General features: G+C 47.8%; 5 protein-coding genes across 5 annotated transcripts; 2 read left to right on the forward strand and 3 right to left on the reverse strand.

Moving 5' to 3' along the window:
- Positions 1-21,073: 21,073 nt before the first annotated feature.
- On the reverse strand, positions 21,074-32,473 carry TOB2 (transducer of ERBB2, 2). The gene is made up of 2 exons (XM_074941692.1): positions 32,319-32,473; positions 21,074-25,913 (listed from the first exon to the last, which is right to left on the reverse strand). Exon 2 carries the CDS (start codon positions 25,832-25,834, stop codon positions 24,818-24,820), a length of 1,017 nt encoding a protein of 338 aa, XP_074797793.1. The 5' UTR covers positions 25,835-25,913; positions 32,319-32,473; the 3' UTR covers positions 21,074-24,817.
- A 6,756-nt stretch (positions 32,474-39,229) lies between these two features.
- PHF5A (PHD finger protein 5A) lies at positions 39,230-46,625 on the reverse strand. The gene is made up of 4 exons (XM_074941693.1): positions 46,490-46,625; positions 44,330-44,353; positions 42,655-42,821; positions 39,230-40,033 (listed from the first exon to the last, which is right to left on the reverse strand). The coding sequence occupies exons 1-4, from the start codon at positions 46,539-46,541 to the stop codon at positions 39,944-39,946; spliced, it is 333 nt and encodes a 110-aa protein (XP_074797794.1). The 5' UTR covers positions 46,542-46,625; the 3' UTR covers positions 39,230-39,943.
- Positions 46,626-46,929: 304 nt separating this feature from the next.
- Positions 46,930-77,997, forward strand: ACO2 (aconitase 2). Its single transcript, XM_074941695.1, has 18 exons — positions 46,930-47,013; positions 55,270-55,412; positions 56,756-57,014; positions 59,247-59,339; positions 61,617-61,775; positions 62,238-62,388; positions 63,726-63,830; positions 64,401-64,492; positions 65,134-65,239; positions 66,356-66,513; positions 67,702-67,775; positions 68,611-68,722; positions 69,375-69,497; positions 69,836-69,991; positions 71,595-71,786; positions 73,259-73,391; positions 76,483-76,604; positions 77,535-77,997. Exons 1-18 carry the CDS (start codon positions 46,978-46,980, stop codon positions 77,670-77,672), a joined length of 2,352 nt encoding a protein of 783 aa, XP_074797796.1. The 5' UTR covers positions 46,930-46,977; the 3' UTR covers positions 77,673-77,997.
- Positions 77,998-79,359: 1,362 nt separating this feature from the next.
- On the reverse strand, positions 79,360-90,893 carry POLR3H (RNA polymerase III subunit H). Its single transcript, XM_074941705.1, has 7 exons — positions 90,575-90,893; positions 88,233-88,364; positions 86,352-86,448; positions 84,006-84,092; positions 82,796-82,859; positions 81,933-82,140; positions 79,360-81,227 (listed from the first exon to the last, which is right to left on the reverse strand). Exons 2-7 carry the CDS (start codon positions 88,341-88,343, stop codon positions 81,174-81,176), a joined length of 621 nt encoding a protein of 206 aa, XP_074797806.1. The 5' UTR covers positions 88,344-88,364; positions 90,575-90,893; the 3' UTR covers positions 79,360-81,173.
- A 24,644-nt stretch (positions 90,894-115,537) lies between these two features.
- CSDC2 (cold shock domain containing C2) lies at positions 115,538-134,323 on the forward strand. Its single transcript, XM_074941706.1, has 4 exons — positions 115,538-115,662; positions 129,566-129,831; positions 131,543-131,665; positions 132,575-134,323. Exons 1-4 carry the CDS (start codon positions 115,645-115,647, stop codon positions 132,735-132,737), a joined length of 570 nt encoding a protein of 189 aa, XP_074797807.1. The 5' UTR covers positions 115,538-115,644; the 3' UTR covers positions 132,738-134,323.
- The last annotated feature ends 5,278 nt before the right edge of the window (positions 134,324-139,601 follow it).

The following is a 139,601-nucleotide window of genomic DNA, read 5'->3' on the forward strand; positions in this document are numbered from 1 at the left end:
ACACAGTGCAGTTCAGTCCAGTCTCAAATGGTGCTAGCGTTCCCTGCTCACACACACCAGCCAAGCCTCCTGGAGTATTACCTTGTTGTGGTTTACCAACTAAGCAGGGCTGGAGCCAGTTGGGAGCAGCTGGTTTTCTTTGCCCTGGTCACACTCACTGTGCTGCGGTGATGGGGTGAGGGGTGGTGTGACGCCACTGGGCTGGCTCAGTGCTACCTGGGGATCCCATGTCTGCTGGAGTGGGGTTCAGGAGCTGGCCTCAGACATCAGCACTGCTGCCAGTTTGGGCTTTCTAGGAAAATTCATGCCGAGTTTGTAAACAGCTTTGAAATCTCCTAATTATTCTCAGCAGTTTTCCTTTCAAACTGACCTCCCAGAGCAGTGAGTAAGTCCCAGGCCTGTGCACTCCCTGGTTTGGCAGCACTCGGTAGGGCTGGCTTTAGTGGCCTCTATTCCATGAATGATCACAGGCTAGGAAGTTAATTCTGTGGCTGCAGAGCTAAGCACTTTACATTAGCACCAGCAATAAACAGGATTGCTCAATCTCTGGGTCAGCCCAAGAACTCCCAAGGGCTTGAGTCAGAGGAGATCACAAAACCCTCTGCGGTTGGCCTTAGCACACTCCCTCCTTCCCTACCTCATGCCCTGCCCTGGAGAAGGTCAGTACTTCCCCAGGAAGTGGCCTGAGCATTCACACTTGCTGAGAGCCAGAGGAAATCACAGCATCCACTGAAGTCAACCTGAGGGCCTCTGTGAGACTGGGCAATCTAGGGCAGTAAGAAAGAGGAGGTGGAACTGAGCGGTGGATACAAGTTTTATTATAAAAGAAGGAGCAGTGTGTAGAACAGAGGATGAAGGATGATCCTTTGCAGATAAACTAGGGTAGGCAGAAACCTTTTCGTCTAGATTTCCTAAGGAAGGACTTGCTACCCAGGAGCAGCCTCACAGCAGGGGAAATGTCCACTGATGGGGGGAGTTCTCCAGCTCAGGGAGGCCATGAACACAGGATCAGTCACTCTTACTATCTGTACGCAGGGTTGCCAACTTTCTGATGGAACAAAACCGAACACCCTTGCCCCACCCCTTCTCCAAGGCCCTGCCCCACTCACTCCATTCCCCCCCTTCTGTCGCTCGTTCTCCCCCACCCTCACTCACTCGCTCATTTTCACTGGGTGGGGGGGGAGGGTCCCTTTTTGACCAGGTGTTCGGTTGAAAACTGGACACCTGGCAACTCTATCTGTAGGGCCTCAGCTGCCACAGCTGAGGCTCTGGCCATGAGTTTCCACCCAGTGGTTCTCACTGCCAAAGAGAGAGAGATGGCACCAGCAGCACTCAAATGGCTCACAGGCCTTCCCAAAGAGCTGGGCCCCAGATGACTACTTGAGTACAAGGCCTGCTCTGCATACGTACCGGACACTGTAAGGATCTTCTTCAGGGAGCTCCGATCCCTCCCCAGACTCGCAGGAGGGAAGCAGGTGGTGTGGAGTTATGTCCCTCCTGAAATATCATTGCCTCATTTGATTATAAATAGTCACAAAGGTGTCAGGGATGTTATTAGCGCAATTGCTCATGACACATTTACAGGAAGAGCCAAGTGTTTGCCAAGAAGTGATGACAGTGGCAGGAGAGAGCCAGACCATGCTAAGGGAGATGTTCTTCTGGCCCCATCTTTAGCTCTTCCTCCCTCCTTCTGTTCAGTCATTTTCCTGCCGTCCTATTTGAGGCTGAGAGTTGCCGATGCTCCTTCTGTACCTCTCCCGCCTTCCTGCCCTTTGGCTTCCTCTCCTACTATGTCTTTTGCTTTCCTTCATTCTCTTTTCTTCCCCCACAATCCCAGTCTACTCCGTCTTCAGAGACTCCCAATGGTGGCTGGTGCCCACAATAAATGCTAGGGCTGCAGGTACTAGAGGCCCTCAACCCCCCCCTCCCCCTCCCACACTGCAGCTGTAAAAGCAGGGTCAGAAACAGCAAAGGAGGGACTGTAGCTGCACGGAGCATGTGTGGGAAGCCTTATACCCTGCTCCTGGGGGCTGGGGAGGGGAGGAAGAGCTAATCTAAATTAGCCCCACAGAGGCCTGCGCTTTCTGCATCTGTTCCCCAGGCTGCCTGAAGTCCATGTGCTGTAGAAACGCCTGCTCACGTGGGAACCTCCAAGGTCTGGCGTACTCCCAGCCCTAGCAGGAGTCTTCCACTGGTGGTAAGTTTTACGTTTTACGTTTTACAGCCAACGTTATAGACGCTACACAGCATCCATGGTGTGGCTGACGTACTATCCGCTGTGTAACAGCCTCCCAAGCATTCTCCCATCACTCTGGGGTCCTTCCCTGATCTTCTTTTTCATTAGAGACTCAGTTTGTGTTTCTGAATTACTTTAGGGAACAGCATTTACTATGGTCTCGGGATATGCAGAAGTAGAGGGAGCGGGTATGCAGAGCATGGTCTTTGGGTACGGTCTCCTTCTGCTGTTTTTCTGTACCCTGCCTCAAGCTTTTAACTCCAACTATACAAACTCAAGCTATGATCGCAGGTGATTTCGCAAGCTGGGAAGAATTGGCCTTGGCCAATATTTGGATGAGACCTTCAAGGAAAAGCCAGTCGCTGCTGGAAGTGGTGCTGATCGCTCACTAGGTGACTATATCTGCTCTCCAGACCTCAATGAATCAGTGCCCAAGCATGGTGATGGGGGCTCATTGAGCTGTTTTCAGGTGACCATATAACTGAGGCCCTGATCACTCCTGGTAATTAAAGATCCCGTAGAACTTTTCTTAGCAGCAGAGCTGTGAATCCCTGTTGCCTGGCCAAACAGCAACTGGACAACTACCCTCTGCAGACAAACTTCTCTCTGCAGTTTCAATTAGTCAGTCTTTATTTACCTCCTATGACAGTGATTATGGGTACAAAATGGCTGCCATCTCTCTCTCTCTCACACACACATACGTAGCTCCCTCCACTATGTAACTACATTTCAGTGGGGGATGAGTGTCTTTAAAGTGCTTTAAGATCCTTCAGAATGAAAAGTGCTAGTGAAATGTAAGGGATTGTTATTAAGACGCTATTTAACTAGACCCAATTGTAAATCTGGCTGCCTAATTTGCCACACAGCCCACTTCAGTCCTATATCTCTGTGAGCACTCAGGAGCCAATCTTCCTGCCATTTAAGGCAGTAGTAACGGTTGCCAACCCTCCAGGATTGTCCTGGAGTCTCCAGGAATTAAAGATTAATCTTTAATTAAATATTATGTCATGTGGTGACACCTCCAGGAATATGTCCAACTAAAATTGGCAACCCTAATCAACAGGAGTTTTGATATTGACTTCAGAGGAGGCAGGACCAAGCCCTTGAGGAGTATGGCAATGATGGGAACTTGGGAGGGACGGGACTTGGAGATACGTCTGTGTCTGCTTCACATAGGCAGCCGTGTCCTGTGAGTCTCGAATGCAGGAAAAACAGAGACTATTTGCCTGATTTTCAGAGCATCAATAGGATTCGGTTTTTTAATGCAACAGAAACCACAGGGTGCTCAGCATGTTTGAAAATAAGGCCATGTATGTGCAAGTGTAATTATATCATAATACTATTATATATCGACCACTGGCTAATAAGAGGCTATGTTTTTTAATCAAAGATTAATGAGCGACCACAGACCCAAGAGGTTGGCCAATATTTGAGGTCCTGTGGGTTGTTTCCATTGGGAGGAGAAACTGGTGGTAGACAGAAAGGTATTTCGTTGACACAGTCCTGGTCAGTTACAAAGAATGTACCAAGTCCTGTTTCCCTGAACACAGTAGGAATCAAACAGCAGGCAAGAGTTTTTTTCCTCACAGTTCCAAGCACCTTTCCGGACAGCGTTCTACCCAAAAGCTAGCCCTCTTAGTTTTACTTGGGGGGGTCACACTACAAGTGCTTCTCTGGCTGTCTCTGGGACTTCCTACTCTGTTTGTTTCATTCTGTGGTGTTTCTGCTTCTCTCTCTCTCTCTCTCAAATACACACACAGTTCCAGCAAACAATACCCAGTTCCCTGCATTTGCATTCAGCCCCCAGGGAAAACCCATCCGCCCACTTGATTCAACTCCTACTCCAGCCTTGCATGTGGCCTGCATTTTGGGCAGTGGCTCCTATTGTTTCAGCTATCTGTCACAAAGGAGAGCAATTGTTTTTTCCATGTAGTCTCAATGAAGGGCAGCTGTTACACTTAGCAGCTTCAACCTGCGTTCACCCAGCCAGCAGTATAAAAACAATAACCCTTCACACACCTACGGCATCTTCCATAGTAGCATTTGAAAATTATTTCAAAATATTAATGCCTCATAACACTCACTGTGCTGCAGCACGCCCGTGACTTTGATAGGCCTTAGTAGCCTCATTTTGTAGGTAGGAAAACTGAAGTACAACAAAGTTAAGTGACTTGTCCAAGGTCACACCGTGACAGGGTTGGGAATAAAAAGACAAGAATCCTGGTCCCCACTTTACCACTGTCCAGAACTCCATAAATTAGAGATGATCTCAGTCTGCTCTATGCACCTCTGATTGAAACGGCAGGTGGCTGCTACTATTACCAAGATAAATCCATGGCATCAAGGAGGACTGGCCTAGAATGAGGAGCTGGGGGTAGTTCTGCCATTAGCAGGCTCTCTAGAGGAGTTGGTTTCGCACTGTTCTGGAGACATTCCAGTGAGTTCACTACACCTGCCCTGGACAGTAAGAGTGTGTTGACGTTGCTCCCACATAATTAAGCTCGGACGCCTAGGCATCTATGCGCTGTCTAGATAGGATATGGGGCAGAGATCTGCCCATCATGGTTTCACAAAGTAACCAGGCCCTCCCTGACTTTTATTCCACTATTTCCCCCTATTAAACGCTCTACAGTTATAAAGTAGATTCCTGTACCAGCTTTTGGCTCTCAAGCTCCTCCTTAGTCTTCCCTTCACCTCCTGATGTGGACCACAAAGAGAATATGGTTCCGGCAGAAGCCAGCTGCGTATAACAAACCAGTGTTTCAAGCCACATATTTATAGCTGATCAGCCAGCCTTCGTGCTGGGCTGGGCTGTCATCCATGACACTCTTGTCCTTCAGGCTGTCTCGGTAGCTGCAGGATTGAAGTGACCCTCCTCCACACAACCTCTCTACTGCTGCTGCTTCCATGTGGCACGTAGCTCCCCCTGTTGATGGCCCTCAGGCTTGCTCTGCCTTGCCTCTGCAGGGGGCTCGCCATTTGCTGCTCAGGTTGGATTTCCTAATCCTAGCCTCTTCACAATTGCTGGTTCTTTCCAGCCAGATGTGGCCAGCTCACTGTCTTCTGCCCCAAACGTTATGTCCTCTTGGTTTCCTGATGCCTGCCAGTTCATCCAGCACCTGTTGTCCCGGGGGAATGTGGGCTTCCCTGCAGCTTGACACACAAGGCTGATAGTGCCTCAGGCAGGTGGAGGATGGGCATGCACGGTTCCCAGAGCAACCCCTAGAGCAGTGTGCCCTCAACCTGGACAGGAGGGTAAATGGCTCTATCAACATGTCTAGAATGCGTGTCACTGCAGTATCTATGTGCTGTCAGGGGTTCCCAGGAAACACACTGAGAACTGCCCAGGGAAAGACGTGTTTTCACCTTCCTGGCAGCAAAAAGAGAAAGTGCCAAGGCAAGAGCTAGGACTCACCAGGCGGTGCCAGAAGTTCAGCCCCACAAACCTTTCCTCCTCTAATCCCCATGCTCTCCACCTGCGTTTCCCTTTTCCAAAACCTCCCACACCTCCAGGAGGAGACATGGAGGAAGGGACCTGAAACTGGCACAGGGCTCCCCAATCCTCCCTTTCCTTCCACATGCATCCTCCCCAAAAATCCACCAGAGGGAACCCCACACTGGCAGCAGATGCTGACCACAAAACAAGTCAGTGTGAGTTGTGGAGGAAGGCTATCTAGACAAGAAACTATTAGATTTGGGTCACATCCCCACCCACCCCCATTTCTCCCACCGGTGGTTACACTCCACTCCCAATGGTCAATTTCCCTTGAACACTGTGATCTGTTCATAGGAGATAATGGAAACTTCAGGCAGATAAGAGTCTATAGACAAAACGTGGCCCTGTGACTACTAGACAGCCAGATCCAACCTTCCGCAACCACACAAACTTGTTTGCCTCTCTCCTCCTCCCCTTACTTTCTCTACTTGCTCCCAATGGACATCTTTCCCCTGTTTGCTCCTCTTCTTTCTCTCTTCCTCCATTAAACCTTCATCTATATAATTCCCTTCCCTTTCCTATTCTTACCACTGCTCAACCTGATCTTTCCCAACTTCCCTTACAGCACTGGGCCTTTTTCCACAAGAGTCCTCCTTGATGTGTAGCTTCTGTCCCAAAAAGCTTTGGCAGCAGCACACAATAATTGCAGAAGCTCTATAACCCGTAGCTATTGGTTCTCTACACTGAGATTTAGCACAGGGAGCCTGAGTGCGAAGCTGTACATGTTAATAGACATACAATGGGTTACCTTGAGGAAGCAGTTGGGTTGGCCAATGAAGGCTGCCAAGCTTTGTTACTATCTCAACACTATGGACATGGATAATCAGGTATAGCAGAAACATAAAAAAGCTGCCAGCTGCAGAGAGAGTCCTTGTCAGTCATTATGTGGTTTCAGAGTAGCAGCCGTGCTAGTCTGTATTCGTAAAAAGAAAAGGAGGACTTGTGGCACCTTAGAGACTAACCAATTTATTTGAGCATAAGCTTTCGTGAGCTACAGCTCACTTCATCGGATGCGTTATGTGTGCACTGCTGAGTCAGTTCTTCAGTCTCAAGTACCCACATCACATGCAAAATACCAGATCAAGATCGTAGTGAGACAGTTACGGCCTGAGTTCTTCATTCTGCTTGGTTGAGCCAGACTGGCTATCTCTCAACTTCCACACCAACAACAGGGACCCCTCAGTCTCGCAGAGCCAATGCATGTACAGGTTCTGCAAATGCCATGGAGGTACAAAAGATTGAGAACTAGAGAACAACTGCCCAGCCAAAGAGTGGCCTATTGTTATTGCGAGATAGGCACCATCTTCTGGGAGTGCCTGAAATGGTGGAACAAATGCTTGCAGCTTCACACTCTCTCAACATCCCGGCAACCTCAATGGCAGAAAGTGGGGACACAGAGAGAAGGTCTGGCAGTGAGAAATACACAGTCCAAAGGAGCTGAGCGGGTCCTCCTATGCTGTTTGCATATGCACCACCAACTGGGAAGAACAGATTGGGTAAGGCCTTACCTGGAAATGAGGGCTGGAAAGCAGACACTCATAGCCCTTCAGGACCTATGTGCTTCTGTAGCAACAGCTCACTCTGAAAGTGGGTTCATCTCAGGGCAAATGTTCTTGGACTCTAAAAGAGAGCACGTCTAATAATGGCTGTGTAAGGAACTCATATATGAAATGGCAAGATTACTAACTGTGGTATGTAACCTATCTCTTAAATCAGCCTCCGTAATAGATTACTGAAGGACAGCTAATGTGATGGTGATTTTTAAAAAAGGCCTCAGAGGCAATTCTGGTAAATACAGGCCAGAAAGCCTAACTTCACTACCAGACACATTGGTTCCAATTGGTTCATAGTAAAGAAGAGACACAAAAATGATATGTTTATGAGGAGTCAACATGGTTTTTGTAAAGGGAAATCATGCCTCAGCAATCTTCTAGAATACTTTGAGTGGGTCAACAAGCACCTGGATAAGGGTGGTCCAGTGGATATAGTTTACTGGGCCTTTCAGGGATCCTTTGACAAGGTCCCTCATGAAAGGCTCTTAAGCAAAGTAGGCAGTCATGAGATAAGAGAGAAGGTTCTCTCATGGCTCAGTAACTGGGTTAAAAGACAGGAAACAAAGGATAGGAATAAATGGTCAGTTTTCACAGTGAAGAGAGGTAAATAGCAGGGTCCCCCAAGGATCTATTCTGGGACATGTGCTGTTCAATATATTCATAAATGAGCTGGAAAAGGGGGTGAACAGTGATGTGGTAAAATTTGCAGATGATACAAAATTACTCAAGATAGTTAAAATACAAAGCTGACTGTGACAAGTTACAAAGGTATCTCACAAAACTGGGTGTCTGGGCAACAAAACGGCAGATTAATTTCAACGTTGATAAGTACAAAGTAATGAACAGTGGAAAAAATAATCCCAACTATCCATACAAAATGATGGGGTCTAAATTAGCTGTTACCACTCAAGAAAGAGATCTTGGCGTCATTGTGGCTAGTTCTCTGAAACCATCTGCTCAAAGTGCAGCAGCAGTCAAAAAAGCAAACAGAATGTTAGGAACCATTAGGAAAGGGATAGATAAGATAGCAAATATCATAATGCCTCTATATAAATCCACGGTACACCCACAACTTGAATATTGCATACAGATGTGGTCGCCCCATCTCAAAAAAGATATATTGGAATTGGAAAAGGTGCAGAGAAGGGCAACAAAAATGATGAGGGGTATGGAACAGCTGCCATCTCAGGTGAGATTAAAAAGACTGGGAACTGTTCATTTTAGAAAAGAGACGACTAAGGGACAATATGAGAGAGGCCTATAAAATCATGAATGGTGTGCAGATAGTGATGGGGAAGTGTTATCTACCCCTTTACATAATACAAGAACCGGGGGGAGGGGGTGTCACCAAATGAAATGAACAGGCAGCTGGTTTAAAATAAATGAAAGGAAGTACCTAACACACAGTCAACCCGTGGAACTTGTTGCCATGGGATGTTGTGAAGGCCAAAAATGTAACTGGGTTAAAAAAATTATTAGATAAATTCCTGGAGGATAGGTCCATCAATCGCTATTAGCCAAGATGGTCAGGGATACAACTCCATTCTCTAGGTGTCCCTAAACCTCTAACCAAGGGTGCGGTAGTGAGCCACGGCTCTTCCACTTTCTACTGGCCGTAAGGGTGAGAGATGAGGTGGAGAAGAGTGAGTGGGGGGTGGGGTATTGGGAGGGAAGAGGCAGGGCAGGAGCTCAGGGGAAGGGGTGGTGCGAGGGTGGGAGCTTGGGGAGAAAAGGTGGCGCGAGGGCAGGGGTTCTGGGAGATGGGGTGGTGCAGAAGCAGGGCCTCGGGGATGGGGTGCAGCGCTGAGGGGGTGGGCATGGTTTGGGTGCCTGTGGCCCTTCCACTTTAGGATGCTTCCACTGCTCCTGCCTCCAACTGCCGGAAGCTGGGACTGAATGGGATGGATCACTCAAAATTGCCCTGTTCTGTTCATTCCCGCTGCAGCATCTGGCACTGGCCACTGTCAGAAGACAGGATACTGGGCTAGCTGGACCACTCGTCTGACCCAGTGTGACCGTTCTTATGTTCTCCAACCAGAGGACTCTCAAGTAGGAGTAGACACGTTATTTATTTTATTTCTGTATTTGGCACTGGTGTGACTGCAGCTGGAATACTGTGTCCAGTTCTGAGACCCACAAGTCAAGAAGGATGTTGATAAATGGGAGGGAATTCAGAGAAGAGCCACAAGAATGATTAAAGGATTAGAAAACAGGCCTTATAGTGATAGGCTCAAAGAGCTCAATCTATTTAGCTTAACAAAGAGAAGGTTAAGGGATGACTTGATTACAGTTTCTAAGTATCTAAGTATTCTAAGTATTTGTTACAGGGGGAACAAATATTTAATAATGGGCTCGCCACTCTAGCAGAGAAACGTGTAACATGATCCCATGGCTGGAAGTTGAAGCTAGACACATTCAGACTGGGAATGAGGCATACATTTTTTACTGGTGAGAATAATTAACCATTGGGACAATTTACCAATGGTTGTGGTGAAATTTCCATCACTGACCATTTTAAAAGCAAGACTGGCTGATTTTCTAAAAGATCTGCTCTAGGAATTATTTTGGGGAAGTTCTCTGGCTTGGTTGGTAGAGAAGGTCAGACTAGATGCTCACAGTGGTCCTTTCTGGCCTTGGACTCCATGAATCTGTGCATGGGCCAGGATATTTGTTGCAGGCTGTGTGGGTTGGAGGGGGCAAGCCAGCAACTGGAGATGTGAGCGTGACCGAGACATAGCTCCATGGGAAGGGATTTCTGAGCAAGGAAACTGTCTGCTGAGGGTTGTGTTTGTTGCATGCATGGAACAGGACTTTGTGCACATTTTCTGGTCACTAACTAAGATTACACCTGACTCGTATTTCTGATTTCTTACACAAATGGAAACAACACTGCAAGGTCCTGAATTTTAGCTAACAGCTTGACCAAAGGAGCAACAGTATTTACTATTAGTGAGTCACACCCGGCTTGGCCTGTGACTCTGTAGCTGAGGGACAAGGTATGTGATCCAAAGCTTGGTCCGGAGATCACCCAATAGTTTTGTGTGGACAGGTGGGGACCAGCTGAAGAGCTCAGCAGGACCTTCACATTTTTTTCATGGGCTAAAGATACAAAACTCAGGATCTGGGGATTTGCTGGTCTTTACTCCATGCTAAAACAATGCAGTTTTGGCTCTTGCAGCCTTGTCCACTGAGTGAACCCAGTCATCAGCTATGAGGAGAATTGGTCTCCTCGCCAGACCTGGGATGCAGTATCCTGTGTGAACTGGGTTTCTGCTTTGGATGGGGATCAGGAACAGGACAGATCATTTCCCCTGTCAGAGGTGCTGGAACAATTTGTATAATGGGGGTGCTGAGAGCCATTGAACCAAACTGTAAACCTTGGATATAATGGAAACCACTTCAAGCCAGGGGGTGCAGGAGCACCCCCAGCACCTATGTCCCTTGTGCGTGCTGACCCAATGCTGTTCAATCTAAAAGGGCTCCTGTAGTTATTGGGGGGCAAGCCAGAAGGCAGTGGTGTTGCCTAGTCTGCTTCCAGTCTGAAGGGTATATGACATGAGTAGTGATGCGCTGTGGGGAGGAATGTGGTTACTCAGAAGCCCGGGGTTATTACTGGTGACTTGTGTATTGGTGTACAGGGCCTGGGATATAGAAAACAAACTACACAAAATGGGGACAGCGGGGTTTGAACTTATGTTTGAGTTGGGGGGTCTCATGGTGCAGGAGGAGTCTCTGGGGGAACCCACAATCTCCTGAATGCGCGGGAAGGTTTTGGTAGCCAAGGGTTTTTCGCTGGGCAATAAAGAGGTGCCTGTGGCTGTTTCAGGTTGGAAGTCAGGTCTCTGTGACCCTGAATGACCCCTGTTGGGGGATGCTGGACAGTCAGTGCCCACCTCCACCCCCACTTGTAGGTGTAAGCAGCCTGCGAGGCATAGGAGAGGTTTAATTCCAACCTCTTTGGGGCATGCTGAAAACCCCTCTCCCCACTCAGCTGCTTGGGCGGGCAGCGCAGAGCAGTGTGGAGAGTAAAGAGTCAATGCACGTAGCCAGAAGGCTGAGTGGGGCAGAAGCCAAAGGATAAATGTGTGTGCCATGCACATCACTGAGCAGGTGGCAGGTGAAGGGTTAATCCGCACAGCAGGATCCAGCACAGGGCTCTGCCTGCAGGCTCCTGGAGCCCAGCGCAGAGGTAAGGAGCTGGGACTCTGACGTCAAGGGGGCCAGAATAGAACACTCTATTTATAGGCCTATTCCAGGGGACAGCAGAAGCAGGCCAGAGACTGTGCTCATCACGTTTGCAGCCTTCTTCTTCCTTTTCTAAACAGACCAGAAGGCTGCCCCGCCAGCTGATGTCACCTGCTAAATTTGGGAGAGAGATTCCCCCCTTCCCGGTCACTTCTAAACAGTGCAGAATGCCAGAGCATCATGGCCCCTCTTCCCCTAATACTCCCACCCCCCACGGCCACACACTCTTTCCACTCCTGTCACCATCTACCCCCACAGCCACACACTCCCCCCTCTCCCTTCCCACCTACCCCCAGAGCCACACATTCCTTCCTCTCTCCTTCCCTTCCCTCCCTTCCCCACCTACCCCCACAGCCACACACTCCCTCCCCTCTCCCTTCCCACCTACCCCCAGAGCCACACACTCCCTCCCCTCTCCCTTCCCCACCTACCCCCACAGCCACACACTCCCTCCCCTCTCCCTTCCCCACCTACCCCCACAGCCATACATTCCTTCCTCTCTCCTTCCCTTCCCTCCCTTCCCCACCTACCCCCACAGCCACACACTCCCCCCTCTCCCTTCCCCACCTACCCCCACAGCCACACACTCCCTCCCCTCTCCCTTCCCTACCTACCCCCACAGCCACACACTCCCCCCTCTCCCTTCCCACCTACCCCCAGAGCCACACACTCCCTCCCCTCTCCCTTCCCCACCTACCCCCACAGCCACACACTCCCTCACCTCCCCATCTACCCCCATGGCCACACACTCCCTCCCCTCTCCCTTCCCCACCTACCCCCACAGCCACACACTCCCTCACCTCCCCATCTACCCCCACAGCTACACACTCCCTCCCCTCTCCCTTCCCCACCTACCCCCACAGCCATACATTCCTTCCTCTCTCCTTCCCTTCCCTCCCTTCCCCACCTACCCCCACAGCCACACACTCCCTCCCCTCTCCCTTCCCCACCTACCCCAACAGCCACACACTCCCTCCCCTCTCCCTTCCCCACCTACCCCCACAGCCACACACTCCTTGCCCTCTCCCTTCCCCACCTACCCCCACAGCCACACACTCCCTCACCTCCCCATCTACCCCCATGGCCACACACTCCCTCCCCTCCCCTTCCCTTCTACCCCACAGCCACACACTCCCTTCCCTCCCCACCTACCCCCACAACCACACACTCCTTACCCGCCCCTAACCATCCCCCCCGGCCACACCCTCCCTCTCCTATGCTTCTATAGCCAGTCAAAGCTCTCTGATGCATGCAGCATGTATAATTTAGGGCTCAACTTCTATGTCTCTGTAATAAAATTAGTTGATTTTGGTCATTTGGGGCATTTTATGACACATCACAAATTTAGTTTTTTCCAGGATGATTTGTAATGCAATAGGTTTCTAGCAGGTGTAAGTTTATTGGGGGAACCTTGTTTCCTACATGGTAATATAGCCAGGTCATTGATATACAATAGGCATTTTATCTCAGTGGAAGTCTTGGGCTTGAAGATTTTTCCAGTAAGATTTCCAAGTCACGGGTGTGTATATTGGAAAGGGTCAAGATGAGGTTATGGCCTCGATTGACTCCCTCTTCTTGCTTGGAGGTCTCCGTTCACATGTTGCTTATTTACATCATACATTCGATGGACAATTAGTTCATATGTTGTTCCACCAATCCCATTTCAGAGCAGTTTATGGTTCACACTTGAGTGCCAAAAGCTTCTCTGAAATTCTACATGGCAGACAAAGCACTTCTCCTGCTCTGTGATTTTTTTGCATGTTGGTTAATGAGCATCAGTATGATCAAGCTGTGATCAGTGGTTTGATAGTCAAGGAGGAATCCAGTTTAACTTTCATGGATTACTTCATTGTGGTTCGGATATTGTATTATTCTTTTACTGAACGTGCTACAGAACAGCTGGCTGGTGTTCCTCCAAACACCTCTGTCACTGCTGGGTTTGAGGGCATCTCCCCTTCTGTGCATTGGGCAGAGTTGATCAGAAATTTCCCATCAAAACTTGGCTTTATTGGAAAAGGCATTTTCCCTTGAGGAAAAAAAATGGGAAAAATGTTTGTTGTTTAAAGAACAAGTGTTTTTGAACAAAAAACTGATTTATTTATTTCCTATGAAGATAAAATGACTTTTTTCTATCTGGCGCTAATATTGGATTGATTCATCCACATGACCCAGTGTCCAGACTGGAGGATTAGGTGGAGTCATTTTGGCAGGGCTTCCTAGACATGATCAGTGCTGCGCTTTAGGCTCTCACGTAATGTTTGGGCCACGTGATCTCCTTGCTTGGAGTTTTGGAAGGTTAGGAACCTTCACTTCCTGTACTGTGACATGTCTGTCCACAGGGTGGGGGTGGGGGTGGGGGGCTGTAGTTTTTAATGGTATCACCAAGGGGAATTTTTTTGTAATGATGCTGTTTTGCTCTCCAGGTTGGATTCCTCTGTTTAGGCCTCTGGAGTGTCCTGTCCCCATGTTACCTTCTCATGTTTGTCTTCTCCCCAACCTCCCCTGCACATGCTCCTACCCCAATCTCTTCCCCCACCCCCCAACACACTTTCCCTCCGACTAGCTTATGGAGGCTCATTCAGTCATTCTCTCCAGGACACAACTGATTGAGATCAGCCATGCAGGAGATGGGGGGGGGGGGGGGGGGGGCGGGAGAGGGGCCCAGGATGGCACCTGCTGCCCTCTACTGGTTGCTTTGGGGAGCACAGGTAGAGTTCCAAAAAGCGGAAAGCACACAGCAGCATCACTGCCATTCTGTATCTGTCCGGTGGGATGGATGCACAGAGCACTGCAGTCTCCACACCTCTCAGCCTTTCACCAGGACTAAATTCACTGGTAAGCAGGAGACTGTGCTCCCCCAAGTGCTGATCAGTTCACTTCTCCCCAGTTGCTAGGTAATAATGCCTGGCTCTGAGGATATGTTCCAACCCCAGAGTATTCTAGAAAGGCTTCTCTCTTGTTGTTTCATTGGCCGCCTGTGTTGTCACTCACTCTCCTGCTGGGGCTGGGGAGTGGTACAGGCTGACTCAGAACACTTCAGTGCTCCTGCTTGCCTATCTGAATTAATCTCTCTGCATAAAGCACTTGCTATTTTTCCCATTCACCTTCAGAATTGCTAGCATTACTCCACAGTGCCGCAGCTACGTTTCTCCTGCATCCATGGAGCGAACACTGCACGAAAGTGGAGGGCTGCTGCTGCTTTGAAACCCTTTTCTAAAGCTGTCCGCTGCAGTGGAGACATGAACTGTAGAATTTACTGGAGTGATGGATTCAAAGGCTCTTCCAGGGCATGGTGCATTGCTGTGATTCCCATGCAGCCCTCCTGTTCTTTCCTACCTTAAACATCAATGACATGCCAAAACCTGTACTAATGCAACGTGCAGCAGCACAGCTGAAGACATGTACAGCAGGAAATGCAAAAGTTAATGTTGCTGTGGGAACCTTCATTTGCACTGTGCGAGACTTAAAGCATTTAACATGGAGAGACAGTAACATTATAGGGGGAAGGAACCATTTCCTGCAGCTGGCTCAGGCAGCCACATGACCTGCACGCTGTATCAATGCTATCTAGGGCATTTAATACATATGAGCTTGGATTTCTTAAAGAAAGTCCGGCCCATCCTCTCCAGGCTCTTGCTTGTTGATTCCTTTCAGCTGAAAACGTTGTCCTTGCTTTAAACGCCCTGCACAGCACGCGTGGCGAAGGAGCTGGTGGAGGTGCCTCCTTCAATCTGAACGCCAGGCCAGTACCACATCAGGGGCTGCCAACAAAAATAAAACCACTCAACTGAAAAACAAGTTCCCCTGGCATTAGCGTTGCATAAACTCCAGCAGAGCACAGGGACCTTCTATTCACTTCCTTCCCCCTTCAATGGTGAAGTGAAATCCAGGACTGAACTCTCCCCACGAAGGCCTGGGTGTCGGAGGTGCTGAGTACCTACCACACCTGCTAAAGGCAATGAACACGGCAGCTGCTGAGCGCCTTTGAAAGTCAGGCCATGATACATCTGCCTCTACGCATGCACTAGAGGGAGTCTCCTTTGCTGTAGGCTATAGGCATGCCTGAGTCTGCCACTGCATTACACGCCGCCCCAGCCCCATCAACAATAGCAATAACAATACTTAAGAAGAAGAAGCAGCAGCGTTCATTCTAGCAGGGCACTAAACTTAATAGTGACACTGGGGACAAAGTCCCTTTTTTCCAGTTTAAACAAGCATCAAAGGTTTCTTGTGGTGAAATCATTACCGTCATGGGGTGTGTGCCGAGGGGTGGGGTTAGTGAAAGGGTAGCCCCATAACTGGGCAGAGGCAGGGGTCAGGGTGAGCATGATCCATGCATTGTTTGTGTTGGAGCCTGCCCAGAGGGATTGGGGGAAAGTTGCACGCACTGACACAGCAAAAGCTTTCACACAATGCTAAGTGGGGCCAAGCGTTTCTGGTTTTCTTAAATTTGTGCTCTGGCTTAGCAAAACAAACTGGGGCTGAGCAGCGAGGAAGGAACTAGTGAGGATTGAGCGCGCACGTAGTCCTCCGAGGCTTTGGGTTTATGGACAGCAGTGCCCGGAGAGCGAGGGTGAGAAAAGAGCTCAGAGGGCAAGTGGTAATTTGAGTCAAACTGAGGGGAGTCCTTGATTTTTGAATGCAGTGAGGCGGTGGCAAAGGAGAGGAATGGGGCTTGCCAGGAGACCTGGGCTATGCAGCCTTTCTCCTCTTGCTGACCAGTTCTAACCCATCCCCCAACCTGAACGCAGTTACCATCTATGCACAAGATGGGATCAGGTGTCCTCAGTGCTGTTCCTTGTGGTGTGATGCAGACACATAGGAGACTCTAAAGAGGCCAAGGACTGAATAGGTCACAGGCTCTTCATCTGGTTTTCCATGTTAGGGCTCAAGCACATTGGCAAGGGAAGTGGGGTTGGGACAGTGCCGGCTGCCACTGCCTGCCCTGTACCTGTTATAGGAATCCAATCATCTAAACAACTGAGAGGCTTCAGGGCAGTCATATGCTCCCTTCCTGCAGAGCAAGCCTAACCCAGCATCCCTGTGCTCCTATGCACAAGCAAATCCCAAGTGCTACTATAGCACTGTCTGATTTTCTCACCCATGAGAGACAGCTGGGTTTCCTCCTCCTTTCCCCGCCCAGCAGGCTGACATGTCAGAAATTACTGCTGCCAGAGGCTGAGAGAGACAAGTGGGAAGCTTGGCATTTTCTATTGAAGCTGTCGCCTCCGTTCAGGTGGGATCCCTCCTTCTCGGTGACTCAAGCTGCAAGCTCCCTCTTTCAATAACGGAGTCCCTGGTGATGAGTGTCTAAACTGGCCCCACACCTATGCTTTGGAGAAACTACCCAGTGATTTCAGGGGACACGTCCCATCTTGTTGCTGTTCCCACTCAGTTACCAGTGTGTTGCATATGGGGATCTAGCTATGTTATTTGGCCCATGCATAGAGTCAAACTCAAGGTAATCATTCCCTCTCCTCACGCCCAAGCACTGCCCCATTTAGGTGATCACTGCATTCACCCTGAGAGGTGTCCATCTAAAATGCCAGGAGGGAGTGTGAAATTTTCTAATACAGCATGAGCTGTACACCACGCACTGCCTCTGGCACTGCACCTCAGCCTAACCTAGAGGGACCACAGCTAGGGCAGGGTTGGGAGTTCAGTCCCCTCAAATCATTCAGGCCCTGGCCCCATTGCTGAGACAGCCAGTGTGGGCCCCTGTCCCATTAGAAGCAAGGCTGAGACAAGCCCTTCTCCACATCCACTCATAGGCCCAAAAGCTAGCAGATGTCAACTACGTTCAGCCCCTGCCAGCCTGGGGCTCCATTTGAACCTGTGGCCTAGAAGTGAGAGGTTCTGTATTTCCTGCCTCATCATCACCTTATCCCCTTCATCATGTGTTATTCACCAGACATTATGTGAGGGTTATTATGGTCACCCACCTTTGCTCAGCCCCAGTCTGTAAATGTATTTTACACATGATTGCAAGGCTCAGACAGACACACAACACGCCCCCTCCCCCCAGTCTTGTTACTACTGTGTCAGCCCCATGGTATCTAGGTTGGGAGAGAAAGGAGCTTGACTTCTAGTGTCTGTAACTGAAATGCAATGATCAAGCAATGTGCACTCAGTGCACTCTCACAGGGCTGCCAACCACCAAGGTGTGACGAAGTGGGACTGTTCTTAATGTTTCCTCTGAATACTGTAGGGGTGCCTCAGTTTCCCCTATGCATTTCTTAAGTCTCTAGGTGGTGGGTTAAGGGAGTGTAATTGTTGCAGAGCAAAGGGCCAGGGTACATAAATGGCTGATACTCTGTCTCCTGGACCCATGGAAAACAAGCCCTTGAGGAATTCCACCATGATTTCAACAATTTCCATCCCACCATCAACCTCAGCCTGGACCATTCCACAGAAGAGATCCACTTCCTGGACACTACAGTGCTAATAAGCGATGGTCACATAAACACCACCCTATACCGGAAACCTACCGATCGCTATGCCTACCTACATGCCTCCAGCTTTCATCCAGGCCACACCACACGATCCATTGTCTACAGCCAAGCTCTTTGATACAGCCGCATTTGCTCCAACCCCTCAGACAGAGACAAACACCTACAAGATCTCTATCAAGCATTCTTACAACTACAATACCCACCTGCTGAAGTGAAGAAACAGAATGACAGAGCCAGAAGAGTACCCAGAAGTCACGTACTACAGGACAGGCCCAACAAAGAAAATAACAGAACGCCACTAGCCATCACCTTCAGCCCCCAACTAAAACCTCTCCAACGCATCATCAAAGATCTACAACCTATCCTGAAGGACGACCCATCACTCTCACAGATCTTGGGAGACAGGCCAGTCCTTGCTTACAGACAGCCCCCCAACCTGAAGCAAATACTCACCAGCAACCACACACTAAACAACAAAAACACTAACCCAGGAACCTATCCTTGCAACAAAGCTCAATGCCAACTGTGCCCACATATCTATTCAGGGGACACCATCATAGGGCCTAATCTCATCAGCCACATTATCAGAGGCTCGTTCATCTGTGCATCTACCAATGTGATATATGCCATCATGTGTCAGCAATGCCCCTCTGCCATGTACATTTGTCAAACTGGACAGTCTCTACGTAAAAGAATAAATGGATACAAATCAGACGTCAAGAATTATAACATTCAAAAACCAGTTGGAAAACACTTCAATCTCTTTGGTCACTCGATTACAGACCTAAAAGTTGCAATTCTTCAACAAAAAAACTTCAAAAACAGATTCCAAGGATAGACTGCTGAATTGGAATTAATTTGCAAACTGGATACAATTAACTTAGGCTTGAATAAAGACTGGGAGTGGATGGGTCATTACACAAAGTAAAACTATTTCCCCATGTTTATTCCCCCCCCCCCCCACTCTGTTCCTCAGATGTTCTTGTCAACTGCTGGAAATGGCCCACCTTGATTATCACTTCAAAAGTCCCCCCCCCCCCCCCCGCTGGTAATAGCTCACCTTACCTGATCACTGTCGTTACAGTGTGTATGGTAACACCCATTGTTTCATGTTCTCTGTGTATTATAAATCTCCCCACTGTATTTTCCACTGAATGCATCTGATGAAGTGAGCTGTAGTTCATGAAAGCTTATGCTCAAATAAATTTGTTAGTCTCTAAGGTTCCACAAGTCCTCCTTTTGTTTCTGGCTCCTGATGGCCTGGGCCCTTCCCCCCTGCAGGAAGGGTTGCAGAACAAAGGAATCAGGTGCCCTCCTGGCCCATGGAAAGGACAAAGCCCAGAGGAGAAAGGGCTGGAGGGGGAGTCAGTTTGGGCTGGCTGGGGACGTGGAGTGAAGTGCAGACGTGTCTGGCTCACTGCCCCCGAAAATGGACCCGGCTGAGGGGTCCTGTTCTCTGCACCTACAAGCTCTGTTTTAGACTATGTTCCTCTCATCTAATAAACCTCTGTTTTACTGGCTGGTTGAGAGTCACGTCTGACTGCGGAATTGGGGTGCAGGACCCTCTGGCTTCCCCAGGACCCTGCCTGGGCAGACTTGCTGTGGGAAGCGCTCGGAGGGGCAGAGGATGCTGAATGCTCCGAGGTCAGACCCAGGAAGGTGGGACTGGCTTCGTAGGGAGCAGTTCCAGAGCATTGCCCGGGGACTCCATGACAACAGGGGGAAAACCCCCAAACAAACCTGAGTGGCATTGCAAAGCTCCGTGCCAGGTTGCAACACCACTCACACCTGTCCCTGCCATGACAGAGAAGCAGACAGGCCAAAACTGGTACTTGCTCCATCCCCCAAGCCCTTCTACCATAACCACCCAACAATCAAAAGGCTCACCATGCCCCCCCTGAAGTGTGGGTGGCCACAATTTCCATAGTGTACAGATCCCCACAATTCTTTTACCTGGCACTAATCCAATCAAGAGTTCTTAGTGAGAAACTCAGACAGTCAGATCTGTGGGGAAGAGATCCTAGCAGGAGCAGGGAACAAAGTCTCCCTTGACTCCATTCTTCCGACAGCTTTTTGAGGGAGGGCGGTAGGGAGAGGTCGCTGTGTGTGTGCCATTGCATAGGACTAACTCCACCCCTCTCTCTGGTGCAGAGGAAAGGAAGACTAAATTAATTAGGTTCTGGTAAACTCAGGTGGTGGCCAGTTTCCACTAGCCCAATTATGTACCCAACAGATTCAAGTATCATAAGTTTATGCAGCTCTTTACAAAAGAATCCACACCATATCCAGGCATCAGCTCACCTTGTCTCACTGGCTGGAAAGGAGGAACTGTTTAAACATGTTACAATCCCACATTATACTGACTCCAACTGGAACTTGAAGGGTGTGTTTGAGGTAAGCAGAATACGATTAGCTCCCTCCTGGAATCAGACTCGTACTGTTATGAGAAATGCCACAGGCTCTTGAACAATCTTACAGGGTGAGGATTTAGCCTGGGTGCTCTTCACTCATGTTTGGAGATTGTCTAGCACATTTTCGGTGCTAGACCAACCTGTTTTACTTCTCTCCAACCCAGTGCATGCTGGGGCACTCCATCTATACCACCGACTTCCTGCAGCAACCCAAGTTCTTTGTTGGAGGCCTCCCAGCCCAGTGTCAGTGGGCTGGGCCTGTTCAGTTTATGAAACAAGGGAAGATTACAGCCCAGCGTGATATGGCTGCAGGCCATGTATGTACTTCTGCGCTTGTCAGTTGGGGGGAGCCTGTATTTTTGACAAACATCAGTGCTGTGATATTGATTCACTAGGAGGAATCTTGAGTTTGAGTGGGATAAGGGGCCCCAGGGCACTGAGGGCTAGAGGCAACATAGCATTTAGTCCCCATCAGCTGTGAGAGGTGGCTCCTTTTGCTGATCACTAGTGACCCTTGTGGCACTGATGGATTCTAGAAGATGTGGAAACCCCTTCACAGCTGCTATGGCAGAGAGAGACTTCAGGAAGGCAGCCTCTGCTGCTGTATTGCACAACAGGGAGCTTTACCACCACTCCACTGGTTGAGAAGGGATACCAGAGTATGGGCCACTGGGTTTATGTGGAGATGGATACCAGACTAGATGGGCCAGAGCTTGTATCCAACATAGCATCAGGTGGAAGACTGGCTGAGATGGACCAATGGTCTTTCTAGGAGGGTGTTAGCACAGTAACAATTTTGCTGTCTAACATCAGGCCAGAAAGCAGGGACTCCTTCCATGCATCCCCCCACTCCCGCTGAGGGCACAATACAACACAGGACAAGAGGCTATTATATATCATGCTTTTAATACAAACTTAAAAAAATCTGGAACAATAGAAACTGTACAGATTTGATCAACTTTTTGTTTTGTTTTTAACTAAATCTCTAGACACGCCAATGTCCCGTTCCAAAATATTGCACAACATTCTGAATACAAAACTCTGATTGTATTCCTCCTTCGCTAAAGAAAAAAACAGCAACCCCCTGATCCCCCTCTCAGTAGACCCCTTCTCATAAAACAAACAGAACAAACATAGGAACCTTTTACATTAAGAAACATACATAATTCTGTCCTCTTTGTGTTCACACATTTTCTCTCTCTGTCTCCAAGATCATACAGTTGTTGATTCTCTCTTCACAAGGGGTTAGGGAGGGAGAAAGAGGGAGCTGGGGGATGGAGAAAGGAATTTTCACTGCTTTTTTTTTTTAAGTTTTTTTTCCTGAAAAAATATTTTTTCTCTCCTCTTAAGAAAAAATCTCAAAGAAAAAATTACATTTTTTTACGTTAGAAATATACATATATTATATATACCTCTTACATTTTACAAATGTAGCAAATTATTCAATACAAACGGACATCAACAAAAAAACACAAACCCATAAAAAATAAAAGTTTAAAAAAAAAAATCTCTCTTGCTCTCTTTTCCTAAGAAACCAGGTTAATTAGTGCAGGTTTTAAAAAATAAAATCGAAGCTGAACGCCTAAATCCAAGACCAGACCAAAAAAGGCCATTAGTTTAATTGTCACCAGTGCTGGAGAAACGCTTCTGAAGCACACTTTTTTTCCTTTAAGGATACAAAGAGGTTGGTCCCCTCCCCTTTCCCTCCCCATCTTTGCGACACTATTTTTAAAGCAGTTACAATACGTGTAAGCAGGTTAAAGCAGCGTCAAAGCTTCACACACATAGCAGGTGGCTGGTGATATTCCATCTCTCCCCTCCCTTCCTACGCCATTAGAGGGTGCACAATCCCACCCAGGCAGTGACTCATGGCAGCATTTTGCAGAAGGATGAGAGGGGTGGAAACAACAAAGGAAACTGGGCTGGGAAGCCAGCCGGTCCTCTGAGGTGCGGAGAGTTATTCAGTCCAGTGCAGTAGTCTGGCAGTCTACAGGACACTCAAAGGGGGGGAACTGGATGGCAGTGGTAAAGTTGGTGGGAAAGAGGATCAGCTAAACAGATCCCCAGAGTCTCATTCTAGTTTTTCCATCTTCAACCCGGCAGGTTTCACACATCATGCTAGGATAGACTGCTTAGTAGTGGATGCCCTCGTCTCCCCTCACCCAGCAGTTGGGTCACAGTCAATAAGGGGCAAGCAGCCTGTTTTGGGAAATGGTGTGTTGGGATTCAAGCCAATCAGAAGAGCGATCCTCCCATTAATGCAATAGTGAGGGGGATTTAGAAAAAAGCCCTCTACTGAGACCAGGGTGGTGTCAGTTGTGGCAGGGCAATTCCCTTAACCCAAATAAGGTTCATTCACAACATACACACAAAGACATGAGGGCTGGAGTGTCATCAACTTGGTTTTTTGGGGGCGGGGAGAAATGGGAGTTCAAAGCCTCCTTCCACCGATAGACAGTGAAGTCTTGGAAAAATAAACTGGATCTTATCCCTTAATTACAGAAATGCTCAAGGTGAGTCTCAGAAGAAGCTCCAGAGACAGGTTTAGTTAAAAATAAACATGGGAGACAGCAAAGATGGAAATGATTGTTTAAAAAAAAAAGAAGAAAAAAGAATGCCCCAAAGCTAGATGTCTCTTCACTTGCTTCCTAGCCCAAGGCTGACACCCCAGGAGGCAGTCTTCCCACCTAGAGTCCCCAATCCCAGGTAGCCCTTGGGGTTCTAGGTTGTCCCATCTGGGAGGAAGAGGGATCCCCACACACCATGGAGGCAGGCTATGGAATGGCAAGATGCAGAAGCAGTCTATCAAAGGCCGCTACTGTCCTACTCCCTCCCTTGCTTCAGCGTTTTCTACTTGGGGCGGGGGGAGAGAAGGGAGAAACTAGGGAGCAGCTTTAGGATTCCTAGCTCTTTGTTACTCCCAATAATGAGGAGGGGACAACTATTCATCTAGGTTCTGGAATATCAATTTCTTCTCCCCACACCATCAGTCATTTCAAAGTATTAGTCCTATTCTGCAGCGCGCCCCCTCTAGACTGTGTGTCTCTGGCTGGATCGATCAGTTAACACCAGGGGCCGAGTACAAACCCACCTGGGCATTCCCCTCTGTACTAAGTCACCTGCCCCCTCCTACCCTTCCAGAAGGAAAGCAAAAGGGGTTTGGTCACACTTTATTATATTTTTTTAATAAAAGAAAACAGGAAGTGACGTCCCTCAAGCTATCAATCAGGAAAGCAGCCTGGGCGATGCAACCCCCTGCTCTCCCCAGAAAGCTGCGCTGCCTCTTCCAAAGAAGGAAACCCTTCCCCCCCACTGAGCCAAAGGTAGCTGAGAGTAAGAGAACTCAAAACATTTGGAGACTGCTCCAAAGGAACATCAGTGGATGCCGCTTACATTGGAGGGGAAGAAAAGCACATAAGAATGTGAGAGGCAGCATATCTAACCATGTCCCCTGAAAGAGAAGTGCGATACATAAGGACCAATACTTCCTCCCTTTAAACAGCAGTGGGTGCACCTACTGTAGTGCTTGTGTAGAACAGCAACCCTATCGAACGGACACTGGCTCTGGCCAACTTGAAGAGACCAGCTCAGACAAGATCCTTTATGCAGGAGGCTGGGGGTAGGAATCATAAATGGACTCACTGGTATAACACAGTGCTGTTCTTCTCCAGCATTCACCTCTGGATGAAAGTGCAGAGAGGGAAGACTGCAGGAAGCAGCCGTTTCATAGAAGTGCTCCAACTTAACCGCCTGGCAAGGGAAAGGAGGCTGGGGGAATCTTATTCCAAAACAGAGGCTGGCATCAATTGTGGCAGTTTTGAAGGGTTTTGGATGACAAGGTCATAGCAGTCTAAAGCAGGCAGGGTAAGGGGAACTCGGTACACTCACCCAGTCTGTTTCCCGGGGGAGGAGAGGAACTGACTAATCATGGAAAGAAGCAAGCCCCCCCACACCCTTCTCTGGGAAGCATGCAGTGAAATTGTGCACCTCTAGACTGGCACTGAAAACCAAACGAATACCCCCGGCCCTCTCAGCAAGGCAGCCTAGCACCCAGGGATATGGGAATGCCCAGAACAGGCCATCTCTACACCAAAGAACAAGGTACTAAAGCCCAGCTCTGAGGAGGAAGTTGGGAGACAGGAAGATAAAGTGACCTATGTTTCCACCATTTCTGGACCAAACAAACCCATTACAGGAGTAAAAAAGTGGGTAGGAAAAAGCACGGGGATTGAGTTAAAAAACAATTCAGTGCTTCAGGAGCGCTGCCCGGCACAGCACAACGACTCCGGGGTTGTCTCTCTTTCCAAGAAGCTATATTTATAAGATTTCAAATTTTTGTATATTTCTATTTTTCATTTTTCTTCTCTCTCTTTTTTTTTTTTTTTTAAATTCTTGTTTTCCCCAAATACTCTCCTTCCTCCTGGTCAGTTGGCCAGGACGACAGGCTGGAACGACTGGCTGGGATACTGCATGGCATTCAGGTTGTAGCTGAGTCCTTCCACAAAGGGAGACTTCTCCAGAAAGAGGCTGTTGCTGCTGCCGCTGAAGACTTGAGCCACGTCAAAGCCGCTGCCGCCGCTGGTGCTAGTGCTGAACTGGGAGGCCGGCGGGATGCTGCCGCCCTGATTCTCGTTGGTGACACCCTCAAAGAAGAGGCCGCTGGCTCCGGACGATCCGCCATTGTAAACAAACTCCTTGGCATTGGGGGAGAGCTGCGACTGAGGAGCTTGACTCCCCCCGCCCCCGACGAAGTTCAGAGAATGCATAGAGAGGGAGAGGCCCTTGTGCTTCAGCAGGTTGTTGGTGGGTGACCTGGCCATTCTTTGCTGCTGCTGTTGAGCTCCTGCTCCCCCACCCCCACCCTTCTTCATCTTGGTAGAACCAAACTTTGTGGCGGCAAACGTGGCAGTGGTAAAGGTGATGGGCTGGGCAGAGCGGGGAATGAAGGTGGGGCTGGGTGACTGGCCAAAGGATGGCGATGGTGAGTTGGACAGGGAGTTGTCCTGACTACCAATGGGGACAAACACTTGGGCATCAGGGTTGAAGCTGCTCTTGATCTCCTTGTCCAGCTCAGCTGCACTGCAGCCCTCACTGTCATCCAGATACAGGACCTTGACGGACCCTTTCTCGCCAATCTGGTAGGAGACCTCAGAAGGATCGATCCAGACGCTCAGTTCTTCAGGCACATTGGCCCGCACATCCTCTACGGCCAGCCCACTCCGCTTGGCTGCCAGTTCCACCACCGGATCCACCGTTTCCCCGATGTGGACGCAGCGATAGCCAGAACCCTTCAGAGGCTTTTCCGGGTACCAGTGGCCCTCATACTTCTTCTTCAGCAGGCGTTCTAGCTCTTCACCAAACAGGTCTGCCCGCCTCCGGGGAAGCTTGTTATACAGGTACGAGATGATGAAGTTCAGAGCAACTTTGATCTCCAGATGCATACTCCCTTCACGGCAAGCAAGTCAGGGCAGTGTATTGAAAGAGACAAACAACATACACAAGATTTGGCTCCAAGCAATCCTAGAAAAGAAAGAAGAAAAACAGATGGATGAAGAGAACATGGCAACTTTAATATTGTTGAGGCAAACAGCTTAGTATATTTAAAAAGGATTAGACATTTCTACAAATAGCATTTGCAATGACACTTCCTAGAATAAAAGCTACATAAATGTGATCAATCCTTATGCTACATGACATAAATGGATTGCTAGAGGAGGTCAGGAAGAAATTCTGCCCTACTAAATGGAATGAGTACTACGTTGAACTGTGTGTACACGATGCCGTTTTCTCAAGTTATCCAACACTGATCACCAATGGAGACAGGATACCAAACTAACCAGACAAAACAGGTTTTTTTTGGTACAGTGGTTAATATGTATTTTAATACATCTCTTTTTGCTTCAACTCTTATTTATTTCCTTTCACCGCATGTGCCTCTGATTTAAAAAAAATTACATCAAGGCAGAATCACGAGAGTCTTTCCACATCCTGAGTTGAGATCAACTCCTTAATTCTGTATGGCAACACCAGCCTCTCTGCTGAGGAACAGCAACAACACTCAGTTGGAAGGCAGTGGCTGCTGGTGGTTTTTGGAGATTTGCACTCTCTGGTCCTGCTGGCTCAAGGATGAGAGAGTGGAGGTGAGGGTATGATGATAGCGAGGCACTAACTGCCTGCCCAGTTTTACTATCTCCTCGAAGTGGACAGTTCATCTGACATTCAGATACTCACCTGCCCCGACAGAGGATTTGTCTAGCTAAATCAAGCTAAAAAGCTTCATGTCTCAGTTTAATCCAGATCAATAAATAGTGTGGGATGTGCACACTACATACATTGCTGGACACCTGTTGTGCATAGTTCCCAGCCCTGTTGTTATTCCAGCAGAATAAGGGTGTATGGGGAGTATTGTAGGCCCACACAACTTAACTCACTTGCCAAAACAGAACTAATCCTCCTTCCCTCCTTGATGAGGTCATTACTGAAAGCATGAAAACCCACGAAAGCAGAGTGTGAAACCACAACACTAACTCTCCAACGTAGACAGATTAATGAACAGAGTCTTTTTCCAGGTACCAACACACTCTCTAGGTGGGTCATTTCCTCAAAGAAAAGAGATGGGAGGGAAAAGACAGAGAATCTTACAGACTTTTTAAAAAAGAAGCATACCACTATCAACTCCTGCTCCATTCAGCAGGGAAGCGGCACATCCAGTTTTTAATTGATAGCTTAGTCAGAGGCAAGTCAGCTCTCCACTACCCTGGGCTCTGCTCAAACAAACATGCACACACCACATTCATCCACATTGGCAAAATAGGCTTAAGGGGCGCTCTCAAGCCTTCAGCCCAAGCATTTAGGTTGCAGGCCAAATGGATTTCTCTCTTTTTTTTTGGTGTGGAGCACAGAGTTAAGTAAGCCAGCATTCCCCTACAGAACTAGAAACCCAGACTACTCTGGTCTAGATCAAGAGAAGCAGAAAGGGAAACTGATTAGGGCTAGTTTACCTGTCTTGGTTGAGTGGATGGCAGGGAATAAATATGTAGCACTAATGGCGATATGCACAATTTGTTTTTAAATGAAGACGGAGTTATGACAAAAATGACAGTACAAATTCTAAATTAAAAAGATATTATATTGGTAACTTATGTTCAGGGAGGTTTATACCCAGGAGTACAACAGGCAGCTGGAGCTGTAAATACCTCAAAATCAGCGAGCAGAAGAAACTACAAAGTTCTAGAAATAAACCCCTTCCCTTTAGCCTCACGTGGAAGTAAGTGAGTAGAGGCAGTGAGTGACTGCTGAGAGTCGAAAAGGCACCGCCAGCCTTTGGAGCTTGGATTTCAGGAGTTACTGGACCATGAGAAGTTCTGTCAGGTCACTGGGAACTAAGTTAAAATAAAACAGAAACATGCCAAGAAGAACTGAACAAAGCAGCTTTCTGAAAGGCCAACTAGGACAGGTCATTCTCAGGGTGGTGTGTAGGTGGGACTCAATAGCTTGGGTTGGAGGCTTTAAATGATTTTCAGAGGAAAGGAGAATCAGTGGGCCTGCGGAATACATGTTGAAATGATCACAGAGGCCTAATCAGCCCATGTTATGCCAAGTAGACTGCATAAAACCAATGTCTGTTACTATGACCTAAAAAAAAAAAAAAAAGCACCCAGCCTGGTTCACTGGAATCCTAGCAAGATTGGATGTTAGTGGGATGACACCTCTGGGTCACAATTCTGATCCAGATCAGTGCATTAGAGACCAAAAGTTAAGTGGGGTGATATAAGAAAATCTTGGTTTTCAAATTTCAACAACTGTTGTATTCAAGAGATTTCCAAAAAAGAGAGACAATGACAGTATAAAAATACAGCTTTTCAGGTTGCTTGTACTCAAGAAAGGTCCCTTTAACAGAACAAGGACAGGAGGTAATAAAGAGTTTTCTTGAAAAGAGAATCGATATAGTGATCTTTAACAGAAATTGCCAACAGCCTTAGTGGTCCCTAGCAACTGCAGGCAAACTGGAACTGACAGATGGGATCAGTCAGTGGTCCATTTAGTCTAGTATTACTTCTCTGACAGTGACCAGCACCAGATGTTTTAGAAGAAGGTAAGTGGGGAGGGAAACAAAATCCAAACACTCTAGGGACTTGATTTATTATCATCCCCAAAACAGCACAAAGCCTCAGTGCTTCTCAGCAGTCCTGCATCTTCACCAACAAATCAGCACAGTACTTCCGTGGGAGGCAAGGAGGAGGAGTAAAATGCAGCAACCAATTTCAGTATCAAGCTTGCAGAGAGGAGTTATAAAAATGGAGTACTTTTTCTTTTTTTTAAAATGGAGAATACTCGGAGTGTGGCGTCTGTGGCTGCAATTTAAAAAAAGCAATTAACCAAACAACAGCAGGCACCAAGACAGCTACATACAACAGGCCTTGGCAGCTGCCTTCAAATGTAAGAGAGGGTTCCAAATGAGCAACAGTCACCATTTATTCCCCACATTGTTAACACAATAAAATGTATTCCATTAGGATCCCTTAATCCCAGGATTGCCAATACAAGAACCCGTATGGCGGAGCTGATTACTAGTTTTAAACTATAAAATAGTTGCAGCTGAATCTGCACATCTGCAGTGAAAAAATATATTTTCTTTTACACACCTAGGGAGCTTTTGGGAGGGGTGGCGGAGAAGCAAAGGTCTTGAAGCTGATGACCAAAGTAGAAAGTGTCATAGCATGTTTTACAAATAAGGTCAGTCACAGGAAAATGTATATATTTCCCCCACCTGCATATATTTGCTGGACAAATATTTTATTGTGGAAGGAAGACTGGGGGAGGAGGGCAAGAAAAAAAAAAAAGAAAAGAAAAGAGGATGAATGTTTCATCACATAGGTTATGTTGCAGAAATGCAGGAGCTCTGGAGATCAACCCTCTCTCTCTCTCTCTCTCTCTCTCTTTTAACAGAGCACAGATTTTAAAGAAAATGGGCAAAATGACTGTACACATTAGATGAGAGTGCACACTTTAAACATCCCCATTCCTCCCGGTTATGAAGACATTAGAAAGTGACCTTGTAAGACAAGTTTCAATCTGAAACAAGATCTATTTTTTAAAACCCATAAAGAGCAATTATCCCTCTGAAAACAGGTCTGTGATTCTGCCCCCTCATTAAGCGCACACAGTGACATTTCAAAGGGCTTAAAAAAAAAAAAATATCAAGGCCAGGATGATAGTATATAACCTTCTATGTTACTTTGCAGGCCACACCCTACCAAAACAACAGCCTTGTCTCTAACCATCCTCACTCACCGCCACCCACAGACTGTGAGAGGCAATCCAATTATTTTCTATCTTTAAACTATTTTAAGGCACATAACATAACCTCCAAAATAAAGAGAGAGAGAGAGAGAAATATTTTTAAACACTCAGCCACCCCTGCAGACTGTGTGCATGGGGAGGAATGGGCCCTATGGACACACATTCTAGACACCAAGATAGTAGATTTTTGCTATCTCCTCTTCCCCTTATAAACACTATCAAAACCACTGTCCTGTGTGTGTGTGTGTGGTGATAGTGGGTGTTGAACAGAGGACACGCCCCTCCCAAGCCGCATCCTATGCAAAATATACATACATTCCTCTCTCAGCTGGGAGTCCAGCTCCCCCCACCCCCTTTTAGGCACAGCAGCCAAGGCTTATAGAGGATGATGCATTTCCAATAACCCAGCCAAGGAAATTTCTACAAATACTCGGAGTCCGCCTCCCCCACCTTACTATATCTAACACACAGGATCCTGGGAGTTGCAGTCCTTCACCCTCCACTTCTCCAGTCCCTCATCTGAGCCGAGGCGAGTGACCTACTTTGTCCCTGAACTACATTTCCCAAAATGCCTTTCGCCAACCCTGGCCAAAGAACCCGCGCCTGCTCAGAGGAGCAGTGTAGAAAATTTTCCATGGCACATGCGCTCTTAGTGCTCTCAACCCTCCCAGCCAATTGCCCAATGCAAGAAACACACCCCATGTACCGTGTCATCGGGAATTGCTGGGTATTTTTAGGGGTCTAAGCGAGCTCTTGCCTTTCGGGTGGGGGGAGGGCTATTTACCCTTCACCTTCCCATACACACCCGGAAGCCCCCCACAGATATTAGCAAACATCCCCTTGGTTGGGGGCTAGGAGTGAGACTCCGAAGTGGGGTACTGGAGAGCTCTTTGATGGTATTACGACAATTGCCTTTAAAGACTTAAGGCCACACCTGTACCCCCACCCCCACCCAAAAAAAAAGCCACCCAGCTTACTCCCTTCTTCCCACATTGTCTCCTCACACCCTTTACTTATGTATCCCTGTCCCACAGTAAGGGTGACCAGAGATCCTAATATCAGGGGTTTTGTCTTGTACAGGCAACTATACACTCTCCTCCCCCCTAACCCGCAAAAAGAGTGTCCTGATTTTTCACACCTGCAATCTGGTCACTACCCACAGCTGCCTCGCTGTTGGGGGGACGAGATCAGCCACCAAATCAATAGATCCCAAACAAGGCCCCAGGAAGAGGCCTGCAACTGGGTGGCAGGGAGGAGGAGAGACACGGGGTGACTCCCCCGGAAGCAAGGACATTTCTTTGCTTCAAAATATATTCGGGAAGGGGGTGCATGGAAGAAGGGAAACCCTAATAACCCTCCCTGGGGGAAGGGTGCTTAGGCCTCGCCTGACCTTTACTTCTGCCGAGGATATAGCAAATGACCCCTCCTGTTCTCCCGGGGAGAAGGGGGCCCAGGCCAGAGACCTGGCTTTGTTACAGCCTTCCAGACTAGACACTAGCCCCCATCGCCCGGAGCCTACAGATCTTTCGGCCTGGTCCTTTGTTGGGGACTCCCCCCCCGCAGCATGAACATCCTTAGTCCCTCTTAGAGTTGGGCAAAGAGGGAACAGATCGGACCCCATATCCCCGGCCCCAACAATAGGGGATCCTCCCCCACAGATTCTCCTCAAAGGGAAAAGAAATGATTCAACCCGCTAAGGGCACTGGGATTTTATTTCTCTGTCTTATTTCCCCCCCCCCCTCCAATCTTCCCGGTCCACGGTGGAAGGGCCGTTCCTGCGCTAGGCCACCCTCCGTTGGCCTTCAGGACCCCGTCCCAGGCCGGGGAGGGGGGCGACAGATCGTCAAACAACAGCGTCGCTTGGCCAGACCACAATGCCAGTGGTCAGCAGTGCTGAAGGAAGCGAGCCCCGCCAAGGAGCAGCCCCCTCGCCCCATCCAGCCCCCTGATTGCTCCCTTTTGGCCAAGGGCAGCTGCTTCCACAAAGGGGGAGCGGACCCAGCCTCCGCCCTCCCCCCCCGTTCTTTTTCAGCTATCAAATAGGTGCCCTGTCCCCAGCCCCAAACCGCAGGCTCGTTTTTCTTTAGGGGCTGTCTCTGGACCTTTCATTTTTAAATCCCCTCGTCAGAAGAATAACAAAAGCCAGAACAAAATGGTGAACTCGGCGTCACAAGCCAAAGGACGGTCACCCCCCCCCATTGCAAATAAAGATCCCACCTCCCCCAAGAAGCCACCAGCACCAGAAACGCTTTAAAGGATGAAAACGACGGGGGGGGGCACCAAAGCTGATGTCCTACAAATGGGGAGCCCCCCCCCCGCAAGCCAAGGCCAGATTTTCCCCCAGCCGCCCCGCATGCTGCAGAGTGGGAAGGGGCAGGGTGGAAACTGAGGCAGGGGGGGTTTCTCCTCGGGGAGCCGCCGCTCTCGGCTCCGATGGAGGCTGAGCGCAGCGAGGGAGCAGGCGAGCCAGCCGCAGTCAGCCAGCGGGGCTGGGGGAAGAGACGGGTCCCAGTCCGGGGGGGGGGGTGTGTCAAACAGCAGGTGTAAGGGGGGGAGGCAGGGCCGCTCTGTGCCCCCCCCCACCATCCCCCGATCGCCAGGGAGCGCCCCAGCCCCACTTACTTCGACCTCGGCTGCAACGCAGGCGGGAGGGCGGGCGGCTCCTTTCTCCTGCCAGGGGTGGGTGTTGCTGGAGGGTTTCTCTGGAGGTTTCTTTTTCCCTCTCTCTTTTTTACGGGGTGCGGTTGGGGTGGGTGGGTGACTTCCCCCCTGCTATGGCCTCGGTGGGAGGGGTTGTTTGGGGCGCCCCCTGGCTAGTTTTTTTCCCCCCCCCTCCTCTCCCTCGGCTGGGATCCGGAGCCTCCCTCGCCCTGGCCCAAAGTGAGCAAAGTAAATGAAAAGTTTCACCCTTAGCAACCCTGCGCAAGGATCTCCTCTTCCACACCCAGCGTGACGCGTCCTGCAAAGGACAAGGGGGTGGGGGAGAAGGGAGAGCCGGAACTACTTCCCCAAACCCTCGCTGGAAATTAACCCTTTTGTCCATGCTCATCGCGGGCCCTTAGTCGCCGCGCGCCTTCTCCTGGAGGGAGTCCGTGCGCGGATCGCCCCGGGGCTGTAGTCCGTGTGTGTGTCTGTCCTTTTCTCTCCCCTGCTCCAGGTTGTGACTTCCCTAAAGGTTGGAGCTTCCCCCCCCCCCCCCCCCCGCTTTCCCTGTCGTGGTCTGTTCATGGTGGATCACTTCTGGCTAGTCGAGGAAGCCCCCCCGCTCTGGGCCTGGGCTAGCCTGAACACCTCTCCCTCCTGAAAGCTGTTGTGTTATAACTTCTGATTGCGTTGTTTTGTTGCTAAGTTTTTCTTTATCTTTTTGTAATCTCTGTAATTGTTACAAATAAACTTCTTTTCTGTTTCAAAAAAATCACTTCTGGCTAGGCAGCTATGCGATAGGACAGAGCTGCAAACTAGGGGCAGCTGCGCTGGCTGTTTTTGCAGCTTGTGTAGTGGTTTGTCACGCTGTGGCGTGTGCACTGGTTTAAGAGAGAGGAGAAAGGGGCACGGAGGGATTTGGAAGGGATCAAATAGCCAGGCTGGATTGACCTGAGATTTCCTCAAGCTTCTTATCGCTTCAGGACTTGGGACAGAGCAAGAGCATCAAAAGGGAGGGAAAAACCGATAAGATTTTTCTTTTATCTCACATGCATCATTGAGCTGACATCTCCCAACAGCAGCTACAGCGAATGGCGTTAATGGGGTTTGTGTGTGTTTTAAAGGGCGGCTAATCGTAGACATCCCTCTCTTTGATGGAGAGCGAGGACCCGCTTCAAAAATGACCTCAAAGCAGAAGAAAGGCTCTTTGAACAAACGCATTCCCACTCCGAAAGAAACCAGTAAAACCCAGGATACACTTTCAGCATCAACTCTGTTCAATGAAAAGGGTAAAAAACAACCCTCTTTTCAAAGGTGGTTGACAGAAATCCCCTAGCCTGATCGTTCCACAGGCTCCTGCTGTGCAAAAAAGAAAAGCTAAGCTCTCCCAGCAGCGGAGAGAAGATAGATGCGTTACAATGATTTCCCCCACGCTGCTCCATAGAAACCCCATTATCCAGTCGCCTCCTGAGCCTGCCGCAGCAGATCTCCCCACGCGTCCCGGGGCTGCTGACCGGCTCGCTGAGGAGTGGGACACGCGTGGGTGCGCACCGGCTGTTTGGGCAGGCAGACGGGGCGAGGGGAGCGCGCCCCCACGCTCATAAGGAGGGGGCGTAGGAGCGGTAGGTGACACATCGAGGCGAGACGAATGCAGGCTGCACGAGCAGCACCGCCCCACGCGCGTTTGCATGTGTGTGCGCACACCCCTCTCGCCCAGACCCAGTGTGATCATCATCGCCCCCCGGGAGACCCCCGCAGCGTGCCCGAGTTGACTGGCATTCGCCGCGGCGCGTAGCCCGCGCGAGCGCGCGTTCGGATCGGGAGCGAGGGAGGGTAGGTCTGCAACGCGCCGCCACTCCCCCTCGCTTCGTTTCACAGCGCTCTTCGCACTGAGGCAAAGGCCTGCAGCCAGCAGCCTCATTAGCGCAGCGTTACACCTCACGCTAGGGCCGCAGCTCCCCCCGCCCGGCCCCGCGAGCCAGGGATGTGACTTTAACTGTCCCCTGGGACGCATTTCCCTCCTGTCAGCCTCTGGTTGCAACGCCCAGCTCAGGGACTATTTTTTCCCCAACGCGCTTGCGCATTGACTTCATCACCACCAGTTCAGGCGCAGGCATTGACACACTACGAGCAACCTGCAAGGTGCACGAGCAGAGACTGTGCTAAAAATAACAGCGGCGTGTTAGCAACAGCCTCCCCATTGGCTGGCAAGGTTAGGAGGAGCCTCCGGATTGGTCTGTTGCGTCAACCAGTCAGCTGAAGGGGGCGTGTGCGGGCAGGGCCGCCTCAACCGCGGAGCAGAGGCTGCTGGGAGTTGTAGTTTTCTATTCAAAGGTTCTAGGAGGCCTTACAATGGGGCCTTGTGTGTCCAAGCCCTGCTTTGTGGAGATGAACAGCTAGATATTGTTTTAAGGTTTTATCTAGGTCAAGTAGGCAGGGCTCACCTTAAGCGTAAGCAAGATAAACGATTACCTAAGACTGTGGCAGACTCTGTAGCTCATGGCCCAAGTCGCAGCCTATGGAAGAAGGCAGTGCAGAGCTTGGTAAAACTGTCATCTACTAGTCATACTATGACATATCATATATTTACCCTTTTCAAAATGGGTTAGACACTGAGAAGAGGCTCTGCGGTGACACTAGCGAGCATCAGCACAAGGGCTTGTTCTTCATGTAGTGAAAGAAATATTTTTCTAAAAATTATAGTAAAATAAATACATAAAATTCTAAGAGTTCATGGTCCTGCTGCTTCCAGGTTGAAGCCAATCACCAGCTGGGGTCAGGCAGGTATATTCTCCACAACAGCACTGCAGAATAAGGCACATTATAGAGGATTTGATGCATTCCTCAGCCGCAGTGCTATTGACATGCATTTATAGGGTGCCAATGGCTATTGCACTGGCCCCACTTTCAATGTTTTAAACTGGGAACTGTTCTCAATTCCAAATAACAAGAAAAAATACACAACAAGCTCCTGCAGGCCCCTAACTTTAAGCACTGAGAACAGGAAAAAATACAGCCAGTTGCCTACCTAAGGGTATGTCTACAATAAAATAAAACACCCGCAGCTGGCTGGGGTCAGCTGACTTGAGCTTGCAGTGTAGGGTCTGAGAACCCAGGCTTCAGCCCAAGCCCAAATGTCTACACTGCAATTTTACAACCCCAGAGCCCGAGTTCCGTAAGCCCAAGTCAACTAACCCAGGCTAGTCATGGGTGCTTTATTGAAATGTAGACATACCTTTAACGCCCAGGATTCCAGAGATCACAGGCAGGAAAAAATCTGAATAAAAACATGTCTTGCAAAGTGTTCTAGATGCGTCTATGTAAGATATATTTCTTGGAGGAATAAACTCCAGAAATGTGAACCACTACTGAAAATGCCCTGCTCCCACCTTCTGCAAGCTTCACCTTCAGGACAGTTGGGTTCAGAGTGAACAACAGCTCGGGTTCAGAGTGAACAACAGCTCTGGTTCAGAGTGAACACAAGTGGATGATAAGTCAGAGAGAGAGAGCGAGCATGCACCAGTCTTTTAGATCATTAACCACCAGCATCACCATTGGCAGAGAAAAGGTAATTGACTAGATTGACCAAGGGTCTGGTCCAATGACTCTGTTCACATTTTCCTTTGATCCTAAAGAACCCGCCAGAAAAGGTGGCATATTAGATTCATATGTAACCTCATTATCAGATCCTCTTAACTTGTGGAGTTACACTTATTTTTGAATCTTCCTAGAGCTTCAGACTACAGAAGACTATAAAACCTTTTGAAATAGTTGTAATTCTTTCAGGTTAAATTGCTCTCCACAATGGCTATTGCAAAAAAATATTCATCCCCAACCCTGCTTTCATGAAGATACTCTGTGTTCGCCAGGATCTCTCTATGGATCCTTTACACTTCACTCCCTTTTCCTCACAACCCCTCTCCCTCCAGCCACCATCTCTGTAGTCAAGGAAGACTGAATGAACTCAGTCAAGAGTATCTTGAAAAATCTGTTGTGGCAGTCATTGTTGGATATCACACTGCAGTAGGCATGGCTACTCATTCTTCTCCCCTCCCCCCGAAAAAGATCTGGAGCATATGTGGTTTGGTTTTGTTTTTTGGGGGGACAGGTTGAAAATGGGTGGCCATTGGGAAAATTATGAAACCTATAATGAACAAAATATCTCCATTACTTTTAGTTTAAGAGTAATTCAATTAAAAGAGTGCATTAAGAATTTAAACATTCCATTGCTTTGCTTCAAACAAAATCATCCTGTCAGCCATGCATCAGGAAATGAAACTGACCAGCCTAGGTTCAATATCATTAATAAAAAAGCCAATTACATTTCTGAAATTGTTTCAGTTTTAATAAGGTGTTAATAATAGCACATAAGGACTCTTAAAATATTTCTCTCTTGACTATGTCCCTTTAATTATCCAGAGGTGAATACACACACAGAGAGAAAGAGAGAGTTGAATTCTGTCCTAAGGATCCATTTATGCATTCTTGACCACTTGGCTATTACGACAAAAGAGAACTACTGAATCAGACACACACACAAGAGGGAAGGAATCTCCAGGTTGCCAGAACAAAGCTAGTTTTGCTAGGTTGTTTAATGCCAAGGAAGGTCAGTCAGGGTATAATTGGGCATAATTAGCACTTCCGTGCACAGGAACATTCTTTACTTTCAAGTCACATGACACTTAACTCAAAGGAAATGAGAAATTCTTTCCTGCCTTAGAAATGAAAACATTTGCTCATTTGAACATGTCAACAAAAAGTTCCCACCAAGCACCATAAAGAACAAAAACATGGCTGCTCCTATAAGTAAAATTTCAGATAGTAAGATCTGATCCCTGTAGCCAACACTCAGAGACAGAGCACATGAATAGAATCCAGACATTTGCCAACATCCAATTTTTAAAGAAGGCAACATTTCAGGTTCAGGGGGTCAAGCAGGGGACCAAATGATTCAAGGAACTGGGGCTGGGTTTTAGAGCCATTTACCTGTCCAATATGACCCTGTCTCATCTTATTTGTAACCAAAAGTTATGACACCTTTCTGGTAACTGATATGAAATGAGGTGACATTGTGCACGTGGAGGGGAGTGGGGGGAAAGAGGACTCAGGGTATGTGTCCACATCCCACAACACTATAAACACCTCGTTAGCACTGTGAGCAGAGAGGCTAAGTATTAAATAGGCCAGGAATTCTCCAGTTTTTTTTTTTTTAGTGTGGACATTGTAAATACAGGGATTTTCTTGCAGAAACCTCCTCTTCCATTTACAGATGCATAGCATCCCTGTAGTAATTACAGCAATGACGTATGTGGAAAAGGAATACCAAACATGCATATTTAGCTTCCTTTAATTCAGTTTAGTCGCATACCTCCTAGTTGTTCAACCACTATAATGAGTGCCACTATAAGACCACACTGCTCTCTGCACCGACCATCCCACAGATCAGTTTGGGAACCTCTGAATTAGGCCATTTGAGACTGAACTACTTTCTAAAGTCCTGCCAGAGGCCCCTCCAGGGCAGGGCTGCAGCACAACAGGAGGGCAGCGTGTGGGGGAAGCTTGTACTGCCGGTGCCCTTGCTGAACCGGTTCTGGGCTTAAAGAAAGGACTTTGGTCTTCACAGCTGCCAAGGCAAGCACTTTCTACTCATTTAAATGAGTTTTAATGATTGTTTTTTTAAAGACCCTGCAATTAACCTCACAGTTCTTATCACACAGAATCTCTCTGTTTCAGAGAGCTCCTCTTTTCTAGGGTCTGTGTCTGGTGATTAGAAACTAATGAACACCAGACAAGTAACCACATAAGAAAGACTGAATCTTCACTGCAGTGCTACCCTACTGTATCTCTTGCTCTGCTTCACAAGGGCCTTATCTACACTAGCAGTTTTAGGGCAATCTCCCACCCTTGCGGTAGCAGCACAGGAGAGGCACTGGCACTGACCGAGGCTACACACTAGTGGCAGTAGAAGTCTTCTCCAAAGTTGCCTGTGTAGACAAGGCCAAGGAAAAAAACAACCCTCTGCCTCCACTCAACCAATGGATGAGAAACACTACATAAGGCAGTTTAACTCTTTCACAGCTACCAGAACATGGAGCTATATACCCAGTAATCAAAGTTCTTAAGCTATAAGCCCTTGATTCCCTACAGCAGTAGCAAGCCTGGGAGTGATGAGGAAACAGCATGCACAGCTGTATGGGGGAAAGGGAAGGGATATTCCTCGTCTCTCTATAGCGATCCCTGCCTGGATGATACTTCTAGTTATGCCAACAGGCTCAGACATGAATACTGCATCCCAAACTACATCTTTGTTGGGACCCTAGACCACAAGTGGGAATTCTACTGTACCCCAAATCCAGTTTAGTTTCTCGCTGCCCCGCCTGCTCACAAAAGCAGCTCCTTAAAAGTTAACACATGATTTGCAAGCTCCTAGTCAGTAGGGAAGGGGAAGGAGGTGTGTACAACGCGTACATGATCTATATTTCCTTCCCCAGATCTGTGCTGAGCAGCCTGGGAGTCCACAGCCTCTGCTGATGTTCAGCAAACAAGCAGGCTCTAGTTTTCAGTATATGGCTATTAGTCTGGAATAGAATAGCTGGTTTCCAGCTACAGCACAGAAGGCTCTAAATTCCTGCAGCAGGGATAGAGTCAAACACTTCAGGAGGTTTTTAGAAAGGGATTGGATGTTTACATAGTGAAACAACATCCAGACACATTAGCAAAGGCAAGGATTACACAAAGCGAGCCACACTCTGCTTCAGGACATAAAATTATCAATGACTGGGGTGAGAAAGCAAGCGGCGGTCCTTCCCCAAAGCATCTCACAGAGAGGTCAGTGTAGCCATGACAGGCCACTGTCAGAGAACAGACGGCTCATTGTTCATTTCTAGTTTGGCAATTCCTAAGTTCTTAGTGTCTCAATCACCTGACAAAAGGAAACTCCGGGAGGACTACGGGTGGGATGAACTAGAGAGAAACCCTTCTGTTAGAAAAAGGAAAAAAACTTTATTGGTGTACATTTTGCAGAGATAGTTACAGAAAGGGCCTTCGGTTAATCAGTTGAAGAAAACATAGGGACATGTAACGGTTGTGCTCATATGAAAAGGGCATCAGCCATGAGCATGCTAGCCTCCCTGCATAACAATACATAGAGAGTTTCAGTGGGTCGGCAGTCTGAACTCATTCTTCAGACTTTGGGGGTGTGGCCAGGGGAGAAGACTTCTTATCAATGGAGAGGGAGTGCACGGAAAGGAGAACTGCAGGTGACCCCCCAATTCCAGAAAGGGGACAAGACGTGTAAAAGCAGTGCTACACCTTGATAGGAGAGCAGATCCCCTTAGAATGTAAGTGCTTGCCCACCAGGCATTTTGCAGAGCTGTGTGGCAGACACTAGCCACGCTTGAGAGAAGGCAAGAATCAGTAGCCTACTTTTGCCATCTGCAGTCCTCAGCTATCAGGTTCCAATCCCCAGTCTTCCACCCCTCACACATAATTTAACTTGTAAGACTTTAGAGAAGATTAATTGGTTCTCAATAACAGTGAAGTCCAGAGATGCTTTAAGACCCTTTCCCCAACCCTGCAGTGGGCATAGCAGCACCAAGGGTGGATCACCTCTTCTTGAAGCCGTACTTCTTGCGCTCGTAAAAGAGATCTGTCTTGGAACTGCCCAGATTGACGATCTTAGGGCAGCCATCCCTCTGGAAACATACAGAGAGAAGAGGACACAGTTAGAGCTACGGCAAGCAGAACAGTCCAGTTATGTAGGCCCGAGTAGGGTATGAAGAGTGACTACTATCTTCCACTCCAAAAAACACCTCCTGGAAACACCCATGCAGGCAAACTTCCCTTCTACTCCATTGGCTCCAGCCGTCAAAACTGAGGAAGTGGAAGGGAGGAGGGAAGCCTTGCTAACACTAACTAGGGCCTTCTCTTCTTCAGGGGAGCATGGAGAACAGTTTGAATAACATAATCAGTTTAATGAAAGAGATGTACAGTGCCCCAAGACTGGATCCTTCTAAGCTAGGATACACATGACTTATGGGGGCAAGGGGAACAACCTTTCCCCACACTGAGGCAAGAGGAACCTACTTCCATTAGGTGTCAACAAGTATTCCTTGTGCCCTCAGTTCCCACAGCCAAAGCAACTCCCAGATACCCCACAATTTAGACACATCAGAATAGAACTTGATTCAATGTAAAGGTCACATGGTCATTTTGCAGGTGCAGGGGTACTCATAGCAAGCGTATGTGAGAAGGCCTCCATATCCCAGTCCACCAGCTAGAGGGAAAGCCAGACATGAGAGGAGCAGGTTAGGGAGAATAAATCAAGGGTGCAGCTGTGAGTTATGGGAGACGGAAAAATTTAAATACAAATAATGGGAGATGGACATGTGCATGTGCACGCCAGAGAACGTTTGCCCATGGGTCACTCAGCCTGGCATCTGTGCGCCTCAAGGGCAAAATGCTATTGCTGGAGTCGGCAGCTGCGCTGTGCTGAGGGGCCCAGTGGGCACTGGAACACGTGTCCCTGGTTGTTGCGTAAGCCTGAGTGGATTAGATGAGAAAGCCTTTGGGCAGATGTCATCCACTGCAGAGACCACACCCAAGCTGCGGCACCAAAACTTGCTGTTATGGGGGAGGAAAGAAGAGATGAGATGGGCAGGATGGCAGAGATAGAAGAGGGGAAAAAATTAAACAAGTCTCTCCTTTCCCTACCCACCACATCCACATATATGCCTACACCAACCAGCCTCTAGCTCTTGTCTTGTGGTTTCACTTTGAACCTCCTAGGTGGGGCCCTTCCAAACCTTTCCTCCCACAATTCAGAGCATCTGTGATAAACCTGGCAGCTTCATTACAGGCTTCCGTTCATTCCTCCACCCCCTCAAAAGGATTTGGCACATGCGCATACCTCTAGCCCCAAGAAAGAAACCCTCCCTGCAACCCACAGCTCTCCAGGATGACATGGCATGACCTGTTGCCCCAAATGGGGCATGAGTGGAACCAGCGTCCCCCATGAAACAGGACCCAGGCACCTTTGCCCCTTTACATGGAGGATATTCCCTCCAGCCCATTTCATCCATTTTTTGCCTTCTTGCTTTACATTCTAATGGAAATACATTCCTCCTGACTCTGTCTGGGGCTGAATGTAGAGCATTTGGGAAAGCAAGATTAACTCATCTGACTAAACTAAGGGAGTGTTAAAGCTTCAGACACTGAGCTCTGTCTGTAGAAGCAGTAATGTGGTCCTGATCATTTGTGTTCATTTAAAAAACCCTCTCAAGACACATTTCCACAGGAAATGGGTGTCCACCTTTAATCACTTCATTCCATCTCTTTAAGTTCCACCTGCCGTTTCATCTGGAGGTGGTATTCTTCACATCCTGCTCTAACTGCGTGTAGTGCTGCTGTACATGGTTATACTGCCATATTTCACCTCAAAGGTGGCTGTGTTTCTTTATGCAGAGATCACTCTCACCCCACTGTCATTAAGCACTATAGGATCCTGCTACAGAAACATAATGGAACAGGACCACTGGAAAGAGGCCACTTCTAGGTTGGAATATGTTCGCCAACAGTACATAAAACCCCACAGCAGTGAAAAATTCATATCCAAATAAAATGGGAAAGGGAGTTTTAGGTCTGTAGAGTGCAATTACCTGAGTTGGAATTTGATCAGGACACCAGAGTCATAACCCATATTCTTATAAAAACCCCCATGGGATTTTAACAGCTACAAGTGGCCCATGACTTTTGTTTTCCATCTAATCGAGAGGAAAACACCAGCAGTACTGGATGTCCTACAGCACCACGCGCACACAGGGCCATTGATTCAGTGTTGACTGGAGTAGTCACATGCTTTTCCAGCATCTGAGCATTTCTAAGCTAGTGGCCCGACCCTGATAAAGCTTAGCTTGTGAGACCTAGTAAGGTAACATCTTAAGTGGTAATGCTACAGGCAATGGGTGGATGAAGTGAACCACATACGTGTGGTTTGTAAGGTATTTTCCAATCCTTTGGGATGAAAGGCACGAGAGAAATATCACAGGGCTTATTTGTAGATCTCACAGCATTTTACAAAGGTGGGTAAGCATCACTATCCCCAGATGCATGAAAGAGAGGTGATGTGACTTCCTCGTGGTGACATAGCAAGCTAGTGGCAGCGTTGGTACTAGAGCTCAGGTGTGCCAAGTCACAGCTCCATGCTCATTCCACAAGACCACGGCTGCCTTTAAAGATAAGCATGACTGTTAAATAAAGACCACATCTGTTCAACAAGAGACAGAAAGACAACCTTAAGGCACTGCATCCAACTTACATCCTTCTCCTGGATGGTGCACTCCTTGCAGTAATAGGCATCAGAGACTCCTGGACCTCCGCAGATCACACAGCGCCCTTGGTACGACCCATAGTTACACTCATCACATATGCGCACAAGTGTGCAGGGTCGCACATATGAGTCACAGATCACGCATTTACCATCACCTACAAATAGAGCACAGTACTCAGCTAAAGAGTTTCCTTCTCCACCATTCCCACAGAGAGGGGATAGCTCCCTACCCAAACAACTCCCCTATACACCCTAAAATAGTGGGACTGAGCTGGGAAATTCCATCTCGCTGATATATGAAAGCCATTTTATTTCTCTGAAGTGAATGAGCAAGTAGAAGAGCCAGTATCTTTCAAAACTTCATTTTCAATTCTTTTTGCTTTGCAATCAGAATCACAGATGAGGGCCAATGCTCTGATCAGCCAACATTTTACAAAACTCTTCATTACATCATCCCACCACTGTGTCGTTAAACTTTTTGACAAAATTTAGCACTTGTGAAAAGTTGCTGAACTGACAGCACCAGACAGTCTCTAACTACAGGACAGGTAGAACATGGGCAGCAGCAGTGCAAGCTTCTCACACACCACTACATAAACATGAGACTGAAGTATGACCTCCAAAGGATGAAAGGGGAGGTTCAGTCTTCATTACCTATTTGATCCTTGACTTCTGAGAAGGCCAAAAAGAGGGTGAATTTGTGTAGACAGCCACAACAATTTCTGTGATGTGGAAACCTCACAAAGAATTGAGTAAAACCTAACAACTCATTTCACATAGGCCATATAGCCATCAGATGCCAGTGACAGTCTGTAGTGTCCTGGACTATACCCAAATCAATGACCTAGAACTGAAAAGGGTATATGAAGCCTGAGTCATCTAATCCCTACCCCAACTAAAGATTCTTATCTCTGTAGCGATGGGGCTTCAACTACTTCCTATGGAATCTATTCCACCGGCCATATACTCTTAAAATGCTTCCCTAATGTCAGACTAAATTTCTCCCTCCTTTGCTCCTTTTCCCACTATTTTCTGAGACACAGGCTAACACCCTTATTTCATTTATACTGTGCCCATGAAAGGACTGATCATACCCTCTCATTCTCCCACGTTGCCTCTTTTATAGTAGGAGAAGAATGTATTTAGTTCTGTGTCTCTTCACATGTCCTAGTTTCAGATAATTTTTGCTGTGTATTTCCCACACTCAGGATTATGACTTGAGTGTTTATCAAATTGTGCAATAGGCATTTTTGGAAAATGGATTTTTTCCTCTTTTAAATTACCAAGTTATCTTTTTCCAATACAAGTGGATCATGATGAACTGATCAGTACAAACCCAGTTCCCTAAACTCTGGCCACAAACCTGTTTTTTTATCCACAGGTAGGACCCTTTCCCTGTACCTTTTCCATGACACATACCGTAATACTCTGTGCTTGTATGGCATCTCCCACAGAAGCCTCTCAAAGTGCTTTCCACATATTCATCAACTTAACCTCACAACATCCACGTGGGTTTTCCCATTTCAAAAAGAGTGATTTGTCCAAGCTTACACAAAAAAATCAGTGGCACAACTGGAAACAAAATCCAGGCTAAATCCCAGCTGTGTACTCTAACCACATGACAATGCTCTCACAAAACACCCCATGCAGATGTTATACTTACATTTTTCACACAGTCTTCCAATAGCTACAATAAGTAAAGCAGAAAAAAGAATTATTTTTGACAGAGAGACTTTTGGTTTAAATAAAACTTTTGTTTTAAATAGGACAACTCCGATTTAAAAATGATTTAATGTTTTTTTTTTTAAATCTGTTCAAAATCTAAACTAATTTAACAAAATACAACGGCAGCCTTAACATAGCAAATACATACATTTTAATAGTAAACAGTAAGCATCCTTCTGGACATACATTTGCCAAGACCAGAGTTTAGAGTTCAATGTTTCCCATGCAGCATTCAATGGCACCACTCACACTTCCAGCACAGTGCTGCATTCACTACGCTGCTTCAGTATTAGCAACAGCAAGGAAATAACAGAGCCCTATACACAGGCCATGGCAGAAATTTTCCATTGCATTAATGGGAGCTGGATGAGGTTTTGAGAGAGGAAATTATTTTCAAATATTTTGTTTAAGTCTATGTTTGGTTCTGAAGGCTACTAGCATATTCAGGTTATGTTCAGGATGTTATTTGAATTAATTGAAAAAAGTATTACCATTTGTCTATAAGATTTCAAAACAATATTAAATAAATAATACCGTAGATGAATGTATGCAGTATTCTTGTAACAGTATCCATGTTGGTCCGAGGATATTAGAGAGACAAGGTGGGTGAGGTAATGTCTTTTACTGGACCAACTTCTGCTGGTGAGAGCTCTTCTCCTTAAGCAGAGCTCTGAAGCTCAAAAGCTTGTCTCTCTAACCAACAGAATTTGGTCCAAAAAAAGATCTCTCACCCACTTTGTCTCACTAATAGATGACTACAGTAAGTATCAAGCTATAGAGAGTTGTAATGCCCCAGTGACCACCACAGCAAAGATTCAGTCACCAGTGAACAGATAGATACCCACCAGGCTGGAAGAGTAGGTCTCAGCTAGAGTTAGGCCTCTCACCATAAAGGTACAGTTCTACTCTGAAAAGTGATTCTTTGAAAACAGCACCTAGGTTTCCATGTTTCCCTTGGCTCAATGAGAACAGTTCAAATTTGCACTTGCAAACAAATTTTTTTTTTTTCTGAGCCAGCCAGCTCTGGATCCAAGAATCAAGCTAGTCTCTTTCTCTCTCATGCCCCATCACCACTATATAGATTTAGCAAACCAACTTCTGTCCTCAGTTACATCTACCGCACAGTTAACTGAGGGCAGAACTTGGCCCTACAACTGGAAAGAAATCAGCAGTTGTGATAATGAGAAAACCAAAATACTCTCCCACTTGTTCTCTTGGCTGTGTTGGCACTGCCAGGATAATAGGAGTAAAAAGCAAAGATATTTGGTCACTAAAGTGAGCAACTATGACTGCTTAAGCATACAAACTAGTCTGTTGAGTACATAGATATTATATTCATTTTTCTAATAACTGAGGTGCAATTAAAAGTATTTAAAACCAACAGGGCAGTTTAAACTCCATCTGGCCACTTAAGAGGCAGCGAATGTAAAAAACAATCTACAAAGATAGAATTACAATAATAGACCCTTATGTTCTTTGTAGGTCACAAGTTGGCAGCCACACACAGCAAGGTGTTAGGTTATATGGGAACACAGCATGCATGCAGGAGCACACAGGTGAGCCACAAGGACAAGAGCCCTGGGCTACCTGGAGAAGGGCACGTGACTGGGGTAAATGGGAGGACAAGGCTATTTCTGAAAAGTGTTTTGGATGCGTTTTTGTGGCAGCCACCCCAACGTTAGTAACAACCCCCAGCACTGACAGGGCACCTCCCAAGCGGAAAGCACTTCATAAAGCGGGGAGGGGAGCAAGAAACATTCCTCCCAGGCTTACACAGCCACTCTGTCGCAGAGCCAGAAACAGGACTTGGGTCCCTCTGACTCCCAGACCCATCTTGGTACCACACTGCCAACGTGCCCCTCCCCCCGCATGGGTGCCCCTCCCACTCCCAACTGGTGCCCCGGGCCCCTCTCCCCGGCACTGGTGCCCCGCGCTGCTCACGTGCCGGCCCGCCAAAGTGCCCCTCCCCCCCTGCTGGGATAGGGTGCGTGGGGCGCTCCGCCCCTCCCCACGCGGGGGCCGCGGTGACCCTGGACAGTCTTGGGATCCCCCGCCCCACGGACGCGGGAGAGCGGGAACCAGGGCATCCGGGTCTCACCCACTCCCGCCTGCTTGCGGCAGAAGATCAGGTCCGGATGATGTTTGGCCATTTCTCATCACCGCACGAGTCGTGTCGTGCGGGCGACGTTGAGGCCTTTCACCCTTGACCTCTCACCCCAGGTCCTGGCAGGGTCTACGTGATCTTCTCCCCCAAAGCTGCCAGAGCTTCCCAATGACAAACGCTAAATCACTCCACAGCCTCGTCCATAAAGCACCCATCAACCACGACTTGCTCCCCCGAGCCCGCCCCAGAGTCCCCTCTGTTAGGCCGGATATCGCGTCCCCACTGCTTGGGATACTTTCCTTCCAGGACCTTCAAACCCCACCCACTCTCCTTCCCCTACGTTCAGTCGGTCGCCGGAGTCCCGCCCTCTCCGGGGCTTGGCCCCGCCTTTTCGCCATAGAGGCCACGCCCACTTTATGAAACTGTTTAAAGGCGGCGCGTGACGTAATTGGAATGCGACATCATCTTTGTCAGTGAACAAAATGGCGCCGTACTGCGTCCTGGTGACTCGCCTGCAGGTGACAGCGCTTCGCGGCGAGCGGGGTGCGGCGGTGGGGAGCCGGGTGCTGTTGGGCGGCCCGTGGCGGTGGGGAGCCGGGTGCAGCTGGGAGGCTTGGGGCGTCGGTTTGAGGCTGGGGCGTCCTCGTTCTCCCTGTAGGTCAGCGTGTCCCTCGCGCCTGCCCAGGCCCTGTTTCCATAGTGACTGGGGAGCGGGGTCCCCGTAGGGCGGGGGCAGCCCCAGGCTCCGCTGTCTGGAGCTGACACCCCGGCTAAGCTCCCTCCGCACGGCCGGGGGGCGCCGGGCGGTGGCGTTTGCTCAAGGTGAGGACAAGGTGAACGGCGAGGTGGGGCCCAGCGGGGACAGGAGTCGGGCCGAGCCCCTCGGGGGCAGACCGCAGAGCTCGCAAACCTGCTGCTAGCGAGCCAGGTCCTGTCTGTGCTGGCCTCAGTTCTCCCCTCCCTGGGGCCGGGTGCTCTGCAGTCTGTATGTCAAATTTAAACTTCTTCCCGCCTGTGACTAAACCAACTTCACCCCCGCCCTCGCATCCCAACTAGGGATCCACTCTGGCCTGGGCCTCTGGGGATGCCATGAGGAGGTTATTTGTGCTGCAGTCTGTGCCAAGAGCTGGTGGGTGGGTGCCACTGTGCACCTGCATTGACTTGTTAGAAATGAAAGTGATCATGTTTTTTTCTCAGGTTAAGTTTTGTTGCTTCGTTTCTCCCCTTTTGTGAGATACATCAATAAAAGTTGTATTTTATTTCACTGTATATGTAAACCAACTCTAGTGGACTCTACCTCTTGACACTTCTGTTTACCAGTTCTCAAAAATCACCAGTTGCCACTGGAGTATTAGCATACAAGACTTTGAGTGGAAAATGTGTATGTGCATGCTTAGGCCTAAATACAGTAATTACAGGGAGTCTGCAATGAGACATAGTGAGGAAAGAAAGAGATCCACCTTCCCATCCGAGTTCTAGCCAACTAGAACTTGAATTAATTTACACTCTTTAGAAGAGATGCCCTACCTGTAATGATCTCTAAAACTCATACAGACTTGCAACATAACTTCTGCACAGTCTGATTCTTGTACTTCAGGCATATTTTTGTGTCTAAATCTGTACTTGAAGAACTCTAGAGGTTCTCATTATTAAGTTGCGGACATGTATATGGGTATAGCTTTCTCTTTTAAAAGGAAAATGTTCATGGAAAATCATGCTCCTCGTTTACAGCATGAAACTGGGAGTCAGGAGATCTAAATTATGTTCCCAGCTTTGCCATAGACTTTATCTATGACATTCCCTAACATTTTTTTACTACTTTGCTTCAGTTTCCTAATCTGTAAAATAGTATTAACTTACCCATAGTATTTCTCAAGTGTGGTGTCATCTTAATTCACTATATATTTGTAAGTGTTTAATCTTCGGTGGAGGTACTGTAGAAGAGTATATTAATTTTATGCTTAAAATGTAAAGGGTCCTATTTAATTTAATTTATAATATGTCAAATTATTTGAAATGTTGCTTCAGTAACCTTTGTAATCTTTTTTAACTGCAATAACTAATTTAACTGATTAAAATGCTTCTACGGACATGACTACTTCCATAAAACGGGAAGAATTGCTCTGACTGTAGAAAATAGGGCAGCACAAAAATAAGGAACTGATCCATCATGTGAGAACAAGGGGTCAACTGATGGAATGAATGGCAGGTCAGTTTAGAAGAAATACAAGGAAATACTTAGCACATAATATATTGGATCTGTGGAATTCACTATTTCCCAGAGGCTATCTAGTCTGATGATTAAACTAGATTTCTTTAAAAAGGCTGAATAGTTATAATGAATATGAATTATACTAACAAATCTAAAGGTAATCAGTAAGGCTACGATTTAGTCGGGTATTTTTAGTAATAGTCATGTACAGGTCACGGGCAGTAAATAAAAATTCACTGCCCGTGACCTGTCCATGACTTATACTATAAATACCCCTGACTAAATATTAAAGGGGTCACCGCTAGGGGTGTGTTCCAGGGGTGGCGGTGGCTGCTGCTTCTGGGGAGGGCATCCTGGGGAGGCTGCTGCTATGGGGGTGTGGCCAGCTATGGCACCAACTGCCAGGGGCCACTGGCAGCGGCTGCACTGGCCACTCAGGGAAGCAGCTACTCCCGCCGCCCCTCAGGCGGTCCCCGGTGCTAGCTGCCTGGGTGTGTCTGAGCAGCAGCTGACTGCAGGGCCCCGCCAGCGGCTGGCCAATGTGGCTGTCCTTGGTGTCACCTGAGCAGCTGGCCTCGTAGTTGGCTACACTGGCCCCTGCAGAAGTCACAGAGGTCACAGAAAGTCATGGAATCTGTGACTTCTACGACCTCTGTGACACACATGGAGCCCTAATAATCAGATATGCTTCTGGTTAAGCACTGTCGGTGACAAGAAGGAATTTTTGCATATATATAGCATTACACAGACAGTGAAGGACGTATATAAGTATCACTTCACCAACCACAGCAGCACCAAAATATCTGCCACGTTAGAACAGCGTATGGCAATTCTGTACAACAATTTTAGGACGAAGTAAAGAATTGAAACTGCAAGGGGGAACTCTATTTGCCAGAGCTAAACTAGAGTGGAAATTGCACTGTGCTCCTGAGGTCTGGACAAAGCGAGTCCTGATGCTCTAAAGTTTAGAGTCTAAACATTAAATACATGAGAGGAGAAGACTCAGCAAACCATTTGGGGGCCCATTCCCCACAAGTTTTGAGAATTGTCTACATGGGGATGTTATTTGTGAATAAGGTAGGGTGTGAATCCAAAGTTCTGTAGCTATCCCAGAATAATGCCATGTGTACATAGAGTATGTCTATGCTACTGCAGCACAGCTATGTTGCTGTAGTGTACATGCTTCCTACATAGACAAAGGGTTTTTTTCAGTCCATGTAGTTAATTCATCTCTCCTAGAGGCAGTAGATGGGTTGATGGAAGAACTCTTCCTTGGGTGCTAGGTCTACGTCACTACGTTGCACAGAGTGCACCGTCTTTTACAGGCCTAAGTGATCTAGGTAGGTCAGCCTAAGTTTTAGGTGTTGGCCAGGTTTTATCCCAGTCAATTTTCCCGTGCAAATAAGCTCTTAAACTCTTCAGGTATTAGCAAACCTACTATTTTGGGTAACTGAGGTAAAGCCTCCTAAAGTTCCCAGGGTTTGGGTTTAGGGGCCATTGGTTACCCCTTCCTAAGGCTGTTGGTGGGTGTATGATTTCAAGGGAGACCTTCCCTGATCACTAGATAAAGCTGATCAATTCTTATCAGGAGGAGGGGTGGGAAGGTATGTGATAAAATGCACCCCTGTATTCATACCCTACATGCTATTGTAATAATCTTTGTGTACAAAATATGCCTTGTAAAGTATCATTTAAAAACTAGTAACTTGCTGGTCAATAATATCATGATAAAATGTCTGTAGCAACATTATATGAAAAGTTTTATAAATATAAACTGAAATAATGACTGAAGTGTGTGTACGAGACAAGTCTGGGGAGTGGGTAAACCTGTTTCTCAAGACAAAGGACAAGTTGACAACCCTAACCCAGTGTCATCAAAGCTGATAGGCCATCGCCTATCAAGTGGTCATTCTTTGGCAAGCAAAAGGGGCAGGAACAGACAGACTGGCATTTTAGCTAACTACAGCATGAGACCTCCCCCCATCCCCCCCCAGACTTCATGTCTCCTTGCATTAGCTGGAAAGAACTTTATCTAGGGGTCACTCTCTGGAAAATGCATTTCAAAGGGTAACTGAACAATACAAGTGAGGGGCAAAACACCCCCAAGTTCTTTCCCTGTCCATTTCTCTCTCCACCTAAGAAGACAAAAGAAACAGCTGTTGGACTTTGGGAGCAGATTCTAGCCTGAAGAATGTGGTCAGCTATGTTCTGGAAACATGTAGTAAGGGACCTTACTTTGAACCAAGTCTAGTGTAAGTTTAGAAAGCATTTTATCTTGTAAACATTTCCAAGTAAAATGCCTCATTACTTCTACTCACTTAAATCTATCTCTTTGTAGTTAAATAAAATTGTTTTACTTTAATTAAAACTAATCCAGTGTTTGTGAATTTTTTTTGATAACTCCATTTAAGGTAGCAGACTGTTGTGTGCTGATCCCCTTAGAGGGGCAATACACCTAATGTATCTGGACTGTTCAGGAGAGGGCTGGACAGTGCAGAATACACATTTTGGGTGGAAAATCCAGGACTGGAAGTATTGGGGTCACCCTACAAGTTGTAACCAAGGTGTCTGGAAGTCAGAGTGTGGCTGGTGTTTGCTGACAGGCTGCTGTGCTAGTCCAGCTACTCTGAGCACTGTGGTTATACACAGATGCTCAGGGTGTGACCTGCATGCTGTTTGGCTGCTTATAAAAAGCCAAGGTTGGGAGCTAAAGCAGCAAAGTGTTGTGAGCACCCAGGTTGCAGGGCAGTGGTGACACAGCCCCTCTCTGGTCTAGATTGCACCTTGGAATGTCAAAGGTAGCTCATGGCGGGAGTGGGGTTGGAAGCTGTCAGGGCACTGAAGGACATGCTAAGGGTCAGGGAAGGTCACAAGCCCTCAAGATGGGGCTCAGAAGCCTCAAAGTACCACCAGAGTGTGAAGGTGGGAGTGGGGCCCTATATAAACTTCCAAAGGCTTATCGGAGGAGGAGGAGGTGGGCCATGAGCCTTGAGGGGGGCACATTAGGTTTTAGCAGGACCCATGAGCTTCTGACGGGTTGGGGTCTTTGAGGCTTGCAGGAGGTGAAGGCTGTCAGGCTGAAGAGTGTACAAAGGCTGGGTGAGGTGTTTTTTTCCTCTGTGTGAAAGACCCACCTAAACAGGAAACTGATAGTGAATTGGACAACAAGTTGTGTATAAAGTAAGCAAATAGGAGAGAAAACCACTGCTAGATTAGAGAAATATTCATCTTAGGTGTTGCTTGTTAGAAGCATATAGTCCAGAAGATAAGGATGTGTGTACTAGTCCCTACTGTGTCATTGCATAACCTCGGGCAAGTCACTTAACTTGTGCCTCAGTTCCCCCGCTTCTAAGGTGAGCTGTTACCATTTTATTAAATCGCTTTTTTGAGTTTAGTAATTGCTAATTGTTGTAACAGTAGTAGGGAGAAACTTTCAGAGAAGTGAATTTAAAATCAGCACTGTCACGTTAATCATCTTCATCTGTGGAAAAGATGAAATGGTTCACATTTCTCTTCTTGGGTATGTCTCTTGTCTTTACTAAAACCTAAGGTTATGTCTACACTAGGGGCTTTTGCCAGCATCGTTATGTTGATTAAGGATGTGAAGAGTTGTGAATCCATGACCAGCCCAGCTCTGATGGCAAAAGCCCCCAGTGCAGATGCAGTTGTGGTGGCAAAACACCAATTTTACTTGGTATAGCTTGTTTTGCTTAGGGATGGGAGTGGAATAAACTATACCAACAAAGCTGTGCTTGTCAGTATTTACTGCATCCACACTAGGATTGCTTTGCTGATATAGGCATTCCAGCATACTATACAGTGTTCTGAGAGTAGAAATGGCCCACATGGAAGTGGCTTAGAAGCCTGTTCTCCCTTGTCTTTCTGGCACCTTCCCCAGGCTGGAATACTTTCATCTCTGAAAGGTTTCCATTTCTCTCCTCCCCCATGGTGAGTCTAAGAGATTGTGGCAGGCTTCAAGTAAGGGTTTACTGCCTGGTATTGATGGCCTTAGTTACCATCCAAATATTTATACCTTCCCTAGGACTCTTTGCCGTTAATTTAGTGTAAGATCCTACTGAAGCAAAAACTTAAATGGTTTCTTTTACTTCCAAGCTTTTAGGATTCATACTGAGACAGTCTTGACCCTTTCCCAAAACCTGAGGGCAGGGGAGCCCTGCTTCAGATTTTGTTCATACCAAAGTCTGCACTGAAACAAAAAGAGCGGACTGTTGTGGAGACGTTACCATTGTTTTAATTTCCAGACGTAATCTGCTTAGGAAGTGTTCTTTGGTCTGTTACCAGTTCACGGTGTAAAAATGATGGCTGCTACTGTAGTTCCACTGTTGAAAATTCCTTATGTAGACAGTGAGCTAAATGGATTAAAATGCCTAATGTAGACCCATTCCACCAATACAAAGCAGAGCTTTTGCGGGTGGAGTTTACTCAACAAAGCCCCTCCACACCAATCTGTAACTTGTCTTATTCTTCCTTGTACCTATTAGTCCCAATTCTCCTTGATCCATCACCTACTGTCATGGTTGAAGTGGAGCCTTGACATAAGTTACAGGAGGGTAGGAGGAGATTTTGTTGTTTTTTTTTCCCCTCTCAGGCCTTGTTACCAACTCATAGGGCCTTTTCAAGTTCTTGTTTGTGGTGTCCCACGGAGGGCAAGGGTCCCATAACCAAATTAATCATCACAAGTTGCATGAGAATGAAGATGAGTTAAACTAATTAAGACTTCAGAGAAGAGTTCTTGGGCAGAAGTCCAGAAACGGGGGAGGAGACAGTGAATACGGTGAGAGTTCTTGCAGTATGTAGTAAAATGCCTTGACTAATTTGGGCTTGGAAAGTGATAGTGGAATCTTTGAGGTTTATCCTTCCTCTACAGCATGGAGTGGAGGCTTTCACAATAAGGTGGATATACCTTGGGTGCAGACAAGTCAGTAACACAAAAGTGAGCTTGAACTGGGCTGAAGGAGTTGGGGGAAGTCACATGGCTGATCAAAGATCAGCATGTACACTTTGAACAATGAGTTATCGGTGGGTAGTGATCGATTTATCACATCTAGTGTAGACGCGATAAATCGATCCCCAATCGCTCTGCTGTCGGCTCCTGTACTCCACCACGGCAAGCGGAGTTAACAGGGGAGTGGCAGCAGTTGACCACACGCCGTAAGGACGCAAGGTAAGTCAATCTAAGATGCGTCGACTTCAGCTGTGCTATTTTTGTAGCTGAAGTTGTGTATCTTAGGTCAATCCCCATCCCCCCCTCCTCCCCCCAGCGTAGACCAGGCCTAAGTTAGTGGTACAGTGAAATGTTTCACCTCTAGTACTTGAGCTTTGGTCTGTGGTTGAATCTTAAACCACATCCACCAACTGTGGTGAATTATTAACCAAAAAAGAAGAGTTGGAGCTGATTCATTTTAATGAATAGCTTTGTGATTGCACCTTTAGAAGTAGTGTTCTCATTTGTACCTTTTATAGTGTTTCCTAACTGGCATGTGCTTTAACGATCTGAGACACTTATTTTTTGTATTGCAGTAGTTCCTAGAAGCTTTGATTGGGATCCCCTCCCCCACAAAATGGCGCAACTAATAGTACAGATTTTTTTTAATAAAAGGACAAATTTAGGTTGTTGGTAGTGCTGCTATTACAAAACTGACTATGCAACCGATTTAAATGTCAATCCCAATCTTCCTAGATTTCTCGAACCTTTTTCATACATCTGATATTGAGATGGCAATATAAATAAGATTCAGAGCATCCAAATATTGTCATGATCTTGCGTCATTAGCTCACAATTCTTTAGTCAATATTTCAGAGGCTGGTGTCAAGATTATTTTGTGAAGAACACACCAGAGAAGAAAAAGACAAGGTGGTGGGGTGGGATTTGGAGTTCCCTGCCCCTCACCGAAAAAGTCTACTAACGAATGAATAATTAAGGATAAAGGGGAATGCCAGGAGTAAGATTAAATGCTCAGATATTACAATGATGAGGGTTTATTACAGCTTCAGCCCTTGCTGTTGTCTCCTCTTTACGTGATACCAATGCTGGTGAAAGTTGCCAGATTTCTAGTTCTGACAACAGGTGCCTAAGAAATTTGGATACCCAATTCCCATTAATTGTAATGTAAATTGGACATCCATATTCCTTATGCAGCTTTGAAAAGCTCAGCCAATGGCCATCTAATCATGAGTAAGGTTGATTTTGTCATGGTTATTTTTAGTAAAAGTCAGGGACAGGGCACAGGCAATAAACAAAAATTCACAAAGCCTGCGACCTGTCCCTGACTTTTACTAAAATAACTGTGACAAAATGGGTCTGACGGGGGGGATGGGAACCCAAACCCTGCCATGGGGTGGTGGGGGTGGGGGGCATATTTGGACATGCTAGGTCTTTATTTGCTAAAACTGTTTAATCCGTTTGTTGCTCATCTCTTAGAATTAGGGTCCTAGAAATCAGAGCTGGAAAACACGTGTTGTTACCGTTTTTTGTGGGCGATCGCTTTGCTGCAGATGTTTGATAGATAATCAATATAATCTTTGTCTCTTCCTTTTTCAGCAAATCCTGAGTAAAGGGGTACGACGGTACCATGTAGCTCCCGTCCTGTGCCAGAGGGCCAAGGTGGCCATGAGCCACTTTGAGCCTAATGAATACATAAATTATGAAATGCTTGAGAAAAACATCAATATCGTCCATAAAAGGTAAGGGTGAGAGGTTGTTTGGAGAACCCACCACCACAATGAGGGAAGGAAAGGAAGACTTCAAGGGGCTGTGGTAGCACAAGAAGAATCTAGTGGGGAAAGAGCAGCTTTAATGTGCTGTTACGTTGAAAAATGAAAATTCTATGTGCTGGTGGCTCCTGTGTGGTAGAGGAGAAGTGGGGGGAGTGTTTTATGTACAAACAATCAGGCCACTGCAGTGGAGGAGATGCTGAAGAAGTAAAAGTATTAGCATTGGATTTCATACCAGCTAGTGGAGATTATCATATTTTTTTTTTGCTTAATGTCAGGTTTCAGGTGGGACTCTTGGTGTATCACACCTTAGTCTGTTTGTATTCATGGTAAACAGTATGAGGTTAGTGATCAGTATGAGTAAGACACTTAAAGTGTCCCTTCTCTTCTTTGCACTTTGTTTCCATAATGAAATTATCATTCTGTATTCATGTGTCCAGATATCTAGAGTAAAAAGTGGCCTAGGGATACCTTGCATACATAATTTTGAACTTAGTTTGCTGACACCGAGATTAGTGTGACCTCAGTGTCACCAGTTTTACTCCAGACTCAACCTTGGCAGTGGTTGAAAGTCATGCCCTTGTGATGGCCATTCTGAGTCCTTTGTGAAATGAGTTGGCTATCTCAATTCAGTCCATTGTAGGCAAGTAGGTTCATCGCAGAAAACATTACCGTTGTCATTAATTGGTGTTTCTGTTGAGATTATCTGTGAGGAATCCAATGACTGAAAAGGCCCTGAACTCCCCACTTGTTTCCTAGCGCTGATGGATCCTCACTCACGATGGGGCCTGGCACATGTAGATTTGATGACTTGTGTGGGTTCTGTGTATGTGTGGTTTTTTGTTTTGTTTTTTAAAGTTTCCTGCAACTGCACCGCTTCTTAGGCACCACTGTGGACTGTGATCTCAAAAGCTAAGCAGAGTTGGATGACTGTTGCCTGTAGTGCACCCAAATGTGTGCATTTGGAAACTTCTGGGGGAAAATATGGATGCTTCAGGAAGGGGTGCTGATGGCTCTTGAAAGAGTGCTCTTCCTTCTGAGTCAGTACTGAACCAGGGCCTCTGCATTTTTTCATATTTGGGTGCTTTTAACCAGCTGTCAGAAGTAACTGCACTTCAGTGTTGTGGGAGGAGTGAGCGGTCCCTCTGTATATAGTGTAAAACGTGCCTTGAGAGTCTGGTTCTCCTGGATGATGTGTGTGGAAATGTAAAGGAGTATCCTTGTTCATTTAAGATGCACATTTAAATGGGGCAGAAGGGTTGAAAAACATGAGCTGACGTTGTTAAAATTCCTCCCTGTTGTCTTCCCCACAGGCTAGACCGTCCCCTGACCCTGTCTGAGAAGATTGTATATGGGCACCTGGATGACCCTGTGAAACAAGATATCGAGCGGGGCAAAACCTATCTACGCCTGCGGCCAGACCGCGTAGCCATGCAAGATGCGACTGCTCAGATGGCAATGCTGCAGTTCATCAGCAGTGGCCTGCCCAGGGTGGCGGTGCCCTCCACAATCCACTGTGATCACCTCATTGAAGCCCAGTTAGGGTCTGAGAAGGATCTTCGGAGAGCTAAGGTCATTATTGCACCAAGACCCATGAAATAAGACAATTCTTTCCTATGTTTGGAACACTTGGTCCACTCTAGAGAACAGATTTTCAGGAGAACAATCAAAGGAACAGAAATCACACCAGATTATGTACTGTATAGCACCATAGATGTACATGGTGCAGTACAAAACCAAAGTTGTGACAGGTCCAAGCCCCAGGAAGCTTACAATCTGAACTAGACAAATTCATCACAAACCGTTTAAAGGGTGAAGCATGATGTTGAGAAAAGACAGTCTTAGTCAATCTGCTTTGGAAACCAAGGCAAAAGGTGTATTCTGGGCATAGGGGAAGAGGGAGGCCATTTTAAAGGGGTGAAACATGAAAATAGCTGCATCTAGAGCACTAGAAATTTTCTTCCCGCAGTGATCAAAACCTGGTGTGTCACAGCATGGTGATGTGAAAACCTCCAGAATATGCCTGGCCACATATACAGCAGTCTATCAAGCAGTGGGGGAGAAGCGTTAACTAGCAGAGATCAGGACATCAACTAAGGGTTGCTCTCCCTTGTTGCTTTCTGGGGTGGAAATCCTGCAGGACCTTTCCTTTCCTCCCCTACAACCTCATGAATGATAGAAACATACAGTAGAAGATGGGAAGACTGAGGTCTACTGATGCCTTTCCCTCACCCTGAGGGCGTAGGATAGATTGTGGGATAAGCTCCTCTGGTTTTACTGGACCATTCTGATTGCAGTGCTTGAGGGAAGCTGGCCCTTCTCATATGTCCTGAAGGGCAGGAAGAACTTTTTCCTTGATATCAAATCTGGTGAATTAGTTTTAGTCTGTACACATGGGATGAGCTGTAGCTTAATCATCTAATTTAATGTATAGCCCAAGATACTGGCCCGAGTAAGTGAATCCCTCCTCTTCTTCTTCGCTGCCCCCCCGGCCCGGAAATCATAGTAAGGTGAATTATGCCACTCATGAAACTGAGGTCAGGAGCAAGTTTCCCCTCATTAGGAGTATTTGTCCCACGCTTTGTGCCTCAGGAAGCTTGAGAGTTGTGCAAGAGGTTCTGAATCTGGAGCCTTCTTACTAGACTGTTTGTTCCCTTTCTTCCCTTCACCCCTTGCCCTCCCGCTGCTCTTGCTCTGGGCACCAAACATGTTTTCTGTGGTGTGATTGTATTCTTTATAGCAGTTCTGCTGCAGCTCTGGGCACCCCCTCCCTCCCCATCCGCTCAGTGATTAAAGCAAGTGAAGGTCCTGCCTGCCTCTGACTGGGTTTCGCTCTTGATGTTGCCAGTTGGCATGGAATGAATGCTGGCAGGGCAGAGAGTGGCTTGGATCTGCTCCTGGCACATCAGCATGCTCCGTTTGGGAAGAGAGCTGCATAAACAGAGTGAAGTGACCTGACTCCCAGTGCAAACAAAGCTCAAAGAGCCCTTGCTGCCTCATGGGAAACTTCAGTAAATGTTCTGTGTAGCAACAATTCCTCTATCTCCACATAGTTCCCACCCCCCCTTATTCTGAAGTGTTTGCATGAGAACAGGGTCTCCAAGTCATCGTCCACTCCCATTCCTTATCGTATCTACTCTCCCACTGCTTTGCCAAGAACATCTCTGGACATCATATAGTCTTCTGCTTGCGACAATAAGTGATTGTCCTGGAAGGCTTCATAGTTGTGATCCTACAGATGATTGTGATGTCACAGCGAGAGGCAGCATTGTATAGCTGGTAGAACGGGAGACTTGAGTTCTCTTTCCCACTCTACCATTAACTACGTCTGGCCTTGGGCTAGTCACTTAGCTTCTCTGACTCCATTGCCCCATCTGTACAATGGAGCTAACATGCTTATCGAAGCACTAAACAAAGCAAAGAACCAAGGAAGCAAAAGAGAAGTCCATGAAATGGAAGCAGGATGGTTTATAAATAGTGTGGGTTTTGTTTGATAACTTTAAACAGTAATTCTAATTCAGTCTTGAGACGCTTTAGCGATGTCGCAAGTTGTCGAGTTCAGTGCTGAGATCACTGTGAAATTCTATGGCCTTTTGTGCTGGAGATCAGACTAGATGATGGTTGTGGTCTCTTCTGGCCTTTAAATGATTTCCTGGAAGTCAGTGATGCTGAACTTCATTCTCCCCTCCACTGCCTACAAAATGTCCAGGAGGTCATGGGGCTGGTGGGTGGCTGAACTCTGGCTCTGTGGGGAGCAAACTGAAAGTAATGTGTTACTAATGCTTTGTTTAACTCTGTGAATAGGACATTAACCAGGAGGTGTACAACTTCTTAGCAACAGCAGGTGCCAAGTATGGAGTAGGGTTCTGGAAACCTGGATCAGGAATCATTCACCAGGTAAAGAGTGCCTGACTGCAGTGTTTGAATGGCAAATGGCTCGCCACCTTATGGTGGGGTGAGAACGTGAGTGCAAGTACTAAAAAGAAAAGGAGTACTTGTGGCACCTTAGAGACTAACAAATTTATTTGAGCATAAGCTTTCGTGAGCTACAGCTCACTACATGCATCCGATGAAGTGAGCTGTAGCTCATGAAAGCTTATGCTCAAATAAATTGGTTAGTCTCTAAGATGCCACAAGTCCTCCTTTTCTTTTTGTGGATACAGACTAACACGGCTGCTACTCTGAAACCTGTCAAGTACTAAAAGAATCCCTCCTTCTAAGGAAAGGCGTGTGTCCTCTCTCTCCTTCCTTCCGTCCTTTCTTCCCTCCCTCCATGTTTAATCTAGACTGGCTGTGTTTGTCCTGCAAGGTGACCTCTTTGCACCTCTGGCCTAGACCACTACATTTCTCCAAGGTTACGCTGGTCAAACTGTAATCTGATGCTTGATGGCCTATTGTTGGCACTAACTGTAGTGGGAAGGGGCAGAGTTTCACTCCTTTCATCTGAATGGTTAATTGGCTAGCTTAATTTGGTTTGGCTGGGGCACTAAAGTGATGCTGTGAAGTAGCTTAGGCCCAGTGTAAGTTGCCTTTAGGGGAAGGGAGTGTCTATTTTTAAAATCTAAAACCAGACATATTTATGATCTTAGTTTTAATAAAAACAGGGGTTGGAATGGGGGAGAAGATACCCAAACACAGTAGCACTGTCTTATTGCCTGAGAGTAGCAAAGCAATAACCAGTCTAGAGTCACTATGCAGACCTTGTGAAATGCAAAAAGTAAACTCCATTGAGGGTGAAAGTACCCTTTTTTTTAACAAAAAACTGTTTCTAGAATCTCATGTTCCATTAGCATCCTTAACAGAATACAATCAACTTTAAAAAAAAATCATGTTTCTCGCAATCTTTTAAACCTATTTTATAAGTAATACTTACCATAGGTGTAATTAGGAGATTGGAGGGAAAAGCCCATGTTCCTTTTAGTTTGTCTGTTTTGTGTATTTGACCATGCTTTTGTTTTGTGGCTTCCCCTTGGCTTCCCCTGTTTATTTTGTGAATGTCCCACACAAACAGGGAAGAGATGGGGGAGGAATGTGCAATTGTAAAACCTAAGAAGTTGACTGGAGGGTCTGGGGACAAGTGCACTTAAGATGTGCCTGAAAGGTCTCTTCGTTTGCAACTCATCTTGTAGATGATATGTTACCTTCAGCCCATAATGGGCCAGCCTAGAAGAGGAAGGGGAGTGTCACCTGAGCCTACACAGGAAACTGTGGGAATAACTCACTTCTGCCACTGCTCTGGGACCATGTGGTAACGCTTATCATGTGACCATCTCTCTATGGTAGTATTTTCTACTACCATCACTAGTATCTGAGCACTTTGTGTGTAATCGCAGTAGTGGCCTTTACAGAGTTTCTGGCACTTCTCCCTTTTGGGGTAAAAGCATCACTTGGGGTAGGGTTTGTCTTTGGTTGGGGTTTTCAGGCATAAGGGGATGTCAGTGCTGAGTGCTGTTCTTTATATTTTTTTTTCCTTAGTAGCATTGGGCAGGGGCTCTGGCTTATTCATCAGATGATAAAGCTCAAGGGTTTCTTGGGTGGGATCAAGGCGAGTCTGCCCCTCTCACCCCAGTGCCAAAGGCATTGAAAGTATAACTGGGAGGAAAAGGGGTAGTTTAGGTGTTGTGTTTGTTCTAACCCTGACCTGTTTGCCACCCTACCCCCAATGACTGAGGTGCACCTAGGGCAACCTTCGTTGGACCTGATGGAGAGGAGGCCTTGCCAGGCCTGATGAATGAGGGTCTCAGGTTAATGCGTGAACCTTTGTTTTCTGTCATTGGGGTCACCTGAGCGGGTTAGCTGGGTTTTTATGAAACAGATTCTGCCTCTGACACCTATCTGTGTAGAGCCTTCTGACTTTATGTGGATCCCATACAACCCTGTCCCATGTTGTATTATCACTGGTTTCATATCTGCTCCTCTCTGTGCCTGGACTGGTTTAGATCCCTTCCTGGCATCTGGTGAAGGGCTGCTTGTCGTTGACTGGACAAATCTGCTTTAGTGGGAGATGCAGTTGGAATGACAATGAGCTTGCAACCCGAAATAAGCTAGTGACTGTCTTGAGATCACGACCTACAAATTAAATCACTGATCTGATCCAGGGCTCCTTCTGCTCCTGGCCCTCCTTTTCACTAAGTTTCATCTTGTTCTTTGTTTCTCCACTTACGTTTGTTTCAGATCATCCTGGAGAACTACGCATATCCTGGGGTTTTGCTCATCGGTACAGATTCCCACACCCCCAATGGAGGAGGCCTGGGTGGAATCTGTATAGGAGTAGGCGGAGCCGATGCAGTAGATGTCATGGCAGGCATCCCCTGGGAGCTCAAATGCCCAAAGGTGAGACAGTGGGGGAAGGGTTAGTTCTGAATGGGCGAGGGGCTGAATAATGAGAAGTTAAAGGGGAGCTTGAATTTCCCAGATAGATGAGGCACTTTGAGCCACTATAGCCTTGGGAAAGTAGACTGGTCCAGAAGCAACTAAACCATGCTTCACTCACAACTCTGAGTCTCCACTCCCTGCATTGTTCCTTTTTTTTTTGTGCCTCAAAGGATGCATCAGCAGGAATTTCCCATTAATTAGCCTTGCAAAAGGATTCAGGGCTCCTGGCAATATAGGCTTCCTGGAGCATGGCTTTGATACTTCAGGATTTCCTTCCTTGTCCCACACCCTGATTCTGGGCACTGATGTCACTTGGAAGTGAGGAGGAAAGGGATCCATGCAGATGCTCATTGGCTTAGCCAGCAAAAGATAAAATCTCCATATTTTAGCAAGCTTTCTCTTTTTGTTGGTGCTTCTTAGGTTATTGGCATAAAACTGACTGGCGAGCTGTCAGGCTGGAGCTCTCCTAAAGATGTGATCCTGAAAGTGGCCGGCATCCTCACTGTGAAAGGTGGCACAGGTGCCATCATAGAGTATCATGGGCCTGGTGTGGACTCAATCTCCTGCACCGGTGAGGCAACACAATCTCATTTATTGGCGATGTAGATTGTTACTGGAGGCTGTGGTCTCTGGACAGTAATGGACAAACTGATGCTGTTTGCTGTTCTGGTGATCATGGGGATTGACTGCTGGTGGACTGAGGGTGGGAAAGGAACATGATGGGAGTTCTTTAAAAGAACCCAACCCCTGAAACTGGCCTGGTAGTTAATGTGCTGCACTGGTGTCCGGGAGACACTGACTCTAGTTTTGATCTCTTGCTCTGTCAGCCTGCATAGCGAGGGAATGCTGCAAAAGCCCAGAGCTCCCGCCAGGGTAGGAGTGATCACTCAATTGTGACTCCTGCAATTCAGGAGCATAGAATGGCTGGCTGCAACAGGGGAGTCTTGTTAAATGACCAGTCAGGACAGTTGGCAAGATGCAGGGGCCTCATCTATGTTTGGAGGAGGGAGAGAGAGAGATTTCTTCATGGTTCTGACAGGATACAGGTGGTGGTTGACCTTCCTGTGCTTGGGTATGAACACCTGATCAGGCCTGTGTAACTAGAGGGAGGAAAGGGAAGCTGATGGTTGACAGTGAGTGTTGGTGTATGCACTGGTGCTGAAGAAAGGCCTCTTACAAGAGCGGGTGAAGATAACTGGAGTGGGGGAGAGATGAAAGGTGATTGGTCTAGACTAGAGCCCTAGACAGAGGCTTTGGGCCTTCCTGTGGGGAGGTGAAAAGTGGCACTGGCATAATGAAACTCTTACCTAGATTTAAAATGCTCCTAAAACTTCACCACTGTGCTCTTGAAATTCATGGCTGATCCCAGTGGCGTAAGAACATACTGGCTTTCCATGCTCAGTCAGTGAAAGAATATCTTTTACTCCATTTAAATCAGTCTTTGTCATTTTTCAGTCAACAAGATCAGTTGACTACTGGCTCCTCTGGCTAGAGAAATGCTGTACAGCTGGGGAGGAGTTTGAACCCTGCCCCTAGTATTGTGCAGGTAGTAAAGAGACTGCTGCAAAATATGCCTGGTGGCTTCAGCAGATACAACCATATTAAGCGGTTGTTTCCTATCGGCTGCATTTTACCTTCTAGAACGCCCCAGCCCTGATCGCCACACTAAAAGCTCTATACAGTCATGTGCATTCAAAAGGTCAGAAATATCTGGCATTAACAAGATGGAATATTGGATCAAATGGACCTTAGACTGAGCTGATGTGGACTTATTTTCCTGTGCCCACCTCCCCCCATTTTGTCCTGGCCTTGCTGTCTCCACCGTAGATTTGCTTTTGTTTGAAGAGCTGAATGCCTTTGGATCCTCGGTCACTTAGTTTGTGGGTCTTTCCTCCGGCCCGTCTCTAGGAATGGCAACTATCTGTAACATGGGGGCGGAGATTGGTGCCACCACCTCCCTTTTCCCATATAACCACCGGATGAAGAAATACTTGAACAAGACTGGACGAGCTGGTAAGAGGCTTGGGGAAGGCTGGTGTCAGGGTGCCCATCTACTCTAGCTTTGGGTGCTCTACCATGTTGCACAGGGGTGGTGCCTATGGCAGACAGTACCATAGAGGTGGCACACTTGCTTACCCTTGGGGGAAGCGGGAAATCTCTTGTGCCTCCTCATCAGTACCCCCAGAAAGACTGAATTCAGGAGTGTTAGAAGCTTTTGGCCCCCTTAGATTACCCCATTGACTCTTGCTGTCAAACTCTTCTGGAACCTGTTATTTCACATGCTACTTGCTATGGGGGTTGGGTGGAAGTGGAGCTAACTGGTACAGTAAGAGGGTGCATTTTGGGCACGCCATCCCAGGTGTATGAGGAGAGTTCAAGGGTATGCGCAATGTAGAAGGCCAGATCAAATATGTTCACTGAGTGGTGATCACTTGGGTTATGTGGTGCGAGAGGGGAGATCAGCAGGTAATGTACCTGGTTAATGGTGGGATTGGGAATAGCCTGTGGGCAGTGTCCCTTAGGAGAAAAGGTGTACAGCCTCTCCTGACCTCTGCATTTTCCAGTTTTCCTTTCTTATTTCAGAAATTGCTGCTTTGGCAGATGAATTCAAGGCACACTTGGTGCCTGATGCTGGCTGCGAATATGACCAGCTGGTTGAAATTAACCTCAGCGAGGTGAGGCTCGTTTCACTACCTCGTTCTTCTTGAACATTTAGACATGACTTTGTCCTGGATGAATAAGGAACAAGAGTCTAACATGGGATACTTCATAGCGCTCTACGGAATCATAGGCACTTCATAGCTGACATAAAAAGACAGTGCCTGCCCCAAAGAGCTTGATATGACACAACAAACAAGGGTGACAGACAGTTGGGGAGGTGGATGAAGCAAGGATGAGGCTTGACAGCAAAATGCTCATGTGATGACTCAATTCAAGCAAGTGTCCGTCTTGGTGATGCTATAAAGTTTTCTTTCTTAAACAAAAATAAATAAATTCCAAAGCCTGTCTCCTGACTGAATCTCCAGAGTTGTCTGCCTAGTAAATTCAGTTCCTTGTGCCCTCAGGTATTCCCTTCACCAGAATTTAGGCGAGAGCTCTTCAATTTGTTGACCTCTTCCTGTTACTGAGGTGCTCATAATGGAGAGCTCCATTTTAAAAACTCTCCAGGTCAAGAGTAAATCAATTATTTTTATAATTTATTTTGATTATTGGGTAAAACAGACATTTTATTTTATTGAGTTGGGGGCCCATGTGCTAAACATTTCCTTTCTGGCCTTTGTGTAATTCCTCAGTTACTTGTCATTGTTTCTTAAAGCTGAAACCCCATATCAATGGGCCTTTCACGCCAGACCTGGCGCACCCTGTGGCAGATGTTGGCACTGTGGCAGAAAAGGAGGGCTGGCCAGTGGATATTAGAGTTGGTGAGTAGCCTCTTTCCTGGTCTGCATTTTTCCTTGCTAACTGACTGCTCTTGCCTCAAGAGGAAGTGGCTTGCCATCTCCATTCAGTCTGGGCCTGCTTGACTTTCTCAGCCACTTCATGTCTTTCCTTTAAACTTGCCCTTCCACAGCCTGTTCTCCTCTGAGCTCCAAAAGTTGGTCATTGCCCCAGCTCAGCATGAGCTTTCTAGCCTGTAAAGCGGAGCTGGATTCTTGTACTCTCATTTTCAACATCGTAACACACTGGATGTTTTTTCTGTTACTCAGACTGTGGACCTCAGAAGATTACACTTCAGTCTGGAGAAGTGTTATAGTGATCTGGGGTGTTATCTAAAATTGAGAGACTGGGAAAATTTCCCCTAATTTGTTTACTTTGTGCATTTGACAGCACTCTGGTGTAACAGTCTGTTTCCTGTGTTCATGTGATTCTCTCACATAGCAACAGGAGAGAGACAAACACAATTCAAGAGAATCAAGGAAGACCCAAGGAGAAAATGCCTTATAGTGAGATTTAAAGATCTCAATCTGTTCAGTATATTTAAAAAAAAAAAAAAAATTGACAGGTGACTTGATTAGTGTATCCTTTCCTTCACAGGGAGAAAATACTGGATACTAAAGGGCTCGCTAATCTAGTGGGGAAAGGCATAACAAAACCTATGGCTGGGAGCTAAAGCCACACAAATTAAAACTAGAAATAAGGTGCAGTGAGGGTGATTACCTTTGAAACACACTCCCAAGGGATATGGCGGATTCTCTAGTCTTGACGCCATCAAGAGATGAAGTTATGCTTTAGTCAGATGCAAGATATTGGGCTCAGTAATGTGGTAACAGTAAAATTCTGTGGCCCGTGGTAGACAGGAGATCAGGTCCTTCCTCGCTTTAAACTCTATGAATTTTTTAAAGTGTTATAAAACCAGAGAAATTGGTTGGGAGATTTGGGGTAGGTGAAACCACTCCTCGCTGTTTTGTTTTTGTATGTTGTTGGGGCTTTAGATTGGTGTCCCTGTGTTTTCTGCACTGATGGGTAGGTGTGGAGGAAAGGAACCTATAATTGGTAGTGAAATAACTGCTTCCTGTTTATCCATCAAAACCACACAGGTCTGATTGGCAGCTGCACCAATTCAAGCTATGAGGATATGGGGCGCGCCGCTGCAGTGGCAAAGCAAGCACTAGCACATGGGCTGAAATGCAAGTCTCAGTTCACCGTCACACCTGGCTCGGAGCAGATCCGAGCCACCATTGAAAGAGATGGCTATGTGAGTATGCACGCCCCCACCCCTTCAGCACTTAACCGTCAGAGGAATGAGTCTTTTGAACTGTTTTCCAGGAAGAGCTTTTTTCCAAAGAATTTGAGGGTCTGGAGGCGGTTTAAAGTCTCTTCTTGCTGATCTCTAGAAGCCCTCTTGTTGCTGTCACCCCACTGGTGGGCTGGCTGCCTTTCCTGCTCCCAACTATATGTAGGGGTTAGCTTTAGGGCATGGGCTAGCTGCCACTACTCCACTATCTCAGCATGGTGCTCCTGTGCTGAAAACAGCAGGACTGGAACTGTGTGAAATTGAAGCAGCCAGCAGGGATTGGAGCTGCCCGAGGAGAGATGGCAACGCTGTAGACACACAGCCACTTCCCACTGCCTGAGTCCCAGCATAAAAGCTCCCCAAGACGGCTTAGTAAGGCTGACTGAAAACTTTCCATCCAAACAAGCTGTGATTGGGGGGGAAGGGGGGACTGATATGGCGTGCGGGTGGGAGGGAGGGCACAACCCATGTTCTGACCAGTTCCACGGCTTAATAAAATCCAAGGCTGTCCCATCCAAACTGGGACTACTTGTGAATCTGCCACATCAGCCTTCATTTTTGAATGTGTAGACCCATGTGTAAACTCCCCACTCCACGCCCCTGATACTTCTCCCAACACTTCAGTCTTCACACTGCCCATTGCAATCTCTTGATGGGCATCCCAATCCTCTGCATAACGACTCTGCCCACAACCGCTGGTTTTTGAACTGGTCCCTTGTTTCCCACCCCCAGTGTCTGTAAAATGCTTTGCTCCCAGGTGTCCTGTGTCTGGAAACTAGGGAGTGTACCGACAGTTAAGGGGTGGCTCCTGGTCAAGTGAACTTAGTACTTAGTGCAAGGTACTGAACTGGCGGGCAAAACCTTCTAAAACCAGTACAGGATGGGCAGCAGCAATACGAGTGCCCACCTCTCCTCCCCCAGTACTAATTTACAGCCTTTCCTGGATTAAACTCGCCTTGTTTCAAAATGACTCCAATGAAGTACACAAAAATTGAAAGGGGAAGCAAATAAATGGCTTCAGGCTGAGGTGCCCTAGTTAGTGACGTCTCTCCTGCCAGAAGCATGGTGACTGCACACTGAAAGGCAGGAATGCAGGCGACTGGGATGCTTTTTCAGCTGAGTAACTTTGTTCTTCCTTCCTGCCCCCAGGCTGGAATTCTGCGGGATGTTGGAGGGCTGGTTCTTGCCAATGCCTGTGGGCCATGCATTGGGCAGTGGGACAGGTAAGGGGGAACGCACACAAGGAAATCCCTTCTACAGCTTTATTTCGTATCTCACTTTTCATACAAATTGGTATCCTGAAGCGCTCAATAAGACTGACTGGCATAGCAGAAGCTGTCAATATTAAGAGTACCAAGTGAATAAACTGGTGTATTTGGCCACAGATGATCAATAGAAGAGAAAGGAAGAGTTACAGGCAAGGGAACTTTTCAGCTGAGATTTAACATGGGGGAGGGGGGGGGAATACTAGGAACTGCAGTGGGGAAGACTCTTGCGAAGAGTGGCCATATTTTAGGAAGGGGCAGAGGAGGTGAATAAAGAGAAAAGGTATGTGTGAGAGGACAGAGTTAAGGGTCTGCTGGGTTTTTGGTTTTTAAAACCAAAGGGTGACATTTGACCTGGATCCTGTGTTGTATAGGTGGGGAGAGCCAGTGGCACAGGGGTTTGGAGAGTCTTGTGTTCACATCTTCATTCCGAAGGGCTGGAGTGGCGTTGCGGTGCATTCTGGATACTGTGTGCTGCTAGACTATCATTTGAGTAGCACGGAGATGTGGAGAGCTCAACCTCCCATAAAATATCAAATATCCCTGCTCGGCAACGGCTCACTGAGTGTTGCACACTATAACCTAAACTCCTGAGAGGGAATGTTAGGTCACAGCACTGACCTGATCTCTCTCTCTCTCAAAGTAGTGTGTGATCTCTTCCACCTGGAAGATGCCACAAAAGCCAGACTAAGGGGATCTTTAACATCTTGCTGATTCTAGAAGAATCTCTAGAAGCAACATACTATCTGGTGGAGTTAGCAAAGCACATTTGTTCCTCTGCATTTCTTTGTAGGAAAGACATCAAGAAAGGAGAGAAGAACACAATTGTTACATCCTATAACAGAAACTTCACAGGCCGCAATGATGCTAACCCAGAGACGCATGCGTTTGTGACCTCTCCAGAGGTACAGTACACAGGCTGGCAGAAGGGAGCTGAACCAGTGGAATGACTGTGGGAATTCAGTTCCTGGGCCTACATTGTCCTTAGAGAAGGTCCTGCTTTCTGGGTGGGGTTGAGAAGAGAAATTGGCAGCCCTGATATGGACTGGACTTGACCATGTTCCAAATGCTATGGGATGTAAGAAGAGGCCCCTGAAGGCCATTGTGAACTTTGCCTTTGATTCTCTCAGTATAAAATGCTCACTGAGAAATCAATAGTCTGGTTGCCCAAAGAGCTATCAAGATCAATTCTTGGACCATCTACAAAATCCCCAAACAGATTCTAAATCTTGCTGTAATTCAGGGGTGGTAACTTCCTACTTTGCCTCATAACTATATTGTTCAATTAAACTTGTTGTCCTTTAACTCCAATCTCTTCAGTAGCCCCAAAACTAATTTGTCTTGGCCTGGTTTCATTTCACTGTGAAATACAAGACAAATACATTTGAGTTCCCATCCCCCTGCAGGCACCGCCCCTATTGCTAGACTTGGAAGCACCATGACTTCTGGGTCTGAGACTTTAATTTCTGGCAGAGTTGGGGGTGGGGGCAGGACTTTAAAATCAGAGAGATTAAGTGAGCAAAACGTACTTTTAAGACGGATTGTATACTTTCTCAGATTGTCACAGCCCTGGCTATTGCTGGCACCCTGAAATTTAACCCTGAGACGGACTCCCTGACAGGAGCCGATGGGAAGAAGTTTAAACTAGAAGCACCTGATGCAGATGAGCTGCCCACACTGGTAACATTTGTCTTGTAGACTGACTTTCCACCAAGTGGGGATGAAGGGAGGCGTGTAACATCAGTGGAAATGTATATTACTGCTTGATTAGATGTAGTTTGGGGGTTACTGGGGTGAGGACCACGCTGCTGTGGGAGTAGAGGGTGGCACAGAGGAAGAAAACTCGGTGTTGGTCATGGAAGACCTCTCATATACAAACAACCCCTTTATTCCCATTATTGAAACACAAGTTCTGGCCTTATTTGAATACAAGAACTTGGCTTCTTTTTATTTCAAATGCTGTTGTGAGTGTGGTTGAAGAGAATAGTAGTGAACTCTCGATCTTTCTTCCCTTACAGGAGTTTGACCCAGGCCAGGACACCTATCAGCACCCCCCCAAAGATAGCAGTGGGCAGCATGTAGATGTAAGCCTCACCAGCCAGCGCCTACAGTTGCTTGAGCCCTTTGATAAGTGGGATGGCAAGGATCTGGAAGACATGCTGATCCTCATCAAGGTCAGAAATGGGAGGTAGATTGGGGCTCAGATCTGAAAGGACTCCAGGTAGTTCTAGAACAAATCCATAAAGCAACTGTTGGATTTGGGTGACCTGACTTGGGTAGAGAAGCTGTGCAAGGTTCTAATGACCCACCCGGATTAGCCGTTTTGACAAGTGTATAAAGCAGGTGTTCACTCCATCACAGAAAGGGTGGGTGAGTGATTTGTTTTATTTGTGTTGTTTCCTTTCTCCCTCCCCCAACCGTCTGATAGTTTTGTACGGTTACCTTAGAGGAAGTCATACTGCCCCATAATACATTTAGCTGCATAACCATGGGGTGGAGATGTCGTCTTGACTGCCAGCTGCTCAGTTCATATCCTGAAGCATAAGGCTTTGCAGGCCTTGTCATTTATTAGCCTACCTCAGCTAGTGTCACTTTTATTTACTAGTCAGAGAAGTGTCTGATCCTCTTCTGAATCTCTCCTCTGTTTGCACCAGTAATATCCTGCCGCAGAAAGCTAAGGAGGGCATTTCTGTAGCACATTCCATCTTTCCTGTCGTTCCTTTCTGGGAGAAGTTTTTATGCCTCAGGAACTTCCTCCCCTCCCCGCCACAAACACTTTATTTGTATTTTTGCTTTTCTTGTCCTGCATGTCATGGGTGGAAGTCCCTTCACAATAGCTAAACACTGCTCCTATATTTTAATAGGGTGTGACAGATGGAGCTTTTCATGATTGCTCTAAAGGAAGAGAGAAATGAAATCTGTGTGAATGCCCCAGTTAGCGAGGGGAGTTCTGAAATGCAGTCCTTTACGATCTGTGCACTCCTCCTAGAGCATGTTCCCAATTCCCATTGGTGCAGGAAGTGAATGTTGGGTTCCTTGGTGGCCAGTGTTGTGATGTAAAGTGCTACCACCAGGTTGTGCTGTTCTTGTATCATCCCAGAGCTTTCTGATGCTAGCCCTTATAAATCTGAATCATGAAGGGTTCCTTTAACTGACACTGGCAGTTTGAGACCAGCAGCGATATTAACAATCTATCTCAGAGTTGTGAGCTCTATCCTTACAAGCCAAGAAGGGTTGGACCATTTCAGTACTTGGATTGGAGACCTTCCTAGAAAAACCAGGTGCTGTGGAAAGTGGGGTTGGTCACTCAATAGGTGGGCACTCTTCCTTCTAATTCCTTACTGAACCAGTGCCCCACTATGAAGTTAAGGGGCACTGTGCTGCCTTTTGGATGAAATGTAACACCGAGAACTTGATTGCTTTTTTGGTTCCTAATGAACCCACTTTTGTGTGAAGTGTGAAAAAGTGGTTGGGTCAGGTGTCATGGCTCAATTCCAATTTGGAATTCTACCTTTCTAAAATTCTTCCAGCAGTTTCAGATAGAGATGTTGTTCTTCCCTTCCCCTCCATTGCAGATGCAGAGTGATTGCTGCATTTTGTCCCAGAGATGGCTGTGATTCCATATCAGGTGTGACATCCCCACATACATGGCTTCTAAAGGGCTTTAGGATCCTTCAGAATGAAAAGTGCTCCAGAAATGCAAAGTCGGTTCTTACAGCATCCTTCCCTGAGTGAGAAAAGACTTTTTCTCATCTCGTTTCTTTTGCTGCACTCCAGGTGAAAGGGAAATGTACTACCGACCACATCTCTGCAGCCGGTCCCTGGCTCAAATTCCGTGGCCATCTGGACAATATCTCCAACAACCTGCTGATCGGCGCCATCAATACTGAGAATGGCAAAGCCAACTCAGTGCGGAATGCATTAACCCAGGAGTTTGGGCCAGTCCCAGACACAGCCCGCTACTACAAGGTGAGAGTTCCTACCTTACATCCACCTCTCCTAACGTCAGAGGGTATTTGGATGTGTTCTGGTGAGAGGTACTGGTGACTGCTTAGGTCTCAAACATAGCTGTCAGTTTAAATTAATCACAAGCCCCCCACCTAAGACAAAAGGAGGTTGTGAACCAACTTAGGAGCTTTTGGACTGAGTGGGTGGAGGGGGTTTGAGGAGTAGTGCAGGCATGTGAAGGCAGAAGAGTCAGGGCAGAAACAGCCAGCTGGAAAGAGCAGCTGAAAGCACTGTCCCTAGCCCTGGAAGAAACCTAGGGAGAAGCTTTTGTGTAAGGGGCGCAAGCTGAACAAGCGTTCTTGGTGTGATGAGCAAAAGAAGGTGTTTCCTGCTGCTTGATTCCCTCTGCATTCAGAGACACGGGACACTATAAAGACTGTACAAAACTGTATCAAAGAAATACCAGACTATCCCCAATTTCCACTCCCAACAGGAACATCTCCAGCTCCCAAACTTTGACTAGCTGTTTGGCTTGAAAAGCTACAGATAGGGTGCTATGCTTCATGCTGTTCTGCAGTAGAGGTCACACCATACCTCACCACTTAATTGGCTCTTTACTAGTCCTCTCAGTGTTTGGGCACCTCCCAGGGATCCACTCTAGCTAGATTGTGTGGGGTAACTACCATTGTCCTCTCCCTCCCTGGAGGAGAGAATACCTAGTGCCCCAAAGTTTCTCTACCCGGAGCTCTCATCCTGAAGGGAGACACTGGAAATGCTGCTCAAGTCCCTGCTGCCCTTATGAGCACAGTTATGTCTTCAAGCCATGGTGGAACTTCTTCACTGGAGTGTGTTCCATCTGTGTGATCAATCTGATAATTTTCTAAATAATATCAAACATTTTGCCCCCTCCATTCTTTGAAAACTCCTTGCTGAACTTGAGGATGATGGAAACTGTTAGAGAAAATGCCCTTACCACCCTATCCCCGCAGCTTGACAAGTGCCCATGGGTTAACTTCCCATCTGCCAGAAGAATCATGGCTCTCAGGAGCAGTTCAAGGAACGTGCCATGTCTACCTTATGTGGCCTCTGCTGGCAAGGTGCCTGCCACAGGATAGACAATGGCATTGGGGGACTATTCAGGAAGACTTGTGGTTGAAACTCCACCCTGGAGGCTGAGCAATGTCCAGGGTCTCCAAAATCCATTGTCCAGTCAGTCCTCCATGGCCAAGGATGACAATACCTAGCTCTTTATATAGCTCTTAATAGGATGGGAGAGATTGATGTGGGGGTCAGAGGAGCCCTCTGGGGGACACTCCTCAGCAGATTTTTTTTAATCCATAGAGCACTAAGGAATGGAAGATGAGTGTGACCACGCACAAGTAACCTTTATTTTGGCATATCTTAACTTCTGAGTGCTTGGCTTTGCAACCTTAATGCTCTCAACATAATTTCTATGTGTAATATAAAATTATTTGCATTGCTTTTGGTCACAGAAAAATGGCATCAAATGGGTGGTTGTTGGGGATGAAAACTATGGTGAGGGATCGAGTCGGGAACATGCAGCATTGGAACCACGTCACCTGGGAGGCAGAGCCATCATCACAAAGAGCTTTGCCAGGATTCATGGTGAGTACCACCACCAGCTCCTGGATACTGTGTGGTGTATAAGGAGGTTTCCTTATGGCTTGGAAGACCCATTTCTTTGCTGTGCTCAGCACTGGGAGCAGGAAAGAGAACAGGATCTGCTGGAGCAAATCTATTGTCCATCTAGTCTGGTGTCCAGCCAGCAGTTAACACCTGATGCTTAGCACATGCTTAGTGTTGCTTTTTTCTATTAGCAGTAGCAGTATTTTATTCCAGTAATGCCTAAAAGCTGAAGCCAGGTATTAGCCCCGCAACCTGAAGCAATCTGTAAGCGAGGGAACCTTGCACACAGACCTTGGGAGACAGGCCAGTCCTCGCTTACAGACAGCCACCAACCTGAAGCAAATACTCACCAGCAACTACATACCACACCACAGAAACACTAACCCAGGAACCAATCCCTGTAGCAAACCTCGTTGCCTACTCTGTCCCCATATCTACTGTAGCGACACCGTCAGAGGACCCAACCACATCAGCCACACCATCAGGGGCTCATTCACCTGCACGTCTACTAATGTTATATATGCCATCTTGTGCCAGCAATGCCCCGCTGCAATGTACATTGGTCAAACCGGACAGTCCCTACGTAAAAGGATAAATGGACATAAATCGGACATCAGGAATGGAAAAACACAAAAGCCAGTAGGAGAACACTTCAATCTCCCTGGACATTCTATAACAGCTTTAAAAGTAGCTATACTTGAACAAAAAAACTTCAGAAACAGACTTCCAAGAGAAACAGCAGAACTAAAATTCATTTGCAAATTTAACACCATTAATTTGAGCCTGAATAGGGACTGGGAGTGGCTGGCTCATTACAAAAGCAGCTTTGCCTCTCCTGGAATTGACACCTCCTCATCTATTCTTGGGAGTGGACTATATCCACCCTGATCAAATTGGCCCTGTCAGCACTGGTTCTCCACTTGTGAGGTAACTCCCTTCTCTTCATGTGTCAGTATAATAATGTCTGCATCTGTAATTTTCACTCCATGCATCCAGTGAAGTGGGTTCTAGCCCACAAAAGCTTATGCCCAAATAAATCTGTTAGTCTTTAAGGTGCCACCAGACTCCTTGTTTTTTCCAAACATCTACCTGATTGGAGGGAGTGTTGTATTCTTGAACCCAACTTCTGTATCCAGAGGCAAATCAGAACACCTCCTGTTCATCACTCCAATGTTTCAGTAATCCCAGGAGCAACCAGTGCCATGCTGGGGCAAAAAGAGCTAATGTGACCCTTGCTGTATAAACAGGGCAGTAGGAGTAGGGAGGTGATTTATCTCTGTATAGGCTTTATTTTGCCGCACTGCTGAGACCACTTCAGAGCTTTATGCATTATTCCAGAAGTCACCATTTTTAAGAGGATGTTGAAAGAGCTATGACCGAAAGATTAAGCTCTTTGTCTTACTCTACGGTGTTTTTCAATCTGTTTAGCTTACCCAAACAAGGACTGAAGTGATTTGACAAGTGTGTAAGTACCTTCATGAGGAAAAAATATCACATACTAAAAGACTAATCCAGCAGAGAAAGGCTTAAGAATCAATGGCTGGAAGCTGATCAAACTAAGAAAGGCACAACTTTTAATGGTGAGGATGATTAACCACTGGAACAAACTACCAAGGGACGTGGTGGATTCTTCATCTGTTGATGTCTTCAAGAGTGGATGCTTTTTTGTCAGTTGTGCTTTGACCAAATACAAGTCATGGGGCTCAATCCTGGGGTAACTAGGTGAAATTCTGTGGCTTGTGCTATACAGGAGGTCAGACTAGATGACTTAATGGTCCCTTCTGGCCTTAATCTATGAATCCCTACATACACAGGAACAAGCTTCTCCCTGGGGAAGCTCCATTGAAGTCCACTCCCAACAGGGATAAAGATGACCCCAAAAAGCTTACAAACCATCCATCTTACTATAAGGTCTCTAAGTTATTGCATTCCTATCAATTTTTCATGCCTGAAAAGCCATTAGAAGTACTCTTCTTAGAGGCGGTGTGTAAGAAACACATGCCACATGCTTCACTGCTCTGCAGACTCAAAGCAACAAAGGTGTGCAGGGGGTGAGGTGGGATAGCAGACAGTGACTTTTAGATCTTTTGCAATTGTCTGTCTGAGGAGCGGGAGTTACTAAGCCAGTGGTGGTAGATATAATGCAATCTTTCAGAAAGTTGTGTACCATTGAAACTCCACCTGTGTCTGTGGTTTCCATCTGTGTTTTGAAAATGTGCCTTAAACAATCTCAGCTTTTTCAGTAGGATCTGCAATGGAACAGAGTTGGGTGTGTGTCTGGATGCTTCCCTCCCCAGCTTCTTCACGCTTCAGCCATGTTTGAAAGTTCAGTGTGTGCTGGATCTCAGATCTGTGACAGTACTCTTAAAGACCAGATAAAATGTTACTATACTGCCCCTAGAAAAGCTAAGCATAGTTTGGGGCAAAGTTACAGAAGGATCGATGTCCGGTTTCATCAGCTGTAATAGGTACACCAAGGCCTCCAAATGTGAACCAGGCATTCCATGGTCAAACAACTTTATGTTGTGGTGGAAACATCTGCAAAATCTCATTACTCACAAGATCTGAAAGTCCTTATATACTTAGTACCAATATTTATTTATATTGTTGTAGCGCCTAGGGGCTCTAGCCGCATTGTGCAAGGCACTGTAGAAACATGACAGCTGCTGATTGATATTCAAATACCAAACAGTATGGTGGATGTTCTTATACCTCTGTGATTCTGAGCTTATCCATCACATTCCTTGCAAACTTCCCTTCCAACTAACAATGCTCCTCCTTGTCTACTTGCCAACACTGTTGGGTGGAAGGAGGAAATGAGGAAGATACCTTCCTGATGCTTGTCAGCAGACTACTATCCTTCGTTTCATTGCTCAGAGGTGAGAGCTGCTGGATAAAATGAGCACTAGCTATGGAGCTACCATTGTCTGATGGACAGCCATTGCATTGTCAGTATATTATGCTGCAGTACCTATTAAATGTGGTGTGTTGTTTATCCCCCATGCCAGGCTCACTAAACTGTCCTATACCCTTTGTGGTGGGTGGTGAACCCTTGCTGTCTTATTTACAGAAACCAACCTCAAGAAGCAAGGCCTGCTGCCTCTAACGTTTGCTGACCCAGCTGACTACAACAAGATTCATCCTGTGGACAAGCTGAGCATTGTGGGTCTGGCAGATTTTGCACCTGGAAAGGTAACTGGTTGGATTTCCTATTGCAGCAATAAGCTGCATTTTGCTTCCACTGGGCTCACTCCCAGGGATCAGAGAGATTTCTAGGGGGAGGGAGGGTTATGACTAACTCTGCTCCTAGAGCAGCAGTTCTCAAACTGTGGATTGGGACTCCAAAGTGGGTAACAGCCCCATTTTAATGGGGTCACCAGGGCTGACTTAGGCTTGTGGGGGCCCAAGCCCCATTACCAGGGCTGAAGCCCTTGGGCTTTTGCTTCAGCCCTGAGTGACGGGGCTCAGGTTACAGGCCCTCACTCCTGGGGTGGAGGGGCTCAGGTGGGCTCAGGCTTCTGTCCCCCATCTTGTTGTCAGAAGGGGTTCATGGTGCAATGAAGTTTGAGAACCCCTATCTTAGAGGGAGTGATGGAAGCCAGGCCTAGTGTTCTGAATGGAGTACTTACAAACATAGGAATTGCCAACCAGATCTGAATGGTCCCATGTAGTCTAGTCCAGTATTCTGGACTTGCTGGTGATCCAGAGAGCTGACTCACTGCATGGTGTTGGCCTCAATTCCTGCTGCCTCTCTCCATTGAAGATGAGGTAAAAATAAATTACTTCAGTTATTGCTGTTCCCTGTAACAGATTGCTGTAGCTGCCACTGGAGTGTTAAGGAATTGTGAATGGGAGAATCGAGCTTCCTGATTGCAGAGGACGAGGCAGTGTCTATAGGGCACTTGAGTTCAAGGACCCCTGGATTAGAAATTGTGTTAAACAGAAGGGGTCCCTCACTCCTCTACATCAGGGGCTCAGTGTGCGCCTTTAAGTGATTCCTTTTAACCGGGTAGGGTGAAAGACTTTCTGGTGAGCATCCTGCATTGTCTCTTACAAATGTTGCTCCATGAAAGGAGAAAACGTAAACTCCACTCTTTTGCTTCCCTCCTCTCCCCTCTATAGCCCCTGAAATGCATCATCAAGCATCCCAATGGGAATCAGGAAACGATCCTGCTGAACCACACCTTCAATGAGACACAAATAGAATGGTTCCATGCTGGCAGTGCCCTGAACAGAATGAAGGAGATGCAGCAACACTGAAACAGCTGCACGTACACCCAGTGGACTTGGCTCTGACATCTTCATAAAAGTGCAATTCCATGGCTGTTGAACATAAATGTCTGATCAAATGTAACCATAGCTTCTTTTTTGTACCTGTACTAGTTCACTGACACTGAACAGGGAGTGCAGCTCAGCTTGCTGCTGTGTGGTTTCCAAATTCCATAGCTCTTTGGTTCAGATTTCACTTGTATTTATTTTTGAAGATAACTGCTCAGTTGGCTTTTTCTGCCCAATCATTTCATGGATGGCTGAAGAAATTTAAAGTAGGACTTTTTGGTTCTTGTGAAAATATAAAATTGCAAATAAAGATTCTGTGATGGATATTGCTGCTCTGAAATGCTGTATTGATATTTCTGATCACCACCCACTTTCTGCATGCAAGAGGTGGAACGAAGGTGGGGCTGTGTGTCTCCAGAAAAGCTGTCAACTTGCCTTCACTACACCATCCTCTACTCTCAAGGGCATCTGCACTCCAATTGTCAGTACACAGCCTTGGTCTCCTTTTGCACTTGTGAATGTCAGTGTATGTCCTAAAAGCCCATTTCCATCTGTGACTGGCCAAATGATAGGATGGAGAATAAGCAGACAGCTGCACACTGTCGTCCATCTGTGTGACCTCCCTGTCTATTGCACTTCTCTCCGAGGAACAAATTCATCCACCCTGCAAAAAGCTGTTACAGGCAGAAATCTCGCTGTTCAGCAGTTCCAATCTCCATGAACACATCTCTGCACTAACCACACCTTCCCCCTGCCCCACTGATCAAGCCAATTCCAAAGAGGTCTTTGAGTAAGAACTCATCTCTCCATCTGACTTCCTACACCAGCTATAGTCTACCAGACTGATGACATAAATGGGGGAGGCTTGAGAGGAGGAGAGCTTTTTCCTGGGACCTAGACTAGTACAGCACACTCACCCAGAAGAGACAAGAATAATGGACCTTGCCACTCACTCCCTTACTTATGTTTCAGAGTAACAGCCATGTTAGTCTGTATTCGCAAAAAGAAAAGGAGTACTTGTGGCACCTTAGAGACTAACCAATTTATTTGAGCATGAGCTTTCGTGAGCTACAGCTCACTTCATTGGATGCAGTTTCCACAGTATGCGTCCGATGAAGTGAGCTGTAGCTCATGAAAGCTTATGCTCAAATAAATTGGTTAGTCTCTAAGGTGCCACAAGTACTCCTTGTCTTTTTCCCTTACTCATATGCAAATCTTAATTAATTGATTCTTCACTCCATTGGGTGAACAGGTCCAGAGATCACTTGTATTTAAGCAGGTGAAAGGTTTTCAGATAGTGTGAGCATGAGTACCTAGAACTGTAGAGGAGAAGTGGTATGTTTCAGGGAATGAAGTTTCAGGTAGTCAGCATATACAAACAGAACACTTTAGAAGCAGAGTAAAGGTACACAGGTGCTGCTAAGTGGAAGACTTCTTGTTTGTTTGAGAATGGGGTCTGAAATTCACTTACTGGGAACAGCAGGGCCCCAACTGCAGCAAGGGTTAGGGGGAAGCAACTCTCAGCTGTGTAGTTCCAACTACCCCCTTAATTTATTGCTGCCCTTGAAAGGAACAGCAGTAATACAAAGCTGAGGGGAAAGAAGACCAGTCTGGGACTCATTATGTTCCAAAATACTGAAAAGTCAAGAACTCTTCCATTTCTTTCTCACTGCACCAATGCAAGCTTCAGTCTAGCATCAGAACTCAGGGGGGTAGAATAGCTAAGAAGGCACTGCCAGGGCTGTAACTTGCTAGTTGTTCATGCTCATGTGTGGATAGAAGCCACAGTGCAATAACTAATGTATGAGACAGACACCTGCAGTAGTTTTTATTGGTCAGACTTCAGCTGCTTGGAATCCATAGTTTTCACATAGCCAAAGAGATGAGTCTGTGTGAAGAGTATCCTCTTCTCCTTGAAGCCTATTCCTAGAACATGCTCAAAACTGCTCCAAGTTATAACATTCTGTAAAATGCCATACCTTTCTTTCCCATTAGCAGCCCTGTTAGAATCACACTGACAGAGCAATGTTTGGTCAGTGTTGCTATACTTCATTAGAGAAGCTGGTGACAGCACAGAGGGGACTTTATGGGTTCAGATGGGGGTGAGAAGATGAATTCTAGACTTCCTTTTGATTAATCTATGAACCAGCAGTAGCCAAGCTTAGAAGTAAGGGGCTGTAATTATATTGTAGGAATGGTTCCAGTGACTTAAGCTTTGCTTTCATGGTTGAGGTCAGCAAAACCACCATCCAATGAAATTCTAGCCCCCCAAAATGGCTGGTATTTAATCATGCAAAACACATCACAGCCCTGCACAGACTCCCACTAACTTTTTGTTCCCTGCTTTCCTTTCACTGCTGTCAGCAAAAGTAACTGAGTTTGGTTCCTGCATGTTTAATACTGCTCCTCAGAGTAGAAGCCAAAAAGTATCTGCATTGAGATGGAGTAAGCATCCCAAACTGCAGGAACCTGGGTTTGTCTTTTCCTGATAGACAGGAAGCTGCGTTGTGTACAGCCAGTAATAACATTTATTCATCTAATATTAAAACCAGCCTTCCCACCCCCTAAGGGATTGGAAATACAGCTTTACTTAGCCATATGGCCTTGCTTCTAAAATTAAGTGAACATTTCAGCCAAGCCTGAGCTTGTTTTGCATAAGACCACAGCCCATCCACCGTATTACAGCATCTCACTTCAGCACCGTAGCCGGTGCTCGTTTTCAGAGGACAGCAAAGGATTAGAAACAGCAACTAAATTGCTTCCTAGTAAGCTGACACCCTTCCATCGTCATAGCAATTCATGTAATGGAACTCCAGCTCCCTTGTACAGTGAAGTGAATCCTCCTCTATGGGCTGGATTCCCATCCTTGCCCCAGCTCTCAAAGCCTTCCCCATCCTTTCATCACCAGGGTTTACAATGGCTTAAGAGCCAGCATATCCCTTTCCCATACTTTACAGTTTTCTCTCATGTTAAAACAGCAGCACCTCCTTGTTTTGTGCCAAGGAGATATGAACACTTCCACTAAAGGAGAGACAGGCCTTTGCTTACACTTCTCATTACATGTCTCAAGCCAGGAGACTGGCTGCGGTAGGAAACTACCAGTTTCTTCTGGCCAGACAGCACCACCTGTCCTGCCACTGTAACAACTTAGACTGCTCTTTTTCAAGACCGCAGAGACTTTCTTTGGCATTTGAACCCAATTTTGCTCTGCTTTCCAGGCTGTCAAAGTCCCAGGTGGGTTTGTGGCTGCTGGGCTCATGTAACAGGGCAGCCCTTGTGTCTGTACTTTTACTTGTACAGTTCTAACAGAGGTATTTCTTGGCAGTTGCCAGCTCGACTTGGTGGGGAGCAATTACAGGAACATGGAAGCCCTGCTTTCTTGTCCACTGCACTGCCTGGAGGGGAGCAGGGCACCAACTGGCTCCTGCAATCCTTGAAAGCATCCATCCTGCAGGGTCCATGCAGAGCAAGTTCTGACTGCTGCTAACTGTTTGTCCACCATGAGAGGAGGCCCAGGCCAGGTTCACTGATGGATCCCTGTCCAGAGAGAAGGAAAAAGAATGAGATGAGAATTTAAAAAGATTCAGAGGCAAGTAGATAGGAGTGAATGTTTGATCCAACTTAGCGGTCAACTGTGTGTGTGTGTGGGGGGGGGGAGGAGGAGGAGGAATTCATAGGAGTGGGAATATCTGAGTTATCTACTGGAATCCTCCTTTCCTCCCTGTCTCACAATGAGGCTCAGAAGTTCAGCTTCCTCCAGACCTGATCAATACTATTTCAGATGTTGGCCAGAGCATCACTTGAAGGCAAAGTACCCACTGGCCCACACATAAATACCCCACTCCATCACTGGGAAGGTGCAGTTTAAAGGAGCACCAGCACTAATTTAGAGTCTTGCCTTTCCGCCGTGCACAAGCCTTTAGATCAGAAGTTCTTTGGGGGGAGAACTTGTTTGGCACAAGGCTATTGTGCACCACTAGGTGCACTGCTATTCCCTGTGCACCAGGCAACCTCACTCACTGCCTTCAGCTCCCTCCTCAGAACTTCATCCCAATGTTTATTACACTGACAAAGACACCAGATACATATTTAATAAAGCTGATCTCAGTAACCTCATCCTCAACCTTTGTCATCCTTCACTGTGTTATCTCTAATTTAGACGGTACGCTACTTGGGGAAGAGGCACTGTCTCTTTAAAATGCCATGCACATCTATGGTGCTGTAGGAATTATACATAGTTACCACCAGAGTGTAGGGTGCCTCCTTCTTCTGCACCTCCTCTGTGGCACCAGAGGTGGAGGCCTCTGTGGAGCTTGGACCTGTAGGGGATGTGTCAACAAAGCTCTCATCCACTATCCGGAAGCGGATCTCCTCCCCCGTGTCCATATACAGGTCATGAGCCCCTTCTTCTGTCTCGTACTCCCACACCCAGACCTGCTCTGCTTCATCGCTGGCCAGCTCAAGTCAAGGCAGTAAAACACATCATGAGAATCCAGTGGTTTTCTCTCACTCAATAGACCGAGAGCCCTCAGAGCAGGAGGATTGTGGTTTGAATCCCAGGATTCACCCTCTTCACACGTTTCTCAAACTGCACCACACTTCTCCAAGCAGCTCTAAAACCCAGGCCCTTTTATCTTAGCTTTACAGCAGCAAAAAGGATAATCAGTGCACAAGCTTCAAGGCATAAGATATCACCTGGGATGGAGTCAAAAAAAGAATTCTCCCACCATGTACCCAATTGGCCAAGTGCATCATGTAGGGCAGAGGAATTGGCCACTGATGGACGCAAGTTACAAGACTGGAGAATGTCTCTGCTGTAGAAAAAAAAACCCTGCTGTTCAGGTGACCTTGCCATTCATTTCTAACAGGTGGCAGAGTAACCCTACAAGACCCACTTGGTGTGACCCGAAAGGGATTAGCTGTCTAACTTGGACAGCTGACTGCATGGGACTCTGGACTAAGCATGATACTCTAGCTGCTGCCCCTGAGCCTCTTTATAGTACAGTATGGGGCATGCAAGGTTTCAGGTGACAAGAAAGAACTGTAGCCACTTCCCTCCTTTATTTAAAAAAAAGAAGTCAATGTGACAGACGGTTAGAGGATACAACTTAGCTGGCTGCTGCAGGGACTCTGGAGGGATGACAATGTCATCGAAGAAACCAAGAGAAACTGCAAAGCAAAGAATCAAATTAGGAAGAAAAGGATCTTGCCATCAGTGACAGAGTATATTAAAGCGGTATAACATGGTCTTTTTTTTTTTCCAGTGTGAAGTACAGCGTATCAGTTGTTGTGCCTACTTAAGTCCCCCTAGCAGATCTATAGCTCTACAGTCCCACTCTTCTGTTCTTTTAAGTGTTTCTCTCTCTCAGTTGCTGTGAGAAGGTTCCTCACAACAAGAAAGGAGAGTGACACCCTGACCATAAACTAATTACTGTCAAATCCACAAAGTAAACAAAATTTTCACTAACTTTCGATGCAGGGAGGGGTCACAGATGCTGCACATAATCACAGAAAGCAAGAGAATTCCGACCAATGTGATTTACGGTTATAATATACCCCTTTAACCAAATGACTCTCAGAAGCCATGCTAAATGAATCGACAAAGCAAACCTATGCCTCCATCTACCGATGAGCTTATCCACCTGCACAATCTAGTGGATCCAAGCTCTTCTGAAATGTGCACCTACGGGACTGAATAAAGGAGGTTTGTGGGTGTGGGCAAAACTCGCAAGCAAGAGGGCCCACAGCCTGCCCCAAGTCTGAAACTAGCAATTTAACTAAGGGCTTGTCTACACTGGCAATTTACAGCGCTGCAATGTTCTCGCTCAGGGGTGTGAAAAAACACACCCCTGAGCGCAGCAAGTTTCAGCGCTGTAACGCATGAGGTCGGGGTCTCCCCCTCCCCCAGGACTGGTTGCTTCTGACAGCTGTCATACACACACATCCACTCCTTCCACAACAATGATTTTGCTTTGTGTCCCGAAGCAGTGCATAGTGGGACAGCTACCACAGTGCACTCCTCTCATCTGCAATGCAAGTGCTGCATATGTAAACACACTCTGATGCCTGTGGAAAACAATGTGAACACAAACCAACACTTTTCTTTTAGCACTCTTCTATCACCAACAATACTGTCAGCGAAAAAACTCTGCAAGTGTAGACATAGCCTTAGTTACTATTGACCCAAGCCAAATAGAAATAAGGACTTGGGGTTGAACATCTCTGTATCTCAAACCAATCTCATAGCCTAGGGTGCTGGATTCAACACAATGCCCAACAGCTATGGTATCCCTAGTATTAGAAGTTGCAATTTACCATGAACTCCATCCTGACTGCAGCCTTTAATCTCCCCGATCAGAATCTCGTCCAGAAAGGGATGGAATACCACATACCGGAAATGCACTGGAAAGAAGCAAAGATGCTAGGTCTGAGAGAGTCATATACTTAATTTCCTCTGGGTGACAGCCATTTAAAAATAAAAAAAATCTACCCCACACCCTCCAAATCTTGTATCTGATATTTCTTCAGCAGCTTTCATCCCCATGCCAACGATATCAGGATCACAATCAAACTCCCACAATACTTTTAAGTTCTCAGGAATCATGTGGTGTGCATATAACTGGTCTAAGTAATTGCACAACCTTGTTACTGTAACACTCACCAGCCTACTGTTTGCCACACTTGCTTGCTATTTTTTGTATTGGACTGGAAACTTCTCAGAGCAGAGACTACTTCTTTCTGCCTAGTACAATGGGGTCCTGCTCCTCCTGTTGGGCATTACTACAGCGCAAATAAATAATACCACCAAGCTCCTATCAGTAGATCTCAGTGCACTTCCCAAAGGTCAGTATCATTATCCCCACTTTACAGAAGGGGAAACTGAGGCACACAGCTTGGAAGTGACTTGCCCAAGCAGGCCAGTGACAGAGCTAAGAATAGAACCCAAGTCTCCTGAGTCCCAGTCCCGTGCCTAAGCCACTAGCCCACACTGCCTAAATAACACACTTAACCACTGAAAAGCAGCTGCCACGGAGGTGGAAGGCAATAGTTGTATGACAATGCACAGCAATGCTACATAGGAGAGATGTTCGTGAGGCTCAATTTTAGACAAATTCCCACTTTGATTCCAGAAGTAAACTTCAAAATATTATCTTTGAAGCTGCCTTTTATTTATTTACTTATTTCTATAAAAGGTGTTTCTCTAGCCCAGGAAGGGATGGGAGAAGTTGCTCCAAAGTAGTTACACCAACAGAGAGAATTTAAGTTATCACAGAATTTCAGATAGGCTCCCCCAGCAATCTCTATACCAATATTTATTACTATATATTAGATTGTGGGAGCACTGTAAGTATGATAGACACTCAACACAAAGAGACAGGTGCTTGTCGCAACAACCTTATGAATTAAAAAACTAGAGGAAGGGATGGTCAGAGATATAATATACAAGCAAAGCGGCTAGGGTGGGGATTACCTGCTCAGACGGATTCTCTTTCTGCTTCTTAGGTCACCCCCCACAATAAAGCTCCTGGAATCCAAAACCCTGGCTGGGTATTCCGATGATTGGCAAAGCAGAACGTAACCCAGCTTTGCTCTTCTGCAGGGCTGATACTAACCAAACCAAGTCTTTCTCCGGTGTAAGTTAAACGGATAAGACTGTGGTGATGGGAACAGAGGTGGACACACATCTGGAAAGGCCAATTTTAGACAGTGTCACTTTTCTCACCACAAACATTTTGATGTCTCAACCCTTTGTTACCGATTAGGAACCCGCCTGGCTACTGGGACACTATGGGTGTCAGAGGGGCACTGCAGATGCTTTCTGTAATAGATGGTATTTACCTTAAGGAGTGGCTGAGATGCAGGCAGCAGGATAGTGGTGGTGAGTGGTGCTCAGAAGCATGATAAATTCTACAGCTTAACACATGCCCAAGAGTCGTATACAGTTTATACTGCAGGCTACCCAATACTCAGGGACAGATACTGAAATAGTTTTCTCTGTCCAGTAGAAGGGTGGGGGTAAAGCCCACTCCAGTGGCTATTCTGGAACACAGATTAATTGGCTTAACTATTCACAGGCAAAAAAAGCCTTTAATACAGAATTGAGGTTGCAGGTGCTCAACCTCTTGCCCTTCCAGTATGGGAGAGTTTAAGTTCTCAAAATGCAAATGTTGCAGAACAAGGAAGTGTGGTGCTAAGGACCCCCTGAACAAATGTTAGCACTACAAGAAAAAACCCTCAGACATAAGAAAGCCAGGAAATGCAATTAAGGCCATACTTCCCACACAACATAACCTTCACTTCGCCCCCTTGGATCCCCACCGTGAGCAGTCCCTCAGGCAAATCACAAGAGGAGGCAATGGAGTTGGATGCCTCCCTACACATTGTTGTCCAACTAGCAGCAAGTAGTTCCCACAGCAATGGTGCTGCTCAGAGCATAGCGAAGGTCTGTTGGAGCGTATGAACAGGTGAGCCAATTTAAAGTTGCGGTGAGCACACAGAAAACAACAGCTTTTGACAGGGACAGGTGATGTTCCTCTTGGGACCTCTACCTGGGTAGAGTTAAGGTTGTGAGGCTTGAACCATTCCTGCAACCTTCCTAGTATAATTAGAGACTTGAAAGAATCCTGAGACCCACACAGCTTAGGAAAAGCAGTAGCAGACCTTTAGTGTGCGATGCACCATCCCCAGGAAATATGTACGAGTCTTCCAGCTTTGTGATGTCATACAGACAGATGCAGAGGCCAACATTATACACAACCTGTTCAGAGAAAAGCCAATGAGCAATAAATCCCTGGAGTTGTAAATCCCCGCAAATCTCTGCCCCACACCACTCTCAAACACAAGTTTTTAAGCAGGAAGCTCATGCAAATGGCCAACCAGATGAGCTGCCATAGGAGGAACTGGACAAGAGATCCATGTGCATCAGATCAGAGCACTGTAGAGGTGCAAGCCTCAGCTCTTGTGAGGAAAAGACAGTGCGCACCCATCATTACCTTCTAGGGACCCCTCTGGCTCTCTCAGAGGTATCGGAGGGCACGTGTTGACCTACTCCAGAAACAGCACTGCTGCAACCTGAGCCTTTTAGGTTGTTGCCAAAGATGGGAAAATGGGAGAAGTGAGCCCTATGAGTGGCTTAGATAAACACCACCACCTGGATGAGAAATACAGCATTTCCAGAACTAGCTCTTCTAAAGGCCAGAAACGCCCCTTGCTGGGTAGTCATGCCCTTGAATCCCTTTCTGTAAGAGACATGCTTCATTCAGAAGTCACGAAGATTGTTAGCGCAGGTGAAGAAAGCCTTTCCCCTCCATCAGGGTACACCCATCATTAACTCTAGGCCCATCAGTTGATACTCAGGTCAGAGGGAGCATAGGTTTTTTCAGAATAATGAAAATACTGAAGATCTCAGTATACCCTATGGGCCTGGGACTGCCTCACGATCCAAATTACAAACAGAAGAGACCTAGTAGGTCCCAACTTGCCCATTCATCCCAGTCAGTGGAAGATGACTACCTACAGTGTATTAAGTGTCCTGACAATGGGGCTTCTGCCATTCCTTTAGGAGACTGCTCCTCAGCCTATCAGAAATCGTTTCTGATGTTCAGTTCTGTTTAGTTTTATCCTGCTAATTTCCCAACCCACAAAAGACCCTGAACATTCCCTCTCTTTCTTTGCTGTTCAAACACTTGTAGACATCAACCCATCTCAAGTCACTGGTGGCCAACTGAGATGTGTTTAATAATCTTTCCACATAAGTCACTCTTCATAGCGCGCAATCATTCTTGTTGCTCTTCTCTGAACTCCCTCCAGTTTATCAGTTACCTGTGTAGAACTGAATGTTGCAATCTAATCATAGTCCCAGTATTTCTATATATGAGGGGTCATGATCTCTCTGGTCTGTGTTATGATGCCTTTTTATATGCTGTACCAAATCTCATCAGCTTTTTTGTTGCCAGATCACATTTCAAGTGCTTAGTGCACAGCAGTGAGATACTATCACCCCATGAAAAGAAAAGGAGTACTTGTGGCACCTTAGAGACTAAGGTGCCACAAGTACTCCTTTTCTTTTTGCGGATACAGACTAACATGGCTGCTACTCTGAAACCTATCACCCCATGGTTTCTTTCAACATTACTGCCTTCAAGGCATTTCTCCAGCCAAGACATGTAAATTTGCATTTTTCCAGGCTGAGTGTCCTATTGCTACTTCCTACTCCTGCCAACTACTCTAAGTTCCCTTCATTATTTCTCTGCCCCACTTGGCATTCTTCTCAGTTCAGTATTCCCTCGGAATATCATTACTGTGCTCTTTACCCTCCTTGTTCTACATAATTTGAGATCACACTAAGTAATGCCAGAGCCATCACCTTCTCCAACTCAATATTTTTGATCATTACCCTTTGTAGATGGTCCCTTAGGTAGTTTTCAGTCTTTGTAATGGTCCTCATATCCAAACCAGTCTGAATTTAATTTTTTGCTACTTACGCTGTCACCCACAGCTGCATAAAAGTCTGGTTCACATGTTCAGTGCTCTAAGCTTTACCTTGTTAGCTAACTTCTTATTTAGTTCTTCAGCAATGGAGTCATTGAGCTTCATTTCAAACTGCCACGGAGGAATCCGTACCGTATCCACCATCTCCACTAGAACAAACATGGCGGCTAGTAGCAAGTGTCCCTGTAGAAAGAGAGCAGAAGGCCAATAAAGTCTGGTCTACACTACAAAGTTTTGCCAGGAGAGCTATGTTGGCTAGGAGTGGGGGGAAATAAAAATCACACACAACTAGCCGATATAGCTATGCTGGTAAATCCCCCAGTATGCAAGCAACTATGCTGACAGAAGCATGCTTCTGTTGGCATAACTAATGTTGCTTGGGGAGGTGGTGGAGCTATGCCAGGAGAACCCCCTATGCAGGCCAAGGCTCTGTACTGTAGATAAACCCTAAAAACAGAAGGACCCTTTGAGATCAGGGGTGGGCCTCTAACAGCTCATAACGGTTGGGTGAGGTGTCTGGGAAATCGTTCAGTCCCTGCAGCGTAGACACTTCATTCGCATGGAATGTCTATAAAATCTGGCAGGTTCAATAAAATACTCAAATGATTCAGCTATGCAGCAAAAGTAAACCCCAAATGGTAACTTTCTATTTTTCCATTCAAGTCTCCAGCTCAATCCTTTATAATCATGAGTTCTTTGGGACAAAGATTATCTCTTCTTTATATGCATGCACAGTGCCTAGCAACTGGGCTTCTAAGCACTACCCAGTAAGACCGCTGAGAAAGGGAACAACATAATTGCTGAGAGCACATCCACAAGACAAGCTCATGCGTAAGTGAGGATGTGTCCCCCCTGCTGGAAGTGAAAGGAAGGGCTCCTGAGAGAGCATGACTGAAGGGAACTTTGGTTCTTAGCTCATGCAGAAGATTCTGCACCACTCCACTACCTGCCTAAAGGACAGGTTAGGCCACTGTCAAAGATGCCACCTGCACATTGTCACAAAAAAGTGATCTTCAGTTGTGGGTTGAGGGGAAGAAATGGCATTCATTCATACAAACTCAGGAGCAACCCTGTGAACCCACACTGTCTAATCCCTCCCCACTAAAAATACAATCCCCCACATATAGGAACAAACAAAGGAAAATCATTTGCTTTTTTTAAAAAAGGAGTTTGTAATAGCTATTAAGGTGATGGGCACATTACAAATCCCTAAATTAGATACTGTAGTTAACACAAATTGATCCTTAATTACAATATGCCAGATTCGCATGTGCCCCAATGTTAGGTAGTTAACAGTTCTGGGCTTTTTTCCACATTTGTAGAAATGCCCACATTTGTAGAAAGGGACTTAGACAAAAACTGAGTAGCATGGAAGGGGGATAGGAAAATCAGTTTGGATTAATTCCTCCAGGGGTAATCAACAAACAGACCAAGGGACACATCCAGACTACCAGTCACCTTTGAATGGCGCTCCAAAATATTTTTATTTATTTATCATTATTGGGGATTTATTATTTTCTTCTCTGTATCTTGACTATACCTTGATGAAGAAATTTGGACCTTGAGAAAAAAATAATTGTCTACCCCTGATTAATGACAGGTTTCAGAGTAGCAGCCGCGTTAGTCTGTATCCGCAAAAAGAAAAGGAGGACTTGTGGCACCTTAGAGACTAACCAATTTATTTGAGCATGAGCTTTCGTGAGCTACAGCTCACTTCATCGGATACATAAAGTGGAAAACTTTATGCATTCGATGAAGTGAGCTATAGCTCACGCAAGCTTATGCTCAAATAAATTGGTTAGTCTCTAAGGTGCCACAAATCCTCCTTTTCTTTTTGTCTACCCCCGAGTTACTCCTAGCGGAGCCCAACGCAAGTGTTTCTATCGGACACAGGGCGGCCCCTCAGCTGGGGAACACGGGGTACCCCCGGGGGATCAGCGCAAACCCGGATCGCACAAAGGCCCATCGCGGTCCCGAGGCCTTTCCCCCTTAGACAGCGACCAGCGGCCTCCCGCCCGGGCCGGTCACCGCGCGCTGCTCCCGCGCGCCCGCTCCCCGCCCCTGGCTTCAGCCGCGCGGCCAGGCTCGCCCTGGGCCCGGAGAGCGGCGTGGCGTGGCGCGGCGCAGCGTTCGCGCGGGCTGCGCTCGCCCCCCCCTGCGCAGCCCCCTCCTCCCCGCGCGCGACGGTAGGGCTCGCCCAGCGCCCCCACCGCCCCTGGGGGCTAACGGGCCCGCGCGTGGCCCACCAGCGAGCGAACCGGGGGGAGGGGAGAAGTGGACCCTATGGTGCCGCAAAGCTTGGCGGGATACATAGACGGCTCCCGGAGGACCAACCTGGTTCCTCTCCAGGCACCTGCCCTGCGGCCCCTTTGAGGCCCCCCCCGTGCACCCACCTCTCCCGGGTGCAGCGCGCACGTGGCAACCGCAACACCGGCGCCAGCAGATCGTCCCGCGCTGCTGCAGCCTCCTAGTTACCGGCCAGGTGACTTCCGGTGGGCTGGCCAATCGCCTTTCCCGGGCGGGCCGAAGGGGTTGATTGACATATGGAATCTGTATCAGGTGACCAGGGCTCCCCCAATCCCCGAGCGAGGAGCGAATCGGGTCTAGCTCTGCGGGCGGGTTGTTGCAGGGTGCGCCATTCCCCTAAGCCCCCAGTTGCAGGGACTCCCCTGATCCCACCCAGGCTCGCGGGGCAGCGACGTCACGTCCCTGCCCAGCCCCGCGCCGGGCGCGCTCTGGCCTGGCCGCGCTGCCGACTCGTGGCGCTGGTGCCGGAGAGGGCCTGGCGCGGGGTTCCGCTCGGCCCGCGGCCGAGGGAGCCGGAAACGTGCTGGGGGTAGAAGGGGTCGGGCTCGCTCGGCCCCGCCCCGGCAGCCAGGCCCGCCCCCCACCCAGGCCCTCAACCTGCCTCTCGCCGGCAGGGTCCCGCCCCCTCCACTCGCTGCCCAGCCCCGGCTGCCAGGAACGGGCCGGGGGCAGGCACAGCACAGAGCCCCCTCCCTCCCCCCGGCGGGCCAAGCAGAAATGGCGGGGAGGGAACTTGACCCCACAGGCCTCCCTACGCGTCACCTAGGCCTGGCAGGATGTGGCGGGACAGCCCCCTGGGGAGCCAAGCCAGGGCTGGGACTGACCCAGCCATGAGGAGGGGACCTCGGTGCCCTCCTGGGGGACACATTGTGCAATCGCTAGAGCGCAGGGGAGCAAACTACAGGCCCCTCTAATCTCCGCATCCTGTTTCCTGGTTTAGCAGGTCAGGTGGTCATTGGTCCAGCTCTTGGGCTATCCCAGCTGCTGCCCACACCCGACCATTGAATGGCCAGTGATGGTCATTTTGTCCCACCTTTATGCCATGCCAGAGCAGACCATTGACCCATCTAGCCCAGTATCCTATCTCTGTTGTTTATTATTATGTTTTTTTATTACAGGAGCATCTATAAGCCCTAACTGGGATCGGGGTCCCATTGTACTATGCAGATGCAGTTCCTGCCCCAGACAGCTTATTGTCTAAGAAGATGAACAATATACAAAGGGTGGGGGAAAGGGACATAATCAAACACATAGTTGTTAATATAAATATTTTGTAATGATGTCAATAAATATCAGCTTTTGTAGCAGCCTTGCATGGAAGTTGGAGGGAGGAGCAGAGGTTGCAGGCGGAGGTATCCGGAAGTCAGTCTGGGTGCACATGGCTGGAATGCTAGTTGCAGTTTCAGCATCTCTGTAAATAGTTGTTTTAATAAAAAGCCAATTTAATTTTAGAAACTTGGATCCTGTGCAGTTACTATGCCGTGTGCAGTGCATCAAAGAGCTTTCCCCATTGTCCCTCAGCAGCTTGCTTAAATTGCCCTTGGTCCCCTTCTGTCTGTGCTACTCTGGTACTGAATTCTATGGCAGATTCAGGTAAAATGGAAGCTTTGTTTTCACATTTAATCCAATACAATCATACAACCAGTGCAGTGTCCCTTTATATGATTTATTTTGCTGGTAAATTCAGTTTATTTTATTTATGCTGCCATAACTTTTCAACATGCCACAGTGTTTGCTACTGATCAGGCCTATTTGCAGTGTAGTTTTCAGCAGAGAGCGGGACGTTTGGCAGTGCAGTGGTGGATATTTGGTATCCAAGAAGGTGTGAGAGTCAGTTTATGTTTTTAACATGCAGGCAGCTGTTGGAAGCTTTTCACACTGAAGAGAGGCTGCATCTTATTTTTTCCTTCCCTTTGTAGGTTGGGACATAGGTGACCGGAAACTATGGAGGGGCTTCAACTCCTAGTTCTCCTTCCCCAGGAACTCTTGACAACCACTAGCCTTCCCATTTCCCCCGACCCAATATCTGCCATTTCATCCAAGTATGATGAATATCTACCTTAGCTGAATGTTTCTGCTAAAATGATCAACTGGGAAATCGTTAACACTGTTATCATTTCAAGTGTCATTGTTAGGCTTTGATGTTAACCCTACTATAGAGACAACAGTTCCCACCTCTCCTGGAGCAGTTATATCGGGCTGTTTGCATACTCAGGTGGTAAAAGATTTACATCGGGAATGTTTTTCTCACAGCTACAACAGCTAGAAACTTCGGACCAGATTCTTAGCCAGTATAAAGTGGCATAGCTTGGAGCTGTGATAATTGGGCCTTGTCTACACTACAGAGTATTGTCAAATGCAAGTTATGCTGACAATCAAAAACCGGTATAATTACATCACTTCTGCATGTTCACGCGACGCTCCTTCTGTTGGAAGAGCGCATCCACAGCTGGTGCTTTAACATTGACAGAGCAGTGCACTGGAGGTAGCTATCCCACTATGCTACTCGCCACCTTCTGCAGCTAGGAGTTGTGGGAAGGTGGAATGGATTGCAGGGCATTATGGGAGCGGGCTCAACATCCCATGATGCATTTTTTTCTACCCCATCATTCCATGGGCTTCTAACTGCATTTCACGGCATTTTTCAATGACCCCTGTTTACTGAGTGCCCACCATCTCTGTCTGAACAGATGGATCCTGCACTGCTCTCTACTGTTGTGGACACTGTTATGAACACGTCATGGCTGACCATGCAATATATTATGAGCACCCAGTCTGAACAGGAATCAGGGGTGCCTGACATACTGTGTGGAAAGAAACACCAGATCACTTTTGGCATTCACAGAGCAGGTACACATGGTGGACCATTGCTTTTTGGCTTGGGAAACAAGCACTGAGAAGTGAGATTGCATTGTTATGCAAGTCTGGGATGACAAATAGTGGCTGCAGAATTTTCAGATACAGAAAGTCACCTTCCTGGAACTGTGTGTAGTTCACCCCAGCACTGTGGTGCAAGGACACCAAAATGAGAGCTGCCTTCTCGCTGGTGATTGCTGTGTGGAAGCTGGCAACTCCAGACAGCTACTGATCAGTCACAAATCAGTTTGGAGTCGGGAAGTCGACCATTGGGGCTGCGTTAACACAAGTGTGCAGAGTCGTTAATCGCATCCTGCTACTGAGGACTGTGACTCTTGGCAATGTGTGTGAAATAGTGGATGGTTTTGCAGCAATGGGAATCCCTAACTGCGGCAGAGCAATAGATAGCACACATATCCCAATTTTGGCCCTGGACCATCTTGGGATGGAGTACATCAATAAAAAGGGGTACCTCTCTATGTTATTGAAGGTGCTTGTGGATCACCGTGGGCATTTCACTGACATCAATGTGAGGTGGTCCGGGAAGGTGCATGACACATGCATCTTCAGAAACACTGGCCTGTACAGAAAGCTGCAAGCGGGAACTTTCTTTCCAGACCAGAAGATTCCAATGGGGGGTGTTGAAATGTCCATAGTGATCCTGGGGGACCCAGCATACACCATACTCCCATGGCTTATGAAGTCTTACCCGGGAAACCTGGACAGCCAAAAGGAGTGCTTCAACAATAGGCTGAGCAGGTGCAGAATGACTGTAGAATGTGCCTTTGGCAGATTAAAAGCACTCTGGCGCTGCCTTTAGGGCAGGTTAGACAAAAGTGAGGAAAATATTCCCACGGTCATAGCAGCCTGCTGTGCGCGCCATAATATTCGTGAGGCTAATGGTGAAAAGTTTCCCCTGGGATAGAGCGTGGGGGTGGAATGCCTGGTGGCTGATTTTGAGCAGCCAGATACCAGCGCTATTAGAGGGCCACAATGGAGGGGGGAGGGCTATTAGAATCAGGGACTCTTTGAGGCACCATTTTGACAATGAGCTCCAGTAATGTGTCTTTCTATACACCACTCTGCCATGCTTTATTAACTTGCTGCCTTGCATGAAAATTTTGATGATTCCTGACTGATTTGTACGCAGAAATGATCAGATTGCCACAGTATATTAATTCCAGCAGCAACCACTGTGTGTAGGAGACAAATAAAGATTGGTTATCTTTCAGAGAGTATGTTTTTATTAAATACCAATTAACAACACACACAAAAGGCTTAGTGGGAAGGGAGATAACAATGAAGGGCAGTGTAGGCTCTTATAGCTGTGTGTAAGTCCAGCTATCTTTTTGGAAGCTGTCCAAAGGGGTGGAGTGAACGGGGTACTGAGATGGGCCGGGAAGTTACAAGGAATGTGTGGGAGGAATTTGGAGAGGGCATGGAAAGCAGTTCTGTATCGACTGCAAGGGGGGGGGCCGAGCACACATTAATTCAGCCTGCAGCGTGATTAGGGACTTTAACATCTCCATTTGCTCCTCCATCACTTTTGTCATTCACTTCTGGCCCATTAAAATTCGCTCCTGGGTCTCCTTCTGTTCTGCCTGTCTATTTTATAATTTTCATGTAAAGTCTCTCTCCACACCCCACATTCTTGTTTTTCAGCCTCTGAGGATTGGAGCATCTCTCAAAACATGTCTGCCTTGCTCCTCCTTGGTTGCTTCCTTATCTGGCGGAGGCGTTCTGCTGGTGTGTAGGGTGTTCCCCTGACAGCCACATCTGCAGAAGAACAAGAAACAATAAACAGAAGCATGATTGTTAGTGCATGCACAACATTAAATCATTATAGTAAAATGCATCTTTTAAAAAATATGAATCAGTTTCTCACTGTTCCTTGGCAAGCACACAGCTTGGTGAATGCCCTAAACATGGTGAGTTCGGCCTGGGGTTGGAGAGAATGGGGGAGAGAGCTCAAGATGGGGCAAAGGATCTTGGTGTCTTTTTAAGGGGATTACTGCAGGCCAGTAGGGGCAATATTGTAAATTCTGCCACCATTTTCCACAGGCGGTCATCGAAGTTGATATCTCACTCCTGAGGATAAGCAAGGATGCAAAGGTACATCTCCTGTGTACATGAGACTTCAGACCGGGTTGTTATGTTGCACGCCTGTGTGCAACTTTGGTCTCTGCATAAGTGATTGCCAGTTGGAGCAGGAAAGTTTCCTACAATGGGGGAAGGAACAAAGCAGCTCTGCCAAGGAAACTTTGGCAGAGGATTGGTGAGTACCTTCAGGAAAGTTTCCTTGAGATCTCTCTGAGGGATTCCCTTGAAATCTTGGTGTCCATTAACACACTGTTCCACTACATTGCTTAGCTGCACAGGGGAATGTTAAGTGCACACAAACACAGCTAGTCTTGTACATTTCTATCCCTTCACCCACTTCTAGAATATACAAAGCAAAGGACAGCTCTGCCTCTTATAACCGAGCAGCATCAACTCAAAAAGATCACTTACCAGAGCTCTCCTCTCCTGTATCATGCATGCCAGAAAATGGACTGCTGGGACTGGCTAGACGCCTCTGGAGTGGAAACGAGGTCCTGACTTGCCACGCCACTAGATGACCCTGCCATGTGCTCCACATTGTCCTCCAACTCAACCTCGTTGTCTACAACTTTGTCCTTGAGGTTGAGTCTCTTGTCCACTGTCTCCAGCCCCGCTTTGGCTTTGGCGGTGGAGGTTGGGTCACTGCTGAGGACGGCATCCAGCTCCTTATAGAAGCAGCAGGTCTTTGGCACAGCATCAGAGTGACGGTTTGACTCCTTTGCCTTCTGGTACATCTGCCTCAGCTCCTTTATCTCTGCATGGCACTGATGTGTGTCCCATTCATAGCTCTTATCCAACATGCCCAAGAAATCCAACCGTAGGTATCAAAGTTCCTACAGCTGGACCAGAGCTGAGACTGCACAGCCTCCTCTCCCCACAGTGCCAGCAGATCCAACAACTCTGGTGTGCTCCAAGCAGGAGAGTGTTTGCTGCATGGATCCTTCATGGCCAGCTGGGAAGATGCGATGTGAGCTCTCCATGCCAAGCAAACAGGAAGTGGAATTTCAAAAATTCCCAGTCCTTTAAAGGGGGAGGGGTAGAAGCCTTCCTGGGTGCAGGGCAATGGAGTTCAAACTGCTGACCAGAGCAGTCAGGATAGGCATTGTGTATACCTCCTGGAGGCTATTTACAGTGACATAATCAAGTGCAGTGTCTGCACTGACACTGTTGATATAACTTTGCTGCAAAAAGATCTATGCCCCTTGTCAAGGTAGTTTTATTTTGTCATCAAAGCAGGAGAGTGTGACAGGTTGACACCGTTCCGGGATGCCCCTGCTGTACTGGGATTTCACTGAGCCCACCTGCTCCACTAGCCTGGTCCCCCTTTCCCTGTTTTGCTGAATCAGGATCTCTTGCCTCTGGCAGTACACACACAGATAGGGTGTCCCAGCTGTAGAATCGCACAGAGTCTGCAAGCAGCTCTCTATGGGGAGATTCAGCTAGGAAATTGCCCAGCAGTCAAGTGCAGCTTCCCTCTGGAAAGTACATCCAAGATAATATTGTCTTGCGCTGTAGAGAAATCTCTATACAACGTAAGCTCATAAATTAACCCCCTCCCTCAATGTGGAGGAAGATATGCACAACTTCTTGCCCCCCACCCCAGTTATAAATTGCACAACCTGGGTTTTATAATAAACAAAAACAAGTTTATTAACTATAAAAGGTAGAGTGTAAGTGATTATAAGGGTTAGCAAACAGAATAAAGCAGATTAATGAGCAAATAAAACAAAACACGCAAACTAGGCTTAATATACTCAAGAAACAGGTTACAAAATGTAATTTCTCACTCTAAATGTTGTTTTAGACAAGTTGCAGAGTTTCTGTAGCATAAAGTTCCAGTTATTTCTCTTTACAGACTAGACTTCTGTCTTAGGGTATGTCTACACTACCCACATTACAGCATGGCCACGGCAGTGCTGTGATGTGGGCAGTGTAGACACGCTTTATCGCTGGGGGAGAGCTCTCCCTGTGATAAAAAAAAACCCACCCTGAATGAGCGGTGGTAGCGCTCCCGGCGATAAAGCGCTGTGTATCCTGGCGCTTTTCAGTGCTAAAACATTTGTCACTCAAGGGGGTGTTTTTTCACACCCCTGAACAACAAAAGTTTTAGTGCTGAAAGTGGCAGTGTAGACGCATCCTCAGTCTAGACTCATCCCGTGCCTTCCTCTCAGCCCAGTTCCTTTGTCTCCTCGGGTACTTTCAGCTGTCTTTCTTCTTGGGCAGGAAGGCAATGGAGAAGAGTCCTGTTTGCCTTACTCCCCATCCTTATATAGAATTTACATAAGGTGGGAAGTCTTTGTTTCCAGTGTAAAAGTACCAACAGTGTCCAAGGTGGTACTTTTTACCAGGTGACATTATCACCTGACTTTGTAGTGTCAAAACAACCATGAAACCAGGTTTATTTTCAATGTCCACAGGAAGGAACTCCCAAAAGATGAGGGATCCATGTTGTAGGAGAAGCAGTGATCTGTATGCTCTGTATAACCTGTATGTTCAAAAGGTCTGTTACACCTTTCCCCCCACCCCCTTTTGTCTCCTCTCCCTCTTCGAATAACTGTGAAGTGGCTTTCCCCCTCCCCCTCCCTCCTGGAATGCTTGTGGGATGAATGGGCTGGTTGAACAACTGAAAGATCAGAAGAGGTCCCAGGTAGACAAGGTGTCTGGCACTCTGATTAGGCAGTGCTCATACACCCAATGCATGACACTGCATGGACGCTGTCCGAGGAGGAGTGTGACCAACAAGACACGGCCAAGTCATCTCTAGTCACAGGCCATGAGGAGCAGGTCCTTAAAAGGGGAAGGGGCCATGTGCTCAGGAGCACACTCACAAGCTTATACCTCCCATGAAGGCCCTTCGCCCGGACTGCCTGGCCAGTGGTTCGCCGCGTTGCATTCCATCGTGCCTCGGGAAGACTTACCTTCATCGCACCATCCATCGCTGTGCTGTGGGACACTTACCTTGAAGAATCCTGACATCTCCAGTGCTGTGCCTGTCCTGGGAGCGTAAGAGTGTGAATGTGATCCCCCCTCCCTTCTTTTGAGCTTAGCTATCAGTATAATAAACATGCTACTTTCTGCCAAACTTGGATGGGTCATTAGTCCTCCCTAAGCTTACTAGCTGGCCCAATTTCGGGTGATAGTTCACATCTTTGAAGACTCATTGTCTTTTTCCTAGCAGCCTATTAAGGCTGATTGCTCACTGTCTGGTGGGCATCTCCAAATATAACCACAGTTGTAATTGTTACATAGTCAATATTCCTAACTCCAGATACAGAAATGATACATGCATACAAATTGGATAATCACATCCAGTAAATCATGACCTTTCCAGTGATAATCGTAGTTTCTCCTGCGCAGTTATTCAACAGTGGATTGTGCAGCAAAATGAGTAGTTGAAGAATTGTGGAAAACAAGGGGCTCTGCTAATGCCTGAAACTTGCCAAAGCAAGATGAAAAGAGAAGGCTTGAGGTGTTTAAAAAAAGCTTTAAGGAAAACCAAGCATCTCAGCAGCTGCCAGTCAAAACCACAGTCAGTGCAATCGCTTTGATGCAAACACTAAGTTCTACCCAGCAGTATGCAGCGGGAGTGTTTCTGAATTATTAGATACTGTACTGTCTTGGGGAACACACGTGGGAGTAGGACTGGGACTAGTGTCTCTAGGCTTTATTAGCATGTTTTTTTTCTGTAGTTGGGGTTTTCTGATCAATATTATGCTCTCTCACTTAGTAATTATCCCGTTTCACTGGAATTTTTTTTTCATAAATATTTGTGGTCTGAATATTTTTGTTTTTTTAATGGGGGATGATGAAGGCTAGAAGCGTGCTTAGTGGGGGCATGTACTATTCCAGTTTCCACCTGCCAGGTGAGTACAGGAGTCCTTAACTGCTGCTATCTCAGTCCTGAGCTCTCCACACAGCTCTGTTAATGTACCTCAAGCTTTATATGCAGCTCCCCTTGCTATTCCTGTCCCAGCCCCACACAGACTGCAAGTGTATCTTCCTGCTGCCCTACAGCACCAGCTATCCCAATCCTGGCCCTTGTTACACTTGTCTGTTAGTTTTGCTCCATCACTATTTTGTGCAAGGGTGTGGCCCTTTTCTCCATCTCTCCAGGCTCTTGCCCACGTCCTTCTCCCAACAGTATGGAATAAAACATTTCTACCTCACAAGAGGAAATAGAGGTATTGGGATGGCAGAGAGAGATGATCAGTCTGAAGAGTTTTGAATAAGAAACAAGACAGTTAAGTCGGGGCAGCAAGGAGAGAGGAAGGTGAATTAGGGATGGGGAAGGAAAGTGAGTTAGCGGCAAATCATGTCATATTAGAGTCTGTCAAGCCTTTCAGCTCTAGATCACATTTGATCTAATCAGGCCCATGTTGGTAATAACCAAAAATGGTCAGTGTGCAAAGGCCGCTGAGTGTCCTGTAGGAAATGCGTTTGTGGGTCTCAATTCAACAGTGGCCATATCACAAAAAACACCACCACAGCTGGTACTAATTGACAAGTCGGCACCCTCTGCCAAGAATGGAATGGGGCAGAGAGACTGATCTCTGTTCTCATCCATTATGGTTGGCCCCTCCAATAAGAGGTTGTGCCGGAGGGGTATGATGCGTGGCAGATGCTTGCATTTCTATTTTCCATGCTTTATCTCTTCTGTAGGCACACAGAGGCACTCAATGCTCCCAGCCATCAATGCAGCACGATTTATAACTAAGCCTAAGATTTTGTCATGGATATTTTTAGTAAAAGTCTCGGACAGGTCATGGGCAATAAACAGAAATTCACGGACGCCCGGGACCTATCCATGACTTTTGCTAAAAATAACTGTGACAAAATGGGAAGTGGAGGGTCCGGCATCCAACGCCGCTGCAGCTCATGGCAGTTGTGCGGTCCCCCCCACCACCAGCGGTGGCTTGCAGCTCCGGGGCCGGTGGCTAGGAGTTGCGGTTTTAAAATTCTGCAAAACTCCGCATATTTTACTTTTCAAAATTACACAATATAGTCATGCCAGATTCAATTATGTTGGTAATTTATTTCAAAATAACTGTCAGCAAGTAATGTCTGTAATAATACAGACAAACATAATTCAGGATTTTTATTTTTTTTTTACAAATAGATTCCTCACTAGGCAAATTAATACATAACTTTGGGTAATAATTCATTTAAACTACAATAAAGAAACATATTTCCTGCACCCCTCAGAAGCAGTGCAAAGGACTGGGGGAATCTGGAAAGGGAGGAGCTGAGGAAGAGGGAAAAGAGCATGGCCGTGAACCTGGAGGGTTGTTAGTGTGGGTGAGAGAAGTATGGAACAGTTTTTTATGGGGGAGGGGAACTGTTGGGGAGCTGACCCCTAGCCTCTCCCATTCAGTCAGGTACATCTGCCCCTGTTCCCATGTGTCCCTGCACCTCCCTCCCCCCTGTCCCCATGTGGCCCTGCAGCCCCCTCCCATTCAGCCCCTGGTGCAATGCTTGTCACCCCACTAGCTCCTGTCCCCCCCAGCCCTTCTGAACCACAGTCTGTGGCCCCCAGCAGCCCCATGTATTCCAGTCTGTCCCCCCATATCCTGTGCTTCCTAACTTGGCTCCGCAGTCAAGGGTGCTGTTATGAATGCAGCCAGCTGCTGGCTGTTACTGCCTGTCAGCTGCTGCTGTCTATTCTGCTGCCATAGTAGCCTCTGGTGGGCAAAAGGCAGAACTGCAGCACTGCTTGGGCAGAATGTATTTTCTGTGCAGAAAATAAATTCTGCACCAGACAAGAATTCTGCACGTGCGCAGTGGAGCAGAATTCCCCCAGGAGTAGGGTATAAGTGAGAAATTCACATCTTTGCAAACAGACTTGCTCTTGCCTGAACCCCAGTTGGAGATGATTCTCAAAGAAGAGAAACGCTATAAGCAGGGAGAACAGAGGATCCAAATTGCATCTGTCCTCTCATCTCTACTCACAGCATCAACAATGTTTGAAAGAGAAAAGAAGCATCATTGAACTGGGGGAAGGGTCCTGGCTGAAAAATCCAGCCAGACTGCTGTAAGCATGTGGTGAGAGAAACCTTTTTGCTTTAAATTCACTTAGCTTGTTAAGTTACATATTAGATTGCATGTTACCTTTTATTTCTTTGTAACCATTTCTGACTTTTATGACTCATTACTTGTAATCACTTAAAAATCTCTCTTTCTGTAGTTAATAAACTTGTTTTATCTAAACTGGTATGTATTTAGATTGAAGTGTCTGAGAAACTCCTTTTGAGATAAGAGGGTTTGTGCATATCATTTTCAGAAATAAAATGACAGACTTTATATGAGTTTGTGTTGTCCAGAAGGAGAGAGCTGACAGTATAAACACATATTTCTGGGGACAAGTCTGGCACTGGGAATTTGCTGGTGTCTCTATAGTATAATTCAGGAGTGGCTGGCAAAGAGCACTCATATAACTCAGCTGAAAGTCACTTACATGCTGGAGGCTGTATGTGAGCAGATTGGGACTAGTTGCTCTCACAGAAAAGTAGTGTAAAAGGCACTCCATGTTGGAGAATTGAGGGGACACAGCTATCAATCAGTCCAGCTTATACCCTGGGGATTGTCACAGGGCTGAATGCAAAGGGCTGGGTATTGTTTTGGTGGAGCTGGGGAGGTGCAGCCAGAAACACCACAGAAGCAGACAGACAAGGTAGCAGAAGCACTTAGTAATAATAATCCCTATTTATTATACAGTGTTTTTCATCAGTAGGTCTCACAGCACTTTACAATCTGTAATGTGTTTATCCTCACAACACATCCACACAGTAGGGAAGCATTATTATCCCCATTGCACAGTTGGGCACAGAGAGGCTAACTGACTTTCCTAAAAGCATACAAGAAGGCCATGGCAGGGCAAGGAACTGAACCTAAAGTGCCCACACCATTGCCCTAAACCACTGGACCATCTTTTCTGCTGCTTGTAGCAGGCCCCTGAAAGGAAGCTTCACATAACACACAGTCAACCTGTAGAACTCTTTGCCAGAGGATGTTGTGAAGGCCAAGAACATAACAGCTTTCAAAAAAAGAACGAGGTAAATTCCTGGAGGATAGGTCCATCAATGGCTATTAGCCAGAATGGGTAGGGATGGTGTCCCTAGCCTCTCTTTGCCAGGAGCTGGGAATGAGTGACAGGGAATGGATCACTTGATGAGTATCTATTCTGTTCATTCCCTCTGGGGCACCTGGCTTTGGCCACTGTCAGAAGACAGGGTAAGATGGACCCAGTATGGCCGTTCTTATGTTCTTAAGTTAAGAGAACTTTTTGGGGAGCATGCTGGCTGGAAAAAGAGGCTTGGACTACACAGAAAGAAAACTGCCTCTTGTTTGCTTCCTGTTGTATTCAGGGAATCCAAGACTTTTTTGTACATTCTTCATAAATACACAGGACTGCATCAAAGAAATAGCAGAATTCATCATCAATTTCTCCTCCTGGTGGAAACAACCCACAAGGCCCCAGATATTGGTAACCTCTTGGGTCAAAAGGGGTAACAATACATATACCGGAGTGCACTTGTTTCTGTATTATCTTTCTCTCACTCACTTGACCTAGTGATTTAATGTTATATGTGACGCTGATTTTCTGAATTCTTGACTTTTGTAAAGCTCTGGAAATCAGATACTCAGCTCAATGTGTGGTGATAGGGTATGCATCCTAGATCCCACTGGTCTTGATGCCCTGCACAGCTGTAGACCTGCGTGTGTGTACGCACATATGCATGCATACATACATACATACATCTGCAATGTTGCCAATCTTTGCTATTGTATTGCGAGTGCTGCAATATTTGGTGTGTTGCTTAAAGCCCTGGTTTCTGGAATCAAGAGATCCATGAGAATCTCAGCTTTCATTTTCTTTTTTTTAAAGGTACATTTCTAGACCTCGTGGTTGGGGAGAAAAGCTTTAAACCATCAAGTGAGTGTTACCTCATGGCTCATAAACCAGCAGGAAAATCAAAAAATCCAACATTTATTATTGTAAAAAATCTCATGATTTTAAAACCAGCCTTATGTTTTTGGGGATCTGACTCATGATTTTTGAACACTTGAAGTTGTGAATCCCATAGATAGACTTTTCGGCATTGGGTTTGATCCCCCACAAAAGGTTCAAGTATCTTCTAACATCCAAAGCCCTCCATCACTCTGCCCTTGCTTCCATCTCTGTCCTTATCTCCCTCCAACACCCACACCCTAATTTCAGTTAAATCTTCCCTCCTCTCATCTGCTTTTGTCTTCTTTATGCACTCTGAACTTTATGCCTTTACCACTGCTCTATATGCCTTGAACCACCTTCAAGTCACCATGTGTCACGCTCCCAAGAACTCTTCCTTCAAAAACCTCTAAGCCCCCAGTTATTCCATGAAGCATTCAGGTTCTGATACCCATATCCCAGTCTGTCCTGTCTTGTACCATACTGTTTAGCTTATGCTATTAGACTGCAAGCTCTTTGGAGCTACCAAGGAAACTGTTAATTGATCAACACAGAACATTCATTGTATAGCTCCATGTACACTTATAAGGAGTACTTGTGGCACCTTAGAGACTAACCAATTTATTTGAGCATAAGCTTTCGTGAGCTATAGCTCACTTGATGAAGTGAGCTGTAGCTCACGAAAGCTTATGCTCAAATAAATTGGTTAGTCTCTAAGGTGCCACAAGTCCTCCTTTTCTTTTTGCGAATACAGACTAACACGGCTGCTACTCTGAAACATGTACACTTATGGCACCATAACAAGTAAGTAAAAATATTTTAAAAGCTACAGACACATTATGTACTTTATTTATGTCACAGCATTTTTATGGTACTCCTCACTGTAGTAGCTGAGTGCCTCACAAATGTAAAGCTACTTCATCACCTCTAGAAGGTAGATCTCTCTCCTCCTTTCTCTAGGGAAGTCAATTTCTCATGGAGAATGGGTGCTGCTAGTGGCCGATTCATTTTGTGCTGGGTATTTTACACCATGGTTATTTGGGAAAACTCTAGTTGAAAATCTGTAGTTTAAAACTGGTGGGCTGAATTCTTCCCTCTGCCGATTCATAGGGGCTGTGAGGCAGCTGGGTCTGCCCTCTGGACATAGGGTGAGTCCCCAGCAGGCACAGCTTTACTCTCCAATCCCACAAGAGCACCCAGTGCAGAAAGGATGAGAGCGGATGTGTCCAATGCATTCCTATGCCCTGGTTGTTCACAACGGCCCTTTGCCATTGCAGCTGGGTCACAAGCTAGGACAGCTACTCGGGCTTCTGTAATCTGAGATGGGAATCTGACCCCAGGGAATACCCTGACATAGGTGCCTTGTCTGTCTTCTTTGTCCCTGCGCTGGGTTCAGCACCCGCATAGGGATAAATTCAGCCCAGTGTGTCTTGCAGCACGCTGAGCAGGGCTAGTGGTTTGGTATGGTCAGTTGTATGGAAAGCCATCGTCTGAGTGCAGGGGAAAAAGACAAAAGTCACAAATCTATAGTTTAAAAAAAATGCCCAAAGGGATGGGCTGCCTCTCTTTAGTCTAAATAGGGTTTATTTTAAAGCCATTTAATAGTATATAGATAGTAGCTTAAAAACATTTTGGACCACGGTCCCAGTGTCGGCTGGTTCAGCCCTGCAGCAGCAGCTGAATGAGGAGGCAGGTGAGAATCCACAGCTCTCCTTTCTTTAGTGCTGCTTTGCTTCCTCAGCTCCTGCCAAAGCAGCAGGAGCAGCAGCGGACACAGACACCTCCTACCCAGCCATATAAACTTGAGGACACTGTGATTTGGGCTCACTCAGATTTCCTGTAGGCATTTATTCTGTAATTGTGGGCCCGTCACTGAGGATGCCTTAAGCTGAGCTTTCACAAGTAGAAATCTAGGCTCTGCACACTGAAGTGGCTCTCTTGGGCATAGCAGGATTGGCAAAGGGCAGAAAGATATGGCCCCTAAAGCAACTGGGGCCTTACCCAGCCAGGGCTTTGAAGATGGGGACCTTGAAATGCACCTGAAATGCAAATGGCAGCCAACACAGAGTGCCACGCCTCCGGTGTGATGAACTGATGGTGTGTAGCTCTGCTTAGAAGGCATGCTGGACCATGCAGTTTCTGGGTACCTGTGGGGGTAGTCAGCCCCAGGTGAAGCAAGTTGCAATAGTCCAGCCCGGCAGCAACAGAGTCTCAGATCTCTTTGGCAAGGTGTCTAGCAATGAGTATTGGTAGTTGGCCAGCTGAAAGCGAACAGAGAGATTTCTGGTTACTACATCTTCCCAGGCATCCTGGGGCAAGCAGGCCCCTGAGACGGTGTATGCCTGACCACAGCAGCCAGCAGACACCATCAGGGAAAAAGGAAGTCTTCCTTTCAGTTAGTTCCTCAAACTGCTTACTCAATTTTGAACAGCATTATCTCTGTCTTGCCTGGTTCAGTCAGCTGCTCTTCATCCAGGTCCATACTTCACTCATGTGCTGTGTCAGGAGGGAATCACAGCAACCATGATTAAGGCTACATTTATGTCATGGAGGTTGCAGAAGTCATGAAATCCCTGAGTTCCAGAGACCTCCGAGACATTCTCTGCTTCAGCCACAGGGGCAGCAGGACTGGAGCTGGCAGCCAGCAGGGCCCCAGCAGGGTTTCAGCGAAGGCTGAAGGTCGACAGCCTCCTCAGGGGGCTTTCCTCAGAGTTCCAGCACAGGGGCAGGAAGGGGAGACGGACCTCGGGCCTGTGGCTAGGCGTGTCCCATTTTCTCTTTGGGAAATATGATCACCCTGCAGCTCCCAGCTGCCTTGGGCAGAGGGGGAAACCCACAGCTCACAGCCACCACAGTGGGTGGTGGGGGGGAACCAAGGAGCTGCAGCAGCAAAAGTCACAGACAGGTCATGGCTTCCATGATTTTTTTTTTTTATTGCTCATGACCTGTCTGTGACTTTTACTAAAAATAACCATAACAAGATCTTAGCCTTACCCACAACTGTTGAAAAATTCACACTAAATTCAGAAGGTCATTTTCTTTACCTCTGTATTATTTCTGCTTTTATGTCATGTTTTAGAACCAGGGATACGAATGATTCAGGAACTGAAATTTACTATATGATATCTAGAATTGATTAATGATGACAATGGGGCTGAAATATTGTGAGACCATCTGTCACTGTTTACCAAGTAGAAAAGTCGTAACAGGCAGAAATATTCAATATAGTGAAATTTATTTCAATGGGCTTAGTATGGCCAGTGCTAATCTATACTTTGAATAAACAGAGAGATTTGCTAAGTGTGGACTAAACTGTAATGAAGTTTGACCCAATACAATAAATTAATGGTGGTTTAAACATAATGAGTCAACGCTATTAAATAGAAACTTTGTGGACCTCTCTATAATGCACCATAAACAACATTGCATTGAAGCAGAACCTGAGAGCAGGAGAGCTTATAGCATTTCACAGTCTCTCCGGGGGCAGGTACTGAGGAGGAGGCATGATAGGACTGATGGGACTAAAGTCCTTGGGGAAGAGAAGTTACCCTTCACTACTCTTTGGGGACCTATTCAATAGGAATCATAGAACTGGAAGGGATGTCAAGAGGTTATCTAGTCCAGTGCCCTGCACTCATGGCAGGACTAAGTATTATCGTTCTAGACCATCTCTGACAGGGTGTTTGTCCAACCTGCTCTTACAAATCTCCAATGATTTTTAAGAGCTGATTATGACTGGGAATGACTGGAAACAGCTTAGAGCAAGTCTAGCTCCACCTGCCAGGGCCAATGAAATAAATGACTGTCCCCTCCTTGAACCCCAGCTTCCACCCTCTGCTATTCTTGGGTCATTCTCTGTTCCTCATAATCAGCCTCTTTCCCGGCAGTTTTCAGGGCTACCCCTCTTAGGTCATGTCATCTCTCTCTCACACCCCCAGCCCGAGTCATGTCTGAACTCTTGAGAGATGTGCTCCTACAAACCCCCCTATTTCCTCCCCCCCGGCGCAAAAAATACATGTCTCTTTAAATCCAGAGCAGCCGTTATCATCATCATCCCTCCCACTTGTCCCCTCCATCCTCCCCGCCTCCCTCAGCATCCTGACGTCAGGAGTGTATAATGTGCGAGGCTCAGGGTGCAACCTCACACACGCCAAATATTTTCAATTCACCAGGAGCCGCCAGCAGCCCGACAAGAGGAGACAGGGGGAGAAGAAAAACCCCGGAGAGAGGCTGAGTGCGACAGGACCGCTGCTCCCCGCAAGGTAATAGCGGAGCCTGCATCCGCTCTAGGCACGCAAGCTTTTTGTAAATTACAAGCTGCAGGAGGGGCTGTAATTGACTAGGAGGGGAGGGGAAATGCCCCATTTGGTACCCTCTGGAATACTGCCGTGAGAGCCAGAGGTGTAGAGTGACTCATCCTCGGAGATTGAGGAGAAGGTGTCAAATTAAATGTGAATTAACTTTCCCCTCCTATTTCTCTCTCTCTCCTCTTCCCCTCCCCTCCCTTAAAACAAAAACCCTTTGGCATCAGCCGTAGTATTGTGTGTGTGATCTATTTTTTGTGTGCTGTGGGTGAATAGCTGTAGTTTTGCCATCGAAGGCTGGGATCAGCTAGGCTACGTCTCGTATCTACTCTGTCATTTTCGGGGGTGAGGGGGGGGAAGCGATTGGTTAAAACCTCTCCTTAATGATCTTTGAAAGAGGGTGGCTTTTTTTTTTTGACTGACTGACTGAAATTGTTTCCTGCAAACAGCAATTCCAGTCTCCAAAGGAGGAAGGAAGAGGGTGTATGGAAACATTAGCTTGAGGTATTAAAACAGCCACTCTTCCCATTAAAAAACAAGCTGGGTATCTTTTTTTATTATTATGCATATATATATATATATATATATATATAGACTCCATGATGGCTTCTCTTTCCAACCCCCACCCCTTTGGCACTGGTAGGTTGTTTGTTCTCTCTCCCACCACCAGCCCCCAAATCCAGTAGCCTAGCACTGACTAAGAAGGCTCTTATAATCTAGCTATAAAGGTGACATTTATATTTTACCATTAATCGGGCTGGTCTGTTGTAGACGTGGCTGCTCCTCGGAGGGGTAAGTGTGATCAGCTCAAGGGAGGGGAGCTTTAAATATGTAATCCAGTAAATGGTTTATTTATTTATCTTATTGTGATTCATCTCCCTAAAGGAGCATTTAACATCTAGGACGTGTAAGTGAAAGTGCATTGCTTGTGATGTGATTTAACTCTTGGTTGCAGGACACTGTAACCAACCCAGGCAGGGATAAGAGGCTTTCATTAGCATTGGATAGAGACAGCATTTATAAAAACCTGCCAGACACCAGAGCTCTGATCTGAAGAGGAGGGAGAAAGGAAGGAAGAAAGAAAGAATAAGGGTAGTCTGTAAACCAATGCAGCAGACCTGTTTATAATAACCTATTTATTTAATCACCACATTTCCCAGATGAATATCCATTAGAATAATCACCCAGGGGAGCAGTCCAGTCCAGTTCTCAGACTGGTGACCTTAAGTGGGTGTGTATATAAGGGGGGGGGAAATAAAAATGTAATTTTGTTACTGAACTCTGAGGACAAACTAATTGTATGTGTGTGTAGACCTATATGGAGAGAGATCTGTCTGTCTAGACAATTTGGGTTTGGGGGGTGTTAGACCAGCTTCATGAATGGCTACAGGCCAGAATATGCTGCTTTAACTTTTCTGTGCCCATACTACCGCTATCTCATTGCCTGAGGCCAGGGTGTGCCAAGAATGCTTTCTAGCGTGAAGGAAATACACATGGTGGTCTCCAGTTTGGCAGCATGCTCCCTTTGATGCAGTGTTGGGGAGGGGGGATTTTCAGTGAAATGTTGCAGGTATCAGCCCCTTCTTAAAATGTATCATCTTTATTAATGATCTGGAAGAGGTGGCAAATAGCACAAGGAAACTTGCGATGGTTCTAAACTGGGAGGAGTTGCAAACACTAGCGACCTAGATAAGTGAGAGAGATGGGCAGGAAATAACTAAATGAGATTCCAGAGGAAAAATAATCTGAAAGCAGCTAGTCTGTGGAATAGGAGAAGCTAGGGAAGCAGGAATAGGAGAAGCTTGGGGAGCAGGAATGCTCAAACAGACCGGGGTGAGAGTGGACAGCACATTAGACATGAATTTGTGATGGGATATAATTACCCACCAAAAAAGCTGATGCAATTTGGGGTTGGATGTGCAGAGGCGTCCAATTAGAGAGCAGGAATGTAAAACAGTCCCATTTTAATTGTCTTTGGTGCAATCACCCCTGAAAAATTGTGATCTTCTGGACACCTCCTTACCTGAAAGCTCTTGACAAGTTGGAGGAAATACGAAGAAGAGCAACAGAGATGATTAAAGGGCTGGAGGCATTGATTCACAGGGGAAGAGTAACCGAACTAGCTATATATACCCTAGATTGGCTGAATGATAGCTGAGGGATTTTTTTTGCTCCTATACTGAGGGGAGGGTGGGAGGGAGAAAGGGGGGTATTATCTCTTCGAAAGCATCCTTCCCATATTTGGAGGCACCCAAAGGGTGTTTAGTTAAAGGAGGTCACAGCCAGCTCCCAGATGAATGTGTCTATATTTAAAAGAGAGATTTTTGTTTGATAAATTGTGGGTGCTTCTGATCATCAGGATGAATGGGGTGCAGGGAACTCTGGATGAAAGCTGATGTGTCTACAGCCTCTCTTGAATAATTGAACTAGGTTTTTGCATATTCTTTGCTAGAACAAGTCTTCTTTTTTTCTATGTCAGTGATGCTTGGAGATGTTCCTTTTTTCTTTCTTGAAGAAGCTAAGGTAGCTGTCCCTCATGCTGCTGCAGGAGAGAGTAAAACTGCAGGGTTCAGGACTACTGCAGCACTTTTAATGAAGTATAAGGGTTTGGTTTTTAATTAGAACACAGGCTGCTGAGCCTGGTCCCCCAAATGAGCTCAGAGTGGGAGGCCTATACGCTCGGGTCCTGGACTCAGATGGCTTTCACCTTCTCCTACTGTCCAAGCAAAGCCATGGAGCTTCTGTTCCCCTCCAAAGGGAGATGCCTGGGGCGAATGAGTCCATCAGCAATGGGCAGGGAGCTGTACTGGAAAACCTCTTGACTTCCATTTTGCGGAGCTGCGTTGGTGCATGCAGCACTGTGCCATGGGAGTGACCTGGATTCCCTTCCCCTGGGCAGGTCTGTCACTCGGATCTCTGTTGCCAAGGCCGGCAGAGGTTGAAACACTTGTGAAGGAAGCACTCTTAGTCCCACGGCAGAGGTGAGCATGGCTGTTGGGGGTGTGGAAGAGGAGCAATGCAAGGTGCTTTTCTCAACAACCCTCCTCCACCTTGCCTAATATAGATCTTACCCATAAGAATGTGGCTGCTGGGATCCAAAGGGGAATCCTGCTGGGGAGGGGCATGAAATAGGCTTTCTCTGTGCTCCCAAGCCCCTCTGCATCTCCCTCTGGCAAGATGGGAAGAGCAAGGACTCTTCTCATCCTCTAGTGCAGGGGTTCTAAACCTTTTTCTTTCTGAGCCCCCCACCCCAACATGCTATAAAAACTCCACGGCCCACCTGTGCCACCACTACTGGTTTTCTCCATATAAAAGCCAGAGCCAGCGTTAGGGGGTAGCAAGCAGGGCAATTGCCTGGGGCCCCTGCCACAGGGGCCCCCACAAAGCTAAGTTTGGCTTCAGACTCGGGTGGTGGGGCTGATGGCCCTGAACTTCGGCCCCATGTGGTGGGGCTTTGGCTTTCTGCCCTAGGGAGTCTAACACTGGCCCTGCTTGGTGGACCCCCTGAAACCTGCTCATGGCCTCCCCCCAGGGGGCCCTGGACCCCTGGTTGAAAACCACTGCTCTAGTGCATCTTTTCCATGACTTTAATTTCCTCCATTCCTTTGGTTGTGGTGGGGCTTCAGATTAGGTTGTGCTCAGTATGACTATCCCATAGTGACCCATTGTGCTAAGGTTTCCACCCTGGCTTATTTTTGAGCAGACTATCCCATGTCTTGGGACCCTTAATGGGTCTCTGGAATTGGGGAGGGGCCCTCCTGTCTCTCTGTTTCAGGGCATGTGGATTGCTTCCTTGCAGCAGAGGTGGATGTGGAAAGGAGGGTCCCTTCCCTGCTTGTATTTGTCTTGTGGGCATCAATGAGACTGCTGTCATGAGGTGTCCTGGCATCAGTAGTGCCTGACATAAACTTGGGCACTTGAATGGTCCAGTGGGCATTAGCTTCATGGCACTGCTGTGTGAAGCTGGATGCTGCCCTGTGGATTTGGGGATATGTGGTGAATACCATCTGTAATTGCAGATGAGATGGAACGTAATCCTACCTGGCATTCTCTCCTCAGCCTTGCCAAATGCACACGCTCCTCAGAGGAGACCCTGAGACACAATCTCTAGTGGTGGGAAGGCTGGACTAGGTGATGCCCTTTGGGCCCCATCAGTGTTGCTATTTGACTGGCAAGACACCAGGGCCAAGCTAAAGGAGGGTGGTTTCTCCAGGGCAATGGAGATGTAAGGACCCACGGATGCCATGGTCCCCCAGCATGGAAAGCAACATCTGCCCAAAACACCCCACTTACACATGGCTCTGTGCCTTCTCCATTGCCCTCCCACCTCCTGCTGGCCTGTGAGAGATAGGGATGCCAACCCTCCAGGATTGGCCTGGAGTCTCTTGGAATCAACATTGATCTCCCAGTAAGTATTGAAACCAATCGGCGAGATTTTAATAGGATATTTTAAGAAAATGACATTCCGTTGGGGGGGGGGGGGAGGGAGGTCTCCCAGAATAGTTTCAGTCAGAGTTGGCAACCCTAGTGGGAGAATAAAGTTGAGTCTGAGGTGTGCTCTCCAAGCACATACTCACCTAATCGAATGGTCCAATAACTTGCAGGCATAGGTGGAGGGGTAAAACTTGAGTCACCACTAAGGTGCTAATTAAGAGATAGTGCCTGAAAATGTTGCTGTTGCCCAGATTATGAACCCCTAATTAGGGAGGGTGGAGGTGGAAGAATCCTATGGCCCCCCCGTTAGAAAAATATTGATCTGCTAGGAGGTTTATGGGCTTCTTATTGTGCAGCAGCTTGATCTTGAGAGATTAGCTGTATGTAGAATGCTTTGCAGACAGAGGTGACATGGGGGGCATGTGAACCCAGGTGCTCCCCCAGATTTCTGCCTTCCATTTAGCTCTTGGGGGAGGGGGGTGCACCCCACCGTTTGAAAACCGTCTCCTGCCAGGAGCTGGTGGATTGGAAGTTGGTGGGAGCTGCGCAGGCTGTGGGAGCCAGGGCGCTGGCTGGCTGCCTGGCATCCCTCCCTGCCGGACTGCTTCTGCATGGCCGGGCACTCCCCAGGTAGGGCAGGCAGCACAGCTCTGAGCTGCACCCTGATGCATTTTTGCCTCTTCCCCTGAAGGAGCCCGGCCCCTGCCTGTGGAGGCAGGCTCCAATGAGATGCTCCCTGAGGAGCTTGCTCACTGCTGCCCTAATGCTCTTGACTCTGCTGCTGCTCCTTAGCCCAGAGGCAACGGGTGGGGCAGTCACATACCCCACCCTCCAAATCTTGAAATTGTGCTCCCGCCCATCATCAAGAGCTATGTGTCATCTCTGTTTGCAGATTATGCCGGGGGGAATACTGCGCACACGCAGAATTCATGTGCCATGCAGAATTTTTCCCCCCCCACATTCTGCTGGAGCAGTGCAGTAGTTCTGCCTTTCAACCACCAGGGGCTGCTGTGGCACCAGAACAGAGAGCACTCACTCCGGGCCAGTCCCAGCTGTGGACAGGGGAAAGAAGAGATTGCCTTCCTCACAGTGCTCTGCTCATGGGGCCAGGTCAGGAGGCGCAGGGTATGGGGAGGACAGACAGCATGGGGCTGCTGGGGAGTCACAGACTGGGGTCAGAAGGGCTAGTGGGGGCAGTGGTGCTGGACCAATTTGTACTCTGTGTGTGTGTGGGGGGGAAATTGAATCAAACTGTAAACCCTGTATATGATGGAAACCTCTTCAAGCCAGGGGGTGCTTCAGCACCTATGTTCAAGCACCAAGGAGTGTGTGTGTGTGTGTGGGGGGCAACAGACTGCGGTGGGGACTGAATGGGAGTAGGGGTGCAGGGACACATGGAGCTGGGGCACTCTGGGGCTGGGGGGGGTCACATGCTGCCTGGCACTCAGGGGCTGGCAGCCGTGGGGGTGGGGCCTCTGGGCTCCAGCAGGGCCTCAGGTGGGAGGAGCAGGGCCTTGGGCAGGGGCTAGCCTCCCCAACCAGGCGGGCCACCTGCTGCCCAGATGCAGATATGCCTGACTGAACGAGAGAGGCTAGGGGTCAGCCAGCGTCTGCGCCGTGGAGGCTCCCTAACAAGCCCTCCCTGCCCCCCCGAAAACCTGTTCCTTACTTTTCCCACCTACATCCAACAACCCTGTAAGTTCACACCCAGGCTCCTTCCCAGCAATTACTTGCCTCTCCCACAGCTCCTCCGTTATCCCTGACTTCCAAGCCTTTACACCGCTTCTGAGGGATGTGGGAAATATGGTTCTGTATTGGAGAAGACTTGGTGTCCAGCAAAGTCTTGGCTGGGTCCATTACAGGATCCACGAGCCAGAACCACACATCCTTCTCTTTAGAAGACCTCTTCCAAAAGACCAACAAAAATGAACTTTAAATGAATTATTACCCAGAGTTCTGTATGAATAGGCCTAGTAGGGAATCTACTTGTCAAAAAACATTTCCTGAATCTCTTGTGTTGTCTGTATTGTTACAGATGTACTTGCTGACAGGTATTTTGAAATAAATTACCAAAATAATTGAAACTGGCATGATTTATATTGTTGTTTTGACAAATAAAATATGCAGAATTTTGCCAAATTTTAAAATACTGTGCACAGAATTTTTAATATCTTGGCGCAGAATTCCTCCAGGAGTAGCAGCTGTAAAATGCCATGGGAATGCTGAGTGCTACTTTACATCCCATCAGCTGCCTGTGGGGCTCTTTCTGTGACGGCCTCAATCTCTGCCTCCAGTGGCTCTTCCATGTTCTCACAAAATGTCCCTTCAGCCCATCCACCCAATCCAGGGACAAGAAGCTTGCATGGGAGAGTCCTGGTCGTCATGGGTCTGCCCCACAGCCTCATGAAACAACTGAAGAATCCCAAAGAAGTGACAACACAGAGATTGAAGTGTCACATGACGAGGTGTCACAAGGAACAGGTGGGAGATGCTAATCAAAAACAGCGTTGGCTCTGCCAGCAACTTCCTGTGTTTCCTTCCCAGCTAATGCAGATATTTGTGCCTCTTGGAATGAGCTTTTTCCTCCCCAACACTTGGCTTCTCCTTCTGCCAGAACTTGCTTGTGACGTTCCTCTTGGTCAGCCACAGAAGTGGTTGTGATGTTACAGGCATTGTGTTGGGTGACTGCCCTGCAGGGTTGATTGGGGGAAGGCAGAGAAGGTAGGACTTCAAGGGAGAGGAAGAGACTTGGGCGATGGGGAAGATAATCCCTTTGCTACATTTGCTCAGATATTGGCATTTGAAATTAAAGGGAAATGATGCTACAATAATCCCAAATGCCGAGCAGGCGGAATATACAGGGATTGTTTTTATATAAATGTTAAGTTTTGTCATTATATCGTGGCGGGGGTTGTGTGGCTTGAGGAGTGTGACTGCCAGTGACAATCCAACAATGTCTTAGGAGGGGAAGTGACAATTAGAACCCACAGGAGGTGGGGTTAGGCCAACAGAATATTATCTAATTTGGAGTCGGGCCAGGATCTTATTGTAAACAACCCTAATTTTGAGAAGTGCCGTGAGATCTGTAATGACTGCCAGTGACCAGAGCCCTGGCTTCTCATTCTTTGTAAAAGACTGGGGCAGAGGTAAGCAGGCTTCTGCTGTGGTCCAGTCCATTTTGGAGTCTGTCTCTTGGGTCCCCAGCCCCTGCCTCTCTGCGTGTCAGGTGGCAGCAATCCCTGGCTGCGTCACGCAGCGGTGTGTCCGGGGGGTTGGCACGGATACCCCTCCTTCAGCCTTCTGTGCTGTTTTGCAGCATGCTGGGTGGTGTTTCGCAGAGATAGGAAGCTGTCCCTCTGCCAGAGCTGGGCTCAGTGTTGTGTGTGGGAGGGGAGGTGAACATACATAGGAAGGGTGGAGGGGCCGTCTTAGGCCACAGGATCAGACAGGAGGGAGGCAATGCTGTTGCTGGGGCACAAACCAGCCTGGGGGATCGAGACTTGGATCCAGCAAGAGCATGGCAGAAGCAGAGGAGGTGAGAAATTGCTGCTGCAGGGGCTGATCTGAAAACCAGGGGCAGCCGGGTGGGAGGGGGGAGAGAAAGGCAAGTGTTGGCTTAAAGTCTAGGAACAAAGAGGATCATCCAGTGAGGCTTGTTTGCAGACTCCCTTAGCGATGGAGTCTCCAAGTATAAGGGTCCAATAGACAATCTGGTGGTGCCCTTTGTGAGACTCTTGGCAGGGAGAGGACAAGCCCTCAATGGGAGTAGGTCACTGGAGGGCACTGATAGTCCAAATGAGAGCTCGGGGACAGTTCTGAGGCAGGCTGGCTGCATTGAAACAAGCTGCCTAAGCTGGTTTGTGGCACAAAGTAATGAAGTGCCATTATCCAGCAATGAGAGACATGCCACTTCTTGGAGATCACTGTACGCCCCAGGGGAAATCCAGCTTGCTCTTCTGATCTCTCCTCCGCACCTCTTCCTGAGTCTGAGGGCAGGATCTGAGTGTGGGGGCAGAGGGAGCCCTCGGACACTGTTAGAGTTTGGATGCCAGAAGAAGGGTGGGGTGGGAGCAGTTAGTTTATTTCAGACTGATCTGAGTGATCTCCCAGCGTGGGAGATCTTGGGGCACTCAAAGCTCCTTCATTTAGTCTGACATCCCCCATGGGGCTGCTTCTTGCACTGAGGGACTGTGTGTGTGTGTGTGTGTGTGTGTGTGTGAGAGAGAGAGAGAGAGAGAGAGAGAGAGAGAGACTGCAGGATACCAGTCCCTGCACCTGCCTCCAGTTAGTTCTGGTCCCTCCATACTGGAAGTGTGCCTGACTAGCAGAGGGTGGAGGGCGTTGTGGGGGGGCTAGGACTTGTCTGTACGTGCACAACGTGATTTCAGCCTTGAATACTGCACTGCCTTGCTTCCTGCGGGGCTTAGGGCAGGCAGGGAAGGCGCTTTGCTGGGATTGTGCCACTCGCTGCTGCGCACGTCCTCTCCGTGACATAGCCTTTTTCTGCCTCTGCTGCCCAAAGAGAAGGTCATACGTTGCCCTGCAGGGCTGGATGGCTGAGGGGACTCATACGACACCCAGCCTGTTGCTTCTCGGCTGCTGGCTCAAGTGACCCCCGAACTGGCAGTGACTCAAAGCTGCTGGCTGTTCTATGGTCCATGTGTAATGACTTGTGGTGGGTTGGAGGGGGTGTCAGCTAATTTCCTAGCAGACAAGGGTCCTCATTATAAAGAGCCACCAACACACCTGGCTCCCTTCTTGACTATTTGAGGAAAGAGGCCAGAGATTGAGGGATAAGTCCTGCTCCCATTGCCATCAACAGGGCCAAAACTGAGCATGGAGACAGACCTCCCCTCTAGCCCAGATCAGGAGGAAGGCCTGGTCCGTGTGGATAGGGAAGCCAGCAGTGCCACTCCACACTGTATCTCTTCTGTGGCTATACAGGATATTACTCCACTGCTATCACCCCAAGTGCTCAAAGCAGGAGTGTGGCTTAAAAAAATCAAATAATAACAAATACTGGGTTCTTGTTCTTTGCCATCTGGGTTCTGAGCCTTCAAGTGACGCTCTCGTCGTGTTTTCACACATTTCTCTGCAACCAGGAGAGCTAGAAACTTTCTTTTAAATGAGAGCTGAGATTCTCCTGTAAATCTCTTGGCTCCACCAGCTGGAGCTTTATGCAAAACATCAACTAGTGCAAGTCATCTGATAAAACCAGGAGTTGGCCACACTGCCATGCTCTAGGGCTGGACAGCATTCAATTCATACGCAAAAGCTGCTGCTGCATTGTCTCCTGAGAACTTCCATTCTCTGCCTCTCACGTAGTGAATGGGGAGAGCGGTGGGGATCTGTCACTAGATCTAGTGACATATGACACTACATTCCCCAAAGACGCAGCACCCTAAAGGCCAGCTATATCCTAGCAAAGCCATACGGTGATGTGGTTGCTTCTTCCTGGAGGCTGGTTACATGCAGCTCTTCAGAGAAGGCAAACATGGCATAGCTGCATCTAAAGTGGTGGACAGCAAGGGAAGGAGGTAAAATAAGAGTTGATCAGTGTCCTCTACTGGATTGAAAGCACTGGTCTCAAGCAGGCGCTGTGCAACCTTCCTTGCGCAGCTCTGCCAATGCATTTCAATTGTGAGCTGCAGCATCCCCTGCTATTGCAGACCTGACACTGTCCTTGCATCTACTGATATAGCTCTGTCTAGACATCTGGAAGGTGCAGATCACTGTGGTGACTAGGCACCAGAATAGGAATGAAGTGACGCAAGAAAATTAGCATAAGAGACTCCAAAGCAGAAAACTCTGTAGTGCAGGTGACTATGTCCCTTCCTGCTATTCTAGCCCTGAGGCCGTGCTCTTCCTCCACCCAGCTCTCTCAATGCACTTTGGCTAATCTGTGTTCCCTACTGGGGCTCCCCTCTAGGTCTGCCAGTGTGCTGCTGTTTCACCCCAAGCAGGGCTGGTCAGACGGTTGATCAAAGCTTTTTTGACTAAAAGAAAAGGGAGCTCAGCAAGAGGGTTCTGTTTTGGGTCCAAAGAGGGCTGGAGTAAGGTATTGTGCCCTGATAGCCCCACACCATGGGGCCTCTCATAGCTCTGTCCCTGTGGCCTCACCCCCATTTGGATTGGTGAAGGCGGGGGGGGCCCCACTCCCTTCCTAGAGAGACAGGGGCAGCAATATGGGGCCTCTTCTTCCCCACCTTCCAGAGGACAGCAGGAATTCTGTCTTTGCCCTCTGGAGAAGCTGGGGTGGCAGGCTGGGGTCCCCCTGGTACTTAACTCAGCAGCCAGGATCTACCTGCTTGGGTGAAAGGGCAGGGCCCCTTACACTCTTTCCTGTCATAACCATAATCCCTTATTGGGGTATGTTAGCAGAGTTCTTCCAGAGCTGGCTGAGAAGCTGGGGGCAGTTCACACTTCTCAGAGCCACTGTTTCAGGATGGTGGCAGACTCCATCAGATGTCTCTAGATTGCTAAATGTGACCCAAGCATAACAAACCATAAGGGCTAGAAACTCTTATTACATCAATAGGGCAGCTTTTTTTAGTCACATGACTCCAGAAACAGGGACCCTAGATGCACCTCTGTAGTGCTGCTGTCTTAATCTGGCTGTCAGGCTAAATCCACATCTGATCAGGTTTCAGAACTGGTGTGCTCTTGGGTCTCTGAGTGTGTCCTGTAGCTCTTAGAATGGAGCAGGCCAGAGGAGGATGTACGGCACCATTTTGTAGCAACTGCTGCTTCCCCTAGGGCAGAAGGAAGTAGAAATAGTCCCCTCTGCCGACTGTAGGAGCCAGAGGGCTCTGGTGCAATCTTTGGAGTGACACTGCAAGAAGTTACCTAATCCTGATGTTTCATTTCAGTGGAACTAGATGACACTCTACAGACAGTCAAAAAGTCTTTTCCCCCTCCACCCCTGAATGCTGTGATGTGAGCCAGACTGGTTCCAGTGAGAGGAGAATGGTAGGAGGCAGGAAAGCTGGATGGGGCTGGGAGAAGTAGGTGACCAGACAGCAAGTATGAAAAATTGGGACGGGGGTAGGGGGTAATAGGAGCCTATATAAGAAAAAGACCCCAAAATCGGGACTGTCCCTATAAAATTGGGACATCTGGTCACTCTCGGGAGAAGGGATAGCATCGCAAATATGTGGCCATTTGGAACTTTCTTGTCTCTGCTGCACACCATGACTATTCAGACCATCCTGGGGATGATGGGGGAAGAAGGCTGATCATCCTGCTCCAAAAGCACAGCCCCCTATGTCTGAGCTAAAGGACTCTCCACAGATAGTTAGCAGTATAAGGCCTATGACACATCATCATACTCGGAGCTTAAGGCCAGAAGGGACCCTCAAGGTCAGACTAGATGCTTTGCTATGTATCACAGGCCACCAGCACCCTCACACTACGTCTACCACTGAAATTAAACCAAAGTATTACCAACCCCACAGGAGACTGGCAGAGACCCTGTTTTTTTTCCACCTTCCTCTGCAGCATGGGGTACAAGTCACCATTTACTCTAGTTTAAACTTGCAAGTGGAGTCTCCGTAACCTGAAGTCTTTAAATCATGATTTAAAGATGACTTCAGTAACTCAGCCATAGTTAAGGGTCAGTCTATTACAGGAGTGGTGGGTGAGGTTCTGTGGCCTGAAATGTGCAGGAGGTCGGCCTAGATGATCATGATGGTCCCTTCTGGCCTTAAAATCTGAGAGTAGACTCCTATGTGCCAGAAGCAGACATTAGGAGAGATCGAGGTGCACAATGTCAGGGACATGATTGTGAGGTATATACAGATAATCCTGGCAAATGACCTGCACCCACCTCTACAGAGGAAGGCGAAACCCCCACCCCCAAGACCCTGGGTCCCTGCCAAAATTCCTTCCCAACCCCGCCTATGGCGATCAGTTAGGCCCTGAGCATATGAGCCAGAACCAGCCAGCCACGCACCTGAGAGAGAATGCTTGGTACCACCTCAGAGCCCTGGGCTGGCCCCACCCATCCAACGTCTCATCTCCAGTGGTGACCATCCCTGATGCTTCAGAGGAAGGCGATTAGAATAAAACCCTCACAGAATACATGGTATGTGTGTGTGTGGGGGGGATCCCTTCCTGAGCCCGACAGGTGACCTGCTGACACCATGATGCATGAGCTTTAGGAACATAAGACATCAACCAGACGTGAGCCCCTCGGGCAGCCGAGCCCTCTCCCCTGCCATCACAATCAGCCCCATTTTACAACCGCACGCAGAAATTTGTCCAGCACTCTCTTAAAGCTAGTTAAGTGGTTTGCCCCCACAGCTCCTATTCAGAGGCTGTTCCAGAACCTCACCCCTCGGATGGTAGAAGCCTTCATCTAATCTCGAGCCTGAATTTTGTTCATGGCAGGTTTATACCCATTTGTTCTTGTGCCATCATTGTCCATTAGCTTAAAAAGCTCTTCACCCTCCCTGGTATTTACCTTCCCCTTCCCTGGCAATGTATTTATAGTGATCAAGCATATTCCCTCTCAGCCTTCTTGCTAGACACAGCAAGCCAAGCTCTTCCAGTCTCCATTCCCCTGGTCATCCCAGTAACTCTTCTCTGCACCTGTTCCAGCTTGAATTCATCTTTCCTGAACGTGGGTGACCAGAACTGTACACGCTATTCCAAATGAGGGCTCACCAGAACAACGGCATTAATACTGCTCTACCAATCAGTGCTGGTTCCACCTAGCAGAGGGCAGTGTTAGGCGATGGCACTACCCGGTTCATCACAACAGGAAGTCAGTGAAGGGGATAAAGAATTTGGAAGGGGTGGTAGGATGGCTAGGAAGCCGGGGAAGGACCATAGAATGGTTTGGGGTAGTTAGGAACATGGCGAGGAAGCCACCAAAGAGGGTGGGAGCGATGATGAGTTGTGACCTCTGCCTGCCATAGCTGTGCTGGCAAAAGCCTCTTGTGTCAATGTGACTATACCGGGGAAAGCACAGCTTTGCCAGTACAGCAGTGCCCACGTTAGAATCACTTTGCTGGTCTGTTGGGAAAGCGCTCCTAGCATAGGCCAGGCCCGCTTCCTAGAATGAGAGCAGCATGGCCTCAGTATTCAGGACCCACAGAAGCTGAGTAAAAGGTCTGGGGGGATCACAAGTGGCAATGGCCGTTGTTCAGATGGGAAGTAGTTAAGGCATGGATACAAGGGTCTGCTGGGGCAGAGCCAGGATGAACGCTGGCAGCGTTCTGGCTCAGCAACTTGCAGAGAAAACAAAACCTGTGGGAGGAGCGGGGGAGTCTGCTCCACTCGGCTTCTTTCTTCCTGAAACTGGAACTGATCTAGAAAACTTCCCCAAAGCCCTCCGCACTTTCTCTTTGCAGAGTGGACGTGAGGGGACCCCCTTTATCCGTGCACCAAGGACTCTGTTCCTTCCTCTGGAGGCTATGCATGAGTTTGGAACAAATTTCAAACCTCTGGGTTTCCTAGGGTGTTAAATGAGCCCAGCTGAAGGTGCTGGTGGTTTAATTGCAAATTGGGGGCGTGGAGCTAGGCTAGCCTTTCAAAGCCTCGTTCCCCAACACACACAAACCGCACCTACTCGTGAGCCCCCCTAAGCCAGGTGGTATCTTTCTCTTACCCCTCCCCTGGACAAAAGTGACTTTTCCTTCTGGAATCTGACAGCATCATGTTCACAGCCTTTGTACAACTACCCTGCTTCCCATGCCCACAGCATGGTGCAAGTGCTTTGGAGGATAGGATTAACATTCAAAATGATCTGGACAAACTGGAGAAATGGTCTGAAGTAAATAGGATGAAATTCAATAAGGACAAATGCAAAGTACTCCATTTAGGAAGGAACAATCAGTTGCACACATACAAAATGGGAAATGACTGCCTAGGAAGAAGTACTGTGGAAAGGGATCTGGGGGAAGACTGAGAGGGGACATAACAGTTTTCAAGTATGTAAAAGGCTCTTACAAGGAAGAGGAAGAAAAATTGTCCTATCCTTAGAGGTTAACCAGAACAAGAAGCAATGGGCTTAAATTGCAGCAAAGGAGGTTTAGGTTGGACATTAGGGGAAAACTTCCTAACTGTCAGAGTGGTTAAGCACTGGAATAAATTGCCCAGGGAGGTTGTGAAATCTCCATCATTGGAGATTTTTTTAAGAGCAGGTTGGACAAACACCTGTCAGGAATGCTCTAGATAATTAGTCTTGCCACGAGTGCAGGGGACTGGACTAGATGACCTCTCGAGGTCCCTTCCAGTTCTATGATTCTGTGCTGGACAGCTACTCATGTGGAGCATGTCCTGGAAATCCGCTTACCCCCATGGCATGAGGGCATGGTCACTTTTATCCTAGCTGGTGCCAGTTAAGTTCTGTTTGGGATGATTTCAGGCATGTGATTAGATAAAGCTAATACATTCTTCTCTGGCATATCCATAGTGCTGCTACCTCTGAAGGGGTCTACTGCACCAGAGACCTAGGATTCACTCATTCGCTGCTGCAGTGCAAAGGCCTTTGAGCGGGACCATGGCAGCAGTTTAAATGCAGTGCCATAGAAGGGTCTGAGGTGTGAAATGAACCCCAGCTCCAACTGAAATTGCCATTGGGATTTGCCCAGGGCACCCCTCCACTTGGGAAGTGCCGAGCGCTCCCCACATGATACAGTGAATGCGGCTTAAAAACAAAACAACCCCCGAAGTGATGCATCCACCACAGCTGCCTCCCGATGACATCACATATACACATCAAACAGAGGCCACCGAATTGCCCAACAGGATAGAAATGTACAAAAATAACCTCTCTAAATGCCTCTTGCGCCATCAGAGCGAGCACTACTGTGCAATTGGACCGAGTGCCAAAACAGTTGAGATCACACTCACATGGTGATTTCAAAATGACTAAACAACTAGCTCTCTGGGATCCTGGTAATGGCTCTGATTCTGATTTCAGCTGTGGCCAGATCGCCCACAACAGTATCGGATTTCTCATTCTTAGCGTAAAGTCCGGCATCTGAGTGTTGCCTACTCTTGCAATTTAATTGCTTGTCTCTCCGAATTTGCTGTCTGTCTTAAAGCTCTGCTTTACGTGAGACTTTCTAGCTTTTGTGGCAGCAGACAGAAGCTTGAGAACATGAACCCTAAAGGTTTTAAAAACACAAGGCCAACCCCCCCCCAATTTTTAAACCTCTCATATTGTGCCAATCTCATGATTCCTGATCTTTTGAATGTGTGGGGTTGGCATTCCTGCATATATAGAATCATAGAACTGGAAGGGACCTCAAGAGGTCATCTAGTCCAATCCCCTGCACTCAAGGCAGGACTAAGTATTATCTAGACCAGGGGTCAGCAACCTTTCAGAAGTGGTGTGCCGAGTCTTCATTTATTCACTGTAATTTAAGGTTTCGCGTGCCAGTAATACATTTTAAAGTTTTTTTTGAAGGTCTCTCTCTATAAGTCTATATATTATATAACTAAACTGGGACCCCGGCTGGCAAGGGGCCGGCAGCCAGAACCCCAGACCGGAAGTGGGCTGAGCGGGACGGCGGCCGGGACCCCAGACCAGCAGTGGGCTGAGCAGCTCAGCCTGCTGTCACTCAGCCCACTGCTGGTATGGGATTCTGTCTGTCGGCTCCTGCCGGCCAGGGTCCCGGCTGCTGACCCCGCTTAGCCCACTGCCGGTCTGGGGTCCTGGCCCTGCCCACGTAGAGTGGGTACATACCTACCTTCTCCCTGGTTCTAGCCATTCTCTTCCTCTCTCTCTCTCTCTGCACTGAGCTGAGGGTGGGAGTGCACTGAGCACAGGGCTGGGGGTGAAGGAGCAGGCTGGGGGTTGGGGTGTAGGGTCTGGCCAGGAGCTAGAATGAGGGAGGGGGCTCAGGGTTGGGGCAGGAGGTTTGAGTGTGGAGTGCTTACCTGGGCAGCTCCCATTTGGTGCGAGGGGTGCAGGTAGGAATGTGGGGGGGATGCAGGAGCTCCTGTTTGGTGCTCAGGGTGGGGGTGAGACTGTGGTGGGTACAACAGTCAGGGCATGGGGTGGGAGGGCTGTGTATGAATGGGGGGTGCGGGAGTCAGGGCAGGAGGCTGGGGGTGTGTGAGGAGGGTGCAGAAGTCAGGGTAGAGGGCTAGGGTCCTGGGGGGGGTGCAGGGGTCAGGGCAGAGGGCTGTGGGGGTGGACTAGGGTTGTGGGGGTGCTCCCAGCCCCCTGCCCAGAGCAGCTCACAGCAGGGGGCTGGAGGGGATATGCCCTGACTCCAGCCCCCTTCCCCAAGGCCTCGTCCCCACCTCTTCTCCATCTCCTCCCTGGAGCCGCGAGCACACTGCGGCTCCTCTTCTCCCCCTCCTGCGCAAAGGCCATCAGCAGGGAGGGAGAGGAGGCGGGGCAGGAACCCAACATGCTGGGGGAAGAAGCGGGGGAGGGGGGAGCTTGCCTGCCCTGCAGCGGCAGCTGGCAGGACCAAGCTTCTTCACCCTGCCCCCGCTGGGGGGGCGGCAGAGAAGAGTGGGCCGGGCGGGCAGGATTTTTAAAGGCACGCTGCTGCCTGCTGGGGTCCCGGCCTGGGTTCGGCAGCGGGCTGAGCAGTGCTGGCGGCTGGGACCCGGCAGGCAGCAGTGTGCCGTCTTTGGCATGCGTGCCATAGGTTGCCGACCCCTGATCTAGACCATCCCTGATGGTGTTTGTTCAACCTACTCTTAAAAATCCCCAATGATGGAGATTTCACAACCTCCCTAGGCAATTTATTCCAGTGCTTAACCACTCTGACAGTTAGGAAGTTTTTCCTAATGTCCAACCTAAACCACCCTTGCTGCAATTTAAGCCCATTGCTTCTCGTCCTATCTTCAGAGGTTAAGAACAACAATTTTTCTCCCTCCTCCTTGTAACAACCTTTTATGAACTTGAAAACTGTTATCATGTCCCCTTTCACTCTTCTGTTCTCCAGACTAAGCAAACCAATTTTTTCAATCTTCCCTCATAGGCTATGTTTTGTAGACCTTTAATCATTTTTGTTGCTCTTCTCTGGACTTTCTCCAACTTGTCCACATCCTTCCTGAAATGTGGCACCAAGAACTGGATGCAATACTCCAGTTGAGGCCTAATCAGCACAGAGTAGAGCGGAAGAATTACTTCTTGTGTCTTGCTTACAATACTCCTGCTAATACATCCAGGAATGATGTTTGCTTGTTGACTCATGTTTAGCTTGCGATCCACTATGACCTCCAGATCCCTTTCCACAGTACTGCTTCCTAGGCAGTCATTTCCTATTTTGTATGTGTGCAACTGATTGTTCCTTCCTAAGTGGAGTACTTTGCATTTGTCCTTTTTGAATTTCATCCTATTTACTTCAGACCATTTCTCCAGTTTGTCCAGATCATACGTCTTTCTGAAGAGCCACCTGACATCAGCAGGCATAGAGGAGTTTAAAATCTGCATTGAAACCTTTACAATGGGAAACTAGAGAGAGAAACTACTTCTTCCGTCTGTGCAAGGTGGATTGAGTAACATCCGGGGAAACAAACACTGTGCTCCCAAAAAAGGGAATCAGGGTGTGGAGTCAACTCTCAATATCCACTTCTGCTCTGTGGTTCAAATCAAAATGAATTGTTAGTGTTAGCATTAGCATTATGTTATTATCTACTGCCCTGACTGAGATGGGGGGCCCAGTTGTGCTAGACACTGTACAGCAACACAGAGTCCTTGTTCTGAAGAACTTACTTTGTAAATGGCTGAGGCAAAGGGTAGGAGGGGAAATGGAGGCACAGACAGGGAGGTGAAGTGACTTTCCTGGGGTCACACAGCAGATCAGTGGCAGAGAGGGCAGGTCAATGTTGTATTGCCAAGTCCCGGGAAAAGCACATCTTTTCTAAAGCAATAAACTGATGCAGGTTTCTTTAAAAGTTGGAATCTCTCTGGCTCAGTTAAGATGTTCTGTGCCTGGGCATGGCCAGGCAGAGCAGGGAGTGTGGTGAATAGTCACTCTGCAGCATGTTTCCCTTGGAAAAACATAGAATCACAGAAATGTAGGGCTGAAAGGGACCTTGAAAGTTCATCTAGCCCAGCGCCTTGCACTGAGGCAGGACCAAGGAACCTAGATCACCCCGACAGGTGTCTGTCCAGCCTGTTCTTAAACACCTCCAGTGATGGGGGTTCCACAACTGCATTGTGACTTTCTATTGCCTGAGTATCCTTGAGGGGCCCTTCCGGGGCTTTCCAGCATACAGAAAATGACTGGGTAAGCCCCTGATAGAAAAGGAAGGATGGGGCACGGGTACCTCATCTTACAGAACCATCACTAGATTCTGTTCTAGCTCTTTCTTTCTGGTGTGGGGAAAAAATAACTTGAGACGATTAGCTTAGCAGTAGGAGATTAAGTGGGAGGGCAACGGAAATGGAGAAGTCTGTTAAAAGAAAGAGGTGGTGACAACAATGTAGTTGAAGTCAATGCCAGTTTGTGAGGCACAGCATGAATCTGGGATGACAGAACAAAAACGGAGAGGATTCTATTCAATCGAACAGCTTCCATGGGGTTTACTTTCCTTTGGCTAATTTTGAGTTGGCCCGGTCTACGTGCCTTGATGTTCACAAAGCTTACAGCGATGGGTTGGGAGGGAGGATAAAGGTTTGTTTCCTCCAACAGCAGATACATTTCTGAATGCTAGTATAGAAACTCTTATTCGTATTCTGGTAGCACGTAGATCCCAGCAGAGACGGGGGAGCATTGTGCCCATACTCACCTCTTGAATCTACTCATGGGATTTAGAAAAAAATGGGACAGATTTTCAAAAGTGCCAAAGAGATTTGGATGCTCAACACGCACTGAAAACCAACGGGAGTTTTGCTCCTTAGGCTAGGTCTACACCAGAAAAGGTGTGTTGGTATAGCTATGCTGGCAAACCCCCTGGGGTGGATGCAGCTGAAATTGGCAAAGGAGTGTTTCTGCCAGTAGAGCTTATACTGGTTCCCAAAGCAAAATAAGCTACACTGATAAAAGCACTTTGTGGTGTGTTGGAATGTAATAACAGTAGAAAATGTCAGAATAACTGGCTCCAATGGAATTATTTAATCAGAGATTCATACAGCACTGCACAGGATACAGAAAGAAAACGTCTTCCCATCCCCTGTAGATAGTGAAGAGAAGGTAGTTGGGCCCTTCCTCTATACCTGCTGGAATGCTGGCAGCGTTCATTCCCAATCTAACTCCCCAAACCTCTGTCTCTTTATAGGGTGTGAGACAAAGAATTTTTCCCTTTTTGGAGGGAAAAATACTTTCCCATGATTAGTTTCACCCTGTTCTGCTTTTGATACCTTATCTGAACTAATTACTTATGGCGTTTCTGTCATGGCTGTCCCAGGTTCCACGGCTGAGTTAAACTAAAGGGCTTTCTGATCTGGTCATTATTACTGACAGCTGTGGCAATTGGCAGTTCTTAATGAGTTTAAAAACACCTTTCAGTGGGTCATTATTTCACCCCTTACAGAAAACATTTGCAATCACAAGTACCTCTTATTGCTCAGAGAACATAATTAGATGGCAAGCACTCCTTACCAATTACCCAGTCTTATTTATTATAACATACTTCTGTAGGTACCTTTCATTAGTTCTGAGGGGTCCCTTCCCTGGGTGTCTGGCTATATTAGTAAGGTCAGGGTAAAAGATTATACACGTTCCATTACTGAATTCAGTGTTTCCTTCACCCATTAGGTTTGACTGAAGGACAAAGTACTTTTCCGTTTCAGTAGATATAAGGCACTAAACATATTGATTCACACCAGAAAAGGGACTTTGGTTAGCATATAACAATTATGAGAGTTTAACACTATAAATCATAAAGCTAATATTTACTACCAACTTTTATGCTGGTACAAACACTGCTACACTAGGCCTTTTGCTGGTATAGAAATGTCACACAAAAATCCCACCCCTGACTGAATTTACTGTACTCACAAAAGTTTCAAGTATAGCCCTGGCCTAAATCACATCTGAAAAGTCCCACCCCATAAGTCCCACCCCATAGGTCTAACCAGTGGGAGTTACCAGTAGCTCTGTTCTATATGATGAGATTTTCAAAGCCTACTAGGGGACTTAGTTGCACAGCTCACATTAATTGCAATGGGGGTAGTGGAGCTAAATCCTCCTAAATTTTCCCTACAACTTGCCTAGTGAATTCCTCCCCAGCACATACATAGCGAATATCTGAAGGTTCCTTCAAGCAGAAGTGACAAGGTTTTGATCCCTGCCGCAGCTCTGACTCTCAGCAGTAAAGGAATTGGAGACAGGTCCCTCAAGACAACAGCAAAGTCAATAAAATTGAGTCAAATGGGCAGCCAGCGGGAGTTCTTGCAGCTCCATCCAGCCTAGTAGCTTTCTGGGTGGGACCCATCTCTCCACATGGGACCCTGCAGCAGCAGCCACAGACAGATATTTTCTAACCACAAGGGGGGGAAGACCTTGATTTATTTTTTCCACCTCGGATCAACAAACTGTACCAAATGCTTAAGTGATCTGACAAACATATGTGGGGGGTCTTGTCACCCCCATATGTGCCCATTCACTTGCCCACCAACTGATTCTGGCCCCACCCTCACCTCTGCTCCTCCTGGGGTTTCAGGCTAGGAGTAGTAATTCACAGAATCCGAAGGGACCTCAGGAGGTCATCTAGTCCAACCCCCTGCTCAAAGCAGGACCAATCCCCAATTTTTGCCCCAAATGGCCCCCTCAAGGATTGAACTCACAACCTTGGGTTTAGCAGGCCAATGCTCAGACCACTAAGCTATTCTTTACCTCCCTTTCCCAGACCAGTGAGGGGTGGGAACAGGATTCCCTCTACCCCTTCCCAGGCTGGATGCCGCAGGGAGGGACGGGGGCGGAGCCATCCTATTGCTCCCAGGAGCAGTAGAGGAATTGGGGCCACCCAGAGCCGCTGGGTAGTTTCCACTTCCTCCTTTGCCCTCCCCTCTTGTGAGAACAGTGTGGGTTCCAGTGGGGAGGGGCGATCCTGGGGTGGGTGTGTGTGTGTGGTGAGCGTGTTGTGCCTGTGTCTGTGGGGGTGTGGAGCCCAGTCTGGGGGCTGTAGGCGCGATGCAACACAGGAGCTGTTGTAAAAAGCTGTGCTTAAAGCATGCCCCACTGTGACCCAGCTTGATTTCAAAAACAACAACCACCACCCTTGTCCCCAGGTCTGCAACCCATTCCCACCCTGCCCGCTTGAAGCACTGGCGGCACTTCCATGCTGTTACAGCACGCTGGGGCTTGGGGGGTTTGTATGGACTCACAGGGAACGCCACCGCCTACCATGTTGCCAACCCCACCTCTACAGCACCCAGCTTTTCCTTGCTGATCTCCAACTCAAGCACCGGCCACGCCTGGCCCTGCTCATCCTATGAGAGAGAGGGGGTCAATGGGCTGCAGATCACACAGTCTGTTCCCTGTATGTTACACCGTCTCTTTCTCTGCTTTGTACCATAGGTTGAAGTAAGAGCCAAAATTGTGAGCTCGCTTTCTCCTTCCTGTTGCCACTCTCCCCTCCAAACGACGGCTCATCCTGCCAGCCACGCCATGTCGTCAGACCCAACCACCCCTCCGACAGTCCCAACCCTCCACTCCCCGAAGTCGCCTGTCTGGCCCACCTTCCCCTTTCACCGGGAGGGAAGTCGGATCTGGGAGCGGGGCAATCTTCTCCTCCGGGACCTGCCCAGTCCCCTCCCCACCAAAAGAACCAGAACATACTCTGCGTAAGTATCTGGCTTATGCTGCTGAGGGTTGGACAGGGCGGTCACTGCACAAGGGGCAATAGGGCAGAGTATAAAAATCCTGTGGACTGCTCCAATGTGGGGGAGCAATGGGAGAGATTGTAGCTGCTGTGTGTATATGATCACACCCAGACACCCACTGGGGCAGTCTCCCTTTGCTGGTTCAACCACAGTAGCTCAGAGACAAGCAGGTATTCCCAGAGCTGTGCTGACCTGGATGATGCATACACATAAGGAGTAGGAAGCCAGGGGAGGCAGGGCCATGCAGAGTGTGTGTTTGAGTGTGTGCTGCAGACGGGGGAACAGCTTATGTGTAACTGAGCTGGCACTTGCCCTGTGGTCTCTGCACAGGGGTATGTGTGCGCATGCACATACTGTTACACGCCAACAATGCTCATGGTGAGCAAACGCAGACCCGTGTCCCCGGGTGCCCTAGGCCTCCACAAGTAGCTCCCTTACTTCCACCCACCCAGCTGATTCCCTACTGTCATCCCCTCCCCTAAACAGAGGGATTGGTACCCACTCAAAAGCGCACGGCAGGTGCTTTTAACTTCAGCCCCCCTCCCTCCTAGAACCCTCTGCACTAGTTAGTGATGCTTCAAAGGAGGTCCTGAGGTAATGGACACGAAGGATTCTAGGCTGCCAAGGACCCCTCCCTCATACACACCTCCCCCTCTACTGAGTAAAAATGGGAGCTGCCCCTTAGCAGCCATGGGGGAGCAGATAGGCAGATGCCCCAGGGCTGGTGAAGAGCTGTCTGGGACTGGCACATTGGTGGGTGATCGGCACTCAGAGTGCTATTCCAGAGGTGCCACTTTAACATGTGGCACCCTGGGCTGCTGCCTCCCTAGCCAGTGGCCACTTGACATGGTGAGTGCATGGCTGAGCCCCCCCCCCATGTGCCGCAGAGGTTGAGAGAAGTGCTCTGTGTGGCATAGGGGGCCCAGCCCTTTCAGTCGCATAGTGACTGATCTACCTGCCCCCCTTGAAAGGAGGCTATTGCCTGGCTACGGTCTGTTAATTTTGTAAATAACTGACTGATTTCTGACCCAACCTTCTCCTCTTCCACCGCCTACCTCTCCGCTGCAGCGCCAGCAATTCCTGGGTCTGACAGGCCTTTGCCAGACAGTGGGGATAACAATAGAAGCAATACAATGTCTTTGATTCCTGCCTGGGTTTGGGATTGTCCGTTGTGGAGAGCCGCTTCTGGCAGAGGAGAGGGTCCTAAAAATCTGCCTCCTGGTTGCAATTGCAACCTTGATCTTCTGAGAGATCGTGATTAACGGTGTCCGTCCTGCTAAACTGAGTGGCATCCATGGCAACCAGAAGACCCTGTAAACAACTGACACTTTCAAACAAACTCTCCCTTCTTTATCCCAAGTGTGCAGGTCTAACTCTGGTATTAAGAGCACCAGTCACTTTAGTATCTAGCTTCTTGGCAGATGGCATATATAAAAGATACCCATTACCCCCTGGACTGCCAGTTCAGTGGTCCTGGGAACGCAAGACCATGATCTTCATGGTAAGGGACACCATTTTGTTTAGAAAAGTGGTGACACAACCCTCTCCTGGGCTAAAGATGTGGTGAGACTGATTGGTCTGGCTCCTTTAAGTGGCACTGCCTAATGGTGTCTCTTGTGGTGCCAACTGTGAGACTACTTCACCTCTTCCCCACTCCTCTCTCCTTCCCTAGGACAGCTCGTGCCTCCGCTGGCCCTGTCTTCAAGGGCGTCTGTAAGCAGTTCTCGCGCTCCCAGGGCCACGGCTTCATCACTCCAGAGAACGGCACAGAGGACATATTTGTACATGTGTCTGAGTGAGTCCTGCGGGGAGTGGGATATAGAACCTTTCACCGGGAGGGCATCGCTAGGTCCAGGAGGACTGGATGAATGAAGGGGTTCCTGCCCCCACTCCTCTCCCTCCCTGCCGCTGTCCCACTGCGAATGGGACAGGATCCTTTAACGTGGAGGTCACTGGTAACAATAGATGGGAATGACCAGAAATTGTTGCCACTTGATGGCTGTTTGGGGCCTGTGAGAAGTGACTTTGGGCTAGGGGAGCCAGCAGGATCTCAGGTCAGTTTGTTGTGGAGATGCGTTCACATCATACAAATAGCCATGATGCCTGGTGTTAACTGGGGCACGAGGGCTAACTGATGAGATTGGTTATGGAGGCCTAGGACTGGCTAAAATCTGCAGGGGGGAGGGATGGGCCGACTCCACTTTGAAGCCTGCTCCTTTCCAGAACTGGGCTCTCTAGGTTGGAGGCACAGTGGGTGTCAGCGAAGTGCACACGCGGCTGCTGGTGGGGCAGTACCTGTACTGGGGGTAAAACCTCTTCCCGAAGTCTGGATCTTGTGTCCCACCACAGCAAAACATTTATTAAGGCTGGGATTTCCAAAGGGGCCCACAGAGTCAGAGGCCTGAATGCCAGAGGCGTGAACTTGCTTTTGCCCCATTGAAGGACCCCAGATAATGGGACTCAGCCTGGTGCCAGAGTCCCTCATGGCGTCATCCTGTAGTCAGGGAGAGGAGGGGCCATCACTGCAGCTCTTTCCACCCCTATAGAAAGGGCACAGCTGATGTCAGGACTTCAGGAATGAAGCATTTGTCCCCACTCCCCCAAGAGCAGCCTGTGACCAAGGACATCACTAGTGCCTGATTATTTTTTTGGCTTCAGTCTCATTTCAGCCCCTAACAATCTACCATGTCTTCCTCTCTTCCAGCATCGAGGGGGAGTATGTCCCCATGGAAGGAGACGAGGTCACATACAAAATTTGCCCCATTCCACCCAAGAACCAGAAGTTCCAGGCTGTGGAGGTGGTGCTCACCAACCTGGCCCCGCACACAAAGCACGAGACATGGTCCGGGCAAATAATTGGATCCTAGGCTTCGGGTGGAGTCTACATGAGCTAGCTCAGTCTGGAGGCGGGGTGGGGGTGGGGACAGGGACAAAGTCTGGGACAGCTGGCTTGTGGGGGAGAGGGGTGGGATCACATTTCTTGTTTGCAAAGTGACATGTAGCCGTATCCATTCTGTGTCTTTTATAAGATTACATCCTTGTTTGTAACTGTGTCTTCTTGAGGGCGGAGGGAAAGGCAGAGCTGCTTTGGGGCAGATTCCCACTTTCCTACATGTCATGAGCTCATGTGGTCTCTCCTCAGGGACATGTGCAGAAGCGCCTGCTTTGTGTTGGGAGAGGAGAGGTGTGAACCCAGCAGGAGTTGATGTCCAGTTTATCTTGCTGCCCATGCTATCCAAACTCACCACTCTTCCCTGATCCCAACTCCTTCAGGAAGCTCCAAATCCCCCATGCAGGGGGCCAGGACAGCCAGAGTTTTGACCTCCCCAACTTCTTCAAAGCAGACGCTAAGGAGAGCCAGGGGGAATGAGGGGTGGGTGGCAATATCCTTGGAGAGAGTGGGCAAGGAGGCACTCATCATTTGAGGGGCAGGGCAGCCCCACAGAGTCTTAAAGAAGCATGTAGATTGAAAGCTCCAGTTCGGGATTCTAGAGTCTTTCCTGGGACTCTCTCACCTGGCAAGAGATAGAATCTATTCCCCCTCCAGCCAGTGAGGGGAGAGAAGAGGCAAAATGGAGTGTACCTCCCCCAGGTCATTTTATACACCTGCCTGCTGGCTCTGAGCAGCTGCAGAGTGAACAGCTGTGCTCCATGGGCTCTGGATCTGGCCACTGCTCTAGTGAGCCTCATTTGCACCCCCTTTGCCTGTAATTCCCCCAAATACTGGCATCCTGAGCCCGGGGAGTAAGAATATACCAATAGGCTGTTTTTTTTGTTTTTTTTTTTAAGGCAATGGAATGTACCACTATGCGGGGGGAAGGGGGTCGTCTTAAAATATGAATTAAGTCTCTCTCCCCACAACCCTTCCCTCAGGTCCCCACACATGTGATTGAGATTTGCCAAATCTCATTAGTGTGGCGGGAGATGTCCTAAAAACAATGAGGTTAGCTTTGAAAACCTCTTCCTGTCCAGAGTGCGAGGAGACTTTGGCTCTATTCTGCATAAACTCACTGTGGGGCTTTGGACAAGTCACTTAGGCAGCAGACTCAGAAGCGATCTCTGATTCTTATTTCGTGGTGCTTTAGTTTTCAGTGGCCCAATTTGAATCATCTTGGATCTGACATTCAGAGGTGCTGAGTATCCACAGTCCCCAATCACTTCATCTGGAGTTGTGGGTGTGCAGCATGTCTGCAAATCAGGGCCTAGGTGTCTCAGTATATGCTTTTCTGAACCTTAATCTCTCTGCCTCCATTTCCCCATTGGGACGATGAAGTCTGTTCTCCCTCAGTCCTACCCATTTTGAGGCCTGTGCTTCGTAGGTCCACTAGAAGTGCTAGTTGGTATTTACAGTCTTACTCATACTCCTTTAGAAATCTTCCTCCTTCAGATGATCACAGGTCAAACAGCCCTGTATAGACGTTTGTGTGGTGTTTATTGTTGTGTGGGTGTGTGTGGAGAGAGATCAGGAAAGAGCATAACAAACCAAGAAGGCAATGGGAATAAATCTAGACTCTAGTTACTGATGTCCTGTCCAGTCATGCAGACTCACCAAATTGTAGGCTAGACGCTGTCTTTAATCCTCAAAAGAGTGGTCCTCACTAGCTACATAGCTAGATAAATAGTTTCCTGCTTTAGATTAAGTTGATTAACTTATTTAAGCAATTTAATTGAATAAATCTTTGCAAATGCAAAATGTAAGATTTTTCTTTTTTAGGAGGCACTCTTCTCAAGTTTCCTCTAGCCACAACAAGTGGTACATTCTGGTTCCTGCTCCCACATCTCACACACACACACACAAAAGCCCATGGTTTGTTCCTGTCCTTGAGTGTCCTAGTTGTAGCAACTCTCTCTGTCTCTGTGACCCCGTGGATTTACATGGCATAATTGCTGTGGTTGCTATGGTACCATGGTGTGCTGTACGTACAGGTCACGCTCTCTAGACAGGATGGGGAGGATTGTGCCAGGGGGTGACTTGGGCTTGATGGCTGAAGAAGGAACTCTTAATATCCTGATCACACACAGCACCATAGATGCTGCAGATGAAAAAGACCTGCTAGGTTCACCCCCCCCACCCCAGCTGGTGATTTTTGCACTGATAATAGATGGAAAGCAGAGCAGCGGTCTGGGCTGGTAGCTATTGCTCTATGCTGCTGCATGGCCAGAGACCTGGGGTTGAAGACCCCCTCTGCACTTCCGCAGTGTTTAGAGGTGTTGCAGGTGAAGAAGCACTTTTCTTTGGATGGAGCTGACCTGAGTTTTGGGCGACAGCTCCCCTCCCCTCTTGTTAACGTAAATTCCCTTTGCGTATATTTGTGTTGCTGGCTGTGGGGTGGGAAGCGAGGGAGATGGAGGAAGGGCATAGGTGGCCGTATGTTCTCAGGGGTAGTAGTCTAGTGGGCTATGCAGTAATTCATGGTGGGAATTCAGCTGCCTAGGTGTGTCTCCTCAGTCACTGCTTCCTCCAGTTATAGTACGTGGGTCTCTCTGGGCACCTCCCCCTGGGGCACACAGGGTCACTGCTACAACATAACCTTAATTTCTGGTCTTCCTATAAGTATCCTGAGGAGGCAAATCTCCCAATGCAGCTTGTCAGGAGAGGGGAGGGGCTCTGCGTGTAGGGCGTGGCTGCTATGAGCTTGCATATTATTGGCAGGCTGAGGCACATTCCAGTGTAAGCACAGGTGTCTTGACCAGGGGTTTAGCCAGGGCTGCAACTCTGTGTGCACTGATACTATCTGCTCCTCAACCTGAATCAACCCTTCGGAGACTCTGTAACTGAACATGTCCTCCTGAGGCCTTATTTGGGCTGGTCCTCTGGAAAATGCCCGCATCCCAGGGGTGAAGAAGCTGGAGCGGAGTGAACATTGCCCAGACATAGCAACAACAGTGGCGTGAGGGGTGAAATCAGTTTGGTTGAGTGGCAGGGTGCCCTTGGATGGGCTGCCAGGTCCAGAGAGTGAAAGCACCTGTGCACGAGCAGCACCTGTGTTAGAAGAGGGGGCAACGCTGCCAAGTGGATTTGTATGGTGGTTAGAGGGCAGTGTTTTCCCCGTTCTTGCTTCTGGTACCATGGGAGCGTGGATTCTGCCGTAACTCTCTGAGAGGGGACCCCATCCTGCCAGGACTTTGCTGAAGCCTAAAATGCCTGACCCTGGTATGCTTTGGAGCCTGGCCCAATATCCACGCACAGTTGAGGTATCTGGTGAGATCAGTGGCCCATCAAGTCTGGTTGGTTCAGCAGCCCGCCTTTCATTTCCCCTACCCAAATGGGTTCAGGCTGTGCCACTACTATTCCGTGGGTGCAGTGTTACGCTCCTGGGAGCAAAGGGGAAACTCCTTGTGAGTCACAACAGCCTTCCTAGCCTGCCCTTTGAAGCTGAACTGTTCAAGGATGGGGGGTTGTTTACAGCCCCATCCTACTGCCGCTGAAGTCAATGGCAACCCTTGTATTGGTGCTGCTGGGAGTGGGATCTGGCCTATCAGAGTGATTCATAACAGGGCTTATTAACTCCTGGAACCCATTGGGCTGTGAGCTCCTGCCCGCGTGTGTGAGACAGAGGCAGAGGAAGGAATGCTGTAGTCTGCTCGTCTCATGCAACATCTGCCTCCGCCCTTGAGGGCAAACGAATCAGGAGACCAGGTTATTCCCTCCTCCTCGCTGGAGGCTCTGTCCTGAATGCTGAGGTAGCTCCACCACATCCTCACTGCTGTTCTTTGGTTATCAAGCTTAAAACAGCAGCAGCCACCCATGTCTCCTCCCGGTGGAGCAACAAGTGCCAGAAACTGCAGCTCCCTCTCGCATCTCTCCTAGAACAGGCAGCTGGCTTGGCCATGACCAACTCTTTGGTTCTTTTGGAAGTAAATTAAAATCTTAGAAGTGTTTTTTGTGTTTTTTACAACTCTGGTGTGGTTCCTACCTGTCTGACCTTGCGTCAACTTCTGTAACACTGGCAATAAACCATTGAAAGTGACTTTCCCATGAGTCCTGCCTCTCTCGTCTCTCTTGTGTGGTGGCTCTTTCATCTGCCTGACATGGGCAGGGCCCTCACTGCAGGACTGTCCCCAGGATCCTCCACTAAGGCTGATTAGTCCCACAGCTGCAGCAGGAGAGAAGTATCTGGCTCCCCTTCTGTTACTAGACCCTGCTAGCTGTTGCTGTGATTGGCCCCAGTGGGTTGCAAGAGTACTGCGGTACAAAGCACAGAGCACTCCTTAGCCACATTTAATATTTTAATGTTTGTTAAATAAATTTATTTTAAACACTTGGGATCAATTGTACAGGAGCTGCCTGGCTCTACTGTAGATGTGACCAGAGCCACCTGTCTCCTTGGTCACTGACACATCAATCGATGTTCACACACACACACAGCAATAACTCCGATACACACATTCCTGCTTAATCGTGGTAGATATCATGACAGTACAAGCTGTGGACAGTACAAAGAGAGGTTTCAGAGTAGCAGCCGTGTTAGTCTGTATCCGCAAAAAGAAGAGGAGGACTTGTGGCACCTTAGAGACTAACCAATTTATTTGAGCATAAGCTTATGTGAGCTACAGCTCACTTCATCGGATGCTCACGAAAGCTTATGCTCAAATAAATTGGTTAGACTCTAAGGTGCCACAAGTCCTCTTTTTTTTTTTTTTTTTTTAGTACAAGGAGAGTCCTCCTACATCCCAGGGCAGGGGGAAAGGCAGAGGGGAGTGCTAATAGGTCCAGCCACCTCGTGGCTGGTCAGAGGTATAACGCAAAGGAGGCATATTCCCTGTTTTGTAGCCCTTCATGGGCTACTGAATGCTCTGTCTCCTGTTGTTGTGAGGAGGAGTGTGTGTGTGTGTGGGAGGTGAGGGACAGGACAGGGCTCCCACTTCATGCCCTTTCCACCTGTCACAGTGAGATCAGCCCAGCAGGGTTACAAATACAGGGTTAGGAAACAGACATGGAAAAAAACAGAGATGCTAAATTCTAGACCGGGGTCGGCAACCTTTTAGAAGTGGTGTGCTGAGTCTTCATTTATTCACTTTAATTTAAGGTTTCATGTGCCAGTAATACATTTTAATGTTTTTTAGAAGTTCTCTCTCTACAAGTATATATTATATAACTAAAATATTGTCGTATTTAAAGTAAACAAGGTTTTCAAAATGTTTAAGAAGCTTCATTTAAAATTAAATTAAAATGCTGATCTTATGCCGCTGGCCCGCTCAGCCCGCTGCCAGCCTGGGGTTCCATTCACCTAGGCTGGCAGCGGGCTGAGCGGGGCTTGCAGCTGGGACCCCGGCTGGCAAGGGGCCGGCAGCCAGAACCCCAGACCGGAAGTGGGCTGAGCGGCTCAGCCTGCTGCCACTCAGCCCACTGTCGGTCTGGGGTTCCGTCTGCCGGCTCCTGCCAGCCAAGGTCCCGGCTGCCGGACCCGCTCAGCCCGCTGCCAGTCTGGGATCCCAGCCCTGCCCACGTAGAGTGGGTACATACCTACCTTCTCCCTGGTTCTAGCCATTCTCTTCCTCTCTCTCTCTCTGCACTGAGCTGAGGGTGGGAGTGCACTGAGCACAGGGCTGGGGATGAAAGAGCAGGCTGGGGTTTGGGGTGTAGGGTCTGGCCAGGAGCTAGAATGAGGGAGGGGGCTCAGGGTTTGGGCACGAGGTTTGAGTGTGGAGTGCTCACCTGGGCCGCTCCCATTTGGTGCGAGGGGTGCAGGTAGGAATGTGGAGGGTGTGTGTGTGCAGGAGCTCCCGTTTGGTGCTCAGGGTGGGGGTGAGAATGTGGGGGGGTGTAAGAGTCAGAGCATGGGGTGGGGGCGGCTGGGTATGTGTGTGGGGTGCAGGAGTCAGGGCAGAGGGCTAGGGTCGTGGGGGGCAGCAGGGTTCAGGGCAGAGGGCTGGGGGGGGTGGGCTAGGGTCATGGGGGTGTTCCCAGCCCCCTGCCCAGAGTGGCTCACGGCAGGGGGCTGGAGGGGATATGCCCTGACTCCAGCCCCCTTCCCCAAGGCCCCATCTCTACCTCTTCTCCGCCTCCTCCCAAGAGCAAGGAGCACACTGCAGCTCTGCTTCTCCCCTCCCTCATCAGCTGATCGGCAGCAGGGAGGGAGAGGAGGAGGGACAGGAACCCAGCACACTGGGGGAAGAGGTAGGGGAGGGGGGAGCTTGCCTGCCCTGCAGCAGCCAGCAGGACCAAGCTTCTTCACCCTGCCCCTGCGGGGGGTTGGAGTGTGGAGAAGAGCGGGCTGGATTTTTAATAGCATGCTGCTGCCTGCCGGGATCCCGGCAGCAGCGTGCCATTAAAAATCGGCTGGCGTGCTGTCTTTGGCACGCATGCCATAGGTCGCCGACCCCTGTTCTAGACCAACAATTATTCCCATCTTCCCTCTCACGTAACACCATCGCCCCCCGTGCACTGCCTGCTAGGGCAGTGGTGACACAGCTGGGATGGGTGCTCCTCATGGTTGTGTGCGGATACAAGCCACACCAGGGCATGGTGTCAGGACTCAGATGGGTGGATTCCCCTTCCCAGCTCCTCCTAGCACTGGCAGAGTGGCCCTCTCACCTGCTATGTGCCCTGGGGCATGCAGACCCCGCTCTAGCCCCCTGGGAGGGGTCTGACAACGAGCACCTGGTGAGTATTTCCAGGGGGCAGGAAGAGTGACTACATGAGGGAGGGCTCTAGGAGCAGGCGGTGCACACAAGCGCTTCCTAGGAATGTAACCATGGGGTGTGGTCAAACTGAGGCTTTTCCGCTC

This window comes from Natator depressus, chromosome 1 (genome assembly GCF_965152275.1).
Source record: "Natator depressus isolate rNatDep1 chromosome 1, rNatDep2.hap1, whole genome shotgun sequence".
In the NCBI taxonomy this organism is placed as follows: Eukaryota; Metazoa; Chordata; order Testudines; family Cheloniidae; genus Natator; species Natator depressus.

Coding starts and splice junctions, on each gene's coding strand:
- TOB2 (XM_074941692.1), bottom strand. CDS start 25,834: ATGCATCTGGAGATCAAAGTTGCTCTGAACTTCATCATCTCGTACCTG.
- PHF5A (XM_074941693.1), bottom strand. CDS start 46,541: ATGGCCAAACATCATCCGGACCTGATCTTCTGCCGCAAGCAGGCGGGA. Junction 42,822..44,329: donor TGGAAGACTGTGTGAAAAAT/GTAAGTATAACA, acceptor CTCTATTTGTAG/GTGATGGTAAATGCGTGATC. Junction 40,034..42,654: donor GCACCATCCAGGAGAAGGAT/GTAAGTTGGATG, acceptor GTATGTTTCCAG/AGGGATGGCTGCCCTAAGAT.
- ACO2 (XM_074941695.1), top strand. CDS start 46,978: ATGGCGCCGTACTGCGTCCTGGTGACTCGCCTGCAG. Junction 47,014..55,269: donor TCCTGGTGACTCGCCTGCAG/GTGACAGCGCTT, acceptor TTCCTTTTTCAG/CAAATCCTGAGTAAAGGGGT. Junction 64,493..65,133: donor TTGAAATTAACCTCAGCGAG/GTGAGGCTCGTT, acceptor TGTTTCTTAAAG/CTGAAACCCCATATCAATGG.
- POLR3H (XM_074941705.1), bottom strand. CDS start 88,343: ATGTTTGTTCTAGTGGAGATGGTGGATACGGTACGGATTCCTCCGTGG. Junction 82,141..82,795: donor CTGCAGCAGCCAGCTAAGTT/GTATCCTCTAAC, acceptor TGAGCTGGCCAG/CGATGAAGCAGAGCAGGTCT. Junction 81,228..81,932: donor AGGCACCCTACACTCTGGTG/GTAACTATGTAT, acceptor CTCTCTGGACAG/GGATCCATCAGTGAACCTGG.
- CSDC2 (XM_074941706.1), top strand. Junction 129,832..131,542: donor AGAACCAGAACATACTCTGC/GTAAGTATCTGG, acceptor CTCCTTCCCTAG/GACAGCTCGTGCCTCCGCTG. Junction 131,666..132,574: donor ATATTTGTACATGTGTCTGA/GTGAGTCCTGCG, acceptor CCTCTCTTCCAG/CATCGAGGGGGAGTATGTCC.